General features: G+C 38.8%; 1 protein-coding gene across 3 annotated transcripts; it reads right to left on the minus strand.

Annotated features, from left to right (window-relative positions):
* Positions 1 to 44,059: 44,059 nt before the first annotated feature.
* ETV1 (ETS variant transcription factor 1) lies at positions 44,060 to 111,826 on the minus strand. Of its 3 annotated transcripts, XM_075082942.1 has the most exons (13): positions 111,672 to 111,826; positions 110,976 to 111,109; positions 110,100 to 110,187; positions 108,269 to 108,316; positions 98,284 to 98,337; positions 77,892 to 78,021; positions 76,137 to 76,325; positions 72,070 to 72,317; positions 59,073 to 59,141; positions 56,609 to 56,677; positions 53,375 to 53,544; positions 49,523 to 49,624; positions 44,060 to 46,910 (listed from the first exon to the last, which is right to left on the minus strand). In XM_075082942.1, the coding sequence occupies exons 2-13, from the start codon at positions 111,018 to 111,020 to the stop codon at positions 46,689 to 46,691; spliced, it is 1,434 nt and encodes a 477-aa protein (XP_074939043.1). In that variant the 5' UTR covers positions 111,021 to 111,109; positions 111,672 to 111,826; the 3' UTR covers positions 44,060 to 46,688. The 3 variants fall into 3 exon arrangements, with proteins under 3 accessions (XP_074939043.1, XP_074939044.1, XP_074939045.1); XM_075082943.1 differs by lacking the exon at positions 59,073 to 59,141; XM_075082944.1 differs by lacking the exons at positions 77,892 to 78,021; positions 98,284 to 98,337; positions 108,269 to 108,316; ... (1 more) ...; positions 110,976 to 111,109; positions 111,672 to 111,826 and having other exon boundaries at positions 59,074 to 59,141.
* Between the last annotated feature and the right edge of the window lie 10,070 nt (positions 111,827 to 121,896).

The raw sequence follows: 121,896 nt of genomic DNA on the forward strand, positions 1-121,896 counted from the left end.
TTTTAAATATACAATGATATTTTTAAAAGTATCTGCACTAGTTCAATACACAGCTTGAGTTGTTTTCTTCTCTTTTTCTTAATATCTTCACAATGCCCTTGCAAATAATTGTTTAGTCACTTACAATAACCCAACAGAGCAAGAGACGACTAGTCCTACCATGTCCACTAGGGACTGTAAGAAACACACATCTATGTGGTGTCCTATGTCTCAAGAAAGGAAAACAGAGGAAGATAAATTCATACGGCTGGACCTTCCCTTACAAATCATGGCAGAGGCTGGAAAGATGGGAGCAGTGCTGACAAACATTACCTCTTTAGTGCCCACAACAGGACGGTGGAGGAAAACACCTTGCTGAGGTGAAAAGACTCCTTCCTTTTTTTTTTTGTCTCCTGGGAAAAGAGGCAGGAGAGGTAATTCGAGATGTTTTGGATCACAGTTCTCCTCTCTGTTCCTCTGATGCTGTTATGCCTAAAGTAGACATATTTGTAAAACACTTTGAGAAATGTTAGAAAGGCAGATCTTACACCCAGAAGGACATTGTGTAACAGAACCGCTTATTTTACAGGATAACAACAAGGACCCTGGAGCTCCTGAGTCAGGAAGAGCCATCCTCAAAGACAACCATGATCATGGTACACTCTCCATAACCAGAAAGAAGAATTCATCTCTACATCAGTTTTCTATTCATAATTTTATTTTATATTTAGCAAAGAACCTCTGGACTGAGTGAGTAGGGCCTTTTTTGCTGTCATTAGTAACCGGATGAAAGATAAGGAAAAAAAACCAGTTTTAAGCTGAAAGTTGAAATTTTAGCAATGATAGATGCATTTTCTTTATTTTTATGTAGAAAACTATTATTGCTACTTCATGTATTAGCCTAAGTTATAGAATATCTCTTAGGAAACATCTGCTTAGGAAACATGTAAATCAAGTCCCTCTGTTAAGCAGCATAAAAGCCAACTTCAGTTATGCTTAGCTTGCTTTCCCCATCCTTGCCCAGAACTGAACACCTTTCCTGCTAGCAGTCCTTCAAAGATTTGAAAATGTCGGGACAGCAACAGAAGAGTAGAATGCATTCTCAGAAAATATAACCGACTTCATTAGTAAATTATTAAGTTAATATATTTGTGTCCATGGTTAATTTTCTTTTTTTTTTGTTCTCAGTAAAGGTGATATCATACAACCTTCAGTTAAGCACATGACACTGCCAACATTTTGCATCACAGTAAGTTCTGTAGATGCTAACGTTAATTGCACCCCGGGCTATCACGTTATGCATGAACAGGCACCCAACTGAATGACAGTGTTTGAGAGAGAAAGAAAGAAAAGAGATTTAGATGTATTCCCAATGATTGCTGCCAGTAACATGATAACTGACATGATACCCAAGTATAGGATTTCTAATCAGGGATATCAAACAGTCAGCATTTTTTGTCTGTCAAGATTTTCTTACATTTCTCTGCCTCTGAAAGTTCTTCTGTGGTGAAAAGGTTCTCTTTTAAAGTATTTTTGTAAGAGTAACTGGGCCAGCATCACAAAAGGTGATCTGAAATTTGAATTTTTTAATCAGAAATGTTATTACAAAAAAAAGTCATTCATGATTCATCTTATCTGCTGTTCAAGACTGAATTAGTTAAGTCTGTGTAGGATTCCACAGTTAAGCATGTTGCACTGCAAACATCAGACTGATAGAGAGATATCTTTACGTAACTTAAGGCAATCTGGCTCAAACAACATGTAAACTAGACACAGTAAATTAGCCTAAGCCTATTATGGGCTACAGTGTTTCCAGCAGCCAGATAAAATATTATTCTAGGGCTTAGTTTTCTAGACCCCAACTGAAACGTAGAGGTAGCTTCAGATTTAACACTGAGTGATACTCAAGACCACAGTAATAAATAAATTGTAGGCGTCCCACTGACTAAGAAGACGCCCCTCACTTCAGGAGGGTAAGCCAGAGCACGTACGTGGATGCCCAGCTCCCTGTATCATTTCTGATGACCAGCAGGTGGTTTACAAGGCAGGGGACTATGCTCCTGCAAACTCAGTAGGAAACCAAGACCTGGGTGCAAGGGTATGACTCAAATTTTCTAAGTTTTCTTTCTGAACCTTTCAAGATCAAGAGACAGGCCCCGCTGAGTTACAGCAGCCCTCAGAAATGCCCTTCTGGTTAATACAAAATTTCTGAGAATTCTGTCACTTCTCACAGCACAGCACATCTTTTTCATCCCAGTCCTGACTGTACAATGAAACTGCTGCTCCCTCAACAGTCTTTGGTGGGGGTCAGATGTAGATCTTCACCTCCAGAAGGGAGACTCCATGCAGAAATGAAGAGTCCCAAAGGTGCTGGGACCCCTCGCTGTGCTGTGCTTCCCCACCGGGGGCAGGCAGCCCTTCAATAGCCACGGTGCTGGCCATTAGCCTGGCTCTGCAGGGCAGCAGTGGTCCTTGGTGGTCTCTGATGGTGTTTATCTATCTTAGCACAAGACCAGGGTCTGCTCTCAGGGTCTGGTCTCATTTGTCTGTTTGTTTGGTTTTTATCCAGACCATTGAATGTAACAAGCCATAAACAGTCCAGTGAACACAGATCAAATCCAGATCTCGCACGCACCATGCTGGTGTACTTAATCAATAAGCTAAAGATTTGCTGTCCCACTTATCTGTTTTCATTCTGGCCATCAGAGTAAGGCAGTGATGGAAAGTAGACTCTCTGACTCCTTCTTTTGAATTTAAATATCTACGTTTTATCAGAAGAAGTGGCTTTGTCTATACAAATGTCATTAACTGTCCCCATTCATTGGGAGCTATGATTTCCTTAGATGCCAATGATGCAAACTAGTATCTCTGAAAAGTCAGTCTGGCTGGTGGGGACTTCTAGGACACCTGCCTGGCTCCAGGTGCAGGCAAGAGCAATTCTAACTTCCAAGTGAAAGATCATTTGTATGGAAAGAGTGAGGAATGAAAACCTGCTGGGATTTTGTAGTTAATGCTCTTACTTCTGTGAAAGTATCATGGGATTTAGGCAAGTGACAAGGTCTGTTTTATTTTATATATGATATATATTCCTTCTCCAGTACTTTTACAGTATTTGATTTATGTCTTCCTCATAGATACGTTAACTTTATAATAAAGACTGGAGCACAAAGAAGTGAGGGTAGCAAACCGAACTATCTACTGTAGTATAGGCCTGATTTAGACCTCATCCAATCAGCATTTATTAGAAGTAACTCCTCTAGGAGTCCAGGAAGTCACACAGGTATACAACTAGTGCAAGGCCTCTGCCTGGAGTTTTCTTACACATGCAGTTACAGTTTTGGTCCTCTGCCTGGTTTACATAAGTGCTGCATATTAAGGAGAGGTCAGAAATTTATAAAGTCTGTGACTGTCCCATGAACAGTTCAGTTGTCAGGGTAAGAACAACCTGGCTCTAACAATAAAGCTGAAATTTCCCTGTATCTTAAAGTCCTCTTCCTGAGTCCTTTGAAAAGAGTCATATTTTACCAGATCCAAGACAACTAAGTGGAGGTAGAGAGCATGACTCAGGGCTAGAATCTGTTGCTCCTATTCATGCTATTGTTGGCACCAGGCTCCTTTGACCCCTCAACTGGAGTCTCAAGACCTGAGTTAGATGCCTAACCACTCAGAACCATTTAGGTGAAAAATCAGGCACCTCCAAAAGATGCTCCCAAAAAATTCATATAGTGAAGGGAAGCTTCCTAAGGAGCTGGGAATCTCCTATGTCTAGCTAATAGGAAATGCCAATCATGTCTGCAATCTATTCTCTCATCTGGAATTGCGATTCCCAGGTCCTGGCCATGAGCAGACAGATACTCTCTTTCCACTCAGGACCCTCAGTCCCAAATCCTCTCCTGAGGGAAGCTTTAGCAATTGCTCTTTGAGCAGACCTCATTGTTTTATTTCAAAAATAAATCCAAAGGAGGAACCACATGTAATAGCTTAGCGGTTAGAGGCACTCCCATAGGAGAGTGAAGAGGGACCATGTCCTCCTCAGCCTGAGGGGGCATCAAATTAGCAGCTCCAGGAGCTACTCCAGCCACCGAGCCCAAGGGGTGCCTGCTTCCTCCCACCCCCCTCGATGCTGGGCACAGCTGAGCAACGTGAGGCGGAGGGCAAAGCAAACACAGCTTTTACAGCCAACGCTGAACAGCGGGATGTTTAATTTGACTGTAACCAGCAAAGCGGTGGCTGGCCACAATTTGTACTACCTTCTTGTTTCATCTTCCTCAGAAGAAGTATTTATAACACAACAACATCATAGTCCTACCTGTTATACTGCAGCAAGGATCCCCATAAATATATTTCTTACAGCAACAGTCAAATCTGATTCATCCAGTAGCATTGTGAAGAAAAATGTGGATATAACACCTCCAAAACTGACAGGTAACATCTGAGCAGTAGCACCTAGATGCTGCTAATCATTGTTACTGTGCCAGCATCATCTTCTTTCTAATATTGACCACACTTTTTACTTTTTGACAAAATCATTTTTGCCCTTCAACTTTCTGTTCTTAACTTTTGCAAGAGTTCTTTTAAGGTGCATCAGCACCTGAAATATTTCTCATGCAATGCTTAAATAGAGAGGAACAATAATGCCCCACTATATTATAAGACAACTGACAATTTTCTTCAGCAATAAACCAAATGCACCAAACTAGCTAGGAAAGCAAACCTCACTGGTTTGTGAAGAACAGCATCTAGTGGTTGCGATTAAAGTACTATTAGAACTTTTTTTAAAAAAAGGGTAACAATCTCTCAAGATTCTTCATATAATTCTTTTTATTTATGTGCTGTATATCTGAGCACTCCAAAGACAGTTCTGACTACGTTTCATCACATTCTCTATACTCATTCACTATGCATTATACCACATCAAAGGTCAGAATAAGTTTTTTTCCTACTCGAGAACAGTGGTTCTAATATCAAATATCTGTTCAAAGAAAAAGCAGATAATTAGCGGATAGGGTAAGCAGAAGATTTTATCTCCAGAGAATTCACTCCTCACAGATCTCTAATTAAACCAGAAGAAATTGCATGATGTGCATATGCTGTTAAGCGTTAGCACAAGCAAACCTTGAAGAGAGTTGGTACAAAGTGATATGGGATATTTTATTTGCTTGCTTCTCAACACTTCATGCAGACAAGACCTCTACTTTCACTTCAGCTGCTAATCAGCTTGTCTGGTAACAGGATGTTTTTTTGTTGGCATTATTAGTAATTATTTGCACTGCCTTCATACTTAGGAGACCTTTTTACAAACTGAAGCTATGCTACTCCTGCCAAAAAAGCAGACTCTGCTTCAGCAAGCTTACAATATAAGGACATGTCGATACCGTACATGAGACTACTGCTCATGATCAAACCATTCCATTTAATGTTATTTCAGGTATTTTCTCTCTATTCTGCAGCTAGCTTTGTAAATATTATGGAGATGTACCGGAAGTGTATGATAAGAGATAACAGATACATACAGACATATGAAGGAGTGCAAGGAAAAAATAAGACAATATTGGTCACTGAAATTGATTGGGGTCAAAGCACATTTACATCATAATTGTTGTCAGCTGTTTGCTAAGATTTGTGGCCCCAAAGAAAAGGTTTTTGAGGAGGAGGTGAAAGGCAGGGTGATAAAGTAGCTGTGTATGTAGTTACAGGGAGATTTTCCCCAGTATGAAGAGCAGAGGGAGAGAAAGTACAAAGGTGATTGAAGATACAAGTGAATAGTGAAGACTCAGGTGTGAATAGAGCGGATATGGAGGGGTGGAGGCAGGCTCTGCAGAACCTTAAGGGCAAAGGCAAACAGTGCAGGCCTCATGCAACACAAGTGGGAAAAGATGCAGAGAAAGGAGAAATTTGATACTTTAAAAGACTGAAGAAATGAGTTAAGAAAATTATCTTCACAGCATTTTACAGGAGACAAGACTGCATTGTCAAATTTGGGCTAAGACCTGCTGTCATTAAAGTCTTAGATGACTAGTGCTTGGTATGCAAGTGTGAGGAGTGGGCAGCATGCAGAGATATTATCTGCTACTTGTCTAGGACAGCTGAACTTTCCTACTGCATGTTACTTTTTTGTGGTTATTAAATATCCGCAGGAGTTAGATTCACAGTGACCTTAAAGGTGTATTAAGCCAGTGGATGAAGCTACTTCTACCGACAGAAGAGTGAGATTGGCAGCTCAGGAAGGTAATTCATGTTCTCCTCTAAGAGAGCTGATGTGAATCTTCTTTCTACTAATAGATGCAATCAAAATCTTTCTAAACACGTTTTCAAATTACTGTGTTGAGTTACCTTTTTTTGTTCCATTTTTTTATGCACTGTCTCTGTTACATCCAGGCTTCCTGTCTCTTCCTATTCTCTAAAGGTTATGAAGTTAATTTATCAAAGTGGTCTTAAACATGAAGTGGTAATGAATATTTACACACGCTATGTCTCTCTTTGATGAGATAAAATGTGAGGATTTATTAAACAATTTTCCAATTAAAGATAGTCTGCAAAGAAAAAAAATACATCATTGGGCAGAGTACAGCATGACAAGTGGAGACGTTAAAAGCTTACAAATTCAGGGAGTATTGACCTTCAATAATACTCTATTCCTGAAAAAATCCAGCACTATTTTTTCAGATATTATTAAGTTTTTATATGATTTGCCCTTTTTATGAGTCTTGGTGGGTTTGTATATTGTGGCGCAAATTCCTTAGGATGCTTCTAGCTGAACATCTGTTGTAACCTGCGGATGGTTTTTCACACGAAAATGTCCTTTCTTGCTGATCTAGAAGGTATAGCATGCAACAGTAGGACAAGCAGAAAAATGATATTACTTTACCTGTGAAATATTCATGTTTGAGAGGAAGTGTGTTTTCTGGTGGTGGTGGTGAACGCCTTAAGAGCTGCATAAACAGTTTAAATGCAAACCAACTTGTTTAATTGGCTGTATGAAATCTGGGCAATGCTATTGTGAAGTCCTACATTATGTCTCAGCTTTATTGAACAAAATATTTAGGCACTCACAAATACATAGGACTCTTGAGTTATTCCAACTGTTATAAGGAAACCTGAGTAATGTCAGTATTCCTGAAAACCAGGGGGCAATTTCATAGAACCACTATCAAGTTGAAGAGTTTGCCCAGCCTTTTCCTTCCGTTATTCCACATATCCGAAGTATGAAAGGTCTGTCATTACCAGTTTACTATAACATTCAGCTCAGCTGCTGGTAAGAAGAGCGGAACGGAGAGCTTCATATCCTTTTTTTGAACTCCAAATCATGCTCACGTTCAAGAAATTTTTCAACTTATACAATTATCAGATTTACCCAGATCTAAAGCATTTTCTTACTATTTAACAAATGGTGAAAAAATAATTTTTCTTTCATATCTAACAATACACCTGTTACTAAAAGGTCTGCAATTGCTAGTTCACACTCCTGAGCCATTAAAATAAATCAGGCAAGTATGGTGAAAATTAGTTATTTGTCAAACATCACTAGCAAATACATACAAGGTCCAAAAGGCATCTGTATATTTTAATTTTTGAAAAAAAAAAAAAAAGAGACACCCACTTCTGTTCACATACAATAAGCAGTAAATACAATCAGACTAGGTTCAAATAGTCCAACTTATCTGTAGGCACTTTAAGCAACAAAGCATGTTACTTCATATGGTAGCCTACTTGCCGATGGGTAAGCTACCACCCACGTATGAAGGCATAAGAATATACAGAGCTGAGAAGTTATTAGGCATTGTGAATATATTGCTGCTCTAACTCAACCCCCAATAAAGAAGTATGTTAGTTTTTATACTTTGATATCAATTTCATGATGTGTTGCATCTTCTCAAAAGATAATATGACATGTCAAAAAAGAAGTCAAGATCAACTGTCTTACAAATGGAGCACGAATTTTCTTCAGCAAAATGCATACCATCCAGTTAGGATTTCTCTAAAATATACCGTTTGGGGGTTTTTCTCCCTTTTTTTTTCACCTGCCTGTTTTCAGTCAGGAAAGGCAAAATCTCAGTGTCAGCTTCGCACATACTGTCTGAAGCTGATGCAAATGAAACTAGTTATTAGCTTGGGATAAAGGAAATGTATCTTGACAAATAAGGTTTTTGTCAACAGTGTATAAAACCTTTGACTGATAGATATTCACAGCTGGGCTTGAATCTAGATGCACTTTTCTCCTTAAGCACAGGTGGTAATGCACAAAGTGAGGTTATAATTTTTAAGGGGTAATTTATAGCAGAATGAACAATTGATGTGATTCTACCTTCCAAAATATGAGGATGATATCTGACATTTGACTTAATCTGGTCAAAATAAGAAAGTAAAATTCTTCCTATTGCTCTTGTCAATGAGAAACCAGTTGTCAGACTATGTTTGCATTAATGTAGTTACTAGTGCATGGATCCTAGCATGGATTTCTGCATTCAGAAAGTTCACATTGAGCAGGATTGGTCCTTGCAGTAGTATGACTACAAGAAAATATATGTTAAACTGTGATTCAGACGGTGTCATTCTAATGTTCCAGACTGAACACATCCAGCCTGGTGAAATCTCAACTAGGGCTTCAGGACTGGTACATAGTGATAGGGATTGCTAGCATTTTGTATTAGGCAAGCCTCTGAAATCGGTTACATGACAGCTTTTCAGCTGTGGGATAATTTCAGGTTGCATCTATCATTTCAAGTTTCTACAGTATCTTTAAGAGGCAGACGGGCAACTTCTATTTCAATGATACGTGGGCCTCAAAATGTTTCACTGTCACTTTGTTTAATAAACTGCCTTTAATATATGAACATACTTACAAAATAATACATATAAACATTATTTAACATAATTAATGCTAATTAATTAATGAAGTCAAAGAGGTATAATAGTAAAAATGTGATTAATGCACAATATTGTTACTTCGCATAAGTACTTTGTAATTTTTCATAAATATTAGACAAATGGGAATCATAACACATATTAGCAAAAAAAAATTGCCAAGTAAGTTTGAGAAGGGATTGCCTGCAACTTTACTCACTTCTGACATTTTGAAAATTATCTCTACTAATTATGTCACAATATCTCAGGTTCTCCGCGGAGATCCTCGTTGGCAGCAGAAGGAGAAATGTGTACCAGGTAATGTTAGTCTAAATTAAAACTGCTGTCATTGTAACTGAAGGAAATGTGAACATAGGCAAATTCAGCTCCCTGAAATTTAGAGCCATAGCCTATTCAAGTTGGTGGGTTAGCATTAATTTTAATTTAGGCTATCATTGCAATAGATAATGACATTTTAAAAAGCAACAGAGAAAAAGATTATATGTTTAGAGTTTTAAATCCTAACAGATATATACATCAAGCCCAATCTCACACCATCCCAGCTCCCCCTCCCAGCTCTGTCCACATTCTGCCTCCACTGCCTCCAGTGTCAATACCCGGCAACTGGCTGGTCTTTGCACATAGTGCCTCCCCAGACATGTCTGCACCCTAGTTCAGGCCAGTCCCTAGGAACTGCTGGCATGACACAATCCCAGGAGTTCCTGAACAGAAGCTGACATCCCACAGCACCTTGAAGGAAGTGAAGGACTTCTTCCCTTCCACCCTCAGGACTGCTTTTTGCATTTACAGCCTCCTGTTCAGCTTCACACACCCCTTCCACTCCTACTTTAAGCGGGGGGGGGGGGGGAAGTAAGGATCAGTTCAGTTAACATTAAATTGATTGTTTGTGAGACTAGCTATTGGAAAACATTAACAGCCCTAGACATCACTATGTTGTTCAGAAAATCCTTCCAATATCTGAAAAGGGTACAAGCAGGATGAGTTCAAAGCTTGGCCCAAACAGAACCTTGGTGAACATATGGGCACAAATGCGTGACCTAGGGAGGAGGGGTCCATTTCTTAAAACACAGAAAGGGTCCTTAGCCAGTCTAAAGCTATTCATGAAGAACAGGAAAAAGGCTCCAGTCACCTTGATAGAGTATTATTTTGCCCCTGGCTTCTAGCTCAGCCACAGATCTCCAGTGGGATTGTGAAAAAATTCACATCCCAAACTCTGTCTCGGTAGCCTGTTTTTAGACCAGAGGTTGTGCTTCCTTGCATCTGAAGGAATAAATCATTGCAGCTCTCCTATAGCTTTAGGAGAGACGGATTAGGTAGACATCCCTCATTTACTTTGCAGAGAAAAATAAATTAGCCAGGATGGAACTTGAAGCTATTGCAGCTGGACTACACCTAATTCCTCTTTTAGAAGTAGCTCAATTTTCTCTATGTTGTGCTTTATATTCACAAGACATTGCTACACAGGCTGGTGAAAAACATCAGACCTACTTTCCTACCAACAGCTTATCTCTGTTTGCTTTTTTGCAGCATACAGGACACCTATGTGTTTACACTAGTTCAGAGAGGCGTGACCCCCAAGGAGCACCAATCCAACAGGCAGTCCAATCCAATGAGTTCAATGGAAATATTGCTGTTTAGGTCAGACTCTTTTACATTCAAATAAACAATTAACAGGCAAAGAATAAGCTGACATGTGTTCCTGAAGGCTTCAAGGAGAAGAATGAGAAGGAAGCACCTTTTACAGCTCAATTATCAAAGGTTAAAAGCTTAGGACATCTGACTGCAGGACTTCTAAGCTTCATTGATCTAGGACGTACCTGCACGTTAAGCAATGAGAAATCTTTTAATTGATCATCCCAATTAGACATGAAATGTAGGACTGAACCAGCTAGGCACTGAGCTCTGCCCAGGCTGAAAATCAGAAGTCATATCTAATTTAACTGGTTTTTTTCCTACTGCATCTACTTTCATATTCTGTATTTATCCCTATTTGCCAAAAGTCTTAGCTCCTCTGCACATTAACAGCGAGGTCTTAATATCAGTCATTCCAAACTCAGACAATGCAAAATCAATTTTGCTTCCAATGGTTGCCAAGCCCACAGACTATGTTTGTGTCAGCTTTTTAAGTCATCTGACTTTTTTCCCCATTGCCCTGTTTGCAAGAGTGAGGGGCTCAGCATTTTTTTCTTAGGCAGGATTTTTTTGTTTTGTGCTAGCACAATGTCTTTGACGCAGACATCTTAAAATGCTTTACAACCATGCAGTTATCTTATTGCATGACAAGGGGGTTTTGTATGTTTTCTGTCTATATAGCTATTTTTATGCATATTACATATAACCCGTATAGCACGTGCACACATATGTACATATGTAAAGTAATACAACTATTAGTATATTTTTGTATACAGCTAGACATACATAATCTTTCAAGGAAGTTATAAAGCAATATAAATGTGTGGTTGTAAAATATGTGACCAGTTTTGAGTAAAACATTCTGTGTATACAAAATTATCATCATTGTCCCCACTCATATCTGGATAAACTAAAGCACATAGCAAATTTTTCAAGATCATTCACCAAATCATGAGCTCAGCTGGGAATAGGCAAACTTAGCCAGGAGATACACTTTATTTTCAGTGCTGTATACTGAGAGATGGAGGGCATTAGAGAGGGTACTGATATACCAGGTTCAAACAAGTCTGTTTCTTTCTTCCCCTGATTTCCTCATTTTTTGGCAGAAGCACTTTTTTTTTTTTTTTGAACGTTTATATTCCCCTTGTAATATAGTGCTTCAAAACAAGCATGTTGGAAAGTTAAAGTGCAGGAAGATCAATGAAGCTTTTTAAATGGTTTCTAAAAATGTGATAAATCTTTCTTCTAGTTTCTTCTATAATAAGCACAATGTTTAGCAAAGTAGTTAAAGCAATTTTGGGCTCCTGTAAATCTGACTTAAGCTGTTCTAACATTAATATGGAGAGGAACATTAAAGAATTAGAAGCATATATCTTAGCAACTTTGACTCTAGAGTTGAATTATTCTCAGCCAAGAAGCATATTCTAAGGCACTCAAGGTACTTCTTTTTTGTCTGATTAAACCGCAGTTAAAAAAGCATATAGTTAAAACAGTTGTAGCCTGTGATTCGTAATCAATGTTTAGTAAGGTAGCACAGAGATTTCTAATGGCAAGTCTGGTACACGTAATGCTTTCTTAACAGAATGTTAGTGCACATTAAAAAAAAGTGTTACCATAGGTTGGTAGCCAGGGATTCAGCAATTTTCTGCATTACCTGTGCTTCACTGTGTTAGTTTTGCAGCTGTTCCAGCTGTCTTTTGGTTGCTGTGTGCACAGATGCTATTAAATACAGTAAAATTCACCCTACTTTGCAGTCTATGTCACATGGTCTAAGTACTATGAATTGGTTAACATCTTTTGTGACTGAGCCACATTAATGAATATTAAATGTATTTTAATAAAAAAAGGCACCTCAACATCTTGGATTTAATAGGTAACTGTTGGAAAACTAAAATGCATTTCTGTGCTTGAAAACAGGGTCATCTGCTTGTTTGTTACTGTGTGAATATGAATATTCTGATTAAACTGGTGTAGCTGTTGCTTTCTGTTGCTCTCTCTTACTCAGTGTTTTTTGGAGCCTGGAAACAGATGGTGCACCACCTGACTCTGCACACTCTAATGTAAGATTCATTGTGCTTCACAGGAAATCAAAGATCAAGCAACATTGCAGAAGGTGAAGCAGCACCTCAGCAACCAGCAACACAGTATGATACAGTCAAGTAGTGGAGCAAGAAAGTAGGGAGAGAGAAGGGGAGAGAGAGAAAGAGATAGATAATAGAAGACAGAAAGACTTAGCTTGGTTTCTGAGGTTTCTTTTGCTTTCTTCTTTCTCCATTATTTCCTGCTTTTTCTTTTATTTTCTTGGGGGGGTGTATTTTTCTTAGGGGAGTTTGGTTGTTCGGGATTTTTTTGGGGGGTGAAGGGGGGTGTTTTGGGGTTTTTTTAGCTCAAGTCTGTTCTCTGCTCTTTGGGAAAAGGATGAGCCTGTTCCAAAGAAGAAACTTTAATCCTTAGGTTGTGAAAAGTTCAGACCTGCCAATCAAAATCTGAATGTTTAGAAGCAAGAGGGTTAGATTTGTTCATTTGCTTCAATTTCACTGTAACAATGCCCGTTTGTAACATTAACAGCTTTACAAATATTTAAAAGTTCATTCAAAATTTCAGATGGTTTTATAGGTGTAAAGAATTACTGTTATTAGTCACCTGCCTCTCCACTTGCTAGCCACTCACAGTACATTAGCCATCCTTCCCTCCTTTTGCCCTTACTTCCTCTGCCTGGACAGCACACTTAAGCCCAGACCACTCCTTTAAGGAAGTCCAGAGTTCACAGATATATTGTTACATGGGAAAAAAGCCAACCCTCTCCCCTACCCCTTGGCAATATGAAACCAATAGGGGGAATTAGGGACACTTGCCATCCCTAAATCTTTTGGATGAAAGCTGAGAACTCTTGCCTTGGGCACCTCCACTGATGTCAAATGATATAATTTCAAGTGAAACTGTGTCATCCTGACATACCTTACATACACGTATTCAGGAACTAAAAACACCGCCTAGCCCAGCTGGCAATTTCATGTACCCAGTACAGCACCACACAGAATATAAAGCATCTTTCACATCACTCATAAGAGGCAGGTAACTATCTGAAAGGGTCATCCCCTACTTTCTCATTACTCAAATGCAGGAATTTGCATAGCTATACCCTTAAAATATATATGCCCTCCCTCCCCCAGCAACTAGACCTGACCTAAATCTAAATGAAGTCAATAGGAAAATTGCTTTATGCTCAATTTGAAGTTCACCAGAACGGACCTTGCAGTAAAATACCCTAGGGCTGTCTGTTTGAAATGTGTAAACTCAGCAGCATAACACATAGCTGAAGCCTGTACCATAGTGAAGAAAGTAAAGGTAGCAATCACTTGAAAGGGATGCCCAGCGAAGGGTGGGTATTCAGCAAAGGAAACATGCAGTCAGTCCTCAAACCTATTTGTATGCCCAGCTGGCATCTAGGTATCTAATGCTCAATTAATTCAAAGTGAGGTGGCATACAAATGCCTTTAAAGATCTGGCCAAGAAGACTACCAGGTCAGCAAAATCATCAAAGGCATCAAGAAACAAAAAAAAGGTGGTGTTGTTACAGAACTCTGATGCTATAAAGATCAGATCTAGGCATAAGACTACAGCAACAGACTGGAGCAGCCATGACTCAACTGCTTCTCTTGCTTATGCCGAGTCCCAAGAAAACCAGGTTTGCACCTGCCACTTAGAGTTTGGAGTGTATGGGTTGTGACTTCTGGAGCGGAGGGGTCCCCAAGAAGCACAAACCCCCATCCTATCCTTTTATTCCTCCAGAAGCATCACAAGCATCTGGTCCTATTTTCCATAGCCTATCTTGTCAGCTTTCCCCTTTGGCCCTTCTAGCGGGAGAGACCTGAACTTCGTTAGGTCCCTGCTCCTCATCCTTGGCACAACCAAGGAAGGAAGTAAATATTAATTTTGTTTATGAAGGCCTAAGACAGGTCTGCCTAAGACCTATGATGTCTGGACACTGGTATGTAGAGGTACTTAGCTAAAGAAAACAAAGATGTCCCATAGAGAGGAAATGCATGTGAAGCTCAGTGCATTGCAGTATCACACAAACAGAAATTACATTAATCCTCCTAAAGACAGTTTAACATCACTGAATACAAAAAGCACAGAACAGCACATCATGTGTTGCATCAGTGTTTCACCATGCTGCATGGAGAGGTGATGAGAAGACCAAATCTCATACTCCTCCTATGGCATTCACGTTGAAACAGCCCAATTGCCCCTACACATATGCTTTCCAGTTACATGTATCAGCTTTACTGCATACTCCCCTCTTACATTTCTAACAGCCCCTATATTTACAAGAATGATGCATAAAGTGGTGTTTTTCCTCCAGCTATAGCAGTGCAGCCTCTGTGCAGGATTGAGCACAACTGATGCGCTGTCAGCCTCACTTCACTGCAGGTAGGTTGTACCTGAGGGGGTTACAATGGTATAGCTGGCGAGATTAGTGTAATTATTCTACCTGTTTTCTTTATGTCAATAAGGTGGTACATAGTCCCCTTAGTCAGGCACACAGTGAACAACAGCTTGGGTGATTAAGCCTCAGGATTTATAAAGTATCTGATAACACAGGGGGATGCAAAGACAGCTGTGCTATCGGTATGCTAATCATAACAAGAAATTTCATTGGTTTCATTGGTTCAAAATGGCCTCTTTACCCCTAAGCATAATAATAATGATGGAAGTTACAAATTTTATTTTTGTTATCAGTTTTTGGATGAAATCTTCACATACAAGACACAGCTTAAAGCAAATGTTTATTTGCAGATGGATTATTGCTCTTTGACATATAGTAACTGCAACAATAGTTTTTTGCTGCAAAGACAGCAGGCTTGACACTCTGCATGTAGAATCAATTTGATATTACCAGTATACATTACCTTACTGTAAGCTTTTTTTTTCCCTTCCTTTATTTTTTTTTTCACTTCAGGCAATTATAATGTAACCTTTTCAAGTAATCCTTCACAAATCATTGCCCATGTAGGGCTCTACACTGAAAAGTGATGTGGTTGAAATAATTATGTTTTTATAAAGAAGTAACAGGTGGGGAAAAAAAATTTGGAATATACAAGTCATGAGGGAAGAGATATTTAAATCTCTTCTGATAAAATCCAAAACAGCTGAAACAGCAAATTCAACAATCACTTCAATCTAATGCATTTTATATTCTTACAATGTTTGCTCACTTACATTAATAACATAATTTGTTACTTTTGAAGTCACTGCAGTAACTTAGTTTGACTCTTGTAGCTGAGCATGACGTGGAATGAGAAAAGATACTTCAGCTTCAATTTGTCCATGATTTATGAAGAAAAATACTTAACCTCTTACAACAAAAACCTATGGGTATTAACCAAACAAGATGGTAAGTTTGGCTAGGAAAGACCTAGCTATCAATATGATTCCCATTGTTAGTTTTACTGTATTCTACCTTACCCTGCAAATACAATGGACTATTTTTTAAATTCAGTAAATGTACTTGAATATTTGTCTTACTTAGATGCCAGAGGCACTTTGTGGACTGAGAGAGGAATCTGCTCTTCACCAACATTTACCAAGATGAGAATAATCTGTACTTCATCATTTTCCATAGTATTTCAATTCTCCCTGTTATGTCAAATGTATGGGGATGTTAAGTCATACTCATATAAAAAAATACCACAGTGCTATCTCCCCTCACCTCTGCCCTGGCCGTACAGTTTCACTTCCTCCTTCTCACCTATGCTGGTGTTTCTGTGATCTGACAGTGAGCTAGTTTATGGAGCTGAGCCAGCAGAAAATCACTTTCATTTTAAAGCTGGTGGAGAGATAGGCAGGCTTGTGGCCTTGGCTGTGGCTGCTGTGAAACAACTCCCTGAGTGACGGGGTAAATACATGCTCACACCAAATCTTTTTAAACTACTAGTGAGTTCCCAGTGATTCGTTGTACATGTTAGTGTACAGCCAAATGCTTCAGTAACAGATATAAAAGGGAATGGGAGGAGCACTTCCAGGAACTCAAAAGTTAAATTTAAAATTTAATTAAATATTTTCATTCCTGGAAATATTCAAAAGTTGTCTGGACAAAGTCCTGGGCAACTGTTTCTAGGTGGTTCCACTTGAGCAGGGGGTTGAACCAAATGACCTCCAGAGGTCCCTTCCAAACTCAGCCATTCTGATTCTGTGAAAATGACCCACACTCTGATACCAATCTCTTTTCCAAATGTGGTGCTCATAGTCCCGTGTTTCATTCCAGCTATATATCTGAGCTCATGCCTATTGGGATGTCTTATGAATCAGTACATGCTCTTTAACTAGGCTCATTAAAAACCTGGGGATACAGTATCTTACAGATTGAGCCTTAGGTCCTGAATCACCTTCCTAGAAGCCACAGAATTTATAAAGTTACTGTATATGCCTGCACTGGTCATCACCAACCTCAACTTTCAAGAGGAAATTCATTTACTTTTTCCCCTTTTACCAGGAATACATTTATTACCACTGCAAAGCAATTTGCACATATCAGCTTTGAAATGGCTGGGCTTGACAAGAAGAAACTGGGCAATTGTCACAAGCAGGGCTATGTGTTCAGTCCAGAGCAGTCCTTCCACATCACCTTTCTTTGTACACATAGCAAAGCTGAAGCATAGGGTTAACAGATTCCACTTTTTAAAAATCTAAACTGTACACTGACAATACGATTAAAAAAACCAATATAGCTAAAGTGGTTCTTTCTTGCCACAGGTATATAGTAAACATTTCATCTTACCTTGGTGCCAGAGGACCGACTTTCTTTGGTTATACAGTTCTTTCTTAAGGTACCTCTGTATAGGATGAAGCTATAAAAATAATGAAGAATTTATAATAAGAGGATTTGGGAAGTTTAAGTAAGGAGTAGTATCTGGTTGTCCTAATCTAAAAATATTATGTCCTCTCTAGAACAACATGGCTAAAACCCAGTATAGGAATGAGTGGATTAAAAAAAGTACTTTCTGTATTTCCCAGAGTCTTCAAAAAATTCTATTTATTTGGAATAGCAATGTGAAAAATTCATCTCTAAATAGCTTCTCTAGAAAAAAAAAAGGCATTATTGGGGTCATGTCTATCTTTTTGTCAGATAATCTGTGTGAAGATAGCTCAATCAGCCACAACTACGTCTCCCCTTTCCCGTCACTATTACCTTTTTACTCCCAATGGAGTTAAAAATACTGGAAACCCCTGAATCTTCACATTCCCTTCCCTATAAGGACTTCCACTTGCCTTCTTCCCTCCCACTATTTTATCTTCTCTGTCCTCCCAACTGTCAGCTGGTAACTGCTTATCTTCCACTTTCCCTGGCCTACCCACCTGTTCTGTACGACTTATACAGATTTCATATCTTCTTTCATATGTAACTCATCATCCACACCTTATTTGTCTTTCTCAGACAAATATTATCTCACTCCAAATATTTGTCTTTCACTCTATCAAGACCAAATAGCCTTTCTGTTACCCTGACAAAACCCGGACAACAACAGTAACACCACACCACTACTCTCATTCACAGACTGGGTTGAGCCTTGTAGGTCTCCACCCCTGCTTTCATGACACCATCCAGGTTAGATCTGTAGTCCGTGCCAGATCTGCTCCTGTCAGGTTTTATCAGGTCCTTGTAGCCGTTGCTCCTTCCTTCCCAAAACACCAACCAAAGAGAGGACACAGATCTTCAAAACTGATATTACATCAATCCCCCAAGAGATTTGGTGCCACCTAGGCATTATCAGTGAGCAGCAATCTCCACCTCCCTGGAGGAAGCTGGGATCCTCAGCTATCCTGGTTATGATATCTTTGGGTTGGTCTTCAAATACCAAATGAATGCAACCATGTTGCCAGATACTAGATGGGACATATCCATCATTCATGGCTCACATAATCTTCGTTGCTTGAACCAGGTCAGAGGAAGGCGAGGATTTCAGAAGACTCTTCTGTGCATTTTAGTTATTTATTTATTAATTTTGCAGATGGTATTGTCTTTTTTCCACATTTTCCCTCCCAGGAAGAAATTATGGTAATTGAATACAGGGGCTGTCTGCCAGCAACAAGCAGACCAGTGTTTCAGGAGCCACTGAAATATACCTAACACAGCTACATATGAATGTACAGAGATTGAGGCCTCAAAACCAGAAGACAGAAAATGCGGAAGAGTTGCCAGTTTCTCTGACCCAAGATTTCTCAACAGACAGCTTGGAAGCTCTGTCTTTGTGAAGGTGGGGAGAGTAAGGAGCTGAATTTTATCCAAAGAGAATTAATAGAAATTGCAATACCAAAAAAGTAAAGAAATTAATACCCTCACCTCCTTGAGAATCAGGAGCTTCTTCAGGATATATCCAGATATTAGGTTCTTGCTCCAGCTTCTTCTTTTTCTGACATGTCAACAGCTTTCACAACGTCCTATTACTCAAGAACAAAAGTATTCAACAAGGAACTTCTGCTTTGTGAACTCCAAGACGTGGCAGTACTACAAGCCTGATTTGTACTCAAATTTCAGACTGTTTGAGCTGTAGAGAATGGATGTTATAACACAAGCTTATAGGTCATGGCAACTGGTTGGTGTTGTTGCTGTTATTTAATAAATCATTTTCATACTGTCCTTGAAAGTTACAAACAGAAAACACTAACCAAAAAGACATTTTGCTGGAAGTTTATGTGCTCTGAAAGTCATGATTTAAGCCTTGACTTCTCTTGTTTTGTTGTTACTTTGTTCTCAGAACAGAGTGGTGACTTGCCAACTTTGCTTCTTGGAGAATAATGAAGTAAAGCAGCTGAACATCAGAAACGGAGCTCATGATGAACTTGTCATTTGAGTTTAACAGCAGGGGCCCCACACTTGGTAATCATTACTACTGCCTAATCTACTGCATGTTTTCTCAGTCAGTAGAGATTAGAGCAATGGTGCTTCAGACATCTATTGGGAATAGAGCTAAAAAGGAATCATGAAAATTATGTGTAAAAATAAGAACGTATAATACACACATGTTAATGTTTCTTTGCTGAATGTTGTTGGCCTAGTAAAAACGCTGCTTGCTGCTATGCTGGAGTCCCACCTTTGGGAGTTAACTGTAGACTTTAACAACAAAACATAGAGACTATGGGCTTTTGAGGCTTCTATAAATTTAGAAAGTCATTGAGAACACTTGTCCACACAGGGGGAAGTTTTCTGAGTTACGTGCTTGGGATTAGGCTGTGTGATTGCCAACAATGTTAATGGGAGTTATTCTTGCCTCTGAAAATATCAGCCTAACTGTAATAAAGTAATTTCCTCCACTATTGGTTTAAGTGCTTCATGCCAAATTTCTGACCTCAGTTACTTATTTGAAATCCAAGGTTGTTTTTTGGATTGGGTTGTAATGAATCAGTGCCTGCAGGCAAGAGAAACAATTGCTCAATAAAATTCAGAGACAACCAGAATGTCTAGGACTAATATTGTCTGCTTCTAATACATATTTTTGTACCACTATACTCCACAAATAAACCACCAGTAGGGGACATTACATACATTATAAATAGAAAGCCTGGGAAATAACTTCACAGACAAAAAAGAAGTACCAGCTGAGGGAACTGCCAGCTGAATGAATCTAATGGTTAATCAAGGCTAGTTTCTGGCCCTTCTCCTTGGAGCTGGCAGAGCTATTCAGTGCAAGGTACAAGAGGTAGGCTAAAATGACAAACGTCAGCTTTGCATTCCAGAAAGTCCAGTATCGCTTGGAACATTGTGGCTCACCACTTCATTGCAGTGAACTAGACACCAGCCTACGACAGCAATCCAAGTGGGCTGCGGGAGGCCCGTTTACTGGTTTAGAAAATGTTCACCAAGATGCAATGGCTCTGACAGACCAGGAAGAAAAGGTTTTGAGAGCTAATTAGGAGGGGGGAGATACTGTATAGGCAATACTTATATGTCGACATTTATAATGATTTAAATTGGGGTGGAAATTTGAAACAGAACTACCTATATGGTATAGTGCAAAAAAAATTGTATTTCACGGTACTAAAGGTGAAGCAATTTGTTTCTGGTCATTTCAGCATCAAACTTAATTTCATTATGATACTTCATTATAGTAAGTAGAAGTGAAGCTGGCAGATGTTTTCTCTTCTATGAAGATGTCTGCCTAGTTTGATTGTGTCTCACAGAGTCATGTGATACTGTTCCACTCATTTTGGATTTCCAAAGATGCTGTAAGAAGCTGGGATAAGTGGAATTCCACTTTCCAACATGGACAAGACAATGCTTTAAACCACCCAGGCCATGTGAAAGCGAGTTTCTTGAACTATTGTTGCCATAAAGCTAAACCAGAAACTGCTATTTAATCTTAAACTTATCTGAAAATAAATTAATTTTATTTAATTTAACAAAATAAAATTTTGTTGAGAGATTATAAGAGTTATCATACTGTAATGATATAGGTAGTTTTGATTCTTTTTCCTTTGGAAAAAAAAAAAAATCACCGAAAAAAACCTTTTTTTTTTTTTTGTGACATCTGCATTTTTTAACAGAATTAACATGTTGATGGAAAATAGATGGACCAGATCTAGTTTAAATATTATAAGCACTTTGGCTTTGCATAGTGCTGAGCATCTTGGCTTTGGTCCAGTAAAGCACGTAAGTATATTTAACTGTAAACACAAGAACAATCCAGCATGCGTACTGCACCTGCACAGTTCACAATTAACTGTGTTCTCCAGCTGACCCTTTCCCACCACTGGAAACACACTCAGTGGGCCACCACACATCCTGGTCTTCCAATTATTTACATCAAAGGAACTTGTTGGAGTCACAGATGCTCTCTTGTTGCCTGTATATCAATATTTATTTACAAAGAAAATAAGGGACTACACCTGCATCCCACCCTGACACGTAGTCTGAAGTACGTTGACTAAGGCAAATGCTTGGGAAGAGCACAGTTTGCGCCTCAGAGAATGACCACACCCTAGCATAACACATCTACAACGTAGATTTTACAACCATCTTCAGCTAGTGTGTTAAACTACACTAGCATAGGTGTCCTTTTTGATTAGGAGAAGCAATAACAGAGATTGTCCCTGCTGCAGTTTGGCACATACTGACAAAGGTCACCGAGGTGTCCTTGCAAAGGCAAAGAAAAGACAGACGAGACAAAAATCCCAGATTGTCTTAGTCATAGTGCCACAACCAAAGCTCCCAGGAAAGACCAGCACAGCTGTTTAGCAGTGGAAGAGACAGAGATGGGCTTTTAGGCAATGCAGCAGACATACTGCAGCCACTAGCTCTATTGCAGTGCTGGATTATCACTATTTCTGAAGTGTTGCTTCACTTCCATTAATGTTTTGCAGCAGATGCATATTCAAAAAAAGTTCATTTTTCCCAGCAAAGTGATTTTCAGTCTTTCAGTGTGTTTACGTGTGTGTGCCCTTTCCATGTCTCTTCCCAAACCTAGAAGACCAGATCAGGAAAAGCAGCAAGAGTCAGATGAGACGGGAGAGATGTGTACACTGAAGAGGAGAAATGGTTAAAGGTGTTGTGTGGATTATAGATCAGACAGGAGAGATTGTTGTGGTGTTCACAGTTGCTGGGAATGGAAAGAAGGCCCCATATTTATTATGCTGTTCAGCAAAATGTCTATTTGAGAAAATTAGAGAATTGGCAGGAATTGGAGTTAGTAGCAAGTTAGCAATACTAAATTCGTCTGCTGGGAAATTTGCCTTCTGTCAGTTTCCCAACTAAAAACTGTGAAAATGCAAGTTGACTAGATTGAGCAAAGAAGAACCAGCATTTCCAAGGGGGGATGTTGCCTTATATCTGCTGATGAAAGACTAGATCTTTGGTCTTCAGTCTTTTTACAGTATGTTATTTATGGTGTTCTCTCATGTCAGTCCTTTTATCTCATCAGGTTTCACATGAATTATTCACTGAAGCTCTGGCTATATGATTTGATTGCTCTTCTAGAATGTATGTTAAATTTAGTTATGCTGCACTTTTCTTAGTGAAGCCTTATTACTGAAACTCACAGTTTAGCAGGATACAATCCCCTCCTCCCACCTTCCAACTGTGGTTTTTGTTGTGGGTTGTTTTTTTTTTTTTAACAGAAGGCCAAGAGCATAGTGCTAGACAGATCCTCCATTTATACTCTGAGGCTGCATTTTCATCTAGGTTTTCACCTCTCAGAAAGGTCTTGAATGTCTTGAACTGTGTTCTATTCAAGTGTATTTCTTGCAGGACGCCAGCTGCTTTCCTGGCATTAGGCATGAACGTTGCTGCTAAATTATGCTCTCTAATACCGTTGATGACATCTTGAATGCAATCTTTATAACCCTGAACCCCCATCTGAAATGAAAGGCATGTTGTGGATTATTCGTGTTCTGGCCCATTCTTTCTCGCTTTCACTTGTATTGTGTTAGATAACTGAACTAATTGCTGTGACTCAAAAATGTCACAACTTTGCATGTAGGGGCTTGCTCTCTTCCTCCCAGACAACCAACATCATGAATAATGTTATATCAGCAAGGTTTTGAAATAAGGATGATTTTAAAATAGTCTTTCTAACAGTGAAACAAGAAGGTTATTTGGAGGATCTCTCTTCTATTGTCTGCCTAATGAAAGTTTTATATTGGCATATAAACCTTGTGTATCTCTTACTGCTGATCTTATCAGGACTGCAAGCCAACGTCTGAAAAATCTACCCTGTGAAATCAGAAAAGGCTTTTTGCATAACCACCTATTGAAATGAGGGTGGTTAATAAATCCGTTTTGTGTAGCTACTGATTTAGTCAAGTGTCCTCACCTCTGAGATTAGCTGTGTTCTGTATACCCAGATTCTCTATGCAGGCATAGCTCTGAGCTTGCCTTTCTGACCTGAGCGGTGTGGAGACCATGGCTTTTTATAACACCCTCAGATGGGTGTGACTTGGAAGCGTAGAGAGTATGACATAGAAAGGAACCGAACGATTTGCATAACTGCTTCAACATTTTGATGAGGCTTGAGCGCAAATGTTTAGACTGTCCAAGATTAGCATTATGGAGAAACGTATAACATTCATACCAGGAAAGCCACCTGCAACTAACTTTCTTTTAAATTATTTAATACAACTTTCTTTTGTTTATAATTCCAGTTTGAAATCAAGAACAACTACAACCCCAAGCATCAATGCTCTTCAATATCTAATTTCACAGTTTTCTTAACACATATCTCATGTTATTTATTATAGTCAGTGTCATCTCAACACCTTTGTCTATTCTTGCTACATTTTAAATGGTTTAGCTGGCAAGCCATCAATCATAAATCATGAGACATATTTTAACTTCAACTAAGATCAGTTTAGAAAGAAAACAAGTCTTGTATGGCCTAATTGGGTACATTACTCACATCTATAAGTGATAAATGCCTGTTCTGGAAAAGAACTTTTTTTCCAGAGTTTTGGTATACATCTATAGACAGAAACAAAATTTTCAGTTTCTTTATGGCCTGGAGCAACATAGTTATTGATAAATCCAGAGCTTTTAATGGGAGAAAGCCTCTTCAGAACTAAGTTTCAGTGTTCAGAAATACATCCGTTCTTTCATTAAAACACAAACTTTTTTTCCAGTTATATTTCAGTCACTAGGTAAATGGAGGAATTATATAATTTTAGGAATAACTGAATTTCCTCTTCTAGCGACATAAAGAAGCCAGAATCAACATTTTTATTTACTCAGTGTATTTTAAAGCTTTCCCTCCTGTAAATTATCATATACAGATTGGTTCTTCAATCATTCTTCTCTGACTAACTTCTGATGCTAAACAAAAACAAAGCTATTTTAAAAATATGAATCCATATGTGAATTGATCATGTGTTTTTCTCTGCCTGGTGTTAAAGAACAACATTACAGCAATAACAAACTCACAATAGAAAATTATGAAAAAAAAATTTCAGTTTTATAGGGCAAAGCAAACAAGCATTCGGAAAAGATTATAATCATTTCTATAATGAAATTTTAATTCAAAAGAAAATAGATAATTTTACTTATTCCATCAGGTCAATTGTACTAGCCACATTAACCAGGTGATGCTCATTTCATTTTACAGGTAATTTATTGCAACTGCAACACTGACTCTGAGACAGTTCACAAAAATAATTTACCTTAAGTAAACACCATTTGCCACTAATGATGGAGCAAAACAAACTTGCAGAGCATTTATGAACAGTAACATCTCTCTCTTTCAGTACACATTTGCAAACCGATCTCTGTTGTTTGCAGATGAATTAAGCATGGCTTGAAAAATCATTAAAGCCATCTGCTTTGATGAGAAAAAGAACTGCTGTGATCATTTTATTGCAGTGACAGAGGCTAGGGACCATTTTACAATATTTTTTAGCATCATTTACCCTAAATTTGACATCCTGTCTAAAAAATAAGCAGTATTATCAGTTCTTGTTGTGCCTATTTAGAGCTACATTTACAAAGAAAGCAGCTTATACAGGTAACTCAAGGTATTTATTTTGCTGGTCTCCAACAGATGGATGAGCCTGTTTTTCAACCATTAAAACCTGTAGTTACCACAAACTAAATGTTTACGGGTTCTGTGGAAAGCTTAATCTTCCTCTGAAATGATAAGAGCTCATAAGCATAACAATACAGTCAGTGTTTTAGTTACAAATTAGTTCCCATGGTCCATTTAAACATAAATATTTTTTTTACCCAGAATGCTCTACAGCTATTCTAAGTGTAACAAACCGGTAGGTTAATATTGTTGGTTTTTTACTTTCCAAATCCATACTTTTGAGACCAAATCCATCTCATTTAGCTAGCAGCAACTTCTAATAACTTTCAGAATCTCAATGCATTTTAAAATCCTGTTTGAACTGCTGTGATTTCAGCAGATTTTTGTCTCAAGTAGCTTTCAGCAGTATTTCACTGACTTGATTCCACCATGACTGACTCACCTGAAAAACTATGCGTCGTGCACAATTGCAGCATTCCTCCACCATTAACAACACTATCTTACTCTGTATTTAGCTTTTGTACAACTAAACCTACTGCCTATATGGAAGCCAGTCAAATTTGCTGATGATAAAACCAAAAGCCTCCTAACATTAAATGAGTCATTTTATGGTGCTTTTTTCAATTCCAGAGGGACAGTGATGGATATACCACCTAGAAAATGTCACTTATACCATCAGCATCCTAAAGAGATATTATGGGCCACAAAGGACCAGAGCTAGGAACCGAGGAACAAGAACCAAGGAGCAGTTCAAGGCACTAGCTGCTGCCTAGAACCACAGAAAGTATTTATAGATGCTAATCACATGCTCTTTTGCTGTAACCACTGTACTCATTCAAGTCTTTTGGAACATAGCAGACTCTCCGGTCCCGTGACCAATCTAGAAAAAACAAGCTCTGAGTGTTCCTTTTCTGTATATCCATCGTAGTTACAGGTCCTTTTGGAAGTACATAACCAACACAGCACAATGCAGCAATGGGACTGATGGTTTTCAATTTCTGTTGTTGGTAACTTCCTTGATCCAGTCTAGAACCACATTTGCTTTTTCATGACCCCATCACATTCTCCTGCAGTAGGTAAGTACTTCTGTGTACAAACTGCTGCAAGGCTAGATGGTTCAGAAAAAAATTATTAAGGAGTCCTCATTCATGTGTATCTGCCTCTGTTCACTTATGACTCCCCAGTTCTCTTTTCTGTAATCTTGGTCTTTTCCTAGATATTCTACTAACCTCTATTTCTTCTCCAACAACCCTTATTCTTCCTATGGCTCTAGTCACAGAATAATCCTTCCCTCCTTTACTTTCCCTTCACTCTGCTTTCTTTTCCCTTTGTTTCCCCCTCGGAAATCTCTAGGGAAGTATACATGTTGCCCTGTTCACCCCTTACTTGCCAGTCCTCTGCATTTCCCTTGTGGTCATACACTTACGTGTGCCCTATGGATGTTAACAACCATGCTCCAAAAAATCAGGCAACAGCTTAATAACAGTTATTGAGTTTTCAGTACTTCTTGGACAGTTAGGTACTCTTCCCTCAAGCCCCACTGGAGCCATTTCTGGAAAAACCTGGTCTTCATAGAAGGCTGTATAATCAATTGTTATGCTTAATAATAATATTCTTCATTTGGGAATATCAAATCAATGCAATTACTCCCATTTTGCAGTCAGAGAACATGAACACAGTGCAATGAATACCCCTGTAAAGTAGGCCAGGTAAAGACTGGAATGAAAAGACAGGCCTCTCTCTGGGCATACAGCACTGTGGTTCGTTCACTTTTCCTAGCTGTCTGCAGTTCGTATAACAAATATTTGACAACAAATTTTAAGCATACTTTCCCCTGATAAACATTAAAGAAAAGTTGCCTATCTAAATTCTCTCATACCAAGCTGACAATATATAATCTAGGAAGCAATTCCACTGTTAAGTATGAAAACATACTGCATCATTGATAACATTGTGCAACCAGAGGAGTTAAACTGACAAGAAACACAGCAAACCAACCATACGCGCTCATGTTTCTGGGTTAAGAATTGAGCCCTTGGGCTCATTCATTTCTCATATTTTCTCAGATGGTTGACCTGTAATTGCCATCACTCTACCTTCCTGTCAGAGAAATATATCTGCTGGTACACACACAGATCTTTGCAAGGTCCTACAACTACAATCCAGCTGTATCTCTAATGGTGCAAAGGGACTAGAAAGACATCTCTAGGGATTTGCTTCTGTACAATACCATGTGAAATGTTTGATGACTGCATAAGAAAAGATTTGACATCTATCTCAGACATGCAATAGTAGCTGTTAAATTCTATGCAGTATCAACTATACAAGCACAACAACCATGACCTAGCTCTCATTACTTATTCCATGCTAATTCTAAGAATAAAACATCATATTTGCATGGGAATGTTTTCCCAGTTACTCAACATTTTTTTTAAAGGCAGAGTTGGAAGCTAAATAATGATATTTTTAAAACAGTAAAATGTATATTGTATGAAACAGTCACATAGCAGTGAGCTGGGTGAGATAACCCATGTACAGTATTTTTCTGTCGCTAATTAATGATATTTATAGGCTTCTGTGATCAGGCTTCTGCACTCCTTGAGTGACAGAATTATGCAGCTGATCCCGGAACATCTTACCCTGACTTTTAAGATCCACTATTTCAATTAGGTAAAGTGCTTTGGATCTGATCGCTTTTACCCTAAAATGTCAGCATTGTTCTCACTTTACATTCTCCTTTTAAAAAATTCTCGGATTGTGTCATATATATATGTGTGTGTGTGTGTGTAAATATATATATATACACACACAAAACAATAACATGGGCTTTCAAAATTAACTCTGAGGCAGAATGTTCTTATGCAGGGTTTGTATGGCAAAAACCTCATCACTTCAATAATCTTCTACTGCTTAGCTAGCCTCTTTCAAACGAATTTATTCTTCCATTCCCCAAAAAAATCTGCTGAAGGAAAGACAAAAACTGCACTATAATGAAAGCCCTAACATCACCTTACATCAGAAATCAAGATTCACATGCTTGGAGGAGATAGTAGTTGTTCTCTGTGTACCAGATGCAAAATATAGACTATACAACATACAGCATATAAATAAATAATTTTATATGTATCTTATGATTTCTTTTCATCTTCAAACAATTAGTTAATATATTTTCTTTTTTATTCTGCTATCCTGCAGAATATAAATATTCTGTATCCAGGCTTACAGTCAGAGCCAACTCTTTCCAGCTGGTTAAGAGTTTAAGGAGCACTGCCAATACTTGCTGATTCACAAAGTCATGTTACTCATTCTCTCTTTGTCTGTCTTCCACATTTTCTCTACTCTTTTATCTACTTTTCTGATCAGTATTGTACAAAAGAAGCAGTCTTTTCTTTGTTTGCATATTTGTTCTGGAAAAAATAGTGTTGATGGTTCTGATAATGCCCAGAGGATGATTTGTCTTGAAATATTCCACATTTGTATTTCAGTAAAAATAAGATACTTTTTTCTGTCCACCCTCTCATCTTCAATGTTCTACACAAACAAGCAACTAAATGAAGGTTTATTGGATTTATTTTGAATAGAAACCATCTTTATTTCTTACGAACCATCCAGCATTTTTCATCTTCCCATGTCTTTGCTCTTTACTTTTCCCAACACTTAAGCAATTGAGTTTTCCTTGTGTGAATATGCAGGGAGACTTGCAAATAAAAGTTACAAACTAGAAAAAGTTAGAAGCTACAACTGTAGGTTCCACAGTAAAGCTCAGTATTCTCAAAGTACATTACATCACAGCTATTTTTAATGCAGCAGCAATAAAAAACAGATTCCAGACCCCACTTCACAAAATACTGCATGAATATACAGTAAAAGAAAGCTTTTACTTCAGAAATCTTATTAACTCAGATGAACCTACTGTGGACGTCAGTGGAAATAGTCCTATTAATTTTATTTACCTCCATGTTGATTCAGGCTTAATCTGTAATTTGCATTATAATGGCTGCAACTCACATATACACCTCCAGAAAATTCAAAAGGCTTTTTGACAGCTAAGACAAAACAAAAAATAAAGCAGCAGAGAATATTTTCCCTGGCTGACTTTGGGCAACTAATTTAGATGTGTGCATTGTCAGTGCTGCTTCTAAAAGCCAGGTGAGAACAGCAAAGACAGAATTGCACTACCTGTTGGCTCTGTGGCAAAACCTCGGTTTCTGTTCCAGGCCTATAGTAGGACACATGAAGTAAGAAGGTGAGAATTACAACTACAGGAGGAATGGAAGTAGAAGAGAATATGATATCTGGACTGGCACGTAGCTGGTATTCAGGGCTCAGTGCTTCATGGCATGCACCATGTGCACTTCCATGACTGAATGATGGCACCTGCAGCAGCCAAGCAGTTACTTCTGACTCAGGGAGGGGGCATCACCCTCTGCAGTCATGAGAAACCACAAATGCACCAGTTACTGTTTAGAGCAGCTGTGACAACCAGTGCTCCAGTTCTGCTGGAGCAGATGTTTCACTGCAGCCCAACAGAGCTGGCACCTAATGGTAGGCTGGACGTGGACTTACAAACAAAGGATTTCCTCATTTTATGGAAAAGCCCAATAGAAGTGAACAGCAATTTTTTGACACATCCTTTGAAAATTACTGCAGTTATCCTATTGTTGAGGAGATTTTTTTTCAAACCTATATATAATATTTCATGTTCCAACTTTTTTTATATTATATTAAAGTCAATAGAAACTAAATTGTTTCAAGCCTGCTAAATTCTACAGAAGTTTTCCATATGGAGGACTACTCTCGTATTGATAGTTGTATCATTGATCTATGATAAACTTTTAGGAATACTATAATCATTTGACCATGCCCACATAGATAAGGCATGAAAACACACACTCTTCAGTGCTTTTTCTGCCTCAATTTGAAAACGTTAACTAGCGAGTCATTTCTTTTCTGTGAATTTTTACCTCAGTAAACGATAGAGGCATGAAACTTCTGAGTAAAGAAACAAAATAAAAAACTCTAGGAGCGATTTTCTATCCAATGACTCAAATGATTGCAATTAACTGCTTTCACAATTTCATGAGTTTAAGAAAGAATTTGACCTTCTTAACAAAGAATCAGAAACTGAGTACCCTTTCTCTTAATCTTGTTCTGAAGCTGAGCTAATTTAATTCCTAGATAGCACTGATTACTTTGCTATTGCATGAGTGCAGAATTTGACCTTATATCTTATAAAAATTGGTTTTCAGTGTAACTGCACTGGAGATGTTTTTATACAGTATTAATTGATGCTTATTGGAGGCTGAAGGGCTGATCATTTAAAGTTGCATTATCAGGCAGGTCTTGCTTGTGGGCCTTTGCGACATGACAGCGAGTACAAAGACTATTAAAATCTCTTTGAGAAAACACAAAAAAATCAATCCTCTTCCACAAGGAGGTGCCCTCCAGCACAATCAATACAAACTGGTACAACAATATCTTATGACGCTTGTCAGCTGCTTTAAACCTTTTTGCTCGGTAAAGCTCACAAAGTGCTGCTGCCTTTCATCTCTGCTGGATTGTGCCAAATGAAGATGTATTTCTAAATGAGTTGCAGGGGCAAATGCTGCCATCAGTTACCACCCCTGAAAATGGCTTTAAATTCAGCAAGGTTGTAGAGGACTGAATTCAACTTGGATTTTGTCCAGTAGAGTTAAAGAAGACGAATTTGTTTACTGCTTTAAGACTTTTCTTTCCTCTACTTTAGTTATATTACAGGTTCTTGACGGAAAATTTTGTTCTACATTTTGATTCTTGCATGCCAGAGAGCCCAGAACGCCAAAGGAATCTGAGTAATGACAATCAACAGGTTCTTTCACATTTCTTCTATTATTAATCAATGTCATTAGCTCTAATTACAAACCAGCTGTTAGAAACTAACTTCTTCAAGAGCTGTATGCATTGATCAAGTGCATACTTACCAACTCCTTTAACTTTGCTTTGTCTCATTGGGGTTGTTGTGTACCTGTCACCACACTTTCAACACACAGCTGTGGAAAACTTCTGCAGTAACTTTCTACCAATCATTTTCCACAAACAACTATAAATTCAGGACCCAGCAAGTGGAACTATTTGGTCCCTACTGCCTATCACCTAGTTCAATCAGTTTTATATTCTGCTATGTATTCCTTGAAAATAAGTACCACAAAGACCAGAATGGTTAAAAGCTCTAGGTTATCATAAAGTTGCTAAGAATTAGACACAGGAAAATATCCCACTAGCCCAGTACAACATACCTGCACACACATTTAATATAAAAAGACACGATAGGCTTGTTTAGTGAAAAATTAAACAGTATACCCTGTCCTTGTGCTGTATTTCTTTAGGCAATGAGACATCAAACACCATGACCGAAACCAAATCCCATAAAATCCTGTCCAAACAAGCCCAGCCAAATCAAAATCTCTTCTATGGAAATTAACCTTCTGTGAGAAGAAAAGAAAACTCAACCAAATAGGCAGCTGCGTGACACTGTAAATTAGTACATTAGCCTTTCAGCCTTACGAGAACAGTTTAAGTTCTGGCACTAGGTGCAAAAGCAAATAAATTTTGAGGTCTCATATGAGCCATGATCATGCTGTATTTTTGATAGTTCATGTTCAAAGAAAGGTCATTGTGATTTGGATAGATCACATAGTAGATCTTTAGTCCCTGTTTTTATTAACTACTAAATTAATTTATTAAAAGTAAGAGTGAAAAACAAAGAACTGTGCTGAATTCCCTTCCTTTATGAATAAAACTATGCAAATGCGACAGACCCTGGTTTGTGAGCCAGGGAATGGTAGTAAGAATATTATTCATTCAATATTGCTCCATCATTCCTTCAACTCTACAAAATACCTTAGGAATAGGTGGAATTGTACGAGGACAGAACAACCTCCTAGTAAATGCAGAGTATGTCTGATGTGCAAGCACACTGCTTGAGCTTTTCTGCTATTAAGGTTACAAAGCCTCCAAAACCATCAACTTGATTCTACCCTTTTCATTTGAGTAGAGCTGCCATTATGGGTCCTGGTTAGGAGGAGATGCTTGTGCTGACAGCAGTCCTGAAGAAATCAGGGATATGCCCATATGTCAGATGCCAAGACATCTTGTGGGAATTTCAAGTAGGAGTAGGACCAAAAACTGAGCGTGGAGTACTTGGCTCCCAAAACAACTTGTATCACACAGCGGCATGAAGCTGCCACTCAGTCAAAACATAGCACTGAGCTTTCCACAGGACCTGTATCTCTCCCTTGCCATCAAACTCCTGCCAGCTATCTTGACCTCCAGTCTAGGAAAGAACTGCAGCCTGGGAAACCACTTCTGCAGGGCTGCTAAATTCCTCAGCAGACAACCAAGGAGGGGATAGGATTCAGTGCGGCAGCTTTGCCTGAATTCACCGCTCCTTATGAGGGTCACATAGCCCTCTGTGTGTGGAGAAGTAGGAAATTGCATCCAGCACACAGCCGCTGAATTAGATGCAGCTGGATTCAGCTCCAGATCAGATGAATCCTTGTGGGACCATTCCTCACCCATATCTCAATATGTACCTATAAAGCAGGAAATATACTTCCCGATCCCATAATATTGTGAGGAAAAACTGTACAGCACTCAGTGCAGTTAGGAAGGTTATAACTGCTTAGGAATATGGAGAACCTCAGGTAATTGTTTATCTGTTTCACGAAGCTGTACCTCCAAAGTACACAAATGACCTTGACTCAACTGAGGTTGACTGACTTCTGGTGAGGTAATGGCCTCCAAAATAACTTTGTACCTGGCCAAAAGCTAAACATGTGCTGAAACACATGCTAGGAAAGGAATCAGCTTTTCCACCATGCCTGATGCAAACATATTTTTATACTTCTTTTGCAATCTTTGTAACCTATTATTCACAAAATAGATAACATTTCTTTAGGGACCTGCTCCCCAGTAATACTTTAGGTGTAAGCAGGACATGCTTCAATGAAGAAACACTGTTATGACTCTATCAATAGGTAAGAAAAATGAGTTGAGTGAGGCTCAATAAAACTATTCACAAATATAAACTATACACTTTAATTCCTCTCAAATGCAATTGCAGGTGCCCTGATATCCCAAAAATTGTGAGACCTGAAACACAATGTTAGTTTTAGACCTTTTAGGTTTTTCGTGTTTTAAGAAGAAACCCATGATCCAAAGGTATTAGACAGGACTGAAAATTTGCTAGTTGAACATCAAAGGCTGATATAACCAGCCAATAGCATTAATTCTTAGCTGCCAAGGAATATTCCTAGCTGTAGATCTCAAAGCATTTCAAAAAGGCAGGAGAATCCCGTTTGTCACAAGGGGTGACAGAAGAATAAGGAGCTTTGCAAAAGAGCAAGTAATTCTGTAAACACAACCCAGGCTGTCTGGGTCACAAGTCAATGCTGAACACCCTTACTCTCGATCTGGCAAAGCGAGTAAGGGTTTGAAACCTTTCTGTCTGTATGTTTCAGCAAGAAAGACGTATTTAATAATGCATAATATCCTTATATAGACTTATAGTGGTCTTTATGCTCAAATATTTAATACACTGAGACTAAATATTGTAGATATTTGCATTTTGTATTGTTTCTCTGCCACAGTACTGCCTGTAAGATATGTTAACCCTTCTGAGTAAGTTGATATGTCTGCCTTAGCTTCCTGAAAAGCGGATTTTCACAATGAAAGAGTGTAAAACATGGAAGAAGAACCCAAGCCAAGTGAAGTACATAGGATAAAAAGAGAAAAGGATTGTTCTCATCTGAAGAGAAGAAACAGCAGATTACAGTGTTCTGGTGGTGACAGAGGTACAAAACAAAAATAACTAATAGCCTGTTACAGCTCAGAAGACACTACAGAAGAAAAACAAATGGATTTGCATGGAGAAGACAGCAAACAACTGGATGCCACAGCCCAGTTCTTTACTTTTTATCTTCATTTGCATTTGTGCTGATTGGTTTGACCTTGCTTGATTCACACTCCCTATAAAAGAATAAATGTATAAAGAAAGGGCACAGCCAGAATGAATCAGTGTCTTCATAGCAAGTAAACACAAAAAAGAACACCAATAAGGCATACAAGATTAGCTTCATCCATATGATAATGAGGTAGAATAGGGATATTTTGGGCCCAGTCCTGTTGAATTCAACAGACTTCAGGGTTCTTGTTTTATCTGAACTGTAAAGAAGAAATTGTAGCACCACTGTGAAATGCTGGAGATCTTACCAAGCCATTAAGTGGAGTTCTGCTGCCAGCAGATCTTGACAAAAACTGATGCTTCAGATTGTGTTTGGCCTTTAATCTCCATCCCTTCTCAGTTCAGGATTCCACCTGTTCAAAGAATGCTCACACATTCAGGAAACCATACATCACGTAGGGGTATAAAAAAGGCAGAGAGATATCAAGTTTGTAGACCTTAAGGCAGACTCAGAGAAAATATTTGAACTGTGTACACTAAAACATTGTGACTAAATATTCTTCTAACTTCTTCTGACAGAGTTGATTATATTTGTCATCCTAAAGTCTCTGCTACCTGTTGGAATTATTATACTTAACCTTAAAGTCACTAACTATAATTCTTTTTCTTGAAGTCTTGTGAACACATTCTGTTTTACAGTTCTCAGGTGAAGCTGAAAACTTTTCTATTGTTATGCAGAAACTTGCAGAAAATAAATGGATTATCTTATTGCAGTAACAGGAATCTGTTAAAAGTTCTTCCCCTCAGAGATCTTCTCAGTCCTTTCTAATTTCCACATGCATTCTGAAACTGCAAAAAGGAGAAACAAAAAGTTTTAAATTTTTTACTCTGAATATATTACATATTGGTGCAGCTCTTCTTCTGGTCTGTTCCTGGAGATCTGACTGTTGTCAGTTTATTTTTAGTCCTCCCTGATCCACTTCCATATCTTTTCTACCTGACTCACCAAAAATCAGCCTGTGTGCTCCCTTTCCAGGGCAATGAGAGCAGCTGCTTCTAAAATATCATACAATTTTAGTAGTAGATTTTATGTACTGGGAAGAATTTACTCCAGCTTTTTTGTCTAATTCTGACAGACCGGAACAAATGTCTTACGGGGATCACACTAAGTTGATTCTTACAGCTTCAGGATGGCAGGATCATTAATGACATCTCTTAATAGAAGCACTTATATATTAATAATGTATACATTAATTACATGGCTATTATATAAAGTGCCTATAGAGTCTATGTACATGAATAGTATCCATGTAGTAAATCACAAAGCTATATGTCAACTGTAATTATCCACGCATTCTTAACTTTCTTTTTCCTGCTCCATTGGGCAACCTCACATTCCAGCAGCCTGGAAAACCTAATCTTCCTTTCTTTTCTTTTCTGGTATAGCTTCCCTCCTTTTCCCACAAAATTTGGAGCTTCCTTCCAAAATTAGAACACACTAAAGATCACAATAGACTAACTTCATTAAAGCTCAAATTCTCCTTAAAAACAGGTTTCTACATCTAGAAAACCAGTGTGTGATAACTGACATTTTAGTAAGCTTCTAGATCCTGAGATTTTCAAATATGGAAAATACAATTTTAAGTCCTCAACGTCTACATTCTCAAACATTCTCAAGACATTTTTAGAGCTTCCTTCCTATAGCCTTATCATGCTAAATTTATAACATGAGGTGGTTATTTCTGAGTCTTTACACCGAAAATATATGATAACAGTACAATATAAAAAAGTTTCAAAAGTCCCATTTTTTGCAGGTGGAGGGTTTCTTCCTTCCTATTGCCATTCTCCCAATTTCCACAGCCACAACACAACTGCGAAAGGTTTGGACAGGCCTACCGCTGAGTAAACTCTAGATTTCCTCAAACAACTTGGGCCCAGAGAAATGTGTGACAAGAGACATCCAAGATAATTTTTGTTGTTTCAACAAAAAAGAGCAAGACAAAAACTTAAGATAGATTCAAACACATTAGCTCAGCTTCTAGAAGTGGTTTAGGCAAGACAGGAACCATCAACTTCTATCTTATAAATGTCTGAAACTATTGATAACTTTTCTTGAAAGTGCTTTGAATAAGCATGTGAGTGCACAAATATTAGTTAACAAACCTGTGCTGTTTCTCTAAGACACTCTACCTCAATCTCACTTTTAAATCCTTTGTCAGGACTTGAGAATTCCATCACAGTCATTAACTTCATAGGCAGACAAGTGATGAAGCCTGTGCCATTATTAAAAAATTTCTAAACATTCAAAGAATAGTTTTCTTTTTTTTTCAGCATATGAGGTTCAGAGAAAATAAAAGATCCTTGGGAATGTTGCTATAAAAGCCTTTTTTATTTTGGGGGTAGAGGCTGTAAAATGTACTTCTGCCTTCACAAATAAACAGCATGGAAATAACAAGCAGCTCGGGCATGGTAATACATCTCCTTCACATCCATTTCAATAAAAACATTATACCACATTGCTCCATGATGTATTCTATAACTACGGCACAGCAACAACTGCATTCAGTAAAGAGTCAGTTACAGGCTTCAGCTTTAAATCTGAATTTCTTCTTTCAACAATAAGAATAGAGAAAAAGATTAGGAAGTTTGATAGGTATTCAATTTTTAAGGGGAAGCAGGGTCATGGGAAAAAAGGAAGCTACCCCATACCTCTATAAACATTAAAAGCCTGAGACACTGAACTGGCTTGCTTTTCTTGGTGCCCTTCTTGCTATGTATATAAGCCCCTCTGGATCCTTTTCCTTAGCAATAATGTTGCTGTCTATGTACTGATTCCCCCTTTTTTTTTGATCTAAACAATATAGAGGTGCATTTTTTTTAACATGGTGACTTCTTAACACATCTGGCTGAACATTCCAGAGTGACTTTTTCTTACCAAACTTGAGACCACTTCATATAGTGCAAAAATCCATTGGCTTGAGTTACTTACACCTCTAGACAGAAAGGGTATCCTGGGTGTGCAGTCCAACAGAAGCTGAACTCCTCTGATGCCCCAGAATTAAAGGTCTCTGAGCAAGTCATTCTAAGCTAATTTTTACTTCTCATGAGTTACAATTTACAGCTTGCAGTTGACAATTTGCAGCAAGACTGAGAGCTATGATCTTCTTTTCTTATGCTTAATGGTCTCAGGATTCTTTCTTTGCTCTTCCTTACTGGATATAGCCATACATGACACTCTGTCCTCCTAATGCATCGAACTGCTGTCTGTCCCATTTAGGGCTTCTACGATAAAATTCAGCTCACACTTGCAATGGTTTTTTCGACTGATACCATTTTGGGACAATGAGTCAGCAGGTCACGCTTCTATAGCTAGATCCTCTAGCATAAATTTTCAGAAATACTGACTTCTCATTACAGTTTATACACAGGGTCATCCCCAAGTAACACAAATCAGCCAAATAAACCTGCCTTTTGTCTTCCAAAAATATTACTAACTGAAGACACCACATACATAGCATTTCCAGAGCTTTTTTCTGTCATTTTACATAAGAGATTTGTGTCTCTTGCTGTCTGTGTTTGTCATAGTCCTCCCATCATAATCCAAACCATCTTGTCATGAGAAATCTCAGTGTATATCCGCACCTGCTTTCAGAGAGTCAGATGCACTGGTCTGTTGATACAATTTATATAAATGCATGAAGTCACCTAAGGTTTTAAGCAAGAGTCCAAGTCTGATAAAATTAGGATATGTACTGCTTAATGTTATCTGTTGAGGATGGAACTTAGAGCATTATGGAATATGTTATTGATAGAGTTAGAGGCAATATGAGAAGGGAAAGACATTCATTAGTGTGGTTTTCCCTCCCTCCTTATTTTGGAGGGTTATAACTTCTGAGTCCTGCTTCAACCCGATACGTTTCTAAATAGCCTTATCTTGCTATATGCAAAAATTCCACACGGAGCAAAAACCTCATGGTAAAGTGTTAGGCGTTAAGTGGCAGAGATATAAGATGGGTATATTACTCACTAACTGGTCAATTTTGTTTGTTTGTTTCTTCTTTTCTGAAAGACATGCAGTTCCCAGTTAAACACAAATGTGGCAATGTTTCTGTTCTCCCTTTAAAAATAACTCCAGCCCCAATGTCAGCAGCTTAGTAATCACGCGCAAGTCAACAATAGCTCTTTGTAAAGGGTGTGTTTGTTAGCAAGGAAAACAAATCCTCGAGGCAAAGGATTCCAGGTTCAAATTTACAGATTCAGCGTAAAAACAGCCAAACTAATTAAGCCAGTTATGTTACATCCTTTTTAGTTCAGTCACAGGACCCCAGAAAAATGCAGGATACAGAACACTTCCTTGTGCCACCAGAACTTTTGTGCCTTCATTTCAGATAGTACTCGCTTCCAGGAGATACCAAATCACCTGTAGCCAAAGGTCCGTCCATCCCAGGATAGACCAGCATCAGTGTTTAGAAAGACTATGGGAAGACGGTGATTTTGGCATGTCTCCGAAGGCCTGACAGTCTCTGTATTAGGGCACTTCCTGATTTGGACCAAGAGTTCAACTTCATCATCATGGTCGAGAATCACTGTTGGACATTCTTTCTATGTCTTTGTCTAAGCAATTTTTCGTAATTCATTTAAGACTTGTGGCACCCAAAACAGCTTACATCAATGAATGTCACAAATTAATTATTGTGCTGTCTCATAAAGTACTTCCTTTATGTTCTTTAAATGCCTAAACTGCTTTTTTTTCTATTGCCCCTCCAATAAACTCTTATGAGACTCGAGACTCAGTAAATTTTGATTCCCTATTCTTCTTCTCCAACAATTCATGTTATAGACCTTGATTTTATTCCTTCTCCACTGTCTGTCCCAAGTTGAATCCTTTTATGTTTCTACTAATCCAAAACCCATTTGTAAGCCATGCTAATTCTTATGATGTCTCTCAGTGTCTTTCTAGGTCTCCCATAACCTTAGACGTGGGGATCAGACCGCAGAAGTGGTCAGAGGGGCAAGAGAATGTTACATGATGTGTGGAGCTGCTTTCCTGGCATTTAGCTGGCATAAAGCATTAATAAGTCAAGCTGAAGTTCAAGGACTGGTTTTATCACAGCCAAGCTACGTTGCTTACCCAAAGCTAGATCATGATCATAGCAACTACTCAGTTAATAGATTGCACAGTTCCAGGAACCGACCTTTCCTTATGTGGCAGTGCTTCTTCAGTCATTGAGGCTAGATTCACAAAGAAACTATGTACTATAGAGCAGAGCATAAGAGCATCTAAAAGATAAGGTGTTACTGAGCAGAATATTCCCCTATGTATTAGGAAGAATTAAACACCAAAAAAAATTCATGAAAGCTTGAGTGCTGAGCAGGCACATGCAAGCACTGCATAACACTAACAGTCCTCTTCTCGGTATAGGCATCTATTCTGGGCTCCAAGGAAATGTTTGACTGCCTCAGCTCCTGTGAACTCCCTCCTGCAGTGTATCCTGAAACTAGGAAATAATAACACAAAGCTGTTCTTCATTTTATGTCCCTCTAGAATCAGATCTAGGTCTTCACTCATTTTGTCTCTCCCACATTTCATTCCTGCAGGAAGCAGAGAAGCCCTGGTTCAGCTGATCAGCTTCTGAAAGATTTTGTGGAGGCCCTTGGGTATCCTAAATACTTATGGCTGGGCTTACAGAGCCTTGTAAGACGGAGCAGAGCGGTGGCTGAAATTCCTTTGCAAGCTAGCCTTTGTGGCTAAATCTGCAATGTAGAAATTTGCTAGTCCCAAGAATGGCTGGAAGCTTAGTGCACTCAAGACTTCTAAATGGCCACATGATCTTCGTGAACAGCTGGGGAGGCAGCCTGACCCTACCAGCCACCTTTGCAGAGACCAATGATGAGCCACTTGTAGCAGGGACTGCAGCACATACAGTCTGCCAGCACTGGTCACAAAAGACCACTGTAAGAGTTAAAGGGATGTATAGAGCTCCAGCAGAGAGCTCTATACAAAAATGTAACGCGTTGGCTACATCAGTAGAATTCAGAACACGTACGTTTTTGTTTAATTTCATCTTTTATTATTGGTCTCATGCTATGCCCCAGGTCTTGACCATTTGTATATCTTTCTGTAAAATGTAACAAGTAAAAGTGTCCTGTATATATACCACACTAGATAGGCATACACATTACTAAAAACAGGCCACAGACTCTTTTAGCATAAAGCTACTTAGCTGACTTCAAGGAAGCCATGCTGATTTACACCAACCCACAGTCTGACCCATTATCCTGTAAGGTATTCTTTCTTTTTTCTTCTTAATTTTTTTTTTAATATAGTGGGACAATAAAGTCACTACATTTATAGCTCAGAACACTCTCTGCATATTCCAATATCTTGTTTGCTCTTTTAACAGCTACCAAACACTGTGCAGATGGTTTCACTAAATTATCAACAATCACTCCAAAGTCAGTTCTGATATTCCTGTGCTTAGGGATATACTACCGGGGCCAAACACATCCCTGGTGCAACTCTGTTAGCCTAACACATTTGGCCCACTGACCACAAAGTGCACTGCCTCCAATTACCTTCTCTCTCTTGCTCTTATCTCAGTTTACTGACTCTGTACTTATCTTAGTCCCTTCCTTATCTAAAACACTGCAATCTTCCAGGTCCCCTAATGCAGTTCATGATTTGACTCCTGTTGTTCTCATCTGATATTACGGTCCCTTTCTGTGTTTTACTTTCTCTCTTCCTTTTCCTGAAGCACTCCCATAAGCACTGGGGTCTTAAAATCACTGCTGTTTACAGAGTTTATTACTTTCCATCATTTCTTATGATTCTCCTGCAGCGTGTCTTTCAAATAATTATCTCTGATTTACTTTATCGGTCATATAACCTCCTTCCTGTACTAATCAGCTCTGGATTAGCTAGTTAGTAGGGCCAGATTGCCCTCGACAGACTTTCCCATCTCTGTGCCTCACCCAGGCATGCTGGGATCACGCTCTCTCTGGCTTTCTACATGCACACAGAGCTCCTCGGCAGGTCTTCCAGGGCAGGCTCACCCCAGCTGGCCAGGCAGCAGCCTTAACTGCATATTTCAGCAAACGACTCAAGATCTGAGGAGCCGGCACCTCTGCAGAAACATCTCCTTCTGCCTCTATTTAGGTCGTGTAGCCATATGCCACTCCCTATGCGAGGTTTTGCCTGAAAGCCACCATAGAGAGCCCTTTGCAGTACACCTGAAACACTCAACTCTCTACCTGAACTTCTACGAAGTACCATGGAACTAACAAACAAGCTCACAGTTCACTAAAATATCATGGGTGAGTGAAGAATTGGTTTGAACTATCTTCAGATAGATAGCTGGGTCGTGTCATGGAAGGGAGGGGAAAAGAAAACAGTGAAATCACCTCTACTCTTTCCTTTTTAGGGCAGCAGCAGGGAACTACCATAGCCTGTACTGTAGATTACACAGCAAAAATGATGTTTTGGACCCCAAGTATCTACCTGGTTATGGTCATGGTCCAAGTATGTACCTGGAGCATGGAAAGAGATAGAGACATTTCTTCTGAAAACAAATCATAGCTACGCATAAACTAACAACAAAAAAAACAAACCAAAAACAACGCCAAAAAAATCCCCCAAAAAACAACCAATGGCTGTAATTGCCGCTCTACCGTGCAACTAAAAAGCATGACATGGGCAGAAAAGCCCACAGTGCTTTGCAAGAGTAAAGACACAGAATTATGTCTTACCAGATGCAAATCCTTGATTGTGACCCTGCTTCAGGGTTACCTTCCTGTAACCTCTATTAACAGCAGGAAGGTAATTTCCCAAAGAAACTTCAGAGTATGCTGTTTGTTTTTGAGGTCAGTCCAATAAAAGTATGTAATAAGGATAATACTGCAGCAGTATTAAAAGACATGATACATTTCTAGGGTAAGTAACGCTATAGCTTTGGAGAACATGGTGTATGGACACCTTCTTGGAGATTATTTACCCCTTCTTTTGGTGCCTTGTTGCGTCATTTCCACACAAAAACAATTCTTTAGGAAAATGTCAACAAGACTCTTCACAGGCATTTTCAGACTATTACATAAGAAGATGGCACAGCTACTTCCTTCCCACAGAAATTAAATTGGTGTTCAATGGGGAAAACAGTATTTCAACCTCCCGAGGTAAAAGATGAAGTTAATTTTACCTACCTACACAGTCACGAAAGCTGAGTGGTAACGTACAGTGCTTTGCTGATGCATCTATGATTCTTAGGGATCTGACAGACATCCTCTCAGTAATCTTGTAGTTTTAAAGTGCTACTGCCCCTGGCTTCCCATCCCCCTGCTCTGCCAGAGATTACCACTCCTGTAGCAGAAGCAACAGAAGATGATGCACTGTAGTTCCCTCTTCCATAAGAGAACAAGGAAGGCAGGGCTCAGTCACCTACTGTAGATGCTCCAGTTTCAGCCTGGTATCTCAGCAAAATGCAGGGGGCTCTGAACTGGAGTTTCTGAGGCACAGGCACCTGCTCCCAGCTTCTACCTCCTTTCCAAGCAGAGTAGCCTCTGATTAAAAACCAAACCAAACCAAACCAAACACACTCAAAAACCCCAACATTCCACACACAGAAAAGCCAAAAACCAAAAACCAAAACCAAAAACCAGCAGAGAGAACCAAGAAATTGTTCTCCTATGCTTTTACAGCTAGATCCAAGTATTTCAAAGTGATGATTCTTAGGGTGTAAGAAGCTATATTAATTAGGAATCCCAAAACACCTTGGAAGAAGAGTATTCAGAAAAGTCCTCAGTGCTAATAACGTGAGCACTGAATAGGGCTGTTCATGGGCGCTATTACCTGTAATACGTGAGTTGAAGCTAATGCTCTTCAGAAGAGAAAGTACACCCATTAACAATTCAAAGATTTCCTCACAATACCTTTTGCACACATTGATCTATTTCCTGCTATTAAAAAAAAAAAAAACCAACACCAAAAAAAAAAAACACAAACAAGGCAAAAATATTTACTAGATGATATTGTTCTGTCAAGATTCACTTGCAGCCCAAAACAGTCAGATATCCAAGGCAATAAACCTCTAAGCACTAATCCCTGGGGAACGGTCCCAGGTACCAGAGAATCCTAAAGACAAAAAGATTCTGAGCAAAGGGGTCTTCGCAGGGAATTACTGGAGAAAAGAATCTTTAATGTTCCTGTATCCCAGTTTCCCCTAGTTACCACAGCAGCCAACTCTTAAGTAAAGCAGGCAGATTTGGTCTGACAAGCAGATGAAATTCATGCTTTCAGAGAATGTTAAGATTTGCACCATAGTTGGTGTGTGGGAAAGTTAGACTGGTGTGACCTTGGAGAGAAAAGGCTTCAGCTCTCTGTCATGGAAAGTCATATCCCTAAGGCAAAATTTGTGTGTTGCCCTAAACCTGTAATCTTACCTCCTACAAATGGGTTCTGAGGGGATCTGCCAAGTCCTTATCTAATTTCACCTCCGTTCAGGTACCAGCGCAACTGCACTGCCATGGCAGAGGAAACCTGAGCACCTACAGCCATAACACAGCGCCTGGGTCTTGCTGTGATGCCTCCTGGACTTGCTTCACAGGAGCACCACCGTGGGCTGCCCATTGCTGTGGGCAGCAAAAAGCCACAAAAGCAAACATGCGCAAGCTAACTCCATTACAGCTCCTCCCAAAAACACAGGTGAAGTCTGCAGTTTCCCTCCACTTATGGCACAGCTTGAAAACAAAAAACAAAAAAACTCCAACCAACCCAAAGAAAACCCAGCACACCCCCCCCAGCTCTAAACAACCCACATGCAAATTCAGTAGGGTAGTAAAATGCCCTGTGAAAATGTGTAAAGTGTTCTTAGTCAGAATCACTCTGTCTCTAAATTTACATAGACGATCCTCCTGCCTTTTGTCAGTCAAAGACGATGCTTTGGCAATCTAACTCCTGGCTATAACTCACATATACATACACACGAATTGTACATACTCCTCACTTCTCATTTTTCCCTTTTGGTTACATTTTGCAGGAAGCCGTTCCGGGCTCTGGGGACAGACCTTCATCTCCTCCAGAATAAGAACCTTACTGCAGGGGTTTCTCCAGTCCAAATGGTTAGGAATCCAATACACAACAATCTTGCAGAAATCAGCTGCCAGATTTATTATTCTACCTGAAAACCCCAAACAACCAAAAAAAAAAAAAAACCCCAAACAAACAAAAAAGTGGAATAAAAACAGACTTTAAATAAACCTCTTAGGTACATTTTAAAAAGGGTTAATCAGTTCAGTGAAAGACTTTTATATCTTCTGCTGAGAGATCATGTAATGTTGGTCTGATTGCTTGTTTTGTTCAGTGAGTCACTACCATATACAGATATATATATATTTCTTCTTAAATATTACACATTTGATGCATTTTTCCCTCTTTTTTTTTTTCTCTTTTTTTCTTTTTTTTTCTTTTTTTTTTTCCTTTTTTGTCCAACCCCTTTCCCAAATACCCACATCCTGCCACAGGCAAGAGGCGCTCCATACTGACATTAAAGAATCAAAACCAATCCAAGGACTTTTCATCAAAGCATGTTTCATTTGAACCTTATTTCAATGGAAACCACATTTTTTTAAACAATCTTACTCAACCTTTTCCCTTTCCTTTTTGCTAATTCTGCAACTTTAGACTTCTGATTCTGGGTTGATCACTGAAAATTTAAGTGCCGTTGAGACTTACGGATGACAGAATTAGGTGACATATTAAGGCATATATACACTCCCATAAAATATGTTGTCTTATGAATCTGAGTGAATTAAATACCTGCCCAAATGTTTTTTATGCACCTGCGGCTTCTAGTGACCACTACTTCTTTACTTTTGATTAACTGCATCTTAAAATAGTCATAGCTTAACTAGTGTCTTAACTGACAGAGGATGGAAAATTAACCCACCACCTAGGATTGTCTTTGAAATCCATCCACTACGATGAAAATTATTCTTGTTGTTTTACGGTTATGCATTCATTTTCCTCCTGCTTCTCAGGAATAGAGGAAAATGAGGTACTCCAGGTAACACCTATTTAAATTTCACTGGGCAAAAAAAACAAATCCAGATCTTACCCCTTCTCCCTCCCTTCAAACTAGGAAATATTGTATTTCAGAAAAGGTGCTCATAAGTATTTAAAACTTTTGGGGTTTTGTCAGGGCTTTTTTTTTTCCATTTTACTTACAGAAGAGTGTGTGTGGCTTGTGTTCAAGGTTACCCCTCTCAAAAAATAAAACAATTTGAAAAAATAACAACAACAAAAAAAAACCCTCAAAATTTAAATTGTCTTCTGAGCATATCTGATCACATTTACATTTAGGGTCCAAAACAAGTTGATTGGTAACATCAGTGCCAGCACTACAACGTCATACAGCGACTTCATGGTATTCTTTGACAGTTCGTCTAAGTCTCCATTCCACCGAAAATTACAAAAGGTTCTGCAGAGCTTTCCTTAGCAAGCTGAAGCTTACTAGTCATTTCTGGATGCGCATAAAAGCTGCTTATAGCACAGCTATGGCGTAAGCTATTTTCTAAGCAATAAATGGTTCAAGTCATCTATTTTGTCCTGAAATGCTACCTGTAGTTACAGCATTGCTTATAAATGGTCATAGTAAATTCAGCATCAAAGAGAATATTACAGAAAAAGACAGCAGCAGAAGCATTAGCATTATCTAGTATTTATATATGTTATCAACATAACACAGCAGTAAAAGGTTTAAATGCATATTAATGGGTACCGTGTCTAAAAATTACTAAAGTACCTATTTAGTGTATTGGATATTTTTCTCAAGGAGTGCTTGCTGTGTCTAAACAGCATAGTTAGATATGTGACTTAGTACAGTTAATTCCTATTGATTAAATAACTTATTTATGTACCAAAGGAAATGGAAGGATACAAAATGTTTTCTCCCTCCCGATCATGATCCTGTATTTAATGCTGACATGATCATCAGAAAGCCTTCCACATGTAATTACTATTCTCAAATGGATCTTGAAAGGTCTAAGCCATAGCATGGGTCGTATATGTATAGTAATGTGGCACCTGATATGGCTTGCAGCTTGCAGTCTGAAGTCAGGGATTTTGCTTGGTCACTGCATTTATGACCACTCTGTCATTAAACGGGATTTTTTGGAGGCCATACAAAAAAAAAAAAAAAAAGAAGAAGAAAAAAAAAAAGCGCAAACTCTCGAGATACCTGGTTGTTTTCAGAGGCAAGGTGCAAGGTCTGCCACTGCAAGCTTCTAAATTAAATGCTGTGGTATATGCTTTGCTTCTCTTTTATAACTGCAGAAAGACAATTAAGAATGGCAAGAAACAAATGCCCTAGGCATGCTGTGCTGATATCATCACCAAGTGGTTATTTTGCACAATGAGAATTAACTGTACTACGGATACCCAGAGAAAACGTACAATATCTTATGCCGATATGAAACAAAACAGACATGATATAGCTTTTTTGTACTTAAAACCTGTATGTTCCCTTCCCAAACTTAAGTAAAAAGCAAACCCACCCTTTTCCTCCTGTTACACAGAATAACGTTTAGGTTCCAACCCTCCCCTTTCAAATAAAGTGCGCTGTCCATGGCAGACCATAGGAGTAATGCAACAGGAAAAGCCCCTTTTAGTGTACTATTTAAAAAACAAACTGAAGTCGATTCAGCTTTCCTCTGGGTCTTGTGAAAGAGGAGAAGCCTAAGGGAGGGGGGAAACTTCCCCTTCACTGTCACTGTTGTTAATAGACATAGCCTTCATTATAGGGGTGGGTGTTGCAGCAGCCACCGTCCTGCATGTAGACCATGCTCTCATCAAAGTGGGACAGAGGTACAGTGTCCTCCTCATTGATGTGGCGCTCCATGTCAGTCTTCAGTAAGGGGCGCTGGTTGTCTGGAAAAGCCATGGAGAAAAGCGCTTCAGGGTCGCAAACAAACTTGTAGACGTATCTTTCTCCAGCCACCTTAGGACAACAGAAGGGACAAAAAAGTGTAGCGTAAGGCCTTGTGGTTTTGCAACTCCAAGTTCAACAGTCTTGTGAAGAACTCACCTTCGTTAAGCAATTAGTAACACAGCAGAAGAACTGGTAAGGCAGCGACCTAGCAAAGACAACAGGGATCTGCAGAAGCAGACTGTGCAGAGCACTCTCGGTTTTGCCACACGTGATATCCTTTCGGAAAATGGACTAGGTATTCTACTTCCAAACTTTTGTTTGTGATCGTTTCCTATATTTAATCACAAATGGAACTGTTCTTATGGGAAAATGTAAACAAATTGTCACTACAGTGGCAAAACAACATGACTGAGTCCAACACACTGTGCGAAGTGGAAAAAGAATCACATTGCATGATAGAGATCTGAATTTCACTTTACACAGATTGATTCATACTTAAGTATAAAAGCACTTAGTTATAGTGCATGCTGATTGTACAGGGACAGCGTAAGCAAATACGTAGGCTAATATGTACTTAGCAATTGCTCATACAAAGCTGGGACATTTGGATTTGCTTATGGAGGGGCAATTACTCCAAAGAACCTGAAGTTTTCCCTTGTTCAGAAATAGCGCTAAATGTCTGCGCTTCATCTTCCTAAAAGCTGAACAACGATAAAAAACATACAAAATTATTGCCTTATTTTTAAAAAAACTATTGCTTTATTTATTTTAAAAAAAGCCAGTATAGCGTCTTCTCAAGCAACTTATTTAAATAATTACATTTTAAAATATGAACGCTGTTGCGTGCTCATGGTTTAATAAAATTATTTTAAAGTAACAATCATATTGTTTGCTTCTTGCAACTCCAGCTAGCACGGCATTGGAATTGAGTGAATGAAGGTGGCAAAAGCGTTGCAAACTTAACTCTGTTCTTATGGGCGCAAATTAGTCTGAAGCACCTCCTCGAATTTTCACCTTATTTATTCTACAAATAATGTAAAGCTTTGTTAGAGGCTATATCTGCAGCAGAATTTTTTTCATCAAATTAATGTCGCAAATTTGACAGACTGAAGGCTGCATTCAGAAATTGGGCATTTGTATGACCTGTTATCATTGTTTAACTTAGAACAAGAGGGGGAAAATGGGCATACAAACCTTGCCGTAAAGAAACCTGCTATAAATCTATAACCACCATTAGTTTTTAACGTACATTAACTGGCCAGATAGGGTGATTCCAGGGCAAAGCTCAAACATTGCTCTGTCAGAAAAATAAACATCCAATCTAGCTTTTAAAATGTGTGTTAGATACATTTTTATAGATAAAAAAGTAGCAGTTTAAGAGGTAGCAAGCTAGCTGTCAGAAGTACTTGTAAACCTTTCATGTTCACTGGGTGTGTGGGCTGGGTAGCCTTATCAGCCTTACGGTATTCCTGTCGCCACCTTTTCAACTTGTTTCACCCTCTTTGCTACTTTTTCTTGCCTCTGTGCTGCCTTTGAACTGTGCCGGCACAGTTGCCCATGCTGCTGAGTTGTAATCGGCAACAAGGACCTCCTCTGCCTGAAGCACCACCCAGCAAAATCAAGCGCTTCTGCTTCTTCCCAGGTGGACCCAGACTCCAGTCCACTTTACAAAGACACAATGCGCAGTTATGTGACAGACAAAAATGTACGATGCACTGTGCTGCTGAAGTTCCAGAAGCCAATATTAACCCAGGTTGCTGCCAGAGTTGACTCCTGGAGAGTGACAACGGAGAGCATTGCAACGATCCCATAATCAAAGCAAGAGGACTTGTAACAGGCAACTCCAAACTGAGACTTCACAAAACCTGCTGGATAAATTGCCCAGTAACTTGAGCTGAGAGCACTGTTTCCATTCATGGAATTGGCAAATGGCAGGTTTAAACATGTTAGTCATCACAGGTCACAAACCTAGTGTGAAAAGGTACGGAACAGGTTTTACAGCACAAGGTGTTCATTATAATCTCTGAACACACCTGTCAGATGCAGCAGACAGGTCTTCCTATTGATTTCTCAGTCAATCTACATAGTACTACATAGCAAGAATTAAAAACCTACATGTAAATCAGCAAGCCACAGCAGAGGGACATGCTGAATACTATCAGTAAGACCAGACTGTTATATATATAAATTATTGTGAAATACTTCTCATAATTCAGCCTATTATAAAATATTAAATTCCACTTAAAAATGGTATTATTACAACACTTTTGGTAAAATATTAAAGTATTTGGTATATTAATAGGTATAATTTTTCTCCCCTATCTTGCACTTACCAAAGTACCCAAGCGCTGGGCAGCTAATTTAGTTCTGCAAAACATTATTCATACCATACCCTACTGATTGCCTTTCCCAGGTGCCAGGAAGCTCTTTTGGATATTTTTGAATGTTAGGTCTTTCCCTGTAATTATGATGTGCATTGTGTGAACTAAAACCACAGACTTTTTTTACATAGAAAAAAGTATCTTGATGCATATACTGGACCTGGTAGGTAAAGAAGCTTAGTGTTTGCATAAATAGATGAAAAACCTATCTAAGCAATGCATTTACAAGCACTCCTCATAAACTGACTTACAGATTAACATGCAACACTGGTGAAATTTCATACAAAATTAGCTACTCACCTTTTGCATGATTCCCTTTTCATAATAATAGCGAAGTGATCGGCTAAGCTTATCATAGTTCATAGCTGGCCTATTTTTCTGAATCCCCCAGCGACGTGCCACCTGCCACAAAAATGGATTAGCATTGATTTGTTAAACGCATTTAACAAGCAGATCTTATCATCAGATACTTTATTTGGGGATGGAGGACTGGGAACCCTGCAGGTGCAACAAATAAACACAAGAGAAAAGGTTACCATGACCTGAATTTCCCATGTACTACTACAATTTTTAACTGGACACACAGTCATCTGTTAAACTTCAAGCAGACTTATTTGCAAATGTGGTGGAGGGTTGGGGTTTTTTTTTTGTTTGTTTTTAATAAAGAAAACAAATGAAAAAATAAAGCCATATAAAGAGATGATGCACAAAAAATATTTATCAGGTTCCACCAGAAAATTTTCATGAAAGATGAAAACTTTTCTTTAGTTTGATACTGTGGATAACTGTACTATTCCTGTGTTTTCCTTACTGTCAGAACACTCAGTTATATTAAACACACATGCATACACACTTAGTTCATGAACTAATACAGACTGTACTTGGAATGACAGCGATGTTGAAATTATTAGGAGACACAAGTCAAAAGCCAACTCCCAGTCTTAAATATTACTTCAGCAAAGAAAATTAATTACCAGAGGAGGCAGGGCAATTGCCTAGAAGAACTAAACGGTAGTATGAAGAATGGGACAGAAATTTCATAGTTGCAGATGTATAATTTTCCTTAAAAAATAATAATAATAAGGGAGCTGCAAGCAGCTCATGAAGCCATTCTATAAAGAACAATATCCCTTCTACTCTGACTTATAATTTTTACTTGCCTTTACGCTTCCTGTTTTATTGCCAAAGGTAGTTCTGGACAAAGAGACCTTTGTTTAAAGAGCTTAACTGCTTATTCCCCACCTGAAATTATAATCTGCTGTTGGTGACATTTCAATTAATGGCTGTACAAATGACTATCATGTCACCAGAGGGAAAAAAAGTCAGAGCTGATGAACTCTTTAAAGTGCATTTTATAAAAATGTTTGAGAAGTGCATATGCATACAGCTCTGGAAAAAGGAGAGAGTATCCAAGCAGCTTGCCTGCAGACTGCTCCGTGAAACTTTCCCATAGGTGCCTGGAGCCTTTTGATGCAAACCATAGATGACATACAGCACTGAGAACTGAATGGGACTAAATAACACCAGCAAAATCCATGACTTTGATCTCCATCTGGACAATAATTTTTAAAATTTATTTTTAAAGCATTATTTCCTTTCAGTGGTGCAGCTTTTCAGGCTTATGTAAATTATCATGGCTCTGCTAACTTCAGCTATGCTATAGCTGTATTTAAACATACCTCCAATCATGTCAATTTATTCCAGCTGTAGATTTGGCCTAGATGCGTAACCTTGATTCGCCTATTCGTCTTTGTAACACATGCCTACATCACTCTTTATTTATTCCTGCCAAGTTTTTTCCTGCATTAATCAGAATCCTAAAAGTCCCCAACATAAAAGGCTTGCATAATAAATGCATACACAGCAAAGATAACGACAACAAAATAATGGCTAAGAATATGCTATATTGTGTGGTATTTTGACATTCCTAAATAAGCAAGCGGGTCCAATAGGAGTCTTGGTGAGCAAGTCTTCCTGTCCCTGAACTGCACAGCATTTATCAAGTCTTGCTCTGTGGAAGGGGTTCAGGCTTCCAGCCTTCCACCCCAGCTTCCTGCTGAACGTTCATGTCCCTGTAACAAGGCAGCATAAATGGACTTATGCCCAATGCTTAGCCTCCACAGTTCACAGTTATCTACCTTCTGAATGAACTATGGTGCTCAAGGAGCTGATACATATTCATTTCTGTTCTCACCTTTCGTACAAGGACATAAATGTCCAGGAAGGGATGGGATGGAAAGGTCACGTCATTGACAACCTAACCTGCCACAGCTGAACCAACAAGCTCTTTGTCTTGCCTTCAATTCATACTTGGCAACCAACAGAAGTGCACAACTTCCCATAGGCTATTCTTATTTTAATCAACAGTTTCTGTCAGATCCATGACATTCATCTGAAAACAAATCAGGCACCGTGGTACTCCCTAAGTGCACACAGGAGTGAGCAAGTTTCAAGTAGCCTGCCTCCTCCAGATCTTGGATGTAGGGCTGCTCAAAAATACAAAGCAACAGACAAGCAGATGATCTGGTTAACTTAAATCAGAACACCCAGTTCTTCAGGGAATTACACAATAAGGAAACCTTAGGGTTTTGGTTTGCTACTTTCTCTTGCTTAGTTAATAAAATATACAAAGTTCTTGCACCATCTGCTGGAAACCATTTTTCAATAAATCTTTTCAATCTTGAAAAACTTTGGACGCACCTTAAAGACAAGACAAAACTAAGAGCGTAAAAAATACTAAGACTGGGGCAGGGAAGAAAAATCAGGTCTCATTCACCAAAAGCAAGCAAAAGCCTTTCCGAAGATTTCACTCTCTTCTGAGCCAGGCCGCACAATTAAGAAGCCCATTTAGCCTGCCAAGGCTGCAGACTTTGACTGAGACTGATCTGTGGTCAAACCCTCAGATGCACAATGCCAAGACCTGCCACGGTGACTATCACAAGTGTGGGGGAAGCTCAGAAAAACCAGAGACAGCACATGGGTCCCTGCAGCAACCTGCCCCTCAGCCAGACCATGTTGGGAAGGAAAGGAACATCAGTCCTGTCTCCATCCCCAGCTACTCTACCATCCCCTTAGGGCTGTTGGCAGACGATGTAACTTAAATGCAAGAAAGCTTTCAGATTGCTTATTTCAGCAGATGGATGGCAAACAGCAGAAATAGCTGGTGCAACGCAGAAGCAGCCTTACACCCCCAAACCTTCCTACTCAGCTCTAATTCAGAGGGGATCCTGACAGAAAATTTGCTGCTGTCTCCTCTATTACCCAACCCTGTCCAAGGGGCAAAAAAGTAAACCAGGATGATACTGCGTTTTGACAACCTAATCAAATCATCCATATCAGTACTATAATAAAAGTCAGGCACAACAGACTTTCTAACAGTTTCCATGGCTGTTTAGAACACAGGATGGATTATTTAATGTTACCTAGTCAAAAAAAGTTTATGTAATAAAATGTTCAATTTATTCCTGTTTATCACACAAGTGAACTAAGTCATGCTTCAGCAAATGTTCATGAATACAAGTAATTTTTTCTACCCCATGAGTCCTTCATGGTTGAGGGGAGCTGTGCATGTGCACGAGTGTTTGCAAGTCTAGGACCTAAGCATGCACTAAACAATCTAACAATACAGATAAGCAGGAAGACTCAGAAGAGGGGTTTTAGTATAATTTTGATGGGATTTTACTGCCTAATGTTCTTGACCTCCTCTTTTGCCATCTGTCAGACTTGGGGTCTTTCACTCCACAGCCTAAAAGTTCCAAGTTCCCACACCTTCACACTGAAGAATATTTGAATATTTGGAGAACATGATGATTGAAGGTGTTCAAAGACTATTCAGGGACAAGTTTTCAAAGGATTTTGGAACACAGCTCTACCCATAAAGTGGTTCTGAAAAATCTGGGCCCCACAACTAATGCCAAGTATTTTTTTAACACTAGTACTTGCAATATTTTTATTATTTTGTGGGACTAGGAATCAAGTCTATTCTTAACCACACCTAACTAAAGCACTTCCCTTGCCAGTCCTCTCTATCACCCTTCTAAAGTGCTACTGAAACAAAATACTGAAGGAAAACAAGGCCTAAATCCAAAGAAGCACTATTAAATTTGCAGGATGGGGCAGCGGATATCAGGGCATGCTGTCCGTCTAACCCACCTCCTCTGGCTCAATCAGTTTGAATTCCATGCCTCGGCCAGTCCACGCTATGAAGTGAGAGTTTGATGGATCATCAAGAAGAGCTACCAAGAATTGCCACAGCTGAAGCGAGCCTCGCCGTTGATACGTAGGTCCCTCGCGGTACATGCCTGGCTCCTGTTTGACGTCACCTGCACAGAACAGCAACAACATTAGATGAGCAATGTACACAAAGCATCTTCACTCAGTTTGTCAGGTAAACCAGCAAAGCGATCATTAAGGTTAATAAAACAGAGGGAAAGAATTCTTACTACCTAGCCACCCACAAATGCAATATTCCTCTGTTGGCTGCCAATTGTAAACACTCTTACAGTAATATATTCATATACTAAAAAGTACCTAATGCAGTCATTATTTGTGGAACTCCCCCTAAGCCTAAGCCCATTTACTTCTGATAAATGCAAATCTCGCTTGCAAACCATTTTGCAATATCCTCTATCTGAAAGAGCATGAACTATTTTTGTAAGCAACTCTGATGTCTGAAGAACTGCATTTGTGTACTATACTTCGCACAAGCCCCAGTTTGGAAATGTAATGTACGCTTCATAAAGCTGCAAAACCCTTTTGAGTGAAACTTCTTTTGCATGCAAATGCTTCCAAGGAAAATTTGACAAAGTATTTGACTTGGACTTAAACAGCATGTGCTTTATGTATAGGCATGCAAATCCTGCAGATACGCGAGTTCCTCTGTGGCACATTGGACTTGCATATAAGCACATATTACTTTTACTCATATCTACATATTAGATTAGTATTCCCCCTGAAAAGCAGTAAGTTCATTTTTCTAAAATTTCAAGTCCAGAGGAAGCTTTTAAAAAACAACAAGAATAATATTCTGCTAGCTGTTGCACAAACTGCCAATGAAAAACCATCCTGCAACATCCATGCTATGTCTCCGTTGTTTTTAAATCATATTCATACCAAACAACTCATGCAAACAACAACAGCTGAAAGGTCTGACGCTGAAGCAGAAAATATTTTTTTCTGCACACAATGACAGCAACCCTTGATATGCTGGTAAAACTCCTCATTTCAACTACCAGACCAGCAATACCCGCCAATAAGCAGTGTGCCCTGGTTAATACAGAAAGCCAGGATGTAACCTTCAACCACAACATTAGGATGCTCTGATGGCCATTAGAGCACGGCTCCGTGTAGTGAAAGTCAGAATAATAATATTAAAAATGGAGCACTTCCTTTTGTAATCAGGAAAGAAAATTGAGCCAATAGCTGTGGAAAACAAATAAATCAACACAAGGCTTTTTGGTTTATACGAGGTTCAAGTTCCAGTCCTGAAAGGCCTTCTTTTTCAAGGACAGGAGTTTTCTTTTAACGATAGCTGAGCAACACACAAATAGCAAAGTGCAGTATTACAGAGGATCAGATTCTCCACCTGTGCTGATCTTTGATTTCACAGAATCACAGAATTCCAAATGAAGCAGCTGAGAATCTACTTCTGAAACATCAAGACTAGTCCTGGGCTTATCCCACTTTTGCTTTAATGTCCAAAACATGACAACACATCTGCTGTTTTTTCCTCAGAAGTCATCACGCACCAAGTATAAACACACCTCTTCGTATAACAACATCAGTCTTCTAGAGTACAAGGTGTTATCTCAATGGACAGCCATAGAAGCTAGCAGCAGACTGCTTACTTTGCAAACACACAGATATTTCCAAACATTTATCTCTCTTACTTTATTTGTATTTCTTTTCCATTTTCATTCCCTTCCCTGTACAAAACCCAAACAAACAAAAAGGATTTTCAAGACAGCTAGACAAACACTACTCCTGAAGAGTTTTAACTTCTTGTAGTACAGGGTCTGATCCCATTCCCATAAATGTAAACACGAATTTGCCACTGATACTGAAAACAGATCGGGTCCACAATCGTTTTTGCAGAAGAAAAAAAACCTGACACGATGTGCTTTAAAAAGTGTTTAGGAGGAACCACATGTTCCACTGCCAGGGTATAAAGTAGACTTCCAATAAATCACCCTTCCAGTGAATGTGTCAATCCATGTGAAAATACAATACTGGATTGAGCAATCCTCAGTTAGGTATATTATTATTTAAAATCCTCTATTTATTTTTTGCTATTCATTACCAACCCTGGAATGCACGTGATACCTCCATTTGAGGAATGTGTAATTCTTTGGGTTACTTTCATTTTAGAGTCTCCCATTCTTCAGCAAACACAACAAATGCTGCTGGACACACAATACTTTTGTAATCCATATAGGTCATTCTCAGGGGAAAATGCACAAAATAAAGCAGGAGAAAAACCCCAAGAGTTCTTCAGCTCTACTTTTAGCTATGATCAGAGAGCTGTTCACAAGCTTATTAGAAAGTATCTAATCTTTCCTGTTAAATAAAGCTAGACATATACACTAACACAAAGAAGCCACTCTAGCAAATTTAAGTAATTGGTCTCCAAATTACTTCCCAAAGTTGCAGACTAACAGAGTCACTGGCAAGAAATACTGAGGCCATCTACTTTGTCTATAATGAAATAAATCTGGAATCAACTGAGTTACACCAGGAAACTGATTTTACATCAGAGTAACTGAGGATAATTTGGGCCATTTATTTTAATTGACCTCAGGATCCCTCTTGAAAAAAAAAAGGTTGTAATGGGTAGTGTTGTGAAAAGATCATTGATTTGTTATCAATCCCACTGAAAAATAAACCACCAGTACAATGTTTAACATAGTGCAAATACACTGACACAAACACAAAAATGCCCTATACACTCACTCCCCACTATTCATCACTTCACAGACAATGAGACAAGAGGCTTAATCCCCAGGAAAACCAAAGCTGCTGCTTTTTCCACCGTTTTTGTTAATGGTAAGAACAGCTTTCATTAAATCTCAGACAACAAGCGGTATGTGATCACCAGTGCAATGGAAATCCTCCTATTACTTCTGAACAGTACAGGAACTGAGCTCCTCTGCCACAACTCTGGATACAGCATCCTTCGCTGGCAAAAGTCGAATGACGTCCTATTGAAAAGGAGACTTTGGTTTCAAGAGACAAAGGTCAGCTTTGGTTGGGCGCACTGCAAATGGTGTGTTAAGGAATCCTAAATTGGAACGTTACCGAGCTTTTTTGATCAGCAACAGAGAAAAGTCCCTCATCTCTTCCTTTTTGATCTCCCCACACAAGAAAGAGAGAGAGATGTGTCATACATACCGTCAAACTTCTCTGGAACAACGCAAGTGTCATCATAAAACTGCCTAGGTCCCTTTTCATACATACAACCTGTAAGTTAAAAAGAGAGAGGTGTTTATATAAAGATGCATGGAGAAAGAAGAGATCACAGGCTTAACGCCAGAGGGAACACTAAGTCATAAAGGAATCAGATTAATATCCCACATCCTTTACACACCGCCCAATCGCAACATTTTGGCTTCAGTACAGGGGTGTTTAATTAATGCGTGCATTCCCAAAAGACTGTTAATCTCCACCTGCAAAAATGAAAAAGCACCCATTTTTCTCTATGATTTATTCCAACATGTTTGTCTCATTTCCTGTTTGAACTAGCATGGCTTTGACTTTTAACCATTAGCTCCTGCGGGTCTTCTCCCTGCAAGACTGAAAAAGCCCTACTTGGTATTTCCTCCCCATACTCACAGAAGTCACCCCCCTTGATGTTTCTTCCAAGTAAGATTGTTCTGTTAAATTTCATTTTTGCCGTTAAAAGACACCCTGTGCAACCCTGTATTCCTTCTAGCACTCTCTTCTGTACACGCTCCTACTTTTCAGTATTATTTTAATGTTTTGCTTAACCAGAACTGTATTGCATGCCAGTATCGGCCTCATCAGTGCTACTTAGCAAGACAAAACATCTCCTCCTCTCCTGCCTCCTTTTTGACTGTGCAAATATTACAGAAGGCCTTTTTGCCATACGGTTGCAATGTTTGGTTGGGCTGGTTTCCCACTGTGAAGCCAAGGAGGAGGAGGCCCATCTCAAAATAATTTTTTCCAACATACTGTTTCCCGGTTCCATAGGCCTTGTCTACATTCAGCATACTAGAAAAACATTTTGTTTAATGTGCCCAGATTACCAAACAATTCAAATTGCTCTGAGTCCTGCCTGTTATTTACCACTCTGCCTATCTGTGCCATAAAGTTATCTATTAACTTTGTTCCGTGTCTTTACTGAAAATGTTGAATAGCAACACTCCTGATATCAATTCCTAAAGAACTATAATCGAAACAATCCATCCAGAGATGATTGCCCAGTGACAGCCACTTTTACATCTGTCAGTTGGCCAGGTCTTAATGTATTTAATGTGTGCTTTATCGATACTGCTTTGTGCTAACTTCTTAATCAGAATGTAATGCAGTGGCAAACTGAATGCCATAAAAAGTCTAACTATATGATACAGGTATCTTTATCATTCAAACTTTTAATCTCAACAAAGAATTGAATCAGGTTTGATATGACCTTTATTCCATAAAATCATGTTGACTGATTTCCAAATACAGAAAACAAATATTTATTGAACAACACTACTTTTCTATGTCATTCATAAAAATTTTACCACGTACAAGTTACTTATGAGTGCATAACATGGCTAAGACTGTTTTCCCCCTATCTAGGCTGTGATTAAAACTCAGATCTGGTGACTTTAGCCTTGCAGTTTGTGGATTTTTCCCTGGTGTCTTTCACCTCCCTTATCAAGCTTCTATACTTCACATAATTTCATATACCGAACCTGTTATAAATTTCCATCTCCTGTTTCACACTCCCTGTTGAATATTACTTTTTAATTTCTATTTTCTGCCTTTATTCCACCCCAGAAGCAGTTGGGCTTTTAGCCAGATTTGTTTGTTATCTTTCCAGTTGTGTCTTTTCACTGGTGAATGAAGTCTTACTAGAGGACTTTGATTCATGCATCTGTCTGAGTTCTCATCAATCTCAAAACAAATTTCCCTCATGTTTGTGAAATTTGCCCCTTGGAAGAAAAACAGATAAATCCTAAACAAACAAACAAACAAAAAAATCATATATTGACAAGAAAGATACACCACAGCAGGAGAGCGCAGGGTACAACCTCTCTTTCAGTGGTCATTTTTTCTTAGTTCTGTTGGCCTTCTTATTTTTAATACATATAAAGTGCTTTTTACTCAGAATTATTAATTCTGACAATAAACTAAGCTCTACCCTATGGAAGTCACCGAGAGTTTTGGTATATATCATATGGCTGTACAATTCGGGCTTAAGGAGCACCAAAACATTACAAAAATCGTAACAAAAAGAAAAGCCAAAAATCTTCACTAAAAACTTTTTAAAGTATAAAATGGATTACTTAACAGTTAACTGAGCCTGTCACACCAATAGCCTGGAAAACATCACTTGAGCAGAATGGGTGAAATGGACAAATTTTTAAGTGTCTCTTCCTTTCAACTGCTAGAGGCCTTGAAAAGCAGAATGAGTGAATTCATAACAAAATTGCTTCTATGCTGATCAACCCATGGCAACAGAAGAAGCTACAAAAAATCAGTGCATCAGAAACTACAGACTGGAAAGGGAAAGAAAGATGATGCAAGTCTTCCCAGCAGCAGGATTAAACCAGTGAACCCCAAATCCCTCTAGGCTTTTTAATTTTTTACGTTTCTCTCATACAATGATACATAATAGAAAACTTAACTTCTGTTCTGTTTGGGTGAGCCAGGAAGCCTTCTTGCCTCATGTAAATGGAATGGCAGCTAGGCACTTCTGAAAGGAGAAGATGATAACGCTAGTCAAAAGACTGTCTGGAATTAAAAGTGTGCAGGTTATCAATGAGACAGGCTGCAGGCAGAAGAGCAACAAAAAGGATGCAAGTTATAGCGAGGGGGAACCTGTCAACACACAGTTAGCATTTCAGAGCAGCACGCACAAGGCATGGTGGAGGAGAAAAATCGTAATGTGAGGATCATAGATCCTGTCTAACATAGGCACCTGAACTCAAACCCTTATTGCAATCAACTTTCCTAAAAGCTGACTCCCACGATGATTACACTTTAGACCATTCACAGACCAAAAAACCCACACAAGACAGTATCAATTTTAAACCCTGTAACGACCTATAAAGACAGGTCATAAACCTACCTTTGTAACTAATTTGACCTAACATTTTTAATCAATTACACAGAAAAGCCTGCCAATCACACTGGAGACTTATAAACTCTACATTAATACAAGGAATGTCAGAGTGAATTTAGAGTAGGATATTGCTTTTTAGACTCTGGTTAAGGATTTGAAGGGTTAATGAAATTTTCTGCAATTGCTAAGCATTTAATCTAGAAATCAGATGCATCAATTTCACCCTCCACCTGTACATCCCTAACCAAAAAAGAATGCTTCTCAAAAGAAAAAAGAAATTGGTGCATACAAAGTAATACAGACATCTACTTGCCATTCCCCAACTCTACTCAAATCTGCAAGAAGAATGAGAAATAACAAACAGAACTAATGAAAATGGAGTTCTTTAAATGTCTTTCTATTTCTTCCCCATGTCTTGCACTGTCCCCAGGCAGCCACATCCTGTGCACAGGGACTTGCAAACAGAAATACACCATAAATGTTTGCCCTTCCAGACCATGTTTAACCTGCTTCTTGGATATCAGAAGCCTTGCTTAACAAAGCCTATTTGATCTTGTGATAAACTCCTACCCTAAGCTATGCAATCTGTTACCAGTACCTTGTAACTCTTTAAAAGATGCAAACAGAGGCCGAAAGAGCAGGCACTATTTTTCCAACACTGCCTACAGACTCTTTCAGCGTGTGATTCCAAATTTCACTGTTCACTGACTAGTAATGAGTATCAAAGATTTGGCAGGATAAGAAATTGAGGTTTTACACTGACTTCACAAACAAGAGAAACACAGGGCAGTAATAATAAGTTTCCTCTAACAGTCCATGGTCTCTCTTGCACATCTGTGCTGAACTCTTCATTACCTCCTCTCTTGACGAAACGCTCAATGCCTGCCTGCTCAGGCCTCGAGAACCTCTAAGTCTCTGACGGCTATTCTGAACAACCACAGGAATCAGTGATTCAGTGATCAGCCGAGTCAAGTATAGCTCTGTAGAATAGAAGTCAAGGCTACGAGTAATGGTTCACCTGCAAGGAATCACTCATGTTACCAAGTAGATTGAATTTTAAGGAGAATGGAAAAATCTACGTAAAAAAAGAGGAAGTTGGAGAACTGAAACAGATGTTATTTTCTATTTTAGGTAAAAATTCACTAGTATTGGCAGCAAAACCCTTTTTGACTCATAAACTCCACTCTCACAAAGTGATACAGCAGAGTATACAGAATAAAGAATTATACATGCATCCAAGAAGTTGTGTTCTTAGCCAATTTGGGGTTTCATCTCCCATGCTCCTAAGTCAATTATAATTAACATCTGGAGTCTTTTTAAGGCAAGCATTGTTTGTACCAACATTACTTAATCTTCTGGTTAGCTTGTGCTTAAACAGTCCACAGAGGACCGAAAAATACAGCAACGAAGAGTTTATTTCTCGTAAAGTAACTAGAGTCTTGTTATCCTAAAGTGCTATCAGTTAATTTATGACTATCAGAGTGGGTCAGACTCTAATCAAATTGTAGAAACATTTCCAAAGTGATTATTCAATCAAATGACTAACATGGTTAATTAGGAGCCATAAACATTGCTCTGAAGTTCATCAAAGTAATGACTTGCCCAGAAAAATTACTGCTAATTAAATTGCCTGCTGCTTTCATTTCTACCTTATCTAATAAAAAGTCCAACCAATGAAATTTAGCATTGCAGTTTTAAATCGTACTAAATGCTTGACTAAGACCCAGAAGTATTTTTACTAGCTAAGCGGAGCTACTTCAAAAGAAAACATTTTAGTGCAGAAATTACAGAGCAATTATATGTTTTCTTCTCTTTACAGCATTGTTTCAAGACAACAAATAAGACAGAATTAGGCATAAAATGCTTCCAGGGCAGGATCTGAGTGTTTGAAGTGACTGATTCTATCACCTTTTAGCAATTGTTAGACTTTGGAGAAAAATGTGCCTGAATTTAGGACACACAACAACTTATTTCAAACTTTTAACGAAGTAATTCACATTGTAAAGTTACATCATCTCAAGAAGAGCAGAGCCCCTTAAAAAGGAAAAAACCCCAAACAAATTAACTAAAAATATGGCGATAAAAAAAATTTATTTCTCCTTTACTGTTAATTTGGAATACTTAGAGGTCATTCTTCGTTGCTCCTTTTGCTAACAGAAACATAGCAGTCATCTTAAGACAATGAATATAGCCTTACACCATGTTGGTTTGAAACCATTTTTTCCCAGTAGGTGTTATTTTAAAACTGCATGTAATCTAGACACTGCAGAAGTGCCTTTTCATCTGGGATTGTCACAGAGTAAAATACTGGAAATAAGCTCTGCTGTGCCTTAATCAAAATACATCAAAGCAGAAAAAGCCCAAACAGACTTTCTCACGACAAGAAAAATCTGCTACTGAATTTAGCAGGACACAGGTTCTAGGTTTCATTATCAAGAAAGACACTTGAGTGGTCCCTTGGTAAGGAAGTATTTCATATTAATTACCATACCAGAATTTAAAGGGTTAGGTTGTATCAGCCCTGTATAACCTCAAGCACGTAAGGAATCCTTAAATCCTATTTTCCAATTGTTTTTCAGAGATGAGAACCAGGTTTCAGACCCACAATTGCACCCTGTGCAGAAACAAACAGAACTTCAGCCCACATCCTTAGCCAGGTGAGACAGGGAAGATGAAGCTTCTGCAGGTGACGGGATGAAGTGACTGTCTTCTCCTGAAGCTGTGCAAAAGCAGGACCTGGAAACCTGAACCAGAATTTATTCTTCAGCCATTCCTGTGGTTCTGACCTTAGACAGCCTTCCTAACTAAGGACATGTTGTTACATTACCCTCTAACTCTGTATTACTTTTTCAGTTAACTTTATCAACACCAGCTGAAGATTTGGTGGCCCAGGGCACTGCCCATGTGCATGTGACAAATCACAGTGCAATACAGTGGTACTGCATTACACACATGCACATGCAGAGAGAGAGAGATGGGAGGCCAAGACTTAGAAGATGCACACAATCTGAAAAATGGTGCGTTAAGAAGTTGAGCTACCTGCCTGGCCTTGGTCTCTGCAAGGCAGCTCATGTGAGCAGTACAATGTAATGGTGAGCAGCTGCCTTGCGCACCAAGCCTGCTTACAAGTGATAGAATTATAGAATCATTTAGGTTGGAAAAGACCTTTAAGATCATTGAGTCCAACAGGAACCTAAAACTGCCAAGATCACCACTAAACCATGTCCCTAAGCGCCATGTCTACACATCTTTTAAATGCCTCCAGGGATGATGACTCAATCACTTCCCTGGGCAGCCTGTTCTAATCCCTGACAACCCTTTCAGTACAGAAATTTTTCCTGACATCCAATCTAAACCTCCCCTGGTGCAACTTGAGGCCATCTCCTCTCATTTTATCACTAGTAACTTGGGAGAAGAGACTGACCCCTGCCTCGCTACAACCTCCTTTCAGGTAGTTGTAGAGAGCAATGAGGTCTCCCCTCAGCCTCCTCTTCTCCAGACTAAACAACCCCAGTTCCCTCAGCTGCTCCTTATAAGGCTTGTTCTCCAGACCCTTCAACAGCTTCATTGCCCTCAATGTCTTTCTTGCAGTGAGGGGCCCAAAACTAAACACAGTATTCAAGGTGCGGCCTCATCGGTGCCAAGTACAGGGGCATGATCACTTCCTTGCTGCTGCTGGCCCCACTATTCCTGATACAAGCCAGGATGCTGTTGGCCTTCTTGGCCACCTGGGCACACTGCTGACCAACACCCCCAGGTCCTTCTCCGCCAGGCAGCTTTCCAGCCACTCTTCCCAAGCCTGTAGTGTTGCATGGGGTTGTTGTCACACAAGTGCAGGACCTGGCACTTAGACTTGAACCTCATACAATCGGCATCGGCCCATCAATCCAGCCACTCAAATTCATCTCAAAATCACTCAAACACCTCAACTCATAGGTGAAACTCGTCTCCTTCCCTACAGGCATAAAATAAAGTGACGACACTAAAACCAGAACCTTCTCACTCTTTGCCCGCCTACCTCTCCAATTTACACTTTATTACCAGCTAAGTCATATTAAGAACAGAAGCAGTTCCCAGTAAATACAGCCAGTCCTGTAATTTAGCTTACAGCATAACCTCTCCAATTGTCCTTTTGGTCTGAAAAGTTACTACACGGGCTTTGGCTCCTATTTCAGCAATTTGGAATTGGTATATGTATACAAACAGGCTTAAATGTGCTGTGCCACTTGTCTTCCCATAGGCAAGAAATACAGTGCATGCAGATTCTTTCCTTTTGTGCTACCAGGAACAGAGCCTGGACAAGCCCCTCTGGTAAGTGTGACCAACCTAACTCCCAGGCACCACACACACGTCAGCCTGACCCTGTGCTACACACACTGTGAGTATGCCAGCCCTCCCTTCAGTGCCTTGCAGGGCTTTGCCAAGTACTTCCGTGTGCAAGGCAAGCATTTCTCTAGTACATGTAGAGGTGGCTGGTGTAGTGGGAGAGATTTTTTTACCAAGTAAGTGCAGAGACAAAGGTAGCCTTTTTAAAATAAAATATTTGATCTGGAACACATCATACTTTTGGCCTCAAACTGAGTAACATCACAATCACACTACAAGTAACTTTTCTGTTCATGGATTTCCAAAAGAACTGACAAACTGTTTACAAAGGAGTGCTTCATCCACCACTGAAACACATTTAGCCTCGTGGTGGAAAGCAGCTGTTTACCACCGAGAAGCTCTGACCAGCTCAAGGGTGAAGACTAATACTGAAATCACTGGAAAACTGACAGGGCTTTTTAGGTAAGAAAGGCAATTCTTAAAAAACTAGACCACAACAAGTGGCTAAGGTGGCACCAGGCATCACTAAGAAAAATCCTGGACCTGTGTTTTGCAGGGAGAGGTACCAAATGATTCTTTCTGATCATGAAACCTACAATTTTGTAAACCTGCAGAAAACACTTAGATTAAAACTCGTATGTCTCTCCAAATAGAGACAGGTAGAAATACTAGAACTAATGGCAATCTCCTTACACAGGAATTGCTTGAGCATATTTCACACTTTAAATGCTGGTTGGTTAGGTTTTAGTTCAACCACCTTTAAAAGCACTATCCCCTCAGAAGGTATTTAATTACAACAGAGTCCGACAACTTGGTAAAATCCTGGCAATACAAAAGTCAGCATTATATTTTCCTTAGCAGGTTCAGCACGAAAAATCTAGGTACACTGAAGTTATATGAGTGAAAATAGAGTCACTATCTTCTCTAAAAATCAACCTAAAAATTAAGTATTCTTTTTCCAAATCATTATGCAGTTTAAAAACATTCAGAATGGAAGGTTTTGTTCTTCATTTTGTCTGTCACTAGCCTTCGTACCAGCAATTAGGAAAAAAAAAATCCAGAAGCATGTGCACTCATAGATACACACACATTCCCTTCTAAAAAAGAGATGATTAAAATTTGTTAAGTTTAATATCTTACCCCTCACTTGAGAAAAACCTACCGGAGAACTAGATTTGGCCCCACCAGCTCATGTCGAAGTGGAATTATTACACACATACAGAAAGAAAACCTTAAGCAAACAGCTTCCTTTCCACAACTTTGGTTTTTAGATCTATGACAACATCTAATGCATTTTCTGAGACCAGATGTCAACAGCCTGTCTCGGCGATGTGTAACTTTTTATACAGCAGAACAGGAAAACAAAGGCTCATACATTCAGCTCTGAATTGAAATTCCACATGGAGCTGATCTTTTGAGCATATTTTAAAATCATGTATTTGCTTTTATTAACCTCAGTAACTGTAAAATGTATTTTAAACATTGCTTCCCTTTGAATTCAACAAAAGACAGAAGTATATTCTCTCTCCCTCGCTCCTTTTGTTAGTAATCTTACTGCAAAAATGTCTGTGTTGCTTTTTCTCCTCCGCCCCGTCCCCTGCCTGTAAAATCGAAGTTGGACAAACACTGCACGGCTGAAGTGACATATTTGAATGGAATTCAGACCAACCAGTTCCTGTTTATGTTTCTGATTTGAGAATGTAGCCTTCTCATTCACTATACATTAGAAACACACCAAGGCCATAAATGGTGTCAGGTTACAGGCAGGCAGGGCCAAGGAGCATTAATCATTACTTTAAGGCAACTGGCAAAAGCAGCAGCTGAGGGAACACTACACCCTTCAGCTCCGCATAAATGGACATTCCAGGGTTTGGCGTGTGTGGGGTTTTTTTTTTTCCCTTCAGCATCCATTTTATGAATGAAACTTCAGGCTGCACAGAGTCCATTCATATAAAAGCTATGCTCACAGGGCTCAGTCTCTCGGGATCAATCGGTCTTGGGTAAGGCTGATGTGATTGGTTTAAGGCAGGCTTCAGCCTTCCATTACTGATTTAAAATGCAGCCTGTGTCCATTTGACCTGCGTTAATGCACAAAGAGTAAATCCAGACTGTGCTCTCAATCCTCAAATCAAATCATTAGCCAGTGCCACTTACTGTAACTGTAGATTTAGAGGATATTTATCCATTTCTTTGAAAAACAGGGACTGCAGGACAATTTTTCAGATCTTATTGTCTCCTTTGAAAGGAAAAATAGATGTATGGTCTCCTGCCTATATGTTCACATTAACTTGGTATTCAGGTTTTCCTTTGTTCACGAAGATAATATTACAAAATGAATTCTATGCTAACTACAGATTTCTTTCAGACAGAATTAGTGAATAGGGGAAATCAGCTAGATGGGAAACAAGCAAAAAGTTAAAACTCTGACTTCCATAGCAATCTTCTGAAGTCCAGGTTTCCCAAGTTTGCCCCTCAGATGTTATTTTTTTCTACTACTCATATCATCCAATAGCAGACTTGTGTTTATGTGTTTTAAGAGCAAGTACAAAGTGCAGTGCAGCTTAACTACTGAACAAAATCCATGCTCATTCACTGAAGCAACACAGCAAAGACAAGCTCCTGAAAGAAGAGGGTGAAATATTTTTAAACCACAGAAGTGAGACTCGGGAAAACTGAAAAACCAAAAACAAGGAGGGGAGACTTCTTAAACCTACTGAACTCGAGAGCAAACTCCTATCCTTTGCCCCTCCTACCTTTATGCCAGCCACTTTTTCATTGCAAACAATTGTACTGCTGCATAAAAGAATTTATTTAAAGCCATGGGGGGATGCAGTTTTGAGATGCACGTACTGAAGCACCACATCCAGGAAAAGGATGGAGTCAGTTTTGTTTCACAGACCATTTTATAAAACTATGTTCAAGAATACCACAAATATTTGCAGCCTGACAAAAAAAAAAAAAAAAAAAAGCGGGGGGGGGGGGGAAACACGACAGAGAAAAAGAAAACCTAGAGACAATTTGAGGAAAAGATTAAGCAGCTGGAGGATTTATGAAGCAAGATCTCAACAAGTCACACAGTCACACTAAAAGTATACATGCAAACTGTCTACAGAGATTTAGAGGTGGTATGTTAATACCAAGGAATTGTTTAGGATAAGCCAAAGAGGTGTAGCTATGAGCAAGGGAATGGACCTGATCAAAGGGAAAATTTAGGCTTACGATCAAAAAATATTTCTTAACTGTGAAGTCTATTAGTCTGTGAAATAATCTCCCAGGAGAATAATTGTAGTAATAATACTTAGCACTCATACAGCGCTTTATGTTTTCAAAGCACTGTGCAAAAATTAGCCAATATAATTAAAGACAGTAAGAGAAGCACCATGAGTTGTGTCATTTGAAATGCTGCACTGGTCAATTCACTAGAGAATATCCTGGAAAAAGCGTAACTGTACTGACTCTGACTGACAGCTAAGATTTCATTTTTTTTATATACTAGCATCTCAAAATGTCTAAACTTTACCTCCAAGAAGTACAATAGAATACCCAACTGTTGTTTAAAAAAGGAAAGAAAGAAAAAAGCAATCTGCAAATAAATACACTGCCAATAAATAAACTGAATTTTTTTCCCGTTGAAATTTTAATTCAACACATTGTCTTATGCTGTTCTGCAAAGTCCCAAATTTAAGGACATGTCAGCTGATCTCTAGAGAAGAATGTGCTACTAGGGATCTTTTTCCACATTAATTTGCATTGATTTGCTTTTCAAAAAACCACCACATCAGGTATTTGAAAGGACGCTTGCTTTTTATTCCATTCTAGTCAGTAGGCAAACACACATTTATAACATGGATGGCAGAATGCTAACAACATCCTATACATATGAGAGCAAACTTAGGAGGTTAAGAAGTGTCATAATTACAACTTCCTGGGCAACCTTGATACAACTCCTTTGTTGCAAATGAATTATAATACAGCCTTTTTCTCGGCACTCTTGCCCTGAGTGCACCGGTCAAAACTGTTTGGGGGAGAGAGAGCCATGAAGTAAACAGCTTTGCAGGTGGAGCTCCTGTTTCATTTGTTACAGAGTCTGGAAGTTGTGCACTCAATGAGGCAGAACATTTCAAGAAAGGAAAAGTTGACTTCAAGATTAATACAGCTGAACGGTCAATTTTAGGCCCCAACAAAGCCCATTCCAGCCTCAATGAAATTTGCCAAAGTAGTCACGTGGCTTCTGTCAGATTTTTCATATTATGCATTTCTTATTTTTGAAGTGCTTACACAGGGACCCTAATCTGATGTTCACATACTGCCTTGCTTAGAAGCACAAAGGAAGTCCCTAGGAGCTAAGCTTTGAATACATGTAATACACTATGTCCTTTAAAAATTATCCAGTCTAACTGGGCACCCAAAATAAGCAGGTATATACATCTGATGTGTCTCTCTGCCTCCGCTTGTCTCTCTTAACACAGGGGCAGTTCCTCATCCATTCTAACGCGCCAACACAAGGTATTTATTGCTTTTGAGGCCTCAGGAATGAAAAGGATGAGCAACCCAGAAAGCAAGATATGGAGGCTAATAACTCTGGATAGTTAATTCCTTAAGTGATGTGACTAGTATCTTGGAAGAAAACTTTGGAAATGACAGGGACAGAATCTAAATGTTCTAAGGTCCATTATTCAAGCATATTAATTGGGATGCTACCCTGAAACGTAACTGTGAGAATAGCACTGCTAACGCCTCTAATCTGCTCAAGGAAGAATTAATCTATCTAGATTTCAATAGATAAATTCGTGGCAATTGGTATAAGGACATGCAAGCAACAATTCCTCCTCTACTTAACTCTTAACACTACTGTGCGACAAATTTCGAAGTTCCCAGTCAAAGACATAGCCATAGAAGAGCTTTCCAACCAGAGTAAGTATTTCAATTTGGCAAAACGGAATATGAGATTTAAACTTAACAACAACTTAAGATGTAATTTTAAAACTAGACTTTTAATATTAACTGATACATTCATAGCTAGAGTTGTACATTAGTAAATTTGCTAACACACTACATGAGGTGGTGAGGATCAAGCCTGCAAAGATCCTGCTTCAAAATAAAGCCCAGAATAGATGAAGCATCGCAAGTTTGGCCTTTTTTGTTTAAATAACTGAATACATGAATAGAATTCTAGAAGTGCTAACGGTACAGGAATGCCCACTACTAACCCTTGCAAACAAAGGTCTTGGGAAGCCTTCTGGGGTATATTCACTAATGATGCAAAATTGCAAAAGTCTATATGTCCTTAGCTGCATCTTGGTGCTTAAAGTTCCTAGATATAGCATCAAGTATTAAATATGTCTGACTGGCAGCCATGAAAAAAAAAAAGCAACCTGATGCAGAAAATAAGGTCTGATTGATTGAACATGTGTGATGTACTGTGACTTCTAGAAGTGTGGACGGATAAGTATAAGGAAGAGCTTCTACTCTGTTGACATTTTTCTTTTTCCATTATCTCAAACATTCTGCAGTAGAAATTGCATACCTGCAATTACAATTACAACTAATTGATCTGCCATTTCCCATGTCATAATTAATGTCATGTTTTAATAGAGTTATAATCATTCCATAATAATGCTTTTCATTCACCAGCTTCCCACAAAGTATAAAAGTATAGTGCACAAAAGCAATGAACTTTTATGAGGCTTTTACAAAAACATCCCAAAAGGAACATCTTGGTGTATTACAATGAACTTTTTAAATATGTTTCTATATTCTTATCTGAGCTGCAATAAAATACCATGCGAAAAAGACTTTTCACTCTGGCATTCCCCCTTCCTTGAACATCCATAGGTGAAAAATGAAATCAATGATTCAGTGACAAATACATTATGTTTCCTAAGGGGTTATTTAATGTACTCTTAGCAAGGATGGAAAATGATGGTTTCTAGAGAACAGATGGTAGTAAGACAAAATATCAACAGACCACAGTTGTTGACTGCAATTTATGGAGTGTACAGATGTGTCAACTTAAATGCAGCGATTCTGAAGCCAATAAAAGTACTTCCTGATACCAACAGATTAATTTTTCATGACCACTGGTTACACAGCTATTACATTTTTAAAAACTAATTATTCATCTACAAAAGAAACAACAATTTTACTTGAATGTCATTACTATAAAGTGGAATGTTGTTCTTGCTAGCACAAAGAGAAAGGCATGACAGAATTGGATACAAGTTTGCACATCTTCCTTCCAGAAAATTTTCTTCCCCCCCCCCCCCCCAAAGAATATTCCAAAGAAAGATGAATGCTAGCAGCCAACTCAGATTTAAAGTAATAGTATGCAATAAGGAGATCCTACTTCCTAGCCAAATATGAAGCATGCTTACAAAAGGGCCTTTTTTCACCCTTTAATTTAGCAGGATGAATAACGGTGCTTGTGAAGGTTGCAAGGGACTGGCAGTGCCTGAAGCTGAAGTCCCCTATTTATTATCCATTGCCACATTAACTATGCAGACAGTCTCCCCCATGCTGCTCTGTAAGACTAAAGATGCATGACTGCCAAAGGCATGTATCTCAGAATCTTCATCAATGAATGGGTTTAGTTCGAGATCTGATTCTTGTAACCTGAACTTGTTTTCATCTTGTCTTATATTTCAACTTTGAGAAATATTTCACCCATGGTCCCATCCCTGTATAGGCCTAACTCAAATTTACCTAAGGATTGGTTCTTTACTTGTCAAGAGTAAGAAAGGAGAAAGCAGCTCTACTTTCCAAATTCCCCTGTTGTAAAACTGAGATAAATTCAAAACCAAGGGCTTTACAACAATGATAACACAAAAAAAAAAAGCCCACTAAATAAACAATGTTAAGTTAGCTACAGAAAAGACAACAAAAACAAATTCTCCACTATATCCAATTGGAAGATAGTTTGACATGGGCTAAACTTTCAAAGGACACCTCACCTCTGCTGCCTTGTAACCTTTGGTAAATAAACTGCAAAAGCATCTAACTAGAGACTAAACCAGCAGGAAAGCACTGCAGGTACTGCACCACCCAGAAGAGAGAGTCAGACTGAAGTCAGGGCCACCCATTCCCCTTGCCCAACTCAGGCTGCTTGTGTACGAAAGCATTGCATCCTCGTCCAGAAGCATGGTAAGGACTCACTGAAATACTTCCCTTTCAACACTGTGGCATACACAAAGCAGCACAGAAGCAGAGACTGAAGAGGAGCTGCAGAAATCACTTACACCGGAACTGAAAAATGTGTTTTGATTGCATTTTCTCAGCTCAGTACTGATGAACTGTTTACACCTAGCCCACTAAATGCTGTTTTAACCTCAACTTCTCTCCATACTACCCTCCCAGTTTCCTTCTTGTTACTTGATAGTCATCACTGAACTCCTCTTTTGCTTCCCTAATTCTCTCTCTCTTTTCCCAAGTACAATATAAATATTAGATTTAAATTATGGCAAACATTTACAGTGTTATTCCCTTGATTTATGTTTTTATCCTTTCTACCGCTTATCTTTCTATTTTGACCAGAAGCTATTGAGAGCAGGCTCTGCCACCACCTCCTCTGTTTTGTACAGTCTGTAGAGCAATAAGGCACCATTCCAGTTGCCCTATAAGCACAATCATAATAAACATTATTAATAGCAACAGCGTATTCTCTACATCAGCAACCTGGCATCACAGATTATATACCTCCACAAAACACAGCAGTATGCACAATCTGAGAAGCTGACACCAATTTGGCTGATTCTTCTCCCTCATTGGTTTTATAGCTGTATAAACCCCACTTCAGCGGAGTTACTCCTGATTTAAAGTAGTGCAAGCAAGAGGAGAAAGAGTCCTCTATTTCTGGCAGATAAATGAAAGTGCTCATAAAATGGAGCACACAAATTCAGAGGTCAGAGATGAGATAGCACAGAACAAGACCCCTCTTAAGCAAAGCTCAATTTTGCACCCATGATTTTTTCTTCCCCAGCTTCTCCAACCTGTGCACTGCCTGGACAGGGGGTTCTGGAAAATGAAATCCTTTGCAGAGCAAGCAACGGCAACAGCGGCACAAGTTACAGTGTACTATGTAGCCATCTTACTACTTCATAAGCTATATCGGACATAAATTACTTCAGGAGACTCAGAAGCCAAACGAGCAAGTTTCAGTTCATATGATCAAAACATCAATAGCACCAGCTTGGACTCATTTATTTACTATGCAGAAGTAAAGGAGAGTCTCACCTACCTGAATCATATGCAAAATCTCTAGGCTCCTGTTTAATCATCAGAGGAGGGGGGAAATTTTGACTGGCTGCACTGCTAACCATAGCATTGTGTTCATAAACTGGATCGTGGTACTCCTGCTTAAAACCTTGAGGAGGGAAAGGGATGTTTGGCTCAGACATCTGGCGCTGATATATTGGACGTCCTTCCCTTGGCATTGCAGGCAAAGGTGGGAAAGAATTGCAAGGTTCAGAGAGCTGGCGGCGAAATCTAGGACACAAGTTAGAGAGGTCATGTAAAGGACTTGAGCTACATTCCATTTCCCAAAGATCTTCACAGGTCACGATTAGCAGCTGTATCACTTTTTCAGTAGCAAACATTTTGCTTATGATAACACCAAGTGCTCCCATCAGGATCCCTTGCATTGTAGAACAGTAACAAGCAAAGAAACAAAAACAGCCCCCTCTTAGTTACCAGCTCTAAGACCTGTCCCCACCACCATCCTCTTTGCTTTCAGCATCTTCTTTCAACAGAAGAAGCAAACAGGAAATGCACCAGCTTCAAACTAGTAGAAAGGCTGACATCTGACCACAGTAACTTAAGGGAGTCTTAGAGTTCTCTGTTCTTTCACGAGTATTAGCAACGGATTGCTTGTACTCTAATTTACTCTTACCATTCTTACTGTTACATGGAAACCATTCTGACCACAACACACACAAACATTTTGATTGAAGAGTACTGTCTGCCACAATATCTGGAATCATTCCAGGGTGAAAGTCCACAGTTCTGTCCTCTCAGGCCTAGCACTGTGAGACATCTACCTGCAAGGCTGGCACTGCATTCCACCACTAATGGGAAGGGAATGCAAGGAACCCAGAAAATGGAGAGGGTGCAGATTTTTGCTAAGAGAAACAATGCTTAAGAACTCCCCTCCTGCCTTAACCTGTTCCCTTCATCATTTCTACGTGAAAGAAGTCATCCATACAAGCCACACCGTCATTCACTATTCCCAAATGCTCTGTTTTAAATTAACTTCATTTACATGTAACACTGCTTGAGAACCTATGGTTGTTGTTTCTTCCATAAAACATATCACTCTGCACTAAAAGGCCTGGATATAGTTACTTGGACTTCTGCAGGTTCAGAAGCATAGAGAAGAATACAAGGATGTTATTTTCCCCACCATGCCCTGATGAACTGCGTAAAGTCTTCCTGTCATGTCCTGCAAATTACCTGCAGAACCACCACTGTAGTAATGTTGTGGCTGCACTAATCCATAGCAGATGCAATGTTCTTGGAACAAACTGCTTACTAGTCCTGTTTTCACTCATGAAGAAGACACACCTTTTTTTTTTTTTTTTTTAAAAAAAAGCAAGCTGTGCCGTTCTTTGCAAGTTTCTCACTGTCACACTAAAAATATCGAGAATTAATCATTCTTCAGCTTCCTGTACTTTGGATCTGACTTTGGTTCACGCCAGCAAAAGCAGACATTCTCCTGGAGAACACTAGGTGAGTGAAGAAGAATGCAGGAATTTGACTGCACAGGCAATACGGTCCTTGACTAGCAACTCATATGTAGTACATGTTTCTGAAACAATTTAAACTGTACTAACATCTGTCATAATACTGCTGGGAACTTGGTCTGACAAGTATTTACTGTCATACCTTAATTACAAATACTGTGGGAGCTACAGAGATAGAAACTATTACAATGTAGTACTGGAGACAAAATGAATTTTTTAATGATGCTGTAAATATTATATTTTGCAGTAGAAAGAGTACTGCACTGTAGCATTGGATTTTGCAATTCCACCTACACCTGCAGAAAATAAACTTAGAAACTCAAATGTATTATGAAACAGTTAGGCTGACTGGCACTGCATTCATTTCCCTCTTTTCCTTTTTTCATTAGCCAAAAAAAGAAGCAGAAATTATCATTAAGAACTGTCAAGGAGTGAATCAGAAAATTGCAACTTCAAGTTAAAATAAGAAACAGGCTCACTCACAAAGCCTCAAAGGAAGTTAATAATACTTGTTGTACTGGAAGCTTTGTATGGAATCAAGCCATTTGTTTATACAAGTGGATTTGATTCCTGTTGGTACTTGTTAGGACCACTTATCGTTCATATATTCATGCCCCGTATGAAGATGTATGGGCTCTATATTCTAGATACTAATGCTATCTTATGCCACCAATGCATAGTCCAAAGAAATATGCCCTGAGTCACAGATTATATATATGAACTCACATAGGTGGGTCATTTGTTTAAATGACATTTTCTGAATACACTCGTAGCAGCACACCACCTTGTAAATTAGAAAGATTTGAATTTCACAAAAATACAAAGTACACATTTGCTTCAAACAACTGGAAGTGAGAAGACTTAAAATAAATAAGAAAATGTGGAAAAATATCTTCCACTACAAGTGTACCTTTCTTTTAAAGAAAAGGAAAAATTTGATTTTTTTCCCCGAGTCAGCTATTTTGGACTTTACTAGAACACACGAGGTGCTAGCACGGAAGGGAAGCGTTAGTGCAAAATGCCCTAAAGAACATGAATAACAAAGATGGGGGAGGGAGAGGGAAATCATGTAAAACGCCTACAAAGCTTGTGCAGAGCAAGTGTTATGGGTAAAGAAAAATACACTAAGGTGTATGCAAATCTCTATACATACTCAAATTAGGGCTGACATAGAGCTTCAGCCCTCTCTTTACAAGTTGCTCTAAAATAAAAGATTTTTTCACCTGAAAAATCTTATTACTGCTCTCTGCACAGAAGCCATTTAGCTTCTAGAGATTTCAGTCTCCTGACAACTTGACTTTGGTGCATATACAGCAACACATTTCTCCACCATCCTGTAATCAAAACCAGTGATTGGCTTCACTGGGGGCCTGCATGGTTAGACCACAGTCCACGGAGGGGGAAAAGATGGTGACTATGGCAGCTGAAGGGGCCAATTCAGTGTTTCCTACAAGCTAGGAGGGCTTGCAGAGAACCTTGGGTTATACTTAAAACTACCTCAGCAGAGCACAAAACAGCAATATGAACCTTAGCAACCCCCTTCAGAAGTGATCTGCACAAATCCCTGGAGATAATAGCCCTTATTAGAGCAGATGCATGCAAATCGCACCCCCAGCTACTGTGATTTTCTTTTCAGTTGCTTCTTAATTTGCTAATGTTTCAGCGCTAAGTCAAGTTTCTGAACATATATATCTCTTTACATACAGCTGAAATTTTAAATGCTCAGAGCAATCACACAACACAGCAGACACAAACAGGTTCATGCAATAAAGGTTAGAACATACAGAATTCCACAAGCGTTTGGTCTCAAAATTCAGGGAAATCCATTGAGCGTATGATATTGCAAAATGGATCTAAGGAAGACAGTCAGTTGTCTGGGGATTTCTAACATATCAAAACAAAACAGGGTGACTTAAGGACAGTTTAAGCTTTAATTCTAGTCTCTAGCTCTTGTGGCTTTTACTCAGACTAATATTATTTAAGCACAGTTTATGTTGGCATCTTAGTTTGTTTGAAACGCTGTATTTCAAGTGGGGTTGGAAAAATGATCCACCCTTCCAAAGAATATTCTGAAGCAGTTACACCATAACACGGCCACTTATCTCGTAGATAGGTGAACTGCTTAGCAAGAGGCCAGTTATTTATAGCCAGGATCACGCTTGCTAGTAACTTCATTACCTCACAGGGCTTACTAGCCTCAAGTGAACCACAGAATAGCCCAGGTCCAAAGGGACCTTGAAAGACCATCTGGTCCAACCTTTCGTGGGAAAGGGAGCCTAGATGAGATTATCTAGCACCCTGTAATCATCCTCACAAGACAGAAGAAGCAGGTCATTAAAACTCTGTCACTGCCAATATGAACTCCTACCGAAGTCCATCAAATTGGGTGCCAGCCTTTCAGAAAACACACATATTTCTGACACTCTGAATTTGCTGGCTTTCACATTGGTCCCCCAACCCGAAAGGGAATAGTTCTGGGCAGGAAGGCACTGCTACCCTCTGTAAGAGACTTGCAGCCACAACTGAAATGCCTTCTGCATGGGCCCTCACGTGTTTTGTGTTTTACCTGTGGTCCATAGGGAAGCTGTTGTCTTGAATGGACTGGGATGGAGGGAGATGGGTAGGGAAAACCCGGTCAGGTTTAGGAGTCTGAGCTGAGTTTGGGGAGGCATGGTGCAGCGGTGACACAGGAGTGCTGGATGGCGTCGGTGGGTTGGAGGGCCTCATTCCCACTTGTGGCTTCTGATCATAGGCACTAACAGTAAGGCAAGGGGAAAGAAGGTCAGCTTATTTTCTCTGTAAAAAAAAAAGTAGCATCTACCTCCAGAAAGAAAACCTTAAGTGTCACATTTATAAGCTTTTCATTATAGTTACCTTATTAACCAGTTTGGGGCAGAGGAATTATCTACTTTACATTGCAAAGCGCACCGAAAAATCATGTTAAAGGCAAGGGGTTCAACACAGCATTTTCTTCTCCGGGGCACAGAAATGTATTTTGAAAGGATTCAGTCTTACAGTGACATTCTAACAGGAGTTATACAAAATACATAAAAGTAGAAGCACCTGGACTAGAGCACAAAGAGCCAGCAGTGCCTGTCAAGACTCTTTTAGAGCTTGCGCAAACCACAAAGTGAGACAGTAAAACAATACAGCTAGAGGGAAGAGATCTGACCCAGAAAAACAATGGTATGTTGGCTTAGCTACCCTCTCTAGGATGCAGCAGCCTCTCCTCCCCTCTATCTCTCAAAAATAAAGTGCTGGTCCTGCAAATACATAGATGCTATTTTCAGAGGTGTCCCAAATCAGGAAAGGACTTGAGTGCACTTTGATCATCCCTCTTTCTTAACAGAAAAAATGCAGACAATAGGCAGATAGTAAGCACGAACTTGCATACTTTCCTGTCAGGCCCCCTAGCACTATCACACCCATCAATGTTTGCATTTGATTTTTTAAATCAAAATCAGTCCTCTATGACTGGCAAAGGTGGCAGCCTTTTTTTTTTTTAATGCTCTCCCCCTCCTTCATATCCAAAAAGTTAAATGTAAATGCTTTAAGTGCTAACAGTTTTGATAGTACATTAATGAGAATAAAAACTTGCAAGCTAGATGAAAGATTCTAAAATAGACTGAAATGTCAATAAGAAACCCTTCACTGCTGACACTAAAGGAAGGAGTGAGACATAAGTGCAAACCAAAAGAAAGTCAATAAAGAAGGCAGTGGTATCAAGCCCCTCCACCACCCACAAATAACTAAAGCTTTTATTATTTCTCCCTATAAAAGGAGACAACTTGCTTTTGAATAGGTAACAAAGATGCAGAGCCTAATGAAATACTATTTTAAATTGGAATCACCCACAAATACACACATATAACGTCTGCAAAACTTGTCAAATACTTAATGTGTTGCTCAGACCTGCCAATCTCTTGCCTGTTACACAGGTCTCTCTCTCTTTCCTAATGTGTGTAATGCATTTTGAATGCATTTTGAAAATACTTTCAACACAACTTGCAGAAAACAAGACACTCCTTCCTTCTATTTCATGCTTGCACCCTGGGTTTTTAAACTCTGGCTATCTCCCATGGAGAAGGAATGGAGAATATGCATTTTGATGAAAAACACTGCTTTAAAATGGTTATGTAAGTGTTTGATACCACTGTAAACAACTCCATCAGTGTTCATCAGCTAAATGCATTATCTCATCAGTCTGTTATCTGCTGAAGAGGTAACTTTTATAAGATCTCTATTATGGTTTTATTACTCTTTAGTCAGTCCTCATTTAAATCAGCAGTTCTCACTGCAAACATGCTCCTGACTGCTTTACCTGACATTGTACAGGCACTTTTCCCCATAACTGAACTTGAATGGTTGCTCTTGACTGCAAGCAGAGCCAAGTTCTGAACATGGGCTATGGGGTTCCTTCTTGATTTTCACAGGGAGACCATGAAAAGCCACTGGAAAGAGAAAGAAAATGTAATTAAAACCCAAATACAATACTAACAATGAGCTTTCTCAAGTAAGCTAGACACTGCTAATTAAACACATGATTAATTAAACCATTGCAATACTAAAAACAATATAGGAAATAAACATTTCAAATATTTCTTCGGGTGTCAACTGAAAAATAGACACCAGAGATCCTTCGCATTGGCTATTAGCACTTTTATTGTTTAATAGAATGATGGCCAGGATCCCATCTCATTAGCAGGAAAATAACAGCCCACTTATATTTGGCTTAACTACTGTAAATGTTGTCAGAGGCAAAATACTTCCCAGGCACCAAATGTTTCTAAGTAATATTAGAGAGGTAGCTTTTAGCTATAAATGCAATAGTAGTTCACTTCAGAGTGCCACGCAAAAGACTCCAAAATAAATTTCTCGTCTATCAGCCTCAAGTATATGATCAGTGATCTTTCTGTCCCACAGAATGCATGAAAATTTACAGTAAAACTTATGAAGCTGGATGATTATATGTGCCTTCAGTAATAAGTAACATTAGAAAAAATGCATAAGAAATGGCTTCAGTAATTTTTCTCAAAAACAGACCGGATAAAATCCTGGTCCCACCAAAGTCAATAGCAAATGTGATATAGACATAAACTGAGAAAAAAAAATCATGCTTTTTTAAAAGGCAAAAAGAACAGAGGGAGTGTGACAGAAATGCAGCATTAATTAGAAGCACAAGTTGGTCTGGATTAAGAAAAAGGCCAAAGAAAAAGACAAGGTTAACCAGCATATTAGTTTAAACCAGCCAACTTTCCTTATTCCCCATCCAACCTCAACCAAAATTAAAGCAGAAGAAAATTTAAAGTTCACCTGACATAGACAAATCTAAAGTAGTGGCTAGGAGGACAAAAGACTAAAATCAAGTATTTAACAGCTTCAGAACACACCCTTCAAGATTTAAATAAAATTAGGTTGTAAACACATTTTTGAACTCTGAGAAACCTAGAGTTCGGAGATCAATTTTATCACCAATTTTTGATGTTGTCAGCAAAACACCATAGTTTTAATATCACGCACCAGACTGACACAGACACTTGCACCTCCGTGGAAATCCACATACATGCAGCAGTCCCTCTTAGAGAACCTCAGCACCAAATCAGGCCATTATTATATACCGTCAAGTAGCACCTTGCCCCTTCCCTTGCACCTGAACTTAGGAAAGACAATTTGTTAAAGGCTATATATTTTCTGATACTAACGCACCTGCATACACATGCATGCATTCGGTGGGGAGGAGGAGGTAAATGAAATGCTGTCTAAGAAGTGAGCATCAGAACCAATAAACTGATTTATAAGTATCTGTAAGATCTGGATTCCAGATTCCCACCATGGGTTTTCCCACAGTTGCGCAACTGTCAGAGAATCCTTTCACAACCGGGTCCTCCCGTACCCTATTACATGACAGCTTATACTATTGCCTTTCAGCTGAGACATCTGCAAGATAGCACTATGTTATTTTGCCACAGATTTTCACAAAACTCACAAGAATTTCTAAAACTACTATCCAGCTATTATATTTGGTAGATAATAGTCAATTATCTGGAAAGACTACAAAGGAAAAGCAGACAGTAAAACAGGTACGCAAATACGCACAGCACAGTAACTTAAACAGAGAGGAAAAGTGGTGAACGTCGCAAGAAGGAGAGAACTCTCTCTGTAAAAAACTGTCTGAACTTGCCCTAAAATAGACGGCCATACGAACTTCCTGATTAAAGATTCTCAAATTTAATAATACAGCAAAATGCAGTCCAGTCAGCTTTCCACCGTAATCATAAAGCAGGCTGGCATCCAGTAGCTTGTTTCAGGTTTTTCCTAGTGAACTTTTACTGCTGACTCTCCTTGCATGTCTTGGTCAGATAAGGCACACCACACATTTAATGCATATGATGGGCCCCACAACTCCAGGATGGTAGCTCTGACACAAAGGTAGGCAATCTCTTTGACTTGAGTCAGAGAATTAAAACACAACTGCAACAAGACTTTTTTAAAGCCAGTATCACATATTTGCACAAAGACCACATGCTGCTCTATTTTTTAATTTTTTTTTTTATTTTAACTTTGCTACTTCCTCAGAGTTAATCTGTTATAAAAAATTACTTCCCTTATTTATTTTTAAATAACGGGAGTACAGAGACTCCCACACCACAGCCCTGTGCGGAGAACTGGCTGGGTATTTCATCACAGCGCTGAGAGCCTGAACGTCTGCTAACAGGCAGTTTTCCAGCTCACTGGCACAGGCACAAGTGAAAGCAGCACATTCATTTTGTGCAATTTGCTTTACCTTCCCACATGGAGTTGGTGCATGTAAAAGGCTGTTAAGTACTAAATTATTCCTTATCAAATCACCATCATCTGGAGTCATGATCAACACTAATTAAATTACTTTCACTGAACACGGCTCCAGCCTGCTGCCTCGGCTGCGAGGTACATTTTATTTTGCTTACTGTACAGTCCTAGCAAGGTACAGGGCACAGTGCTAGAAGGCATCTGTGCTGTAGTTTTAATTAAAGTTTACCTCACCTTCCTCCCAGCTTTATAAGGTAGGGTAAAGTATATCAAATCAAGTAGGTTAACGCCTTCATTTCATTTAGGAAAAGCATTACAGTCCAAAGTGATTTTATATTAGATCTTTATCTTAACTACGGCCAGAAAGATAATGTAGCTGTAAAATTTAAAGCCTTCCTGGGGCAGTCCCCTGACACAGTCACCATGCTAAGCTTTATCTGTAACTCCTTCAGTGTACACTTTTAGAGGTGGAAAGGAAAAAAGATAGCCTGAGAAAAATACTTACTGCGTTTTGGGGGGGCTTTCTTGAAGGCTACTTGACCTTTCAAACCACATCTGAAGTGTGGCTGAAGATGACAGACTTATTCCAACAGTAAAATTTCAAACATTCAAAACAGTTCTCATATCCTCACTGAAACCCTCCACCCGTCGCTCTTCATTTTAGTGACACTCATTTTATAGTACACCTATTAAAACAGATTTTAAACATACACCGTTTTGCTAAGCTGGATATTATGTTTTCAGTCCATTTTCTTTTTTGAGGAGAGGAAGGGTGCTTATTTGTACAATCTAATTTTAGTGCAGCATACCAAGCTACCAACACATCCAAATTAACAAAACGACATCTCAACCAACCAGCTCCTCACCAGTTCTTTCTTCCTGATGGCAAATTCATTTTACTTAACCCCAGAACAGAGTCTCAACCCTATTAAAGTAACAGGCATTCTGCCTTAATAATGATCTTATTAAGAAGTGACCAAGGGCCAAGATTTCATCCCGAGTGATTACTTACAGATAACTACCTCTGAACTTGAAAGGCAAACAATCTCACAACGTGTATTTAGATGGATGGCTTCAACACCTCATCTCAACTACTGGGGAAAGTCAGGCTTATCTGTATCAGAACTGACTCAATCCTCAGACCCTGTCTGGAGCTTCTCCAAAGCCAACACACAGATATAAGGCAAGCAGAAGGACTGCTACCATCTGTACCAAATTGATGAAGGTACAATACATTACTACATGCATATTCTCTGTGCATAAATCTTATCTATATCTGCAGAGTAAGAGGGTTTGCATGTTATACATAATGTGCTGTTGTACAGACCTAGATTTTGTACAAAACAATAACAATTTCACCACAAAGTAAACTTGCACAGAACGTGCAAAAACACAGGGTGAAACCTGCTACCCCTCATTTTGAAGTGCTGTTCTCCTTTGCTATCAACAGCCTAATCCCCAAACATTCTGTTCATAGTAACATCCAGTTTAAGACCCAAACAAAGAACAATTCTATTAAGAACTCTGAAATTAAAGGAGGAATTGATTTATCTTAGAGGAGACCGATTTGTACACTTTCTAGCCTGAGATACAGGACATGTACCACCTCTGTACAGATAGAACTGAATCACTTCTTTTGAGAAAGCCCCAGGAATGCACTGCATCAAATATAAAAGCAACGGCCTAAAATAATTTTCTGTACAAGATGAAGAAGAAATGAGGAAAAATTTATGTGAAATTGCAAGTCATTTCTCTTTTGAGCAAGACGTTACTTTATAATTTTCAAACTTCAGATTCCTGCCCATGCACAAAATAAAATCTGATTTTGTTTTCTGAAGAATTGATTTAAACATATTTTTAAAAGACTTCAAATATTACTGGTAATTCAATGATGTCGGCTAACGGCAGGCAACCTTGACTCCACTGACCAAAGAGACAAAGATGTCTTATTAACAACACTTGTAGGGCAAGAGCATTTACTATATGATATAAAATCAACTGACAGCAGCAACCTTTTGTGCTAGTGAACTCCAGTGTCTCCTAAGTAATACAACATTCATGTGTATTAAGTTCAAGGACTTCTGTGTACCTGCAGAGAAAAGGAAGTAACGGGAAGTCATGCCCTAAATACTTCTGCTACATGTTTCTGAACTGCTTTTCACATTTATGGTCTCAGATCACTCTCTAGACCCAATTTAGTAAACAAACTAATTAATTTTTTATGATCGATTGAGGCAAAACTGTTAATATGCAGTGTAAGTTGAGAGAAATTTCTTAAACACATTTGAATAAAGGGGATTTAATTTTCTTAACAGCAACATGAAAAGACAGAAGATGTAAAAATATTTAATACCATTACAACTCCAGGAGCTAGACTGATTGAGGTGACCCAAGCTAGTACTTGGCAAAATTTCAAAAGCAAGAAGAGAAGGCCCCTGTCCTGATGAAGCCAATATTGTCACACTTTAAATCTATCTCCCAATACACACAGAAATGCAGCAGGCACTTCAGATACATCAGAGTATCTCCAAGATTCTTTTCCAGTACATTTACCTCCGCCAAGCCCTCCCCTTCCCCCAACACACAAAAATCCATTACTAAAGGGTCTAATCTCAGCTATCAGCACAGAGTGCCTTTTATGGAGCCATTAAACCATTTCTCTTGTTTACAGTGCCTGAAGAAAGATGTGAATTATGTCTGTGACAAAACAGGCGATAACATTTCTAAACTGCTATCAAAATGCAAACTGAAATACACTTAAGGACATGGACCCTAATTCGTGCTTTTGCAATTTTCCTCGCTCACTATAACTTAACAGCACTCACCTGATGATTCAAACAAATTATTTATGCTGGAAGTACAACAGGTAGGTATTTTAATAGAAAAAAAATTACTTTCAATAAACAAATAGTTTACTGAATGGTTCATCAAGGAGGGTAAAGTGCTGGTTACTTCTCAGGTGATAGTAATGACCTAGGTGCTCTTATCAGTAGACATTTTAAAAAAATACAGACACAGCATTGTGGGTTCGTATGAGGCCTGAAATGCTTTATTTCTGCAACAGTTACTTACCATTTGAACCATACATTCAGTATAGGTATTTGCTGCAAATGTAAATACTTTATTGACCTTCTAGGTGGGAATGCCAGGCTTTATACATATTTTCTGAAGAGGTTTAAGAAAACGTATATTTAACTTATGGAACAATAGCCTTCTGCATTCTGGAGAATATTTATTGATTATTTATTTCTGATCATTATGATTTGAGCTACAGACCTTTGTAGATAGCTGCACTCTAATTAATAGGCACCTGATTATAGACAACGGGATGCCAAAGCAGGGAGCTCTTTCCATTTCATTCCACTATACATTAAGATGAGAAATTTTACCGGTAATCTTTGGGATGCACAGCAGGAAGTAGCTGAAGCAGGTACTAGAACCAGCTGACCATTTCTTCATACCCTGGGGGTTACTGCTGCTGCAGCTGAATGTGGCAAGCAGCCTAGTATACTAACAAAAACTAAAATAAAAACATCATGTTGGAGAGGTGACAGATGAAGAGAGGTAGGAGGATGGAAAGACAGTAAAGGCTGATAACCGAGTCTTTCCAGCTAAACTGTTCCCAACGATTTTGATTTAAAGCCTACACACACAGACCACTGCAACCGCTGAAGACTGAACTGTCTTCAAGCATAGACAACCGAGGCAAGATCTGCAATTGTTTTCACCCTAGACAAACCCTCACCGAGACAATGGCAAAACACCCCTTTTGTTCCTGACCACTGCAACAGCTGCAAAGATGAGCAAGACTCGAATAGTGTGGACTTATTTAAAAGTGGCTGAACAGATTACATCTACACAGACTCCACTAAGTTCTTCAACCATTTGATCTATCAAAGTCACCTCTATCAGATCTTAGCTGAGCTCCAGTCAACTGGATTTCATTTAGGTCCTGCTCTCTGCCAGATATTGAAAGAAGCTGGTGACAAATTGGATATCTGACACACAGATGTGTATCATCACTGTGGTTTCAGAGACTATCCTGGCAGTTTATATAAAAACGGAACATAAACAAGAGACCTGAGCTTTCACTATCTCACAAATGAAAGCGGCTGGAAAAAAAAAAAGGGGGGGTGTGGGGGTGTGGAGAACGGACCTAAAGAAATCCTTGTCAAGTAGTTTTTTTGAAGAAGTGCATGGTCTTGGTATTATGCAACCTTATGGTTGCATCTGGAAAACTAGAAGTTGCTTAAGATGCAGAACTTGGCCCTAAAGACAACTGGCTTCCATCTATTCCCACTGAGTGGTGACCATTCACCTGAACAGTCTGCGTGTGTTTGGGTGTTTGTATGTGTGCGCACAGAATCAAATGGAAGCAAGCATATTGAACGTGCAAGCAAGCCTTTGCAATGGTACATTACGTATGGTCAAAATACGTGCAATACCTTAACAAAGGGCAGTAAGCTTTTTCCTCTTCAAATGCATGCGATTGAGGAGAAAATGGGGAAGCAGCATACAGAACAGAGGAACGAGACATAAATGTGTAAAAACACATTCAGCAAAGCGCTAGCTATTTCCTATGTGGTGGCCTGGCTCTATGTCCAGGGAAGGAAATCTAAGGATAGCCGGTGTCATTGCAAATGCTCTGCCACCCCTCGTCTCAGTGCTCTTTCCCAGAAAGTGGAACTTCATGACTGGGCAGTACTTGGCAAACCCGTTAGATATGATTCCATCAATTCAGTCTTCGCCTTGGCTTCAGATCAGATCCTTCCAGCCCCTACCAGCTCAATAGATAGAAACAGCATGGGACCTCATTTTTTGGAAGCTAGTTCTGAACGATGAGCCCAAGCACCAGCTTTCAAAGCCAACTGGCAAGAATAGAATACGTGGGCAAGATGGATCTATTTGAGAACCTTGTTTAACAAAAAGAAAATACCAGCTTTGAAGTAATCTGTCACCTTTACTGGAAAATACGCAACTACAAATGCACTTTAATAACAGTTAGAACTCACTCTGCAAAATGAAGCAAATTGCTTATTTTCTCTTCCAGCCTAAAGCATACAATACTGTGCATGTCAATTAACGGTCTACTTGAATACTGCATTGCACGAATGCTACATAATAGTATAGTCTTTAAAATCCTCAGGGGGTGGGGGTGAAGAATAAAAGACAGCCCAAAACTGTGGGATTTTGTCCTCAAAGTCTACATGGACTGTTCTCAGATGACGTTGTATGAGAAGAAAAAAATATTGATTCTGAATTTGAATTAGGAAAGAGTAGCAAGCAGGTGAAGATGATCTGTGTTGAAAGCTGGAATTTATTCCTGTTTACTACTAGAGTTTCAAGATGGACAATAACAGCACATTTCCCTACAACTGATACTGGGAAATCCTGGACCTTAACATCTGCAGTAACACATCTGTTGGTTAAAATAACTTTCTCTTGCTTTGGAGTAGGAGGGGTTTTCCTCTCATTTTTTTAATCAAAAAGCATTACAGATTAATGAGTAAAAGACAAAATAAAAGTATTGATGAAAATAAATTTTAAATTAATTGGATCATCTGTTCATCTCTAGATTATGTTCATTCTAAATATCCACCATAATTTCTCCCTATCTTTATTATGATCTGGCATTAACATAAAGCCTTTGAGAGTAACAAGTGAGGCCAAAAAAAGGTTGAAGCAGAGAACAGAGACGGGTTCATTGTACCTCCAGCACATCAAGGTTGCGTCACTCCATAAAGCAGGTTTATATGAGGGCATTTGTACACGGGGAAAAGTGACCAACAAAATGATCATTATAATGCAAACATATGCCACTTCCCCACAGCACAGCTTATTTGACTCCTAAAAAATGACACTCCCTCCTCTGTTCAGCAAATAAATTCTTCTAGATGCTTCTTCACAAATGGAAATAAATGTAATTAACTGAAATATGCTTTTCTAAAGCTTGTGTGCTAAGACACCAAACATATTTGCACGTTCGGCTATTTCTGGGCAGCTAACCCAAGATCCCCTGCCGCAACGGATACAGCCTTCCTGGGAGGTGGAGGGGTTCCCAGCCAGGGCAGAGGAGGGGGCACAATATTAGAGGTTGTATCAATACAGCTTAATAATTGGTTCAATGCTATAAATCCCCATTTTTAGTGCAAGATATCCCTCATTTGCTTGTATGTGCAGTTGCAATTTCTGAAATATTCATTAGAGTTACTGAGGGTACTTGCAGCTTTCTGATGCTGTAAGTGCTGAAGGCACCACTGAGATAATTCAGATATTTGTAGCCACTTGGCTTCCCATTTAAAAGGACCCTGCTGGCTGAAAATTGAAGTCCGTGAGCATGTTCGGTGTATCAAAATTAAAAAGCCCACCCAAAAGGCTAAGCCACATGGCTAAAGAAGGGGAGCGGGGAGAGCTTTCAGTAAATATCAATAAAAGTTAACCTCCTCCCTAAACCCAAAGGCAGAGCAATTACAAGGCAAACTTTTCAACAAGCTGCCAGTAAACACCTTCTTAGGACACTATAGGTTCTTTGGCCTAAACTGACGATGTATTTGGGCAGCTGCTAAATGGCTGAACTGCTACACAGTATTGAAAGACACTCTCTACTCTTCTACCCCCAAGCAAAGGGCCGGTTTGACACGATTTTGGTTCGCTGACCCCTCTTCTCCTCCACCCCCAAAAGATTCCAGCTTCCAGTTAAGAATTGTCTGGAAGGTATTTTCATGCAGTGGCAGCTGCAGTTACCAACAGTTTCTTAGCCTCCGAATGCAGCAATCTTACAGAAATGCTGTCACGGGCACTGTTTTATTCTGATTTATGTCTCCTTCATGCAGTGCTCTCCTTCCCTTCCAGACAGCTACCTGGCCAGGCGTATGGGACTCGCAGTTGCAGGCAGACAAGGGGAAAGCACTGCCCGAGGGGCTCTGCCTCCCACCAAGTACCTCCAGGGCAAAAGTTAACCTGCGGACAAATACCACGGACATTGGATAACTCTAAGAAGAATATAAGGAAATTCGCAGAGCATTGGTGGGTGGGAGAAAGAGAGGATTAGGCTAGGAGGAGCAAACTGGCTTGCTTTGATGTCAGAGGAGAGTAGGTGAGGCAGGAGGAAGAGCTCTCCCTCTCCCCCTGCCCCCAAAACAAACAGAGGCTTAGGGCTCTCTGAAGGAGGAAGCAGTAACCTAATAAAAATTCAACCAGCTGGATTCTGTAGCAATTGATCTAAAACCCGTGGATAGCATAAGATGATTGTAGGGGTGAAAAAATCTAAAGAATTTTTAATCCCTCTATACTGGATCTGCAACCTCCAGGACCCCACAAAGAAACAGGGTTGCTCTTCATCTGCATTAGCTTTCAGTGGTGAAATCCTGGGAGGAGATCAGGGTATTTGCTCCTACAGTTACTTATAACGCATGTGGCTCCAAAGGCTCCCAGGCAGGGTGCAAGGAGAGGTGATCCACCTTTAGAGCTCCTACTAAAGAGGAAGGTCTTAATGTAAAATCAAGCCTGGGAGAAAACTTAAATTGTATTCCTACCTGGGAATTATCGATAAAGTAAATGCAAAGAGAAGAGCTGGCCACTAAATCAGGGTCTGTGTGCTTTTCTGAGGACAGGATTTCCATTTGCAGCAATTTCCAAAATTTAATTTAAATTGTAAGAGGTAATGGCTAAGCACTATGTAACTTCCATTACTAAAGGTTCCAAGTGAGACAGATAATATCCCAGCGTTTTACACACACACACACACACACACGCACGTGTACCCTTTCCACTTCAGGTATATCTGCAGTTTGAGGGTTCCATGTCTGGATTTTAATAGGTTTTATAGAAACAGAATTATGAAGAAAACTTTGGAAATTATAACAAGTATTTTTGCCAGAAGTAACAATAAGCTTTTAAATAAACCAGTTCATATTTTTTGTATTTATTGTTTTAAAGGTATCATCAACTTGATGTTTAGGAGAGATGCTCACAGCAGAAAACAAACAGGAACTGATACTGCCTGATTTCCCCTCTTACGGAAAAGTTTCTAGTTACATTAATCTAGTTATTATTTTTTCATTTTTCTTTTCTGATGTATTCGTGCAAAGTGCCAGCTATACAGGAGAAGGCTGCTGATCTTTTACTTGCAGCTGCACAAAATGTGAAGTAAACTGGATTTAACCTCTGATTCTGCCATTTGTTGTTCATAACCTAAACAACTTGTGTCAGAAGGTTACTTCTAGTTTGAAGCAGCTCAGTCTTAGGAGCCTACCTTCAGAGATTCATAACCAGCGTGTCAGTTTGCTTCCCTATAAAAGCAGGAATATCCTCATAATAAAAGAGCATCATAATAAAAGATTATCCTTAGGGATAATCATGCCTGTCTGTCAGCTACTCAAGAATATGTGAAAGCAAGAGAAGCCAATAAATAATGAAATGGACTGCACAGTGAGCTCTCTCTAGCATGAATTAAACAACTATTTTAAAAGATTATTTACAGTTTGTTTTTATTTTAGCAACTCTCAATAATAGGCATTAAAAGGAACAAAATTGCATTTTAAGAAGATGATCTTTAATTTGATTTTGCCTTTAACAATAAAAATATGTATGCATTCATAAAACAAGTACACACTAACTCAGGGTACCTAATGGGATTTTTGTTTACTTCGCTGGAAGAACGAGACTGTCACCAGTCTAAATACATGTGTCCTTCATGCTTCAATGTTAAGTTTTCATGAATGCTCACCAGTAAGGAAACTCGAACAGAATTAGCTTATAGTTCATTAAAGCAAGGCTGAAATCTAAGTCTTTAGTTCACTACCAAAAACCACTGCAAAAACTGCAGTCTCCACTGGAAAAGGTGCAGGCCATTGAAATAAGTCAACAATAGAATTCAGCTCACAAGTTTTATCACTGATTCAACAGGGAAACAAAGAAGCCTTTGTCAGAAGTGGTTACGTCTGGGAACATAAAGTCAGGACTTAAATAAGTAGCCCCATATTCAAAGACTCTTAGCCAAGTGCTCTTTCTGGAGCCAGTGGAATTTTGACCACCTGCAACCAGGCTCTGGTTCTCAGCACAGATATTTAAGGCTTCTGCTGCTACTTAAAGTGTTCTTACTGTATACGAGACTCGCAACTGAACATACATTAGGAATACATGCACTGCGCATTTTTTCTGAAGACAGTTGCTCCTGAAGTTGTACGATTATTTTGCATGTGCATCCAATCAGCAAGACCAACAATTACATGGCGTGTATATTTCTTATATGTATGTGTATATATATACATATACATGCATATAGGGAACATGTATAGATACACACTGAGTATACTCTGTGTATATACACATACACTTGTATAAATCCATCTCCCAAATTCTAATCCCAAACGCTTGCAACTTTTGGTCTTTACTGAATACCGACGCTTTTCAAATTCTCTTCTGTCTCAATTTATCTTAGTACTTTGGTCATGTGAGATTTTATTTACAGATGAATTAATAAGGAAACATTGCACTTGGTTTCAGCATGAAGACAGAACATTAAAAAAAAAAACCTGTTTATCTTTTTCAGGTATACATTAGAAGCAGGAGAGAAACAACATTTGAGCAAAGAGGATGAAATTAGCAAGACTGGGAATTGTTTTTCACACGTAATTTTTCAAATGTCCTTGATGACAACTCATAATATATAAATTTAAAGACAAAAACCTGGCCAGTCAGTAACCTTCCTATTCAGTGACTGCAGGACTTGGCAGTAAATGTCACTGCTAAAAAATATTTCACTACATTAACTTACTGGCAACCACATTTGCTGAATAAGTCCATAAACAGCCACAGGAAAAAAGACAACCAGAAATAAAGTTGCTAATGATTCACTCTTTTCTAACATGCATAATCCTCAGCTTACAGAACAAACAGATACATAAGAATAAAGATATCCTTTACCAAGACAGTCCACTTCTCTATTCACCTCATCAAGGTCAAACTATAATCCAGGAATGCGTAAGAGTAATGTATTGAAGACAAGGAGAACGTGAAGATTAAGTGAAAGGAAAAGAATCCTTCTCAGGGAAAAGACTGGAGCATATGCCTTGAAAAAGTGATCAGTCTTCCATTTATCAGTTTAGACTAGGTTTAGATCATTCCTAGAAAAAACACTGATTACTTCTAAAACTCAAAAATATTAATAAATATCATCATTTATGCATATTTATCAGCTTATAAATGTCTCCACTGTAATTACTTCCCAGTACTGAAATGCACAGGACCAAAACAAAAGGACACAGAACCTGAAACAAGGGCCATTTTTCCTATATCCTTACAGAGGACACTAGTGATATCGGTCCTACAAAACATGAATGTGTCACATACTCTCCAATGCTTAACTGATGTTTTGAGGACTGTCACTCTCTCCCTTTTTTTTTTCCTGCTATACCCTTTAAAAACCTCACAGCAGTCTGTGGGAGAGCTTGACTCTGCCTTCAGTTGCTGAGGCAGCAAGCAGAAGAAAAAAAGACAAAAAAATTATGCAGACTGTAAATACATTTTATCTAAAGAAACATATGAAATAAACAGAAGTGGATGGACTCAGACTGCCTCCTTATTTTACACCATACCGGTTTCAAATCATTATTTAGGCTGCTCTTGGAATACAAAACACATTTTGCAAAAACACTGCATGGAAAGCAGTTTAAGGAGAATAACAGTTTTGTATCAAAATAGAATCACAAAGACCCTTCAATCTGCCTTGTTTGGTTTCACTGTGAAAATACAGTCGAAACAAATTTCTGCATACTTTGTTTAATACAACTGGAACTGAACAGATGCTCTAATACATATACATACTCCCGTTGAAATTAACTAAACAACTATCTGTTTTAAAACAGAAATAACTGTAGTGTTAAGAAAATACTGCCGTGACTACAAGTTACAATGTGAGGCACGCCTGTATTTCCACAGATGGGATCTTCGCAGAGCCCTTATGGGGAAGGGAGGAGGGGAGGCTTCCTCAGAGAGGAAATAGAAGGTTTTTTCGAAACTGAAAATTCAACATTTTGAATAAAATATGTTTAATGTTTTTGTTTTTATGTAAACAGACCTTAGGAAGTGATCTGACAGCCTTAAGAAATTACCATTTGAAAGAAAAAAGGTCTACATGCTTCATCTTTGATCTACAAGACAGATTTATCACAGGACAGGATGACTGAAGTTTATTCATTAGCTGATAACCTCTACATGCAACCCAAGCCTTTAATCTGCAATAAAACAGCAAGCGAGGATGGGGCTCTGAGGAAAGGAACTAAGTCAGCTTGGCCAAGCAGGCACATGCCAGTGGAAGGCCAGGGGGAGACAGGAGGACAAAAGCCCTCAAGAGCAGCCCTGTTCAGCTGCTTGCACTCCTCCATGCCCCAGAGAGCTGGAGACCATCAGGTTCAAATCATCCTGTGCAGTTAAAACACATCTGCATAACATGGCTGCTGTCTCTGCTGGGATGCCCAGAGGTACCTTTTCGTTAGCAATAAAATTCATATCTCAGCATGTACGGCACTCTGAAAGGAATAGCTTCCACTTTAAGAGTTTTAAAAATCAAAAGCCATGTACTCAACAGGGTCTCGTCCTTTGCTTCACAATGCTTTTGCCACCATCAGTATTTACACAATCTGTGAGCCACTATCACTACTACAGTGCAGGAGAACCTAAAGTCCTTGCACCTTCAAAGCTGGAAATGTAGTATAAAAATACAAGCAGAAAAGCAAATAAACTACTTATTAAAATCAAAGCAAACCCACAAATTCTCTATTACTAAGATCATAAGTTAAAGGCATTAAGGTCGGCAGTCTGCCTCTTGGTAACACTTTTTCAAGAATTAAATCTTGCAATTATGGAAAAGGTCACGACTATGGCAGATTTAAATATTTCCAAAAATGCTCTAGAGGAGGAAGAAGGAAAAAAATCCGTATTAGTACAGGCTAATGCCTGGTGATGAACCACAAAATGAGCCCACAAAGTTCTCTGAAAGACACCAATTCCTAATTTCTTTTGAATGAGAATTAAAAAAGTTTACAGCTGGTAACAGTTTCAGTCCTGCTTTAAACAAAGGAAACAAGTGCTCAGGGACACAGTGAAAGAAGTAAAGAAGTGAGGCTATCTAAGGCAACTATGAAGGGAGATAAGGTGGTCAGCATCGACTCCTCAGTCTGACCTCTCTAGCTCTTACAACAGCAATTGCATTGGACTCTCTTTGTAAAATGCTTTTGAGATCTCTAGATAAGTGATCATTAAGAAAGCTGTATATCTCACAGCAGAGTGATACATGCATTTCTGTACCTACTTCAAACCAAGAAACAAAGATGTTAAGCAACATGCCCAAGGTCATACAAAGCTAAGGGCAGGAACAAACCACAGAGCCCGGACTCTCACAGCCCTTTAGAAAGAATCCCTCACAGTCGGGCATGCACTAAAATAAATAAGTAAATGTCTGTGTATTTGACAACATCTGACCTACGAAAGGAAGTCGTTTCAAGACAAGTGGCAAGGAAACAAAACACAGCTGCAGCAGAAAGCCCTACCAGGGAATAGCTAAGCACCAAGAACAACTACCACCACCTTGTAGGATATTCATTGGACTGCCTGCTGCAGTACCACACTTACAGAACTACACTTAAAGAAAAGGTGATTCCAGCCATAAAGATGCTTTAAAAAAAAAAAAAAAGGAAATGTGGAAAAAAAAACTCCTGAAAACATGCTGGTGTGTGCAACTTGCCACACACAGAAAACCAAAACACTACCAACTGCAATTTCTAGGACATTGTGCACTACCAAGACATGACTACCAGCTGCCTATGTAATGAATCATCACGTTAAAAAATGTCATTTTTTTCAGTCCACTAAATTCTTTTCTAGAAGCTGCAAAATTAAACTATTCTACATCACGAACAAAACTAAACCCAGTAAAGATATCTCCTTTTGACTTCAGTAGACCCATCAGAACTTATATTATTCTGGTGTTTTCTACTTTGTTTTAATCATGTGGGGTTTTTTCTCCAAAATGAGTCAAAACAAGTGAAAATTAACCTCTACCGATTGCTTACCAGCTCTTGCTATACTAACGCAAACAGGAAATGCTCTTTTAGTTCTGAAATTCGCTTTTGAAATTTAAGTCACAGAAAGAGAAATAAAATAAAACAGAGCATTTTTCACCTGGTAGTGAAAATAAAAAGATTTTGTATGCTGCAAACATGTAAATAAATATTAAAGCTTTTCTTCATTTAAACTGCATTTGGAATATCCTAAGCCATTAGTTAAAATGACAGAAGAATACAGCTACCTGAAGCCTATGTAAAGAATCTCTCTTTAACAGGCTTTTAAAGATTGCAAGCCAGAGCATCTAAAAAGCACATCCCTGAATAATTTAAGGCTCCTGGCATCTACATTGAAAGAGCTCCTTTGCTAAACCTGGAGGAAAAAAAAAAACAGGGGTAAGAGAAAGAATAAAGGTCGTGAAAGATCAGCAACAAAATCACTACTAAAAAAGTATTTTTCCTATTTTAAAGTTTAATCAGACATGCGGGAGCACGGGTTTTACAGCCAGCCCTTCCCATTTACTGTCAACAGCTGTGGTCTAACATTAACATTTACCCCTTGGCAGTGTTAAGTTAAGGCTGTGATGGTCAGGGAAACAATATAGGAACTAAATGAAAGAGAAGGAAGGAAACTGATCAAGAAGGTGAGGCACAGCACAAATCCTCATTAGCAGAAATTCAATAACAAATAACAAGCAAAAAGCTAGAGTTTAACATTAATTTTAAATGGGTAACCTACATTTTATGGCAAAAGAAGAAAGAAACCCTGAACTCTGGAAGAACAGACCAATGTAAATATATATTTTTAAAACAAAACAAAACACAGTTGTGCTATTAAGACATCAGACAATCTGGTTTGGTGTAGGGTAATCCCCATTTATAACCAAACGTACCAAGGTCAAATTACAAATCAGTATATTGTTGACAATACCAAGTTTTCTCTGCCAACTACGTCCTTTAAACATCAGCAAATCCTACCTACTTCCTCTTGTGTCTGTTATAGAAACCATCCAAACAAAGGGAGCAAGCAATCTTCACCTCAACAGCTATTGACTTCGAGCAAACTGAACGCTTTATTCATTTTTACTCCTAGATTGGAAAATCCTTGCTGTTCTACACTATCTGAAAGCCTTGTCACTGATTACAACCAGTTCAGGATCTGGCTCCTCCTCAGTGTATGAAAATGGACTTGCAACAATAGGAAACCTTATCTGAGGAAGTTAACGCAGGTCACCCTTCTCAACACGTGAATGCTTTACGCAGACAGAAAAACAGCTTAACTAAGTCTTACAAATTAGGTGCTGATTTGGGGAAAAAAAAAGAAAAAGCACGTTTTTGGAGAACCAGATTTTGTATTTTTGCTTTACCCAGCTTTTCATGTAATTGCTAAAAGAAGAGTCATCAGGAAGTCACTTGAATATATAGCAAACAGATCAGCTGAAGTGTAGAAGCAGATTCAGAATGGGGCAAAACCAACCTGCCTAACACAGAATTTCCAAGTAAATGCCTGTAAAAGTGATTCTTCCCTCTTTTTGTGGAATTTTTATTTCTTATGAGAATGGCAATGAGAGAGTAAGAAAATTACACCAGTTAATGTGCAATTGTGGTATTTTTCCAGAGTAATTGTGAGCCGAAAAAAGTATCTTATTGATAACATTTTCCTTCCTTAGAACTCAAAAAGTTTGGTTGTTGCAGAAAGCAGAAGGTTACAAGAAACTAAACTGCAATTTGTTTTTCAAATTCCATCCGAACAGGCTAGTTGTTATCTACTCTTCATTCTGCTCGCCCTGAGCTAAACTACAAAAAATGTTCTTTGTGATAGGTATTAAAAAAATATTTAATAAAAAGGTGGACAAGATGGGGCTTTGGATGCCGTGACAAAAAAGAAAAGTTTGGAAGTACAGACATTTCTAAGATTATTATGGTAGGAAGAATCTCTTTCCAGAAGACATAATGGAGTAACAACATAAATTCAACTTTAAACTGGTAAACTGAAGTTCAAAGCATAAAGAGGAAGCTTGACATGCTGGACACTTAGCTAGCAGAAACATGCGTAATTCCAGTAACATTAATAATATCACATGAAGTTATGCTAGCTGTTGATCTCACTCATAATATCTAAAGCCCACACCTAACTATAAATATATATATTATGCTTGCTTTTTGAAAACTGATTCAAGTTTACTAGCAACTCATAATTGAAATATTCATGGTCCGAAGGTAGCTTTGAAGTTAAATCCCTAAGTGGATAAAGTGGACTGTATATCTAATCTAAACTGAATGTTTCCCTTAGTTACTAATACCACTGCAGTTTCACTATTTAAAATCATTATTACAGAACAGAAACGCAAAACCCACGGCACTTTAAGGGGCATTTAATCCTCCTCAGCACTAGGACACAGCGCATGTTCTTGGCAGTATCAGTTCCTCTGCTACCTTCCACATCTTCGCTTCAAGAGCTGACTAACTTGGTGATTTCTAAGCAAGAAGAAAGTTTTAACCACAGCTTTCCAACACTGCTACTGCTACTGAAGTTTCTTACAACTCCTTTCAGTGTTACAAAAGCTTCAATTTAAGACCACAAATCTACCTTAGTTTTAAAGCCAATTTCTCAAGCAATGAAGCTAGAAATAAAATGTCACTAATTTTTGTACCTGGACTACAGACTGTAACTTTTTCAGTGGAGCACTTCAGTTTTCTTTACATATTCTGCGAATCACATGCACACCCCCCACCTATATACAGCTCCTTAAATGAAATTTGTGCTGCAAATTTAAACAAGGTGGCTGACCACAGTTTGGTTGCCCCTGAACTAGATAGGAAGTGGCTGTGAGCTCCTCCACTGGTTTACACTTCTGTCCTTCACCATTTTTGGTTCAATTAAGTGTATTAAACACTGAACCTATGAAAGCAAAAAAAAGCCAAGTGCTCCTGCCAGGCTGCTGCCAGTAACAGAGTGAGCACTGTAAAGACTTATAGATTACATATAGTAGGTCATTATAATAGAGTTTGAAGGCAGGTTTGGATACTAGAGAAAACAGTCACAATTGCGCTACTTCTGCAGCAGTAATTTCCCCATGGCTTTGGTTATGTTGATCTCCGTTCCTGTTTCACAAAGCCCACAGCTACATACATTATATCCAAGTATATGTCTGAAACTCCATAACCTTTGCCAGAGTAACTCTCCAGGAAGCTCTCCTGACCTTTACTTAAGATAAAGAAACCAACTGAAATGAAGAAATAAATGTTCCTTTGATAATACTGTGTAAGCTGTGGCTAACAGCATTAATAAAATAGCCATGTTAGGAGAATTTCTTTATCACCAAAAGCAGTGACCAGCTTCAATGGAGCTTTTCATTCACAGTTCACAAATTATTTTCCAAGAATCATTGACTTGTTGTGTAACGATAATTGTGGGTTAATAGAAGCCCTAACTGAACTTTGTACTCTTACACAAAGGATGTACGCATACACGACTATATTTGGACACAGCTCCACATGTAGGATAGCGTATCTAATTTTCAACTTATAGAATAGTTTTGGCTTTCACATTATAATTTAATTTTTAAAAAAAAAAAAGTCTTTGAAGCCAGAGGTGAAAAAACTCCAACTGTTAAAAAGGGCAACTTTAAGAGTTTGAAAGTGACAATGATTGTTGGTTGGTATACGTACAGGAACTTCTAGAGAAAAACAATAATGAATTGTTGCTATGCAGGTATACTGTCAAGTCCAGGGGATGAAAAACCTTTTTTTTTTTTGTCTTTTTCCCCCACAAAACGTTGTTATGAATACTCCTAATAAATTCTCCTTAAAACAGTCTCTAAATAACTCAACAAGTCTGAATTTTGGGGGTTAAAGACTATTTTAATGCAATTCTTTCTAAACTCTCTAATTTTAATTCTAACATTTCAATAAGTGAATGCTGTACTTAGCTATCTGGTTTAGTGAACTGCAGTAATTCACTCTGATAGGATAAATTATTTAAGTTCTTTAGCAAAACAGAAAAGCTACCATGCGCTTTGCTGCAATAAGCAGACGCTATTTAGAAGAGACCTCTGATGATGGAGAGGAGCCTTGCCATGAGGAAGAAAGGTGCATCAAGAAGCTCCAAGAAGTCTGTGACTTTGTCAGGTATGTTTCTCCTACCGTTTCTTTACTACGCCCTTGCAACCACCCAAAACCACAGAACAGCAAGTACAGTGAAGGAGAGCCAGCGTTTAACAGAACAGTAGCACTTTAGCAGGTAAAGGCAAGACTTGATGGGTACAGGCTAAAAAAAAAAAAAAAGTTTGGGCACGTGTTAAGTAAAGCAGCAAACAATGCAAAGCTTCCAGCTTAACATAACTCCTGCTTCCTCCCATTAATTCAAAGGGAAATTTTCTCTGAGCAACAAAATGCCACATGCTATGACGACTTAAAAATGCTTCAGCAGTGGCTGTATTTGATTGATTATGAGGAGAATTTTATTTATTTATACACAAAACGTACTCAGCAGCCTGATTTCTGCTCAGCAGAGCTGCCTCCTATGTTCCACAATATCAAATCTGTACCGGCTCAGCACGCTCCTCTCCTCACTCTACGGACACAGAAACTCCCTCCACCTCCACAATGTGAGTTTTTCCTTGCTGCCCTGGGCCTGGGGGGTGGGAATTACAGGAGAGGGGCCCCTGCTAAATGTTATACCTTCAGCCCAAACAACTTCTTTTGACTTGCTTTATCTATTCATCATGCTGATGTCACCGACCAGCGAAAGGAGCTGTCACATGACCGCAGATGACACAATAAATAAAAATATGAAAACCCAAATATAAATACACAAATGCATATTTTAAAGAAAATGATGATTCGTACTATACTTACAACTTTCAGCCTGATAGTCTGGCACAAACTGCTCGTCATTGTCAGGTACCTGAGCTGAAGAAAGGAAAAGAAAAACAAAAAAACAAACAAATAAAAAACAAAAACAAGGACAGAATTAAAAGAAGCCATTAAAGCATAAAGACTCCTGTGCTTAATTTGAAGCACAGCCAAGATTAAAACTTGGATTTTTTTTCTCATTGTTGGGTATGAAAATCAGGCAAGCGCATCATTTTAAGATCAGATAAACCCTGGGGAGAAGCTGTGCGGTGCAGTACAAGTCCAGAACAGCCCCGGTACAGAGCGATGAGGATGGGAGGACGTGAAGGCTGACACTAGCAATGGCCCTGCCTCACTCCCTGCACCAGGGTCTGGACCTGCCATGCCACTGGTAAAACCCATCAGTGCTCATTTTCAAAACATCTGCACAGAAAGTCTGCATAAAACCAAATCCTAGTGTTAACATTTATGCATCTTTAACTACCACACCTTCAGCTTACTTAAAAGTTATTCCAATTTTTCATTGCAGTCAGCCAACACAGGAGGGGGGTTTTGTTATTTTTTTTAATATTCAAAAAGAACTATTTTACCAGACCACAGAATTCCTGGTTCAATGACAAAATTTCAGGCATCAAAAACATAGATTTACTTAAAGCAAGAATCGTTATTAACATCCATTCACCTTGTGTAAGCTCATCTTCGCTTTTAGAAAACTTTCATCACAAACCTGAGCTATGAAATACAATCATTTCACGGTCTGCTGATGGATAATTTTGCACCCATGGTACCACAGCTCCTTTTCTTTGTACATCTAAGACATTAGCCATCCCTGTGTTGTAAACTCATTTAAACCATTTAAGCTGAAATACCACTGAATGTGTATTATAGGTGAATACATTTGAATAACTGCAGAACATTACACTAAGAAGCGTCATCTTTGGAGGATGACTGGTTCTGGGTACATCCTGAGACAGATCCAGCTTACCGCCTCTGAACTTTGTCATCTTGTCCTCAACATACACTAAATAAAATCATCAAAGCAAAGCTGCATAAAATTATCTGTTTGAAAATATTTCGATGTACACAGTTCTTGTCTAAACACGAGCAAATAATTCACATGATCTTAATTAAAAGTTAACATTTGCCATGATCTGGTTACCCAACAAGATTTGAGAGGTAAACTCTGGTTATATAATCATTTATCAAAACCAGGACTATCACACCATTAAATATGTTCAATGATAAAATATAACTTTAATGCCATTCAGAACACTTTCTAAGTTTAGAAAGCACATTCTCCTCTTTATAGATGTGCAATTGCTACTAGTTTTAACAAAATTTGTTTGAATTAAAAATACATATTTAATTATAATTACTCACAATTATTTTGAATGCACACTACAGTACCCTTCACGGACCAGATCTCCAATCCTTACTCAGGAATATTTCTAATGACTAAACAGAGAGATTTTTGTCCTGGGTAAAGAGTTCAGAATCAGGCTCATTACACTGAAAAATTATTTGCTCTTGGTTTTAAAATAAATTTTTAAAGTCCTACTGTCTTAATTGCAGCAAACACCCCTTAGAACAAATGACCTTGGGAAATCTGCAAACACAGATTTGAAGTGTGAGTAAGATAAATACATGAAGTTTACTTAGCATTACTCTGAAAAAAAACCATAGCTATTGTTGCTTTGTTGTTCGGGTTTTTTTTAAGAACCTATCCTCTTAGAAGAAACCAGTACCTCTGAGCATGTGTTAGCTCCTCAAAGTTTGAAGCTGCATAAAACACATATTTTATGAAACCAAATATTCCCAGTATTTTTGATGCATTAAATGTCTCTTTCCTCTAGAGAAGCCACAGGACTTTTACCAGAAATGAACTCAGGGATGATATGAGCCCAAATACTAACACACTGCAAGTTCTGTTATTTTGTCCAATTCACTGCATGCAAATGTTAGGCATTTTCCTTTCAAAAATGCCAAATATTCAGCTGTCACAGAATAATCCAATTATGAAATCAAGGCACCCCTCTTAAAAATCAGTTCCTAAGGATTTCTTACATTGTCAATTGTTTCTGAAGGGTTTGTGAGTACATTTAGAGTTAAAGTAATTGTATCAAGTAATTTCTTGTTTACAGAAGACACATCCCACACATTTTTCTTAAGCCAGCTATCATATTTAAATGCAGCAAGGAGACTAGTATGACTCAATTTTTTATACACACACACACTTTTTTTTATACATACATATGTTAACATACATATATATATAAAACATATATATATTATACATATACATATATACACACACACACACACACATATATATATGTTAATCTATGAATCCAGGATATCTGAAAAAGGCTTAAAGACGACAAAAACCCTCCTGTCGAAATCGTGAGACTACATTCAGTGATTGCAGAACTGGGACAGCAATCTTATATAACTTTCTAGAGCGTACTCTGCACACGGAATGCTTTCACCGGTGCTTTATTCTGGTTTTATCAGTTTAACTTGACTTCTTGCAGAACGAAATCTGTTGTAGAGGTATATGTATATTTCAATAAATGAGGTCCTTATTTTTTTCTAGACAAAGAGAAAAAATAAATTACATCTGGTTGAATTGTCACAAAAAAACAGTGTATTGCTTTAGAGATACTGTCAATACCCTTGATTTGGTCTGGAGTAAACAAGAAAAATATGCTTCATTCATGGATCCCCAAAATTTATGAAGGCGTATTTAATAGATATCAAGGCACATCACTATCAGTACTCTAGAAATAGGTGGAGACTACGCTGTCAAAATGTATTTTAAATACAATATTGTCATAACCTTATAAGCCTCTGTAGGAAAAGGAATACAGCAAGTTAATAAGCGTTTAAAACCCTGCCAAATATAAACAAAACAAATAACAATATCCAAAATGTTCAACCCAGGAACATACATTTCCTACTGGAATCTAATTTTAGTAGCATCGGTACCTTAGAAACGAGCCCACAAGCCTATACAAAGAGATTAAAAGGACACACTAACTGTTGAAAATGAGAACTTATATTATTCCTTTGTTTAAGCTGATATTATTTTTAAACTAGCAAAACTGAAACTCGCACATGATCATGCTGCAGAAACGCAAGCAACCACCATCAGCCCAGTACATAGACTTCTTCCACCAGCATCTTGCTGCGAGAGGGCAGATTGTTGGGGTACACCATCCCATTACTCAAAGGGAAGAGGGCTTTTGCACCTTCAGTTCAGATAATTACAGGCAGAGTTTGTAGCAAATTAAACAGACAGGTAAAGACACTTTAACCTGAATGTCCAAAAGGAAAATGTTACTTGCAGTGCTGCAACTGTCTGCACATTCATACATGTATGCCATTCATTTCCTCTTTTCTTTTATTCACAAATACTGCAATTCAGCAAGGCTGCCATAAAATCTTCATTGGTCTTCTGTTAACATACTCAACACAAGACACAATGCATAAATCACCAGAACTTTTTTTTTTTTTTCTACTTTGCCATTCAGAGGAAAATTGAAAAAGATATCTGAAATGATCATCTAACTGAATGAGAATATTTCCCTGAGCTACTTAATTATGGGGGTTTGAGAAGGCAAGTATATTCCAAAAGACTAATAAAAGGTTTTGAAGGATATTAAGCACGTGGCTTTTACTGCTAATAGCAGAAGCAGCTACATTAGTTCATTCCACATTCAGAGCCATCAAGTCTCAAACTACTGAAGTAGACAGCATCTGCAGCATAAGCTATCCAGCTCAGTCTAGATTATTACCAAAAGTTTTCTTTTCCTTCTGATCATGGCTACAATGTCTCAGGAGGATTTGGGAAGCGTACAGAAACATTAATGATGATCTTGAGGATGTTATCAGTTTAGATTTTACGGTTTCACTACCTACCGAGTTAAAAATCAGTTTGCCAAAAGCAAACGTTCACAGCACAAAAATACTTAATACTTATTTGTAGTTTTTAGAGCTTTAAAAAGCCTTTGAAAAGCTGAACTGACAGCTCATTTTGCAAAGGGAAAGCAATTTGGGGAAAAAAGAAGTTTAAAACTGGGGCCTGTTAGCTTGGTTTCATTGCAAGTAAACAAAAATAAAAAGTCTCCGTTAACAAGCATCCAGGACAAAAGGAGTTAATATTTAATTAAAACCAGCTCTATCCACTGTAACAATGACCTGGAGCCAAACAAGGCAGAAGATGTATGAGTCATTCTTTCTGCCAGTGAATGAGACAGCTGATCTCCGAAGCAATTCCTCAAGACAAGCAGTCAGAACTGGAGTTCTGCCTCCATTCACAAAAACACAGTCCAGCATGAACCATGTGGCCCCAACCACAAGCTTTTCATGTCACACCCTTCCAGAAAGCTACAGCAAAGTAAACTTGAACTTTAGGCATAAACACACTGATTTCACTGCTTTGTCTCAAGATGCAGCACAGACCTGCTGAGGAACATATTTAATAAATGAAAAGTTAAGCGAACTAAAAAGGGCTTAAATTTAACTCTTCCTTCTCCCAGTCACGTACTGCTTCCAAAAGCTCAGCTGCACTCCAGGGAAAGGTGCTCCTGTTAAAAAGCGGAAACTTTCCAGAAAAACAAGAAGCTGCAAACCTCCTCGCTTCACTTAAACCTCTATTTTGGGTGGCAGAACACTTCCTGTGTTCTCTGACCTCAGGCTTCACTTTTAGAGCTAAGAGCAATTCATTTTAAAATACCAATGATTTATTCAAAGTGGCAAAAGAAACTGACAGGGAATTATATGAACAGTAGTATTTGGCTTCAGCTAAAATAAGACTTCGGGTCTCAACAGTAATGAACCTACTGAGTTTTCTTTGATTCATTGTTACTTCTGAATACCTGAGAGGTTGTATAAATTTTAAGTATTCCTGAAAGAGCTGGGCAGTGGGGGTGGGGGAATGTTTTGGTTGTTGTTTGGGTTTTTCTTTTTTTCCACGGGAACAACTGTGCCTAACAAAGGAGCATTCAGAAGGCAAAACAGTGACAAATTTCAAGATGGTAAAAAATATTATTTCCCATAAGCACCGGATTTGCTGTCAAAACAACCCCAAACCCTTTTTACATAAAGTAAGATGCTCTGACTAATAAACTTAAATGTAGTTCAGAACTAGCTCCAGATCCCAAAATTCTTCCTTATGTGAATAATCCCTAGGAATATGAAGATGGGTTTGTAGAATCTGCTCTTCATTTGCTGCTATACTAAAAATGAGAAAAAAGTTAGCTTAAAAGGAACACTCACATTTAACATTTCACTATATCCCTCATGGTTCACAAACCCCGCTATGCCTTTGAAAATTATTATTTTGAGTAAAAGGCATCTACTTTTCCAGCAAACAATAAAAATGTTAAAAAGTTTATGATTAGACAGATTTTCAGACTTGTGGATTTCTGGTGGTTTTATTTCTTTTGGAATTCTTTTTAAAAGAGGACCCTTTCCTTCCCCCATTTTGCCTAATCTAACTTTTCTCCTTTTTTTGCGCGCAGATATTTAAGATCAAGAGTTATGAGTATCTGAAAGCCAAATCTGTCAGATCACTAGAATAAAAACAATTTTTTTAAAAAAGCAGCTCTTCTCTGTATTACAAATTCCAAAATTAAAATCTTTTCACTGCTTTTTAGAGTGTCTGTCCTCATCAGACAGATATCAGCCATGGAGGTATTAAATTATATTTTCTTGACTATCTTTGCTCCTATTAAAACATGCATAGTTCTTGAATATGGCTACATAGCATTTGCCTTACGCTGGGTAAATTTTACAACTTTTTGGCAGCAGAAAGCTAGTTAGCCAGAGTAAGCTGCTACATATCTTCACTGATTTAAATAAAGTCACTTTAACTAGACTAATATTTGAAGATCTACTGCATTCTTTAATTAAAAATAATCCTTTGAGAACTAGAAAGTACTCATTCTCATACCTCCTCATTTAAAAAATAAACTATAAGTCAACACTACGTTAGATATCACCGCGACACTGGTGCATCCTTCATGATAGGAGAACAGAAGGCAGAAACTTAACTTCCTAGTGTTCATTCCAAATTTGGGTATTAATTATATGAGAGAAGTAACTTACTTTCAGATACCAAGAACTGGCTTTTAAATACTGGTAGCTTGTAGTAGGCATCCACTCAGTTTAGCTAAATGGCAGTAGAGGCATGAACCCATTACCTGTAGCTATTATTCCAAACCACATACTATTCGCTTTATCTTTTTCTTTTTTTCACGTGACCCAAAGGACACTATATTTTAATTTTCAGTTTATTACCGAGAAGTGTATTATACGTTGCTCTAAGAAGCAGATCTGGTGCATAAATTCATTATTTGTCTTTGCTTGGGATGCCTTTTGCATATCTTTAACAAGCTCTAGGAGAAACTAGTATCTGAAAGAGTAATTTTAAACAAAAATCTGATTTTTTGTTAATCTGTTATTTCCCTAAAACCAAATGCTTTCATGATGGAAAGGGGACTTTCACTCACCAAGAATTTGTTCTCTCTCTTCTTTTTATTCCAGAATAAGAAGTAACAGCTACCGTGATGAGATAACATTAGATTAATATTTGAACCATTTTTTTCAAGTCACTGAACAATTGCTATCTGCCAAAACCAATCTGATTCCAAACATACAGAATCAATAAAGTCATTTTATGATATTACCATGACAAAATGTTGCCATCATGTTATTTAAATATAAAAGAAAATATAATATCTGAATAATATTTGCCTTGGTTAGCAATAGGCAATTTTAACTATTTCCTTTCAAGTTTGGAAGTTGAAACAATAATCAAAGGCTTCCCACTTTCTGGCATCAGGAAACAGTTACAGTCTATCTTCTCTCCTACATAACAACTGGCATGAGGGAACCTTATTCAGAGTAAGTTTTACATCAAAATAACGTAGATTCTTTCCTATTTAATGCTACACAGAGTAAGAAGTAAAACTCATTTCCATAAAAACCTGGTATGCAGCTAGTGGAATACATTTCTAAGTTTTCTGTAAGTAGTATTCAGCTTGTTAATTATGGAGTAATAAAATATTAAAGAGGTTACTGAATTGTTTACATTTTGGATTAATTCTTTAATACATGTGAAACTCCCACCATTTTCAATTGGAAAAAAACCCCACATTTCTTTTGGTTTTGCTTGTTTACCACCAGCTTGTCACTGGTGACACTAACTGTAAAAATCTCCAGGCTAAAATATGTGATGTAGTAAGGATAGCTTCAGGAAAAGTAAAACAAAAAAAATCCACAAGCATTTTTTGTGTGTCATGAAATGCAACTCGCTTTCTTTTCCTAACTAATAAGTAGATTTTTGACCTGGTTACTCCCCAGTGGGGATCTGAACTCGTGGGAGAAACCTGGTCAGCTGCCACTGCTTTTCTTAAAAAGGGTCAAGATGTTTTAAAATTTCATGGTCATTTCCCTGGCTCCAGAGCATTATGAAAAGAAATATGTAAACATTACTGATGCTGCCAAATTGGCAGACTTCTAGCCTATGAAGGTCCAGAAGAACATAAATGGACACATCTAGCAATGGATAAACAAGTCTGATTTCAAAATCTGTTTCCTGGCTAAGCTCAATCATGTAGACATTTGAGCAGAGCTACAATATTCTCAAACACTAGTATTTTATAAAGACTATCAAAAGTTGTTTCGGGTGGGTTTCCTTAATAAAAATTTGGGATCAAGTTAATAGCTCGATATTTTATTTTCTCGTCTTGACTTTTTATTTCAGTTTTAGTTCAGCCTTTAGAAAAGCTATGCAAAGTTTGTGTTTTATGGAACAGCTTAAAACCATGGTGTGGCCTGAAACACAAAGATTTCTGAAAATATTTCTGGAACACTGAAAAATCTGTAATATTTATTTGTAATATGCTGTGGGAAAATATAATTCTAACATTATTTAGCTTTATTATCCTCCGCTACATGAAAAGGCAACTTTTTTTTTTTCCATTTTTAATTACTTACCAAATGATGCTATCTGCTTTTACAAAGGTTCCTCAACCTAGCTGACACAGGACTAGACACCTTTCTCTCTCAAAACCTACCTATCTAAATTTATTAAGTGAAATAGACTCAGCTAAAGTGAAAAAAACATTTCCAAACAATTCATTCTAGTCTAAAATAAGCAGTACCTCCAGAATAAAAATTGCCATTACCGTAATTCATGTACCTACAGAAATTAAATCAGTTTTACATGCCATATTATTTTTCAAGCTTACATTATTATCTGCACATGCATCATGAATCTGCCTGTATCCTTCTGACTTCTGATGAAAGAAATGTAATCATTTTCAGAAACAAAACCAGCAATGCCAGTGAAAAATCAAACTAAAAGTTCTCCTCTCCATCACAAAATAGTATCTTTTGAGTAGTATTTTAACATACTTCTGGCTTGTTAGAATGAATGAGATGATACAAAATATAGAGATCCTTAGGAAAATTACCACAGGGAGACAGTTACAGTGGTATCTGATCATTATACTACAAAAGACGATCTTAGTACAGGACATCCTGTTTTCAATGATTAGGAAAGAACCATATTAATTCATAAAAATATATCCTCTGATCCATTAATTTAAAGAAGACTTTTTGATTATATACATAATAACCACATGCTAAAAATAATGCTAGCAGAATAAAAACGTCAGCAAAACAAACAATACCCCACAACTTACTTATAGGTTAAGAACTTAACTAACTATACAAAATCTGTTAAAACCAGTATGTAGGCAAGCAGTCATCAAAAATATTTCCCTCTTTATATGAAAACCAGCAGCAAGCAGTTCACCCCAACATTCCTCCTTTCCCCAAAAAAGCATAACACCTATTCTATAAACAACTGTGCATAGTCCAGTACAGGATACAAATTAAACATATGTGAATACTCACATTCATTTAAATAAGGATAAATTTGGAGAGATTATGTTAACTTGCATCAAAATCATGTTTATTTCAGATGCAGAAGTTTACATTAAAATTTCAACTAGAAATATTAAGAACAGACAATGCATAAAAACTGTCACTCTTGAAATAAACAGTATTGTAAATACCAAAGAAAAAAATCAGAAAATATTGGTGAAGAGAAAAATGCACTTCAACAAGCAGAAAGCTACCTTGCATTTTGTTAAAGTTCTCTTAATGCAGCAGCTCATTTTTTGTTATTGTTAAATGAATCTCTCAAGAGCTACTCTGAATTCAGATTTCTACATTATTTTCTTAAACCTCCTCTCTTCATGTGCTCTGCAAGATTATTTGAAATACTTAGAAGCACAAGCAGGTGTAAAGCAGACCGATGCCAGTTTTCTAATCACCCAGTACACAATCTCACAACTATAAATACGAAGACAAAAATAACATGCAAAATATTTAAAGGTTTCTGGAAACAAAAAAAGAAATAGTACTTTTTAAGTATTCCATACACACCTAATGTTCTGTGTTGTGAACAAGGTGGAAAGAAGACACTTGCACTTAAATCTTGAAGCATCCCGTCCCGATGAACCCAGAGAAACTAATTTCTGCCATCAGAAAAGTACTCCACCAGAACACCAAATAATTATATGTGCTGCTCTGAAGGAAACAGCAAGCCCAGTTCTGGCTGTATGTAGTCTCTCGAGGTACAATAATATAAACCTGATCAATTGCAATTAAAATCTGAACAGAGGCTTAGAACTTGAAGTCTTGGTGCATTAGTTCTTGCCAAAAGCAGATGTGATTGTGAGCTGGAAGCAATTTCTCCTGGTAATTTGTGATGACACTGGGTAGAGCAGCCCCAGAGTCCCCAAAGACAAACTCATCAGAGGCTCTAATGTATGCATGACACATGAGGTGGCTCTTTTAGAGCTCAATTAATTGGGCTGAACATTAAGACAGCAAGTTCAGGACTTTTTTTTTTTTCTCTTTTCCCCCTCCAGAGTTGTTTTTCCTCTTTTTACAAGCAGTTTTTTTCCCTTACCTTCTGCAAGCCATGTCTCCTGTAATTGGCTCAGATCTTGAAAGAGTTCTGAAAAAGATGAAGACATGGATAAAAGACTCACACCTTTAATCTCTTCATAAGATTAAAATATGTCTGAAAATATATTTTTCCTAAAGAACAACGTACATGAATTCTATTTTGGCAGTCAAATGTACAGACAAAGAGGGTATTTTTGGGTTGCGGTTAATGATTTTTCTACACCTATTAATAAAAAAGTAGTACTTACTGTATTGTTTTATGAGCTCTTGAAATAATAACCAGAATCTTAACAAAGCTCTATAATGTAAAAGGCTCATTCAGCAATACATAGAAAAGTTAAAAATTATGATCTTTCTTACAGGGGAACTATCTCTCCTTACACAGCTCAGGCCTCCTCCTTTATCTGGGGCTATATCTGCCCCAGGTAAAGCTCTCAGACTTCAACAGGAGTTCTACCTGAGCAATGACTGAGTATTATTATTAGTAGGGTCGTAACTACCATATAAAATTTTTGAAGCAAAGACCCGAGATGCTGCAATAGCAAAAAGAAATGGGAAACCTTTAGTACTTCCCTTTATGTTTTACTTTGTATGACAAGAGAATCACCACTATTTCCTCTATGCTGTACTCACTGTGCTTCTTTAAAGTAAAACCACTTTCTCCATGGACTGAGTTTTGCAGCAGCTTATCTGTTTTTGCAATTCACTGAAATCAATTGCTTATAATGGGTGTAAACCAGCGGAGCATTCAGCTCCCTTGCAAAGCTCAGAAACTCAGTTATGAAAATTCTGTTTACTAAGACTAAGTAGGATATTTGAACTGACAAATGGTTTATTTTTAATTTACTGTATTTTGAGAGAGACTTCCTCTTTTATGAATGCTGACAGATAACTATTTACATACACTTATATGACAGAGGCTATTCATTTATCCTGTGGACTGATACCTCATGTTTATGTTGGGAAATCATTTAACTGAAAATCAGAAAGTTGTTTTCTTTTCTATCTACCCCAGAATGAACTTTTCTAAACAATTAAGTAGGGATTTTGAGAAGTGTATCAATGTGTCCTCACCCTGATAAGATTTATAGAGGGGTAAGTTGTAGGCCACTATGTACCTTCCTGTATGTCTTACGTACTTACAGCGGTGTAGGCGTAGCATCTATACTGATCTTGTAACTTAAAGAAGTGTTAACAGCTATTGCTAGACTACAGTTCTCAAGCTACAGTCATGGGAATGGCTACTGATGGGACTAAGTTACAAATCTTTGGCCCTCAAAAACTTGTCCGCTCTAGACTTCCTTAACGGAATTTCCTAGGATTTTTAACCCTACCAGTGTTACACAGCAACAGAAACAGGCTACCAGATACCAGGAGCCTGACTAGTAGCTCTGCAGTAAAGCTAGAGTGAAAACCAAGTCTCCACACAGGCATTCTGGCTCCTGCTGCCACCAGTGACTACACACCAGTGAAAAGGATGTTAAAAGACAGGACAAATGAGGAAAGCTCTGAATCTCAAGAGGACTGAAGGTGAAAAAGCCAGGTGCCATGACTTGCGTCAGATGCTGCAAAGGCTTGGCCTCAGTGCATGACATCCGTGTGCCACATGTACCTAAAATGCAACAGGGTACATCAAGGAAAGAATATCAACTTTATCAGTTTATGGCCTTTGCCAGTTTGTTTTGTAGTAGTAAATGCAATTTTCTTGTCTTGTTTATTCAGATTGATCTAGATATATTTATCTCCAAAACAAATAAATAAATAGCTCTCAAAAAGCTTCTCTGCATTAGTAAGTATGGGGCGGGGGGGGGGGGGGGGGAACAAGCCCTCACCTTCTGAATCATGAGCCAGGTCTCTGTTAATGAATTTTCTTTTCCTGACATTTGTCGGTCTCTCATTACAGTTTCTCCCACGCGGATTCTATAAACAGGAAAGATCAGTTACTTTAGAAATCTGAGGGTTTGGGTTGGTTTTTTTTTTTTTTTTCATTTAATGAAGAATATTCAAAGCCGGCATGAATTCTTTACATTTTCAAACAGGGAAATGATCGTCTTGCAGCCTCCAATTTCTAGCAAAAGCTATTGCTGAGCACCTAACATCCTCCAGAAGATTCCCGTGTCTAAAAGCAACACATATCTATTTATCTTTGTAGGCATCTATTTGTACAGATATGTATATAATGTGTTCAAGCAGCAACACAATGCCAACCGTGTATTTTTAGCATCTAAAGTACACAAACCTACACAATAGCACATAAATCCTTTCTGCATAAGCTACGCAGGAGAATACAGATATGAGATTATAATAGACTGCTTTGTTTCCCTGTGTTACTTGTAACATTGTTTGCAAAGTTCTGAAACAAAAAAAAAGAAAAAAAAGAAAAGAGATGTTAACGTTTGCCTCAACTTCATTCTTCTGAGCATTGCAGGCAAACGCAGCCAGAAACTTTGAATGCAGCTGTTGCTGCTCTTGCCTCTCTCATCCGCTAATCATGTGCATGATTTTTTAATCATCCCAAAACTGTCTTTAAAAGAACATGATGCTTTACTGAAATAACTAAGAAGATAGGCTCATCTTGCAGGCAAAACTCCCAGATGAAGAGTCGCCCCTACAGCGGTAACAAAGCAGATAACTCTGGCTGCAAAACTCCCCCACAGAAATAAGTCGGAGTCAAGTTTATAAACACAAACTTTGAACTGATCACTCACATTGGTGACCATGTAAGGCACTTGCTGGTCATAAAATCCATCCATTCTGCAGCTCTTCCACAAGTCTTAGCTCAGTGTTTTATTTACTGGGCATTTGATCTGGAGATTTCCTCGGGCTCTGGACTCCAGTCAGCCTAGAGGGGAATACAAGATGGCTTTTAGATTTTAAAAAAAAAAAAAAACCCATGAATGAACTGCTTGAATTTGCATAGCTAATTAACCTCAAAGAGTCCCATTCATAAAAACAACCCTCCCCTCTCTGCCTTCACCTGGGTTACAGGCTTCTGCCAGGAAAACACGGAGCAAAAGCACTTCGAGGCAGCAGCAGAAAGCAAGGCGAGAGGCAGGGTTTTATTTACACTCCCCGCCGTATCCCCCGGGCGATCCGCGCGAGTGGCAGCCCCGACTCTCGCAAACGTGTGCTCCAACTCGTAATGGCGAACGGCGGGGCTCGCCGCGCACCTCACGGCGGCGGCGGCGGCAGCGCCCGCCAGCCGCGGCCACGCACACACACACGCGAGCACATCCCCCCCCCCCACCGCGCGCGCACACACACACACACACACACACACACACACCCCCCCACACACACACACACACACGCACCCAGCCGCCTTCTCCCCCCGGGATCGCTTCTGCAGCCCACCGCCGCGCGATCCTGCGGGGCGGCGGACAAAGTTGCGGGGGAGGACCCACCTGAAGGCCACGCGCGGCGATCGGCTGCAAAAAATTCCCTCCAAATTTAATAAAAACATTAATTATTCCCCGGCACTTCCCCCTTGGAAGCAGCGAGCGCCACTGACAGAGCTCAATCCCGTGGTTTTTCCTCTCCTCCTCCTCCAGGGGCCCCCGAGCCGCGCCGGCGGATCCCCGCCGCCCATTGGCTCCCCGCGCCCCCCGCCGGATCGCCGCGCCGCCCGCCCCGGACCCGGACCCGGCCCCGGCCCCGGCACCGCCGCCCCCCCCCCGGCCCCGCCGCCCGCCGCCCCGCCGCGGGGGTGGGGGTGTCTCTCCGCTTCCCCCTCGGCTCCTCTGCCGGGTGGGGGGGTGGGGAAGGGGGGGTCGGGAATCGCAACTCGGATACGCGGCGGTGCCGCCACACGGATCCCGGCATCCTGCTGCGGGCACACCATGTCCCCCCAGTACACACACACCCCCCAGATGGCAGGACAAACCCTCCCCTCGCATAATTTATTTAAAAAAAAAAAAGTTCCGCTCCCCTGACTCCGAAAAGCAAACGCCCCCCACGCACACGCCCCCCCACGCGCCTTTTCTGTCGGCAGAGCAGTCCCGCAAAACTTCGCGGGAGCCCGGAGGTGAGGAGGTGAGCGCGGCCAGAGGCTCACGCCACATCTGCGGAGACTTTCCGCTGCTCTGTCAGGATCTGGTGCCATCCCAGGGTGGCTGCTTTCTGCCTTTTTTTTTTTTTTTTTTTTTTCCTTTTAGCTGAATCATAGAAAGCAATTGTTATTTCTACTATGATGACATAATTTCTAGGTTTTGTGGACAGAATTTGGCAGCATCCAGGCACCGGATCTAGGGGTTTTTTTTTTCGTTCAGTGGTGCCAGGACATATCAAGCTCAGGATTTCTGAGGACTTCTCAAAGAAAGTGAGCTTTCTTTTCTCTGTATAGAGTGGCTGTTGGAGGGCTGTGTCCAAAAGCTCTGCTTTTTCTGAACTGCCAAATTGCACCAAAGCAGATTGTGTGGTTTCATATAGCAGCTGTATTTGTCCTCTTTTTAAGCGCTGAATTCCAGGTATTGTGGGAATCAGGTGGTAAATTTAGTTATTCATGATGCTGTCTTGCTGCAAGATACGAAGTTTTGGATTTTATGATCTGTTGCAGTTCAGCAATTAACAGGCAGAGCCCCAAGCCAGCAAGTCCAAGTTTGCCCTCAGTCCTTTTCTGAGGCTTTTTTTTATAGCTAAGGGTGTAAAGGCAACTGAAGAAACCTGCTTTTGCATAAATTGCCTGCAGTGGTATTAATATTCAGATTACTTCTTCTGTACCACTTTGTTTTGACAATTACAGTTGTTTCTCTACACTCTGTTCTGGAGCATATTACTTTCTGCCACAACTTTTTTTTTCCCCTCCTCCTTTCTGATCTCACTGTTCATACTCACTTGCTACTTGTCCTGTCCAGCCAAGGAAGAGGGAAGCACCATGTGTCTGCCGCTTCTGTCCTTCCCATACCGCCTTGTCAGGGAAAATGTCCACCACCAGCAGATTGTTTCCACACACACACCCCAGCACACCTGGAATTACAGGAAAGTAATGATATGCTAAATGTTGGATAAACCTATAATCATTTTATTGTGTTCTTGGCCAAGTCTAAGTTGCTGCTCCTGTCATCCACTTTTGTGATATAACAGGGGAATAAAACTCTACCAAATGCTCCAGGTATAAATGAAATTTCCTGGATAACGAGGCCATGATTTTCTTATTTACACCCACACCTAGAATAGAGCAGCTGGTGAGCCAGGGATGATGGCCTTGTGGGAAGACTGCGGCTACAGATCTGTCCTTGGGGAGCACGTGGCCACTTTAACCCATGGATCAGCAGAACTGATGAAGCTACTGTTTCCCATTCTCCAACCTACCCTGCTGACCAGCCTGTCAAGCAGCTCCCAAAGCATCAGAGTTCACTGTGTACTCCTTCTAAACCAAAATCTGCGATGGATTGGCTTATCCTTAAACGGGGCTCTAAAATTTTTTGGGGTGTCAGCCAGACAAGCTAATTAATCCAGCCCCAACTGAAGTTTCCAAGGGACCTCTGACCCACCAGGTATTAAGTACCATCTGTAAAACTTGCACCGCTGGATCCCATCTTGCGCTTCCCTACACCATAGCCTGCACCTCACAGGCTGTTGGCACAGCACCATGGCCTCCTTCCACCCCATGGCCACAGGTTTGGCATCCCAGGTTATGGAGCCAGAGGACATCACCACTCTGCAACAGCCAAGCTCTCCGTGCTCCCTGTTGGGCTGTAACTCCCAGGGAAGCCGTACATTAGAGGTGTCCTGGCAGGAGACACGGGGCATTGCTTGCTGTTACTCCTCACACCACCTCCCTCTTCCTTCCCTCCTCCTCTGGTCTGGCCCTTACACACATGCTGGGGAGGAAAGGAAGAGTAAAGCTATTTTGAAGCCCTCTTTATCCTCCTCTCTGTTCATCCACTGTGCTGAGTGGTACTCAGGGAAACTTCATTAACTATTAAGAGGTAGATGCTTACAGGGAAAAAAAAGAAAAAATCCACCCACATATCTACTGGCAACCCACTCCAAGGTCTGCGCGCAGAAATGCAGTCTTGTACCGTCACTGGACATACCTGTCTTACATGTAAACTGGTGCAGCCACAGTAATTATTTTGTAATTTTGCATGTTTGTCAAAATTCTTGCAACTTTGTTTTGTTTTTCTTTAATAAATTTTTTATGTTTTAAGTACTATTTTCAGAAAGCAGTAGTCTTAAATATCCTTTTTAAATAATCCTTTTAGAAAACTAAAAAATAACCTCAAAATCACTTTACTTTTTCAGTTGAAAACACTGAACAGTTTTTACCAAATTGAAAATATTTTAAGAGTGTGCCGAATTTATTTTACTAGAAAAAAATTGCTTAAAAAAAAAATCAGCTTTTCTAATGGTACTGCTCTAGAGGCAAGATGCTTATTTTCTTTTAGAAACAGACATGTTCAATTACACCATACAGCTTCTCTATATATTGAAAATTATATATCATTTCCATTTCATAACGGCAATATATACTTCACACACTTATCTGAAAGAGGACAATGACATACATATTTCTTGCTTGATTTGACACACTATAGAGCAACAAATAATTACTGTAACATAAAAAATAGAAGTAAATCCAGAGAGGCAGAGCAAAGAGAAGAGTTGATAAACACTGGTTTCTTGTGGAAAATGTGAGAAGAATTTAACCACATTTTCAAATAAAGAAATAAACCATCATAATCCAGAATGATAAAATCTAAATTCAATATGACAAAAAAAAAAAGGACTATGAACTGACTTGATAACAAGGCAGACAATTATACTCAAAAATGCTTTATGCTAAAAAAAAAAAAAAAAAACACCTTTTGGACACCTTCATAAAATTATGCTTACACCAAAGAAAATCCTTCAGAAAAAGGATGGTCACAATTGAAATATAATAGGCCAGTAAACTTCAAAACAACATTAAGTTAAAAAAAATACCACTTGTTTTTCTGAAATTGTCTAGCCTAACCATTCCTTCCAGGCATTTCCCCAGCAAATGTGATGTACTTATGGGCCTGATATACAACAAAAGGGATGCTGTCAATCCAAACAAGTGTTGAGCAGCAACTTTTAAAACATAGTCTATAGCAGACTCAATAAAATACGAACTAAGTATGTGACTGACTACAGCAAAATCATGAAAACCTAGTGAGATTTCTGTCTGGTAAATTAACCCTTGATCACATTTTAACCTCCTGATTCTGACTTTTTCAGCAGGTTAACTGTTCTTATTTTATCATGATGCTACTGGCATAGAAGTAGTAAATAATAGCAAAATTAAAAAGTAAAAAAACAGAGGAACAGCAGATGCTTGCCCAACAGCATGGCTTTTTGTAAAACCTTTGATTCAAATGCAGCATCCAGGATTGAACCTTAGATAAGGAAAAGGAAAGTACCACTAGGAATAAAACACACGATGATTATATCCACATGCTAAACTATCAGATGTAGAATTAAAAGTACAGGCAAACAAGGATCTTCTAAGAAAGAAGGAAAGAAAACAAAGTAATCTCAGTTTGACTGTTTTTAACATATGGATTAATAACACATTGCATACACCATTGCAATTTAGAACTAGCATTGCACAAACCTAGAGGCCTCCATAAGTAACTGCATCGAAATGTCCATTTACCTGATAATGCAACGCAAGGCAATTTTCAGTAAACATTTATGTACTAGAAAATTATGCTAGCCAGGAAAGCTAAAATTAAGATATTCCATAAATATCGCAAGAAACCTAAAGTCCAAACAAGTCTTCTATTGCAGAAAGATGAAAAGTAAAAGTAGTTTAATAGTATTTTCAGCCTTCATCATAACCAAGACTTCGAACTTGGGTTTGACTGTAAATCTTTAGAAAGGAGAAGGCTTGGCAGCGCTCTCAGAGCAATGGCCCATTTGTTGGAGCTCTGATAGTAGTCTTCTGGGTAGTCCCTGCACAGGCTACCCCTGTCATCTCACTGGGGCTTTTGTACCTATAAAGTGAGACCATGGTACTTTCTTCACTTAAGAAGTTCTGCTAAAAATAATAGAAAGCCTATTGCTATTGATTGTGGAGATCCTACCTGCACCCAGCTCCTTGGATTGTCCTAATCTAACTCCCTCTGAATCAGTGAAAGGCAAAAATTGTGCTACACATAAGCAGTAACTGCAATAAGTTGCTACCGAACAGGAGAAGGTCATCTAGACCTGTGAACTGATGCCCAGGAAACAACGGTCAGCTCTGCATACCGTTCACAACCAAAGCAGTAAGCAGTCCTCTACCACAAACTACCAGAGAACAAGTTAAATGACAGTTTGATTGACTCATATAAATTATCACTATCCCATCTCAACAATGCTCATTTCCTGACCAACTGAGCAAATAAAAATAAAATATAAAAAGACACTAGCCCAGGACCTAAGACAGCAATGTATGAGTCACTGGAGGAACAAACCAAGTAAAAACATGTAAATGTAGGTTCTTGCAGGGTCAGTGAAGTCCCCAGCTTGCTCTCCTTGCAATTACACTCACAAAATGGCCAGCCATGATTAAGTGATAATGAAGTAGCCTAGAAGTCATTTGGATATCAGGCCAGTCAAAGAATTTGTGCACAACCCCTAATCTCACAGATGGCTTTAATTTGCACGTCCTCCCTTATGAATACCAAGAGAGAATCATGCAAACACTTCAGAATCCTTCACATACATTATGTGGGATTTCTGCCCCACTATAGTTTATAGGGGTTGTAGAAAATCTCAAATCTCCTGATACAGTTATAGTCTAAGACAAACATGAAGGAAGGAAAAGGAAGAGAGATGCTTAAATATTTTGTTTACTAAGTTTGCTGGAAAATCTGTTGTTTAGAAGTTGTTCAGTACACTTTAAATGGCTTTGGCCATGATTTAAGCTCTCCTGACAGCCTGAAATGCTGAAGACACAAAGATGATACAAAGTGCCCTTTCAGAATTACAGACTCTCACTCAAGATCACTATTAGACATGCTCGGAGCTTGAGCACAGATATTAACATAACAGCAAGAGGTCTGTAGGAAAAAGCAGTGCCATTTATTAAATGAGTGTCTATAATGACAAAAAAAACCAAACAAGCTTTTGGACCCAAAGAAGGGCCTTAAGCTTATGTACTCCTTTTTAGTAACTGCATCAACTGAGATAATATAAATATGACCTCTCCCTACAAATGTTCATTTATGAATTTTAGCAGTTACAGCGATGATCAGAACTATTACTATTAGCAGCCAATGGCTATACTGGTACTATATCATATTATTTGCATTATCATACCCACACTATTAGTACGTTAACTATCTGTGACCCTCTCCTCTTTATAACTCAGTCTTCCCATCTGGAGCTACATACACACATGGGAAATCATAAACACCTATAACCATTAAGACCTAACGGTTTGTTTTCGCATGCCTGCCATCCTTAACCTCAGATGTCTGAATACAACATTTGAGTATTCCAAGAGAAACAATACTAGAGTCAAAGGAGGACAAAATCTAAGCCCAGCTCCAAGCACATAAAATAACAAGATACTGAAAAGCAGACATAGATTACTTATAGAAAGTAAAAAAAATTAAAAGACAGTGAATAATGTTTCTTAATGCTTTTCTAAATAGTAAAGACTCATCTTAATAGCAGAAACAAATAATGATGACTTAGGTAAACCATGATGTTAGTTGAAAAACATATTTTCTGTAAATGCTGTTTCAAGAGACAAACCCTGCCCCAATCTCCAATTAATTAGGAAGCTGCTTTGCTGGCAAGAGGGTAAGAGGTATGTGTTACCATTTGTGTTCAGGTGAGGAATTAATTTTTGGTGTCCATTGGCAGTAGGGAGCATGTATGTGTTATGGAGTAGCTCGTGTAGGGGAAAAAGAATATGCTAACTTCCGTAAGGATGACCAGGTCATTTATGTTATGTTCTCAATTTTACCATATTATAATCTGTTCTGTAATTTTCAGATGCTGAGAATGCCAGCCCTGCAGCAGGGCTCTGTTGTGCCTGTGAAGGTGCTGAACAAAGATACCAGACTCTGCCCTAGAGAGCAGAGGTGTGTGTTCATCAAACAGAAATGAAAATGCGTCCTCCCTCCTTCCCCCAAAACCAGTATCCTTGAGAGGCAGAGGTAATGAATTGGCAGTAGCAAGTTATGGCGCCTATCTGTGTCAGGCAGAAGCATTTTAAACCAGAGGTTTTAATGCAGCATTTGAAAGAACACAAGGTCCCTGAGCCTTCCATGGGAACTTTTCCCATACAAAGCAGAAAGTAGCAGATGTGGGGCACTGCAGGCTTTCATTTTTGCTTGTATGGCTATTACAGCTATTAGACAGCTACCTAGAGCAGGCAACATCGCAGTTAGGGTAAACTACATTGCAAAGAGCCAAAGGCACAGTGCTTCTATGAGAGTTGATTGAGGAGAGCATGGAAACCGGGGGAAGATGGCAGTACAGACAAGGAGCTAGTCCTTGGTAGCACTACATAACATGTGCAGGCAGATGTGCCGAAAGAGAAAGTGAAGTTCAGAGATAAGAAAATTGCAGGTAGGCAGTGACTTGGAAAAGCTAATATTTTCTTGAAAGCGAGGTTTATATTGAGGACTAAACAACTATTTTAGCCATGTGGTAAATTCCTCATTGGAAAGAAATTCCAGGTGGGAAGAAATCACCTAAAAATGGAACCTAAAATTATGTGTATGAAAGGAGTAGGTTGTACAGGAATGACAGGCAAGAGTCCCCCAAAATGAGTTATGCAAGCCTTCACAGAAATAATAAATGTCACAGAGGATATACCAACATAGTAACATTTGAACCCTTAGAATTATAAAGCATAACAGGCACAGAGCATTTAGGAGCAGGAAGCAATCTTTTCATTCAGTGAATTTAATGTGCTTAAAAACTTTCATTTGCACCTCCCAAAATCTGTTAGCAAGATCGGAAAGCACAATTACCCCTGTTTTTCAGAAAAGGAAAATTAGGCTCTTGTGAATATACCGAGGATCAATAAGAAGGACAAATGTTGCATGCTGGGAGGATTTCAGTCATATTCAAGGACTTCATTGCTTCTGTGACCTAGCTATATTGGGTCACTAAACTCAGCTCTGAGTTTAGAGGCTTCTTCCACATAGAGTGCACAAGGTTACCATCATTCGCAACTTTGCAATTCATTAGTTTTCAGTATTTGAAAAAGAGGGGAGAAGGGAAGAACATGCAATCTTTGAATGTTAGGAATTTCATGTTTAAAGTATCATGTTTTAATAAGGCATTCTTCTCTTTAAATTACTGGTTCATATTGGATTTTATTTTGCCCTAAAGATTTTTTGTCTGTTTTGAAGACTAAATTATATTTTAAAATCTCCTGCATTCAACCAAACAAACAAAAAAATGAAACTGGAAAGCCAGAGGTGGAATTGAAGCTCCATTATATGCTACAAGGGCCAAACAGGGCAAATATTGTCTAGCCCCACCTGCTGCTGCTGCTGTTCCAGCTACAGATTCACCATAGGAAAGTAAAAAAGATGCAATGACTGCAGCTTAAAGGAAGCTGCCCAGAAAAGGAGCATCTTGTGCTCTGAAATATCTTGCTACAGATCCACACAGTTTTTGACTTTTCAGGTCTGCACAACCATAGAAGAATTCACTCGTGACTTTCAATTATTGTATATTTTAAAAATTGATTCTATAACTAAAATAGTACCTCTTTTGAGAACTGTCTGCTGCCTTAATAAGCAAACAGCGTGTGTACTGTCCACAAAGAGCGAGAAAGATTCTTGTAGCATAGTGACATTTCATGGTGGTACATTTCTTCCTAACATATTGCAGACTGGAGAAATTACAGTAAATGTGAAAAGCCTTTTTTACGTTAGGAATTCCTCACAAGCCATTCTGCTCCATCTATCTCCTTGTGCATATTATTCTACCTCTTCATTTTTATAATTAAAAAAAGCATAACTGAGTAGCAGAGCAGAGATTTTGAAGCCAAAGTCTGTACAATCTCCTGTTTTGTTTTAAAGGAGGAGGAGGGGGTAGAGATTTTAACAAATTTTCCACTGATCTTATTTACTCTTTACTGTAGCTTTTTATTTGGTCTCTGTATTTCTTAGGTTGGCATGGTATGAAGGTGGGTGGAACCTGCTCTACATACGAGTTTGGAAACACCAAAGACCAAGAATTACAAGTAACCGAAGTTTTTTGTGAGGGGTTTTCAGAGCGTCTGCAGGAAAAAATGTACTATTGTGAAAAAGATCCGCAGAAGCAGCTGCTTTTAAAATGTCATGCATAGACACAGCAAGGGTTGCATAAAGTTTCCACTACTTTTGAAAAAGAGTGTTAAAATAAAATAATAATAATAATGATAATAAAAAAAGTCGGTTCAACAAATGCCAGTCAGTCTGAATGGAAATTTTCAGTTTGGCAGAATTTCAGAAGTGGAATGGCAGAATAGAGGCAGAAGGGTTTGACATTTATTTGCTTGTGTTTCGAAATCACATCTTGGTTGAGAAAGAGGGAAGGAGAAGAAATAAACATCTCTCAGAAAAAGAGCAATATAAAAGGTACAGTTTATGTCTGATAGGACTTATGTAATTACATTATGCCATTCATATCATGATCCACTTTATTTCTTAACCTAAGGTTTAAAATACAGTAATCATATTTGGCTTTTGAACATAATAGGCTTCAGTGGTATTCATTTTTTCAATTTTGGTTTGGGTTCATCTTTATATATTGTAATTTTAGTTTCAAGTGCTAAGTTTAGCACTCTTTCAATGTTAATTGCTATGTTTATTTTTCATTTTAATTTTAGAGGCCTGCAGTACAGTTTGAACTAGAGATTAATTAAATTCCTGGTAAATCACATTCTAACAGGAAATGTTGGAATCCCATTGTGAACAGGGCCAGGCTATATTTAAGAAAAAACAAAAACAAAAACAAAAAACAAACAAACAAAACTTCTCATTCAGTTAGAATCCAATGCAAATAAGAACAGAAGCTCAGAATGTCATAAAGTCCTTAGATTGTAGATTCGCTTCAGGAAAACCATAAGAATGTAAGACTCCTTATAGCTAAGGTTACAATCTCTGAAATCTGGTACTTTATTCAGGATGTTCCTGTTACAAATTCTGTTGACTCTTTCTATTATCATCACTATACTTTCAATGATAGCCTAAGGAAGAAAGCTGGCTTCTATTCACATCTTACAAAGGAAAGCTCAAATTTACGAAACACAGTCCCCTGAGTCATTGTGATTTTTTTTTTCCCCCACACAGGGAAGATACAAGGGAAAACACACCTTAAATTATGGAACTTTCTTTCTTGCTTTCTCCTAATGTTGATTTGTTTTATCAACTCTGATTACTAAATTACATTTTGTAAATGTAATTCATGGCAAAAACATGTAACAAGTGTTTGTGGGCTAGCACTGGACTACAAGTCAAAGAAAAACCTTCCAAGGAGGAGTTTCAACCTTCTAAGTTGGTACAATTATTTTGTTGCCTCATTCTTTACTGAATGCCACCCTTTACTGTCAAGATCTCTTCATAGGGTGTCAAAATATTAATTTCAAAAACTAAAAGATACAGGACGAAAAACATCCTTACCTCCCAAGGAGGTTAATGTCATCATGATGAAGATGCCATCTTT

The sequence above is a fragment of the Phalacrocorax aristotelis genome, chromosome 2 (genome assembly GCF_949628215.1).
Source record: "Phalacrocorax aristotelis chromosome 2, bGulAri2.1, whole genome shotgun sequence".
NCBI classification, from domain to species: domain Eukaryota; kingdom Metazoa; phylum Chordata; class Aves; order Suliformes; family Phalacrocoracidae; genus Phalacrocorax; species Phalacrocorax aristotelis.

What these genes read in the sequence shown, in the direction of transcription:
- ETV1 (XM_075082942.1), bottom strand. Translation starts at nt 111,020, where the DNA reads ATGGATGGATTTTATGACCAGCAAGTGCCTTACATGGTCACCAAT. An exon ending in TGTTCCAGAGAAGTTTGACG is followed by an intron (nt 53,545 to 56,608) that starts GTATGTATGACA and finishes TGTTCTGTGCAG; the next exon opens with GTGACGTCAAACAGGAGCCA. An exon ending in AACTGATTGAGCCAGAGGAG is followed by an intron (nt 49,625 to 53,374) that starts GTGGGTTAGACG and finishes TTTTTGTGGCAG; the next exon opens with GTGGCACGTCGCTGGGGGAT.